The following is a 144,179-nucleotide window of genomic DNA, read 5'->3' as shown; positions in this document are numbered from 1 at the left end:
GACTACTGGGTGTTGAGCATGTACCATTTACTGGGGGTGTCCCAATATGCGCATAGGGTATTAGGTAGCCGGGCTGCACATGACATGTCAGAGAGAGCCTTCAGCACAGCTGGGGGAACTTCTAACTGAGAGGCTGATTTTTAATAAAATGATTAAGAACTGGATTGTAGAGGACTACCAAACACCCATAGTGGATGTTACTGATAAAATCAATACAGTTATTTTATATACATGTAACTTAGAAAAGAATAAGCACTTTTCCCTGTCATTTTCTCTGTTTCTACCACTGCTGTCAACATTTTTGCCTCCAGACACCTCAACTGACCACCTGAAATCCAAAAGGAACTTCAGCTCTAATTTTTTTTGGAAGAGAACTCTCTGTGCCCTCTGACTTAACTTGCTTGCTATTTTAAAAATGTGGTGGCAGTGGCCATTTTGCCCAAGACCCAAGATGCAGAATCTAAGGAACTGCCTGGAATTCACCTGCATGCCCAGCAAGGAGCAAGTTTACACTTTGAAAAAATGAATTGCCTACAAAAAAAAACTGCCATTCTTATTGTAGAAAACACACTTGCCTTGTTTGTATCTACTCAGTTTGGACTATTCTACCTGGATACGTTAAACTGCCACCTTGTTGCTGGTCAATTTTGGAGAGTTGGGGTACAGAGCTATGCAAGCAGACAGGGCACGCAAGAAAAAAACCTTTTGGATGTAACAAAGGATGAAAAAAAGGCAAAACCACCACCACCCCTAAATTCTTTAACAAACCTGCCAGTGTCTACACATGCTACACCAATCTCTCCCAATGCTGTTTGTCAGCAGTACTCCCTGTGCTTTCCCCTAGCTAAAGCAGATTATCAACCCGGCTGCTGTGACCGCACCCTGTTATAATAAGGGGGCTGGCTTACCCCAAAGCAACCTTATTGCCCTTCCAAGCCAGCTAACCTAAGTTATGGATCCTGGCAGTGCATTATGGTTACAAGGAATTTGCAAATATTCAATAGAGAAGATGGAACTTTCAGGGTGCATAGACATGAATACCACACATTAAAAGTTATATAATTTTTTTTTCGTATTTTGGTAAAAAAACTTTTCTGCTAATCACCAGTGTACACTGAGTATCCTGGAGGCTGTTTTGGATCTGAATGGAGCTAATATCGTCTGGACTTTTGTCCTTTGCTGATATCTGGTGGTGGAATTGTAAATTGATCCTCAATTAAAATCCTTTTTCCCTACATTTTTCTTGCTACTTGAATTGCAATATTTAACAGATGGATGTTTGATGTCCATTGTTTCCTCTCTTATGGTTGTGAACGTATAGGTCAAATAGACCTTTGTTAGGTCATACATATATATCCTTATAAAGCATTTAACAGATGATATCTGATGCCCATTATATCCTCTACTGTTTTGGACGTGTAGGCCAATTAAGATCTTTTTAGGTCATTCTCTCCTAGCTCCGTGAGCTTTCACATCCAGGACTGCCTTGGCGATAGAAATTTCCTCAAAAAATTCCCTGAAGAAGCCCGTGAGGGCAAAACATGTAGGGAGTAATTACATTTACCTAACCAAGTTTGAATCTGTTGGTATTCTTAGAATTGAAATTGTTTTTATGTTTCTGTATATTTTCCTTTCTTGTGTTTTTTACCAAAATACGAAATAAAAGTTATATAACTTTTAATGTATGTTATTCATGTCTATGCACCCTGAAAGTCCCATCTTCTCTATTGAATATTTGCAATTTTAAGGGATGTGGTGCAATAATCATATCGGGTCACTCGCTCGCCACTTCACTGTTACAAGGAATTTGATCTAGCTAATTTCAGCATTATTTACCTGGACCACGAACCTTGAACATGTAGGGCTTGCCTGAAACCCATGGCAGCAGGGAACCCAAACATCATTACTACTATGGAGCACAGAAATAAGTGATATTTCCAAATATGTCTCCCTTAGGCTGCGCTCACATTTAGCGTTGCATTTTTCCCTCAGCAAGTATAAGGAAGCCCATTCATTTCAATGCACTGCCCCACGCATGCCAAACATGGCAAAGTATCTTGTGCAGCTTTTTGATGCATTTTTTCAATTTTGTACCCTGCATTTTGCTGTGCTTTTTGTGCATTTTTCTAAGCAGCAAAACACGTGTCTGCTTGCAGCGTTTGGGTGCCATGAACAATAAATGAATTTACTGTGTTTTGGAAGTTCATGCAAAAATGCATGGTTTTGCACACATTTACAAAACACGAAGATAGGAATGGAGCCTAAATATATTTCCTCATTTTTAGAGTCTAAACACACACATTCTAGCATTTCACATCCTTTCTCATTAATCAGTTGTTACCTAATAGCCTTTCCATCTATTTAATTCCCCTCTCCCAAATTATTCTGTCTTATTTCCCTAGACACATCTCACAGTAACGTACCGTACATCTACAGTATATCTTAATTTCTTTGACTTGAATTATGTGAACAACTAATGGTAATAATGAATGTTAACAAAAAGTCTCAAACTCTTTAGTAACCTATTGTCCTGTAATGTAACTTCTAAATTAATGACATGCATTCTAAATATTACAAATGTTCTGTATATTGCATCAATCCTCCATAAAACATAAATACTCACTTCACTCAGTTATAGTGCATTTGTTACCGCATTTGCCATAACAATTGTTCTTTTCATTCATGCAATAGTGATTTTCAGCTCTCATTTCTGAATATACTGATCGTTATGGCTATAGCTTAGTGAAGTGAGGCAGATGTTTGCTTCATGGAAAACCCATAAGATATATATGGAGATCTTGTGGACCTCCTTTTGAAAATGATAGTTGCTTGGTTGTTTCTGGTATTCATCCTTTTTAAGTTTCTGATCTCAAACAAGCATGGTGAAGCACAGTCGGAAGTCCTGATCTGTCTCAGGTCACTGATTTAGAAAGTGCCAAAGCTAATGAAAGAGCATAACAGATAGGCACATGATAGTAGGTAGAATGTTTTCAAAACTGGTACCATATCAAAAAACAAATCTCCATAAAGCTTTTTTATGCTGTTTTCGCTGAAGAGCATTTTTTTATTCCCAGAATCCCTAAAAGCCCTATGATGAAAATTTTAGGCTGTTGCTAGCAAGGTACTCAAAAGATGCTGGAAACACTTGGTTGTCTATTTATACGTGTTTTAGATATGACTAGATTTGTAAAATTTCTGTGAATTTTGAAGCCGTGAGAAAAAATATTTTTTGTTTTTTTAAAAACATTTGGTGGAGTGATTTTACAAATTGAAAATAATTTCATTAAACTGGGAATGTGAAATGCAGTGTATATAAAAGTATTATGCTTGAAATAAAACTACAACTTATTCAGTAATAAATTAACTACTTATTCAGTAAATAAATGAAACTTTCTTTTTTTTAAATTTGTCATGATTCAGAGGCAGCAGAAATACTGTTTCTGAAATGAGAACTCTGGAAAGAAAAGCTACTTACACTTTTATTATGGTGCTCATCATTTAATTTCATTAAGTATTTTATACTGTGTTTTGTTATTCTTGTAGCATTTGGAAAAGAATATTTATTCTCAAAACATTTACAAATTGCAGCTCTCAGCAGAAATTGCAGTGTGGAAATGTTTCCAAACTCTAGATGTTGGTTTCTCCATTTTACTTGGAGGGGCAAAAGAAAAAACAATATTCCGAGCAGACTATAGGTGAACATGCTGTGATGGTAAACATTAATATAAATAATTTAAAGGTTATAAAGATTAACGTTTTGTTTAAAAAATGTACCCTCTTACCTGTCAATTAAAGCCTGAGAAGACAGAAAATTGTATCCCAACAATCACCCAACTGTAGAGGGTACAAGATGGAGCCCACAAGCAAACTAAACCAGAGCCTGGAGTGCCCCTAGTGGAAGAAATGCATACTTCTCTTGTTTGAGAACTACACTGAGAAGTACAGTTACCAGAATTGCATTCCAGAATTTGCTTGTGTTCAAGCTTGAGAACTTGCAATAATACTTTACATAAAGTCTCCGAGATCTTTCATTAATGTGTTCATGTTATGTAGTTTGAATACCATGTCATAAATCTATTTTTTTATCACTGTAAAAGAAAAAATTCCACAAACCATTTTTTATTTTTCTGGGGAAAAAAAACAAAAAAATGGCTTTGGAAAAAAGAAGAAAAACTCCCCCCCCCCAAGTTTTCCTTTTTTTTCAAGGCCTTCCCATCTCTACATATGACTCACACAACTTTCACTTGGCATTCACAGATTTTCCAACAGTTTTTAAAATGTTTACATCCTTGGTGAAAGTTGTGTGAATCTTGGTGAAAACATTTATAGATAAACTCCTTGAACTTAGTATTCCAGCAGATTGTTTAAACCCACTGGTATACTAATGCCCCTGTCCAAGTAATAAGTTTAGGGTCAACAATGATCCTAAAGTAGAAGAGAACAGGCAGGCAAACATTGCTGGCTAATTTTACCAGCTTTCTACAGTTACAGTCATTACATTTCTCTTGTACAACTGTGAAATCATGTTTGGTCCAATGAGCAAGGGTAAATTTATACATTCTTTCCCCTTAGACCAACTGTCTTTTGCTGAAACCCAATCATCTAGCTAGCCCTATTATAATACTAACAAGATCAGATGTTATAACTGAAAAGGATACAGCAAGTCTGAGGTCCAGTTATTTAAGAGTCACAGGCCATTAATGCTACTTACTGGAAGGAGGCCATGTGGAGCAGTTCATTTAAAGTAACAAATGTCATTTTGCAAACAAAAAATTACTGCAAGAATCCATAATTTCCATTCCATAAGCTGCAACTTGCGGACATTTTGTGGGGTTCTGTGTCCTGACTGCACTTTAACGAGACATTCTGACAGCACCCATTAAAGGGAATTAGTGGTGGTTTTTGCACACATTTTCCTTACGTATTGTGGAGGGGACTTCAAAAATTTTTTAGGTAAATATTTATTATTGCATAGCAATATTATGTAGTCTTCTATCCAGTCAGCAGGCATAGCTCCTTTTGACATGTTTTCCTGTCTTATTTTTTTTTAAATCCTATTGATTGCAAGGATCAGTAGCTCAAGGTGAAATTTACACAGAAGTGAAACATTAAAGGAGGGATTCCTGTACTGAGTACTTCACCTGACAATTCAGTCAGATACAAGGCAGCTTCGACTGTGCTCTCTTTTTTTTGAGAATCCACAGTGTTCTGAGCATCTTTTGATATACACTCACCTGCCACTTTATTTAGTACACCTTGCTAGTACTGGGTTGGACCCCTTTTTCCTTTCAGAACTGCCTTAATTCTTCATGTCCTAGATTTAACAAGGTGTTGAAAACATTCCTCAGAGATTTTGGTCTATAATGACATGAGTTACTGTTGCCTTTCTATCATCTCAAACTAGTCTGTCCATTCTCCTCTGACATTATCAAGGCATTTTCGTCCACACAACTGCCGCTCACTGGGTATTTTCTCATTTTCGGACCATTCTCTGTAAACCCTAGAGATGTTTGTGCATGAAAAAAGTCACTTAAATCCCCTTTCTTTCCCATTCTGATGCTCGGATTGAACTTCAGAAAGTCGTCTTCACCACATCTAGATGCATAAAGGCTTTGAGTTGCTGCCTTGTGAGTGGCTGATTAGCAATTTGTGTTACCAAGCAACTGGTAACACAAAATCTGTTTGTCCACCTAATAAAGTGGCCAGTGAGTGTATATAATATATTTATTTGTAAAACATAGAATTACCTTCCCTGTTATCATGGCACATCACCAAGGGAATGCAGCCTAGGGTGTCACAGCCACATCCTATTGGCACATCTCTCCTTAATGGGCCTGGGCTCTTCATGGACAAGCACACATGAAACCTTTGTCCAAATGTTGTTGAGCCTTCCACAAGTTTACCAAACCTGCCCTTTTAGGCAATTCTTCTGTTCTTAAGCCTTCCTGTGCTTCTGAAACCACCTGGTCCAAGCAGTCTATAGCCTCTCCTCCAGCTACATTAACCTAATGCCCCTTGCTGCTGGCACTGTGCTCTTAGGCTGTACCTGTCACTCCTGGCTGCTTGCAATGTTCCTAGTATTCTCCATCTGATGCCCCTGGCCCCTGACACTGTTCCTAGCACAGTCTACTTGTTGCTTCTGGCTGCAGGCTCTTCTTCTGGTATGCTCCACCTGTAATCTCAGCCTCAGAGTTCCTGCTATGCTCCGCCTGTAACTGCTGGACACTGACATTGATTCTAATATGCTCCACCTGACCTCCTAACTGTAGGCCCTGGTATACTCCACCTGCCATTCCTGGCTGCAGGCACCATACCCGCCACTGTTCCTGATACACTCATTTGCCAAACCTGCTCCTCTGAGCTCTTGCAGTTGAGCACAGCTACTGTGGGTACTCTCCATTTACCAACACTGCTTCTCCTAGCTTTTTCAGCTGGGCACAGCTGCACCTGATATGCTCTGTTCCAATCTCTACTCCACCATGCCCTCATAGCAAGGCACATCTGAGCATCTTCCCTTGGTGCTCCCAGCAGCAACCCCTATTTCCTCGTTAGTCACTAGGTCATTGCCATTTGTGATCTTATCACATCTTCCTGCTACATCTGCCCGTATATGGGGAATAGATCTGGGAGTCCCCCTCTTTTAGACTCTCCTATGTAGAGAAACCAGATATAGTCAGGTTGCGGTCCAGTTCACTCCATTCTGCTCCATTTGTGACTCTCGGGGTGCATGCCAATTCACAATGACTTGACTGATTCTAAATTGTATTAATTTAATATTAAAAATTTCAGCAAAATGATTTAATTCCATTTTACTATTTTATCTTTGCCTTTATTATCGCTTTTTCAGCTTAGGCACCATTTTTAACAACATTTCAATTACCTCGCTTTCTGTTGCATATAAAAAATAGCTGTGGAGAAATTCTAATTAATCAGCTGATTTATTTACAGCCCCTCAATGTTTACCTTTGTACTGATATCTCAGAACAATTTAAAGTAATATAATAATTTCCAATCTGGATCAGCAATGCTTTGTGGTTGTTTGTACCCCTAAAACTGCATAATTGCCATTTAGGAATGGTAATGGCAAGAGGGAAATGTTTCCAAACATGGTCATAGTTTTATTGCTGGTAAATTATTTTCCTAACAGGCAACCAACATATTCAATAGACAGTAACCCCAATAAATAGTCCAAACAAATGTTCAAACATCTCTCACACAAGAAACAGATCTTCTTAACAACCACAGCATCACTATGAAATATAAATAAAACATCTGCAATACCGTAACTCCATTCAAAGCAAATCACCAATTATTAATATGAAAAACAAAAGGATATATAAACATATAAAATGGTTTCACTTTTATTAACATTAGTCGCTGTTAAGCAGCATTTTTTTACACTATACTCTATTTAATGGCACTAGCAACATTGAATCTATTGAGAACTTGTGCTCATTGTGAATTTTTCACTTACCGTTAAAGGATCCAACTATTGCATTCACTGAATTGTGCATTTCATTTTATTCATTGCTTACTGAACTGTGTTTCTAAAACCTAGTGTCATTAATGAAACATATAAATTTACCATGCAGACAGCACTTGGATAATTACCTTTAAATATGTTGGCGTGTAGCTTTTTTTTTTAATTCCACAACCCAGTAGTGTTCCAGCAATTTCTCATCTGTAAATCCTGCAATGACATTATGTTCAAGTGTCCATCCTCAGAAGGAGGAAGATCACTTGGGTGTTCTCATGAATAGGCAACTCCTAATTATCCAGGAACAAGATCTAGCTTTTACAGATATTGATGGGTTACAAAAAAACAGCTGGAAGTCTGGGCAGGAGAGATGTTTACAATGCAAGACGTCATTAAAAAGTAATATGCCAGAGCACAAGTAGAATCTGACCTCATTGTGGTGGGTTGTAGTTTAATTAATTGTACAGCCCTTCACAGTTTGACTTCACTATAACAGGTGTCCCCAGTGTAACAATGGAGCCTTAATTAATATTCAATGATCTTCCTTTTTAATATTGATGCTTACAATTTGTTGATGCCAAAACTCCAGAGGAGTTCGTAAAAATAAACAAGCATCCAAGTTCACATATCATATAAGCTTATGAGATATTTTAAGAAATTCACATTTACAGATGGGCCAAACAAAAATGTAACTATGAAAGATGACAGTGTGTTGGGGGAGGAATTATCATATAAAGTAGAGTTACTGGGTCCTCTTACTGAACATCTATAAAGACTACTCTGTATTGATGGACACCACAGTAGATTGCAAAGTACTGGTGATGCCATTTATTGTGGATATAGCAACAACTCCAGACTAGGAGGTGAGTCAGCACATGTCCAACCTGAGGCATGAGTAATCTGGCTTCTAAGGCTACAAAGCCACCAGAGTTACTACCAGTGAGCGGGGAAAATACATTAATTTGCTGCATGGTTATATGATTTCATCTTCAGATGAAAAAATGAGAAGCATGGAAATAAACACACCTTGACATTTTGGTGGGACCTTACCCAATGCAGCAAGTTACAATAGGTTTTAGCCTTGGACACAGTGGGATTCCAGCCCCCATTTCCTCTCTCCATCAATAACCTGGCAGAAATTCTAATCTCTCACCAATTTATCTGAAAAGGAAAAAAAAGGTTGATGGAGTTTTGTTTCAGTTGTTACAGTCATCCCCTGAGTGATATCACTGATCAAATTTGGAAGTGTGAAGTGGGACCATTTAATTCCTGGATTGCCTATGGTGTAGCAATATGGTGGTGAATCACACAGCCATACACACTCAAATGTGTTCTGACAGGTTCTAACTTGCATTCACCTGGGTCACAGATCAGTTGACTCAGTCTTCATTAAGTAGCAGAAGAAATAGCACAAGTGTGCGTGTTCTGTTGGCGAAAAATGAGCAACAGGAATCTGAAGCAGCGGATTAACATCATGTTTTGTGTGAAAATTAGTAAAAGTACAAGTGAAACTTTAGCTCTGTTAAAAACAGACTTGTGGCGAACATTCTATGAAGAAATTAAGTGTTTTTGAATGGCTTAGGCAGTCTAAGGAGGAGATGGAAGATGTCCACAATGACGCAAGAAGTGGAAAGCCAGAAACATAAAGATCGGATGCAAATGTGGACAGAGTGCAAACCCTCATATGCTCAGATTGAAGCTTGAGTGTGACTACAATGGCAGAAGAATTGAACAGGGAAATAGTGTAGCAGATCCTAATGGAGGATTTGAGAATGAGAAAGATTTCTGCAACGATGGTGCCTCGAATCTTGACAGAAGATCAGATAGAAAGACGTTTTAATTTCATTCAATCTTTTGAAGAGTGCAGAGGTGTTTGATTTTTTTTTTTTCACAGTACATGCTGGGAATTACCCTAGAGTTACCCACCAAACAACACCAGATGAATTCATCTTGTAATAGAACTGTACTTTGTAAAAACTAAAGATAACATACATATACTGTATAGAACTACAAAGGTGATTAAAAAACTATTTAAAAAATATTTTATGTATATACCCTTTAACCGCTGAGTCACTGTTCTATGAAGAGATAAACATGTAATAGGAAGGTTCTTCATAAAAGCTAAACAGCAAACACAAAGAGTACTGCAAAGAACTAGCAGATTTAAAAAGGTAAATATCTGTGTATCTTTGCAGTATTATATTGGCAGACAGACTTTTATTCTTCTACTGTCAGGGCACACACAAAAAAGCACAATGAAGACATTTATCAAGAACACACTGGTACTGAACTTTGCAAATTATCCAGTAGGATTTTAAATATGTAATTTTTTTCTGTTAAACATCCTTTTAATAATTGTAGGCAGACTATAATAAGAATACAAAATGCTGTTGTTAGTAATAGAAAGTACTAAAATTGATGTGTATGATTACCCAATTCTGAAATTGCCTTTTGCAATTGCATTGTGAACACTGACAATTCATTTTGAGGTTTCATATGTTTAGATTGCCTCTACTAGGAAGCCCTAATGACAGCATTTATTTTCAATGTTTGCACCCTCTTTATAATGGTTGTTTACTGTGTTTGACAAAAGATGTTCAATATTGAGGCATGGTGATTCTACTTACACAGTGTTCTTAACAATAAGCTGTTAACTGCCATTGATCTTAAATATTACAGAATTTGAAGGCAAATGAGCATCATTTTAAGTCCGATGAGAGAATTAAAATATTTTTATTTTCATATTATTTTTTACACATCAGTTTGTACAAATAAATACTGCGTTTAAGTCTGCTTTGACATGTTTTATAGAGAGAGAGTTTCAGAAACAGTGTTTGTGTGTTTTTGTTATTTTTAATATATACAGTATATATATATATATATATATATATATATATATATTGTTTATGTGCATAACCTATATACATGCTTGCTTTTTGTATTGACTGAATGCAACAATAGGTATGCTGATCATTATTATATTACATTTTTCTGAACAAAATTTTGTCTATCTTGTTTCTAATTACACATTTACAAAGGCAAATTTTAAATAGTTAAAATTTCAGAGGGTTTTTTTGTCTGTGTCCCCCATGGATGAGATCAGCCCTCGTTTTCTTTCCCTTTTACACCCATACAAGGAATGGGGATGCACTTGTACCAAGGACAGGAAGGCATAGACAACAATAACAGAAATTGTCAGAAGTTCTAAGCCATCATTAAAAAAATGCTTCTATTTTTTTCCTTAATCACTTGCCCTCCTGGAAGGCTTTACCCCCTTCATGACCAGGCTATTTTTGCTATTCAGTACTGTGCTAATTTAACTAGCAATTGTGTGGTATAAAACATATCCAAAAACAAATGTCTTTATAAATTTAGGCCAAAACATATTCTACTACTTGTCTTTATTAAAAAATCCCAATAAGTGTATATTAATTGGTTTGTGTGAGGTGATTGTAGCCGTATTAGTGCATTTGCGACAGAAACAATTGAGTACTGACGTGATACTTTTTTTATTTGCACTAACATACAATTTTGAGGACAAGCTTTCGGGGAGTGTCCCCTTCTTCAAGGTCCAGGCAGTACTACTACAGAAAGTTTTAGCAGAATGTTAGAAGAGATGTTGAAAGAGGGAGAAAAAAAGAAAAAAAAAAAACAGAAAGAAACACACACAAACAAATGTGCACAGCAATGGTTATAAGACTAGGATTAGACTAGAGATAAGACACAGCAAAAGCAAAGACTGGGGGGGGGGGGGACAACATTCACAGAGGGGGTCATAAAACTGTTGGATGAGTGAGGAATCCCATGTCCAAATTAAGGCCATTATCTCTGGTATCAAATAGAATTATCATTCTTAGTTCAAAAGTTTTCCTTTCCTGAATAGTTTTGAAATTTCCTTTAAGAACTAAAATATTGAGGTCTTCCATAGTGTGGTCTGGTTGTGTGAATGGTGCCCCACAGGTGTGCAAAAGTCATCTTCTTTATGTTCCTTGATGGTATGTCTGTGCAAATTCATCCTTGTTTGCAACTTCTATCCTGTTTCGCCAACATAACAGCTGCACTTCTGGTAATGTTGTGTACCTTATCCAGTGCAGAAAATGTAGCAAAGGATCTTATGTTGGCGAAACAGGACAGAAGTTGCAAACAAGGATGAATTTGTGGAGTGTCAATGATCATGAGAACAGTAAGGAATCATCCCAAGAAGTACACGTGAGGATCTTGTTAAAATGTTTAGGTACACCGTTTAGCCTGCTCATGCCGCCTGCTCCTAGTACACATACTGTGAGAGGTCCGGAAGCAGTTAACTCAGACAGCAATAGAAACCTGACTGAGGCTTTGCCATTCACTACTAAATTTAGGGTGCTATATGCTACTCTATTACACACTAGTCAAATAGACAAAATTATTATTATAATTATTATACAGTATTTCTATAGCGCTAAAAGGTTTGCTCAGCGCTGTACATTATAGTGGGGGACAGAACATGAGACAATACAGTAACAAAACAAAACACAAGGGGGTCAAGGGCCCTGCTCTTTCGAGCTTACAATCTAGGAGGGAGGGGATAGTGGTACAGGAGGAACTGTCTGTGGGGGATGGAGTGGTAGGAGGAGTGGAGGAAATTGGCTGTGGGGGCGGGGTAGGCTTCCCTGAAGAGATGGGTTTTCACGGTGCGCCTAAAGGTGAGGAGGGTAGGTGACAGTCTGATGGATTGGGGTAGTGAGTTCCAGAGGATGGGGGAAGTCCTGGAAAAGTCCTGCAATCGGGCGTGGGAGGTGGAGACCAGGGAGCTAGAAAGTAGGAGGTCTTGTGAGGAGCGAAGAGTACGGGTTGGGTGGTATTTGGGTATCAGGTCGGTGAGGTAGTTTGAGGCAGCATTATGAATGGCTTTGTATGTCTGTTTTAGTAGTTTGAATTTAATGCGTTGGGCAATCGGGAGCCAGTGGAGGGAATGACAGAGGGGGGGGGCAGAAGCGGAGTGGTTGGTAAGGTGGATGAGTCTGGCCGCTGAGTTCAGGATAGACTGAAGCAGGGATAGTCTGTGATGAGGTAGGCTGGTGAGGAGGGAGTTGCAGTAGTCTAGACATGAGATAATAAGGGAATGAATGAGTTGTTTAGTCTGGGGTTAGGAACGTACGTATTTTGGAGATGTTGCGGAGGTGGAGCCTGCATGATTTTGCTAACGATTGGACATGGGGTTGGAAGGACAGGTTTGAGTCTAGAGTGACACCTAGGACTTTGGCTTGCGGGGTGGGACTGATGGTGGTGTTGTTAGTCGTGATGGAGAGGGTGGGGGGGGGGGGGCTGGGGGCAAAATCAGGAGCTTGGTTTTGAAAAGGTTTAATTTGAGGAAATGGAGCGACATCCAGTCTGATATGTCGTTCAGTAGGTGGGTGATACGGGAAGAGACTGAAGGGGTGAGGTGAGGGGTGGAGAGGTAAATTTGCGTGTCATCGGCGTAGAGGTGATAGTTGAAGCCGTGGGAGTGTATCAGTTTGCCGAGGGAGGAGGTGTAGATGGAGAAGAGAAGGGGCCTGAGGACGGAGCCTTGGGGGACCCCAACAGAGAGGGGGAGAGAGGGGGAGGTGGTAGCATTATAGGTAACGCTGAAGGAGCGTTGGGATAGATAGGAGGAGAGCCAGGAGAGAGCGGAGTCTCTGATGCCGACGAAGTGTAGTTTATTACAAAATTGTTTGAATTAATATTTTCACACATAAGCACAGTGAAATAGAAACTCCCACGCCATCACTGCTAGTTATGACCATCTTCGAATAAAGATCTGTTTGTTTTTTATAATTTTACGTATGTGACTGGTAGACTAATGGGGACTTTATAAACACAGTGTATTTTTTCACAGGAAAAGGACTAATGGAGAAAAAGTAATACATGACAAAATAAAATATAATGTAGCCACACTATTAAAGAATGAACAATTAATCATGAAAATGAAGGAAATAGGACATTAGCACACTGCTCACAGTCTGTTTGAATCAGATATTGTGGAGATGGTTGTTCCAGAGTAAAGACACAAAGTCAATCCTACCCGAAATGTATTCCAATTTTACTTATAGGAAGACTTGATAAACGACATTTCATTAAGTCCCTGTAAATACATTTCAATTCATTTTTCAAAGACCGTTTTATTAAACACATCTGTGGACAAACTTGAAATAAAATATTTTTTTTTAAATACAATGCATTATAGTCAGTCAAAACCGCAAACATTTTTAACTCCATGGCGCTGATGTCACACAAATATGCAGCCTCACAGAAATGGGCTTTTTTAAGTGGGGCCACCTGATCGATATGTAAGCCTCTGAATAGCTATTACAGTGAAAAGTCACTGTGAAGCCTGCCCCCATGTTTTCTTTCTCTCTGAATGGAAGAGAGAGACATTATATGTCTCTCTTTCTTTGCAGAGAGGAAAACAAACAACAGTGTTTAAAAATTAAATAAACATAAAAGAAAAAATAAAGAATAAATATCAAGATCAAGGTTTGATATAGGTCAGTGCTAGGAATAGTGTTGGGTCAAGGTCCGGGTCAATGGTCTGGATTTTTAAAATTAATATCAGTGTCAGTTAGTGTCAGTGTCTTCGGTAAGACAACAAAAAAAGCAAAATGCGCGCTATTGTTTCTGTGTTGTACTACGGGTACAAACAACATCCCTCCGATTGTCAGGAGCTGAAGAATTTATTTTGGATTGTTCTTTGGTGGTAGGTTATGGAAGTACCAAGAAACACACAGCTAAATTTAAAAAAAAGATTTTTTTTTTTTACTATTTTTTGCCAGTTTTCCTTTGATAATAAAAAAAATCATGAGATATCCATTACCATTTATCATCAAAAGCCCAATTTGTCCTGAAAAAAACAAGGTGTAATTCATCTAGATATACAAAGTAGTTGTGATGATATACGGTTTTAAAGTTGCAAAATTTTACCTAGGCAATAAGATTTGTTTTGCCCTTAGGCATGAAGGTTACCAAAAAAAGCATTTATATACACAGCTTTGCCATATTTAGGCCCGCTATACTGCTAGAAATCAGTGGTCTTGGACTTACAACTTCTTAATGCACTCGCTTGTACAAATGTTTCCCTCCAGCCTTTCAATAACATAATGTATCTATTTTCACACTGATCATGCCTGTGCCATGCTTGTGGTGTGTTTTTTAAAGGACATGTGACTCAAAAACGCATCTCGAGTGCGTATTTGAGGGGTTTTGAGGCGTTTTCCTTTGATTTCAAAGGGGAGGTGCGTTTTTGGTACGTTTGTTTTAACTGAACAAACTTGCTGCAAAATTGCTGCACAGCAACAGAAGCGCAACGCCCAAGTGTGAAATCATACATAGACATACATAAGGAAGCATTTATCATGAGCTTGTCTTGTGTGCTTTTTTTAACACAAAAACGCTTCAAAAACTCCTTAGTGTGAAAGGGCCCTAAGACAGCAATGACAGTATTGTGAATGTCTATATCAGGGGTGGGCAAACTTTTTGACTTGAGGGCCGCAATGGGTTCATATATTGGACCCGGGGGCCGGACCAAGAGTAGATGAATGATGTGTATGTGTCATCCATAGTAAGTATAGTAATATTCCCCCATAGTAAGCATAGTAATTAATCCCCCATAGTAATTAATCCCCCATATAGTAATTCATCCCCCATATAGTAATTCATCCCCCATAGTAATTCATCCCCCATATAGTAATTCATCCCCCATAGTAATTCATCCCCCATATAGTAATTCGTCCCCCATATAGTAATTCGTCCCCCATATAGTAATTCGTCCCCCATAGTAATTCATCCCCCCTATAGTAATTCATCCCCCATAGTAATTCATCCCCCATATAGTAATTCATCCCCCATAGTAATTCATCCCCCACATAGTAATTCATCCCCCATATTAATTCATCCCCCATATTAATTCATCCCCCATATAGTAATTCATCCCCCATATAGTAAGTCCCCCATATAGTAATTCATTCCCCATATAGTAAGTCCCCCATATAGTAATTCATTCCCCATATAGTAAGTCCTCCATATAGTAATTAATTCCCCATATAGTAAGTCCCCCATATAGTAATTCATTCCCCATATAGTAAGTCCCCCATATAGTAATTCATTCCCCATATAGTAAGTCCTCCATATAGTAATTCATTCCCCATATAGTAAGTCCTCCATATAGTAATTCATTCCCCATATAGTAAGTCCCCCATATAGTAAGTCCCCCATATAGTAATTCATCCCCCATATAGTAAGTCCCCCATATAGTAATTCATCCCCCATATAGTAAGTCCCCCATATAGTAATTCATCCCCCATATAGTAAGTCCCCCCCCTGTGTCAATTCACTTACCTTTGGTCCGCGCGTTCCTCTCGTATTCCCGCGCCGTTCTGGTCTTCAGGGAGGACTGTGAGAGGAGTTCGTCACGCTGCCCCGCCTACATCCTGGCTGCCCCGCCTACATCGTGACAGCTGCAGAGTCCTGACGTCCGAGAGGAGGGAGGGGGGCGGCCATCCGAGAGGGGGGGCGGCCATCCGAGAGGAGAGGAGGGGAGAGGAGGAGAGGAGGGAGGGGAGAGGAGGAGAGGAGGGAGGGGAGCGGGCGCCCGGCACACAGGAGAGCCGCATCTAACTTTGTAAAGAGCCGCGGCTTGCCGACCACTGGCCTTGCGGGAGCCTAGCTCCGCGGGCCGGATTAAAAGGTCCGCCGGGCCGTATACGGCCCGCGGGCCGTAGTTTGCCCATTGCTGGTCTATATCATAACCATAGCAATATGTAAATGTTTTGAAGCAAAAAAACTGTGCTGTGGTGTATGGTGTACAATTGCTTACCTTGCGCAATAAAGAATTATTGGGAGCATCTGGCCAGTATTCTCACTCAGCAGAAGCCATTCCCATGTGGTGACATCATCAAGTCTTCTGGACAGGAACCTCTAAGCTTCATGATAGCCTTAAGCCAGTCATACATGGCTTGAAATTCAGCCTGTTCAGCAAGGACCGGCTGCATTTCGATCCATGTATGGACAGAGGTTGTACAGAAGTTGAACTACCGATCATTAAAACTGCCCTGTTGGATTTTCCCCTCTTGATTAGCGCTGCTGGCTATAGCTAACCTTAAACCACCTTAAACAATATCCAACAAGAGAATCAAAAAATGTGCACGTAAAATACACAAATGAAAACAGTCTTGACACTATATCTCTCCATTAGGTGCAGCAAAGAACTGCAGCTCTTCAAACTGTGTAACACCTTATCGCTGTGTTCCTCCACTGCATACTCAATCACACATGCTTACCCAAACAGTTTTACCCTCTATGCAAAAGACATCAAAAATAACCTCAGATGTAGCAGTGCTCAAGACACAGGAATGCCAGATACATCCCACTCAGGACCATTGGTTAACCTCCTGATCTCAGATATATATTTTTTTTAATAGGAAAAAGACCAGGGGAATCACATAGTGTTAAACCATGAAAACTATTCTTTTAATAAAATCAAAATATTCACAATGATAAATAAAAACAGCACATGTAGTAAATACAGCTGGTCCCAGGAGTAAAGCGGGCTGCTTCCAGACTCTCAGTGTGTGATGATGTCACGAACAAAGGCTCCACATTACTTTATTGAATGTTTGGATTTTGGTTTCAAACATTAATTTGTTTTTGGTTTGAAAGTAGATTTTGTTTTCAAATAAATGTATCAGCAATGAGTGCTGAATTGGCAACTAGTCTTGTCGGTTTGGGAAACATCTATTTTCTTCACCATTGTACCAGAACAGCTTGTTTGTTGGAGAAGATATATAGATGATGTTTTTTAATGTGGAACTGAAGAAGATTGAGATTTTTTTTTCATTTGAGGACTATCAATATCAGCAATCATAATATACAGTCTACTATTCATTATAACAGAAGCAAAGTAGATTTTCTGGATTTGGAAATATTTGTATCAGATGTGACAATATGTACATGTACTAATTGTAAAGAAACTGATTGCAATAGTTGTGTACCAGTATATAATGGACATCACCCTAATTAAATCAGCAATGTTTCTAGGGGACAGTTTATGAGGATTAAGATGAACTGTACTAATTTATGTGACTATACTGCACAGGCCAATCAACTAAAGATGCAATTTATGGAAAAAGGCTATGATTTGGAATTTTTAGAGGAAGAAATTGCAAGGGTGCAGAGATGGAAAGAGATGATCTGGTTCAAGATAGAGAAGGTATTAAGGGGGGAAATATGGTATAATGCACATATATAGCAACTGAAGCTATTTTCTGTAACTATTGGCTGATTCTTCTTAAGTATTCAACATTAGTTACAGTCCTCCCTGCAAAGCCACAAGACATACAGTATACACTAAATTGCCAAAAGTATTGGTACACCCCTCCAAATCTTTTAATTCAGGTGTTCTGATCCCCTCCATGGCCACAAGTGTATAAAACGAAGCACCTAGGCATGCAGACTGCTTCCACAAACATTTGTGAAAGAATGGGTCGCTCCCAGGAGCTCAGTGAATTCAAGCGTGGTACTGTGATAGGCTACCACCTGTGCAATAAGCCCATCCATGAAATTTCTTTGCTACTAAATATTCCACAGTCAATTGTTAATGGTATTATACCAAAGTGAAAGCAACTGGAAACAACAGCAACTCAGCCACAAAGTGGAAGGCCACGTAAAATGACAGAGCGGGGTCAGCACATGCTGAAGCGCACAGTGCGCAGAAGGCACCATCTGTCTGCAGAGTCAATAGCTACACACCTCCAAACTTTGTGTGCATAGAGAGCTTTATGGAATGGGTTTCCATGGGTGAACATCTGCATCCAAGCCTTACATCATCAAGTGCAATGCAAAGCATTGGATGCAGTGGTTTAAGCAAGCCACTACTGGACTCTAGAGCAGTAAAGACTTGTTCTCTGGAGTGACAAATCAAGCTTTTCTGTCTGGCAATCTGCTGGAGGTGTCTGGGTTTGGTGGTTGCCAGTAGAACAGTACTTGCCTGACTACATTGTGTCAGGTATAAAGTTTGGTGGAGGGGCGATTAAGGTGTGGGGTTGTTTTTTAGGGGTTGTGCTTGGCCCCTTAACTTCTGTGAAGGGAACTCTTAAGGTGTCAGCATACCAAGACATTTTGGACAATTTCATGTTCCCAATTTTGTTCCAACATGGCTGCGCATCAGTGCACAAAGCAAGGTCCATAAAGACATTTATGAGCGGGTTTGGGGTGGAGGAACTTGACTGGCCTGCAAATAGTTCTGACCTCAACCCGGTAGAACACCTTTGGGATGAATTCGAGCAGAGACTGTGAGCCAGGCCTTCTCATCTGACATCAGTGCCTGACCTCACAAATGCGCTTCTGGAAGAATGGTCAAACATTCCCATAGACACACTCCTAAACATTGTGGACAGCCTTCCCAGAAGAGTTGAAGCTGTTATAGTTGCAAGGGTTGGGCCAACTCAATATTGAACCCTACGGACTAAGACTGGGATACCATTAAAGTTCATGTGCGTGTAAAGGCAGGTGTCCCAATAATTTTGACAATATAGTGTAAATTGAGGCCTAGATTGAGTGAACATGTCAATAATATCTGAAAGGATTTGAAACACATAAGCTTTCATTAAATTTCAGACGTTTCCATAGGATTGACCCCATAGGCCTTAAGTTCTTTGTTCTTTGTTCAGTGTATTGAGACACTGTAGAGATGGAAAGCAACCTAGAGAGATATCTAGAAATTAAACGTTCTGGATATATGACAACTTGTATCCCTTCGGCCTAAATATATCATTAGCTTTGATTAGCTCTATTAGTAACTATTAGAATTTACAAAACATAATATATAATCAAAGAGGGTTGACCCTTTCAAAAAATGCTAAAGGGGTTAAAAAATTGTTAATAGCTATTTTCTGCCTTCTGAGATTGCCTTTATAGAGTTTGCATGAATAATTTAGGCTGCAATTTTATATGTGTTAGGTTTTAGTAACAAGAAAATCATAATATGGTAGCTGTTTACCATATTCTATTTTTTTCTAAGATTGAAGGCTATTGGTGTTAGATGGTTGGCCTGCGGATTAGATGGTCATTCCATTTTATGGCATAAAACTAAAATGTATTAGGGGTCAAATCTTGACATTGAGCGCATTTTTTTTTTTGCACGTGTGGTGATTACAGGGTGACACTGAATGAAGAGCACTTTGGTTGATATTTATTAAGTTTATTAACACTTTGATTTCTGTGGACACATTAATGAACTTTTAAGAGTTTATAATCACATATTATTTGAGCACATAAGTTTGTGACACTTTTGGGTCAAGTGCCATTTAAAGTGTTTTTTTGTTTTTTTTTTCATTTATTTTAGATCATGAATGTTACACAGTTTATTTCATGCAAATGTTTTTAGTTGAGAGATTTATTAGTAATTATTTGTGCATATATATTCAGTTGAGCGCTACACTTTTTTTATTATATACTGTTAATTAGTTTTAGTTCTGTAAATTTGCCATTAGTGGTTTTTCCACTAGATGTCACGATTCTCACTATTGATATTTAGTTAGTGTTCAGAAACTCTTAAGTCATAAGGCAAAACGCATTGAGTGGTGACATCTTCATGCACACCCAAGGCTGGTTGAGGAGGTTTACTGGCATCAAGTTGAAGTTGGTTGGTGAGGATTAAAAGACTTTCCCCCATGCATGTATCTACCCTGTGGCTACCCAGTAGCTATATTGTTATGTTTGTGAGAGTTTAGTGCTACTTAATCACTTGCGGTTTCTATTTCTTTTAATAAAATGTTACTACTCTATGAGTATTTTTTCTTTTTTGGGTACCAGTTCCAACCTTATGAGGTTTGATGGAATAATTTGCTTTGAGAAGATGAGAACTGCTGTGACACATATAATCAGTCTGACCAGCTGGAAGATATATGGGAGTTGCCGGGAGTCTTTATTACACCATATACACTATCTGACTTTCCTATAAATTGGAAGTGATATTATTTAGTGAGTGTGATTCAATAAGGTGGTGGCATATGTGGTGATTATCATTGGAGAGGAAATTTTGCACAAAGGACAATTTTTATTCATTTACAGGTTTCACCAATGCACTTATTACACATGAAGGACATTTGATATATGGAAATATTGCTACTTCAGTGATCTCCACTTGCCGAGTGTCCCTTGCTGAGCGGCTGCACATCTGCTTACTGAACACAAGAGGTCAGCCGTTCAGCACAAGTGCCATTCAAAGAATGCTTTGTAATTTTTGAATGAATGTAAAGCATTCTCTGATTGGATGAGATGGAGAGGCAAGGCAGTGACATCACACTCTTCACCTTATCCAATCAGAGAATGCTTTACATTCATTCCGAAAATGCAACGCATTCACTGAATGGCACCCATGCTGAGTGGCCAACCTCCACTATTCACAATGCATCAGGCCGGCCAGAAACAATTAAAGATCACTGAAGTAGTGGTGTCTACTTCAGTGACTTCCAGCTTCCAGGGGCATCAACCAGGTATTGTACATACTGTACATAGTTAAATTGTTCCAAGCTGGACCAATGTAACTTTGTATAACATACCAACAATAAAGAATAACAGTGCATAGCTGCTCTCATTCAAACACAATACAGCATAAATAAATGTGTGGTGCAAAAAAAAAAAAAACATTTTAAAAAAGTACAATAGTGTATCAAAAATATGCCAACAATGCAACAGCCTCTAGCAGCATGAAAACCTGTAATTTTAGCCACTTCCTGGTTGATGCATGGTGACATCATTAATTTCCTCCCCAGCATGTTTCGTTGGAGGTCACGTGACTTCATATGGGGGGAAAGGGTGGGGCTTAATGACATCATTGTGCATCAACCAGAAAGTGGTCAGAATTACAGGGTTCCATTCTGCTAGAGGCTGTATATTGCATTGTTGGAATGATAGTGATGCAGTTTTACTATGATCACTGAGCATAGGTGTGCATTTGAATGTGGGTGTGGCTTTAAAGCTTTTAGAAAATGCAGTTGTAACAGTACAAATTATGCGGTATATATTTTTTTTGCCTTGAGTGATGGTGGAGCAGATTGGTGCCTACAAAGTCTGGAGCTTTATATACAGGTCATTCTTTTAAAGTGAGAGCACATCTACACTTGGAGGCCCTGGAGGTGAAGGAGGATATAACCATAAGTAAAATTCTTCTTTAATATAAATCTTCACTATGTAAAAAGTTTCCCAGGGTGGGTATCAGACTTTTTAGAATACGGTAACTTACTCTCTGTTTATAGCATTTCCAACCTTTAAAATGGAGGAGTAGCTAATTACCTAACTGTGCCTGCCTCCATGTCATAGCTTACACAAAGCAGACCAAGAAAAGCCAAGGTTGCCTAATAGAGACCTTAAAAGAATAGATTCAAGGTCAGGGTACAGAGTAATCTAACAAGGTCAGGTCAGCGCAAGTGATTAGAACCAAGGATTTCAACAGGTAGTAGCTAGCAACATGAGGGATATAAAGCAAAGGAAAATAGTAGGATCTAGACCAGTGGTGGTCAGCATTCTTGATATGGTAGCCTTAAATGCAGCCTCCAGCATTACCAAAGGGCCACACATAAAAAAAAGTGAACATTCATTATCAGAGACAGGGTTTAGTCAAAGACTATGGGTGTGATACACTAGATGGTCAGAGACTATGGGCATAATACAGGAGATGGTCAGAGATTGTGGCCATATTACAATAGATTGTGTACATGATACAAGAGATAGTCAAAGACTGCAGATATGCTGAAGGAGACTGTCAAAGACTGTGAACATGTTATAGGAGTTGTTGCAGACTGGGGATATGCTTTAGGAGACAGTCATAGACTGGAGACATATTACATAAGACTGCTAGAAAGCACTAATATAACAGGGACACCAAGGGCTACATAAATAGTGACAAAGGGCTGCATATGGCCCTGGGCAGCAGGTTAGGCAAGAGGGATTTAGACAGATAAGATACAAGATACAGAAAATCAGGATCACACAGAAACACATCCCAGCGATAACAGACTGTGCAGACAATGTAGATAGACAGCCTGGAGAAACAAGTGTAGATTTGGGAGGATGTACCTAAACATCCTCCCAGATCTGCATCTCATGTGCTCCCCCAGGGGTGCACAGCAGCATGATCCTGGGAGCGCTGTGTCAGGTGCTCTGCCCTGGTATCATGTGATTGCTGTGACCAATCACAGCGAGCACAGGTCTAGTAGAAAACATGGCTGCTATTCATACAGGCAATGAGAACTACTGTGATTTCTGTGATTGGTCCTAGTGATCATACTTTACACAGCCAAGCACTGCCTCCCTGTACCATGTGATGGCTGTAATGCTGAGAATTGTCAGAAATGATTGCTTATGCTGCCATCAAGGCTGTATAAGCAATCATAGTGCAAAACAAAACAAATTACTTGCCCCCTCCCTTCCCCCCACTGCACTGCCCTGATGACAGGAAGTAATAAAAAAAATTGTGACCAGACCATTGCTGCCAGTCAGTCTCCCTATTCATCGCCACACCAGTCACTGTCCTCAATCACTGCCACCCATTCACAGTGCCCTAATCATCGCCACACCACTCACAGAGGTTTATTTACTAAAGCTGACTCACTCAGAAACTTGCGCACTTCTGCATAGCAACCAATCAGCTTACAGGTTTTATTTCTAAAGCTTAATTAAACAAGCTGAGGTTAGACGCTGATTGGCTACCATGCAGAGGTGAATGAGATTCTGAGTGAATCAGCTTTAGTAAATAAACCCCACAGTGTCCCTGATCAATGCCACAGTCATATTGTCTCTTATCACCTTCACACCAGTCATTTTGTCCTGATCACCATCACACCAGTCCCAGTGTCCTTCATCACCACCACACCAGCCATATTGTCCCTAATCACTGCCACATCAGTCATTTTGTTCCTTATCACCACCACACCAGTCATATTGTCCCTGCAACAATGTTCCCGATCAGTATTCCCTTTGGCTGCTGCCTGTACTGACCCTGGCCTGTTTATTAACCATGTTTCTGCCCAATGCCTGGACCGATCCTTTGCCTGTTTGCTGACCATGTCCCTGCCTGTGGCCTGAACTGACCCATCTGCACCTCTGACTGACTATGTTTCTGTGAGACACCAGTCCCAGCCATCCCCTGCAGACAACTGCACTCCTGGAGCCACAGGTACTCTTTCGTTCTTCCTTTCTTCAGCTTCCTGATCAGTGAACATGACATTCATAGGGGCAGCCATGTACCAGTAGGCAAGGCTTTCTTGGCTTATAGGAACTGGGACTGGCTTATAGGTGATGCTAAACTAAGCTATACCCCCTGACCACTCATATAGAGTCGACCATTACAGTACTTTGGTTTTATACAATTGGCTGATTTGTGTACTACAAAAGATACAATGTTTGATATATAATCAGTCCAAAAAGTGAAAACACCTCACACATATGGTATCACCATGCTCAGACGGAGTAGCAGAATGTGTTTTGAGGTGTAATTCTAAATATGCCAATGCTGTGGGTGAGAAATATCTTATTAAATTGACGACTTTGTATTTAAAAAATAATTTTCATTGTCTTTTCTGTAGTTTCCAAAAACTTGTGGTACAAAATTAAGTGTTCAAAAGATTCACTGTGCTTCTTACAAATACTTTGAGGTGTTTGTCATTTTGTGGGTGTTTCTATTGTCCTGGTGCTCCAGAGCCTCCAAAAATGTGATAGGTAGTCAGGAAATTAGATGTGTATTTTTTACATTTAGAAAGCCTGAAGGTGCTCCTCTGATTTTGGGCCCCTCTATGTGGCTAGTGAAAAAGTCTTTCACACGTGGTACTGGCATACACAGGAAGAGTAGCAGAATGTGTTTTGGTGTGTAATTCTAAGCATGCCTATGATGTATGTTAGAAATATCTTGATAGTTGAGAACTTGTACATTTGGTATTCACATACTCAGAAATACACCCCAAAACACATTCTGCTATGTCTCCTAAGTATGCCTATGCTGCATGTGAGAAATACTGACAACTTTGTGGAAAAAAACAATTTTATTTAACTTCTTCATTTTCCAAAAAATTGTGACAAAAAAGGACAACTTGAAAAAAACTCACAATGCCTCTTGCTAAATACTTTGGACTGACTAATTTGGGAGATATTTTAGGGCCCCAGGAAATGAGGCAATCAGTACATCAAGACTGATCAATTTTCAGATATATATACCGTAGTTTGTAGACTCTTTACCTTGAACGCAGACTAAAAAAATATACACTGATTTGTATAAATTTTACCAAAGACATGTAGCAAAATACATTTTGACCTACATTTATGAAGGAAGATTATTTATTTGTAAAATTGTATGACAGAAAATAATAATAATTGTTTTTTATTTTAACATTTTTTTCACTTTTTTAGCAAAAAAAAAAAACCCAGTCATGATTAAATACCACTAAAAGAAAACTCTATTTTTAAAAAAGAAAAAGATAAAAATTTCATTTGGGTAGTTTTGCATGACTGAGTATTTGTAATTGAGTCTGGATTCACATATGTGCGGTATATCGCATGTGATTTGCACAGGAACCGCACTGCATTCCTGTGCAAATCACATGCGATTTGCGTGCCGTGCAATTGGAGCTCTATTCTCACCACACCTGCACCAAAAACGTGCAGGGTCCGTACTAGAATCGAATCCCATAGGTATTTACACCTCTGCGATCCAATTCTGCACATCGCACTGCGTTTTGCGTACCGCTTTCGGGGTGTTGTTAACTTAACGTACACACCTGCAGCGGTTCGCATGGACAGGGTGTGATTCTCATGCGGTGCGGAATTCGCACACAAAATGCTGCAAATTCCGCACCACATCAGTGTGAACCAGGGCTCAAAGTGTGAGAGCACCGAAAGCTGAAAATTGGCCTGAGCAGGAAGGGGATGAAAGTGTCCAGTACTGGAGTGGTTAAAGGAGTATAGAGCAATCAAGAGGCATGCCAAAGCCACACCTCTGCATGTGTCCAACCCAGACAGATAAATAGGAGAAGTTCAATTGTGCCAAAACACATGCCTGATGTGGTGCAGGTTCCCAGGGTTAGTTGTCCCTATCCCTTGTTATGTCAGCAAACTGTCCTTTTCCAATAGTGTCCTTTTCCTCATAGTACTAAGCTTGGTATTTAAAATACAATTACTGCACAATTTGTTGGGAACATTTATATACTTTGGTATTTATCTAATCGACCAATCACATGGCAGCACTGCGATGAATAACATCAAACAGATTCAGGTCCAGAGCTTCAACTAGAGGAGTTAATTTACTAAAGAAGTGGAATGTGTTCACTGTGAATGTAGTGAAATAAAGTGAAAATTAACTTTGTAAGGAATACCCAATTATGAATAAGAAAAAACAGGGTTTTTGCTTCCACATAATTGGATGATTGAAGTCAGCGCAATTTTACCTCATCTACTAGTCTATACACATTTTTTCTTTGCAAAGTAAATTTTTATTTACCAAAAAGACCCACAAACTCCACGGGATTTAAAATGTAGCATTTGGGAGTCATATTTAAAATTAGAATCATAACTCTTTACTTTACCACCAATAAAAAAAAACCCACAAATTAATTCCATATTGTTTCTTTAAAAGGATTGAATATGGAAACATAAACTATGAATTAACCAGTTGCCCTCTTGAGGATTTATCCCCCTTCCTAACCAGGCCATTTTTTGCGTTACGGCGCTGCATTACTTTAACTGACAATTGCACAGTCATGCAATGCTGCACCCAAATTAAATTTGTGTCCTTTATTTCCCACGAATTGAGCTTTCTTTCAGTGGTATTTGATCACCTATTTTTATTTTTTGCGCTATAAAAAAAAAGACCGACAAGTTTGAGAAAAAACCAATATTTTTTACTTTTTGCTATTAAAAATGTCCAGTAAAAAAATTTTAAAAATAAAATTTCATCATAAATTTATGCCAAAATGTATTCTGCTAAAAAAAAATCCCAATACATGTAAATTAATTGGTTTACGTGACACTTAGAGCGTTTGCAAATGGTGGTATAGATACTGGAATTTTTTCTTTTAAATAGCGGCAATCAGCGACTTATAGCGGGACTGCGGGACTGCGGCGGGCATTTTGACACTGGGGGGAACTTAATTGGTGTCACTGACATCCCCAGTGACACCAATACAATGATCAGTGCTAAAAAAAAAGCACTGACACTGTATTAATGGCACTAGGAAGGAAGGGGTTAACATGAGGGGCACTCAAAGGGTTAATTGTGTGCAGGGAGTGTTTTACATAGGGGGCGGTTTGTGTGGGCTTCACTGTAATCACACTGCTCTGGATGGCTGTGCTTTCCACACTCATCCAGAGCAGTGTGCCGAAGCTGACAGGGAGGAGGACCGTTAGTAAACAAAACAGTCTTCTTCCTCATCGGAGATGCTCGGAGATGCTGTGATTGACAGCCGCGACCCCGAATGGTGGGGCAGGTAGGGCACACACACGACTCGCACACCCCCTACCCAGAAACACAAAATCACATATACAGTATCTCACAGAAGTGAGTACACCCCTCAAATTTTTGTAAATATTTTATTTTATCTTTTCATGTGACAACACTGAAGAAATGACACTTTGCTACAATGTAAAGTAGTGAGTGTACAGCTTGTATAATAGTGTAAATTTGCTGTCCCCTCAAAATAATTCAACATACAGCCATTGATGTCTAAACCGCTGGCAACAAAAGTGTGTACATTCCTAAGTGAAAATGTCCAAATTGGGCTCAAAGTGTCAATATTTTGTGTGGCCACCATTATTTTTACAGCATGCCTGTATTTTTACATAATGCAATGGATATCAATGTATCAATATTTTACCACCCATAGCTGCTGTTAACGTTCAATAAAGTTTTAAAAAAATCCACTACATCGGGTTGCTTCATTGCATCGCAGTGTGGATGCACAAAGCACATTAGTAGACATCAGTGCAGAGATAAGGTCATCCAGTGCCCAGGGCAAAGATGCCAAAATGCGCCCCCCCCCTCCTTCCTTCATGATGTGCAAGCTTAGGGGATCCTACGCCTAGTAGTCACGTGTCAAAATCACTCTGCAGCTCCTGATCTGTCAGTCAGGTTTTGCATTGGCTTGGAAGTGCACAGGATTGTCAACACAGTCCCACCACAAGAGGCAGGAAAGAGGGGGAGAGAGAACACAGCCAGTACCACCTTCCGGATCTCTCCTCACCATTCCAATCCTTGGGCTGACAGGAGTAGTGATGCCACTGTCACTGCTCCTGACAACCTTGTAACAGAAAGAAGGCGCCCCATCCCAACAGTAAGCCATTGTGCCCAGGGCAGCCACCCCTTCCGTCCACCCTTTGTCCTGTCCATGGTAGACATGTATTATGCACAACATTACAAATGCCTGCAGACAGTCACTTTTACAACCCCAGCAGCCCTTGCTCTTGCTGAATACAAGTACATATTAGATTGAAAGCCCATGATATACCTGCTAAAATCCTCTGGCAGCTTGATCTTTTAGTTAGAGACTAATGGAAAATATGATTTAAAGCTTACAGAATATTGAAGCTGCAACTGAACAGAGGAAGCAATGATCCTAATTATAGGAAATGAAAATATTTAGCAGGAGGATCACTGTATTATTAAAATGTAATGCTTCTGTTAATTAGTTTGAATTGACTGACATACATAAGCACCATTTTAGAGCGTCTCACAAAAAGAAGGAGCCAGAAATCCCATTTATATAGTTGGCAATACGATGCTAGCAGAAATCAAGAGACTCTTAAACAGAATGAGAAAATGGTGATGCCCACAGAGATTTCAATTGCTCAATACAGACTTTAGATGTCCCTTCGCTTCTTTCTCCATCAGATCTCAAGCAAAATTTTACATTATTGAACCACTTCTAAAAGAATTACTAATTCATGATTGTATTTTTATCCTTTCTTGTAAGTGAACAGAATGTGCCATTAATGTTGTTTCTACATAGTGTAGCTTTATGTTTTATAAATATATTGTCATGATGCATTTCTCTGAATGGTGAATCATGTATCTAGAGTGTGTGCATCCCCACTCCCAGCACACACACTTTCAATCAGCCTATCATAAATAGTTGTGGAGTCACTAAACTACTCTGTCTCACCAAGGATCAAAAGCACATTTTCATTCTTTGGGACATCATCAGCCTGTTTAGGACTACCTTTGAGATCAGCAACAAGCAATTTCAGTGTTGGAAGAGATTGTTTCTGCTCCTATAGAATTTCTTACATGTTGGAAAATATATAGGACCAGCTCTTATTCTTCCTGTAGAAAACAGGGGAAACGTGGTAGACTACCACTTCAAAACTATGAAATTTTGTATTAACCCTCACTTTCTCTGTGACAATGGTCACCAGTACAAATAGTGAGGTGAATTCCCCCAATGATGACATAAACAGCAATAAAAACTTGACAATCAGTCTAAACCGTCCTCATAGCATCCAAAACAACAAACAACAGCTTTGCTTAGATATACACTTTAACTGCAGGTAAATTATGTACATTCTTTAATAGAGCCTATCCATCCCATTAACAAGAGCAGACTCTTTTACACAATTTGCTCTAGTATATTTGAGAAGGGTGTAAGAAGGGTTTGAACATATGTCAGTTTTTATCAGGGCCACTGGTAAGACAACACAGCTTGTACTTGGCCCAGGCTTCATCAGTTCGAAAGGTGTCCCCGAGCACCTGTTGAGCAGGAGGGCCAGCTGCACTGCCTTATAGCAGTCACTAGAGATGAGCGAATCGAAGTATCCGAAGTGGAATTCGAGTCGAATATCGGAAAAATTTCGATTCGTGCCGAATCCGAAAAACAGCCTAATTCGGACGCGCGAATCGAAATTTTTCCGAAAATGGCGGCTGACATGTGCGGCGACGGAGCGGGGATGTCGGGGAAGGCGCGCAGACAAGGCGCGCTGCCCCATAATGCATTCCTCAACGACATGTGATCGCATCAGCCAATCAGCAGCCAGCCAGCCAGCACTGTGTAATGGTCGAGGTATATATAGCGGCCATTTTGGAAATCTTCATTTGCCTGCAGTCATTGAACAGAGGCAGACCGCTCTGTACTAGGGACAGGGACAGAGTTAGGGCCACAGAAACGAGAATTGGGGACAGAGAGAAGTTACTTAGGGACAGAGAACCATTACTCAGGGACACAGACTTGTTAATGAGGGCCACAGAATCGTTATTTAGGGACAAAGAAACGCTAGTTAGGGCCACAGAATTCATACTCAGGGACAGACAGAATTGTTACTCAGTGCCAGAGAATTGTTACTTAGGGCCACAGAAACGTTATTAGGGCCACAGAATTTTTACTCAGGGACAGACAGAATTGTTACTGAGTGCCAGAGAATTGTTACTCAGGGACAGACAGAATTGTTACTGAGTGCCAGAGAATTCTTACTCAGGGCCACAGAATTCATTCTCAGGGACAGACAGAATTGTTACTCAGGGACAGACAGAATTGTTACTGAGTGCCAGAGAATTGTTACTCAGGGACAGACAGAATTGTTACTGAGTGCCAGAGAATTGTTACTCAGGGACAGACAGAATTGTTACTGAGTGCCAGAGAATTGTTACTCAGGGACAGACAGAATTGTTACTGAGTGCCAGAGAATTGTTACTCTCACAGACACAAAATTGTTACTTGCACAGACACAGAATTGTTACTTGCACAGACACACAATTGTTACTCAGGGCCACAGAATTCATACTCAGGGACAGACAGAATTGTTACTGAGTGCCAGAGAATTCTTACTCAGGGCCACAGAATTCATACTCAGGGACAGACAGAATTGTTACTCAGGGACAGACAGAATTGTTACTGAGTGCCAGAGAATTGTTACTCAGGGACAGACAGAATTGTTACTGAGTGCCAGAGAATTCTTACTCAGGGACAGACAGAATTGTTACTGAGTGCCAGAGAATTGTTACTCTCACAGACACAAAATTGTTACTTGCACAGACACAGAATTGTTACTCGCACAGAGACAGAATTGTTACTCAGGGCCACAGAATTCATACTCAGGGACAGACAGAATTGTTACTGAGTGCCAGAGAATTGTTACTCAGGGACAGACAGAATTGTTACTGAGTGCCAGAGAATTGTTACTCTCACAGACACAAAATTGTTACTTGCACAGACACAGAATTGTTACTTGCACAGACACACAATTGTTACTCAGGGCCACAGAATTCATACTCAGGGACAGACAGAATTGTTACTGAGTGCCAGAGAATTCTTACTCAGGGCCACAGAATTCATACTCAGGGACAGACAGAATTGTTACTCAGGGACAGACAGAATTGTTACTGAGTGCCAGAGAATTGTTACTCAGGGACAGACAGAATTGTTACTGAGTGCCAGAGAATTGTTACTCTCACAGACACAAAATTGTTACTTGCACAGACACAGAATTGTTACTTGCACAGACACACAATTGTTACTCAGGGCCACAGAATTCATACTCAGGGACAGACAGAATTGTTACTGAGTGCCAGAGAATTGTTACTCAGGGACAGACAGAATTGTTACTGAGTGCCAGAGAATTCTTACTCAGGGCCACAGAATTCATTCTCAGGGACAGACAGAATTGTTACTCAGGGACAGACAGAATTGTTACTGAGTGCCAGAGAATTGTTACTCAGGGACAGACAGAATTGTTACTGAGTGCCAGAGAATTGTTACTCAGGGACAGACAGAATTGTTACTGAGTGCCAGAGAATTGTTACTCAGGGACAGACAGAATTGTTACTGAGTGCCAGAGAATTGTTACTCTCACAGACACAAAATTGTTACTTGCACAGACACAGAATTGTTACTTGCACAGACACACAATTGTTACTCAGGGCCACAGAATTCATACTCAGGGACAGACAGAATTGTTACTGAGTGCCAGAGAATTCTTACTCAGGGCCACAGAATTCATACTCAGGGACAGACAGAATTGTTACTCAGGGACAGACAGAATTGTTACTGAGTGCCAGAGAATTGTTACTCAGGGACAGACAGAATTGTTACTGAGTGCCAGAGAATTCTTACTCAGGGACAGACAGAATTGTTACTGAGTGCCAGAGAATTGTTACTCTCACAGACACAAAATTGTTACTTGCACAGACACAGAATTGTTACTCGCACAGAGACAGAATTGTTACTCGCACAGAGACAGAATTGTTACTCAGGGCCACAGAATTCATACTCAGGGACAGACAGAATTGTTACTGAGTGCCAGAGAATTGTTACTCAGGGACAGACAGAATTGTTACTGAGTGCCAGAGAATTGTTACTCTCACAGACACAAAATTGTTACTTGCACAGACACAGAATTGTTACTTGCACAGACACACAATTGTTACTCAGGGCCACAGAATTCATACTCAGGGACAGACAGAATTGTTACTGAGTGCCAGAGAATTCTTACTCAGGGCCACAGAATTCATACTCAGGGACAGACAGAATTGTTACTCAGGGACAGACAGAATTGTTACTGAGTGCCAGAGAATTGTTACTCAGGGACAGACAGAATTGTTACTGAGTGCCAGAGAATTGTTACTCTCACAGACACAAAATTGTTACTTGCACAGACACAGAATTGTTACTTGCACAGACACACAATTGTTACTCAGGGCCACAGAATTCATACTCAGGGACAGACAGAATTGTTACTGAGTGCCAGAGAATTGTTACTCAGGGACAGACAGAATTGTTACTGAGTGCCAGAGAATTGTTACTCTCACAGACACAAAATTGTTACTTGCACAGACACAGAATTGTTACTCGCACAGAGACAGAATTGTTACTCAGGGCCACAGAATTCATACTCAGGGACAGACAGAATTGTTACTGAGTGCCAGAGAATTGTTACTCAGGGAAGACAGAATTGTTACTGAGTGCCAGAGAATTGTTACTCAGGGACAGACAGAATTGTTACTGAGTGCCAGGGAATTGTTACTCTCACAGACACAAAATTGTTACTTGCACAGACACAGAATTGTTACTCGCACAGAGACAGAATTGTTACTCAGGGCCACAGAATTCATACTCAGGGACAGACAGAATTGTTACTGAGTGCCAGAGAATTGTTACTCAGGGACAGACAGAATTGTTACTGAGTGCCAGAGAATTGTTACTCTCACAGACACAAAATTGTTACTTGCACAGACACAGAATTGTTACTTGCACAGACACACAATTGTTACTGAGTGCCAGAGAATTGTTACTCAGGGACAGACAGAATTGTTACTGAGTGCCAGAGAATTGTTACTCAGGGACAGTCAGAATTGTTACTGAGTGCCAGAGAATTGTTACTCAGGGACAGACAGAATTGTTACTGAGTGCCAGAGAATTGTTACTCGCACAGACACAAAATTGTTACTTGCACAGACACAAAATTGTTACTTGCACAGACACAGAATTGTTACTCGCGCAGACACAGAATTGTTACTCAGGGCCACAGAATTCATACTCAGGGACAGACAGAATTGTTACTGAGTGCCAGAGAATTGTTACTCAGGGACAGACAGAATTGTTACTGAGTGCCAGAGAATTGTTACTCAGGGACAGACAGAATTGTTACTGAGTGCCAGAGAATTGTTACTCAGGGACAGACAGAATTGTTACTGAGTGCCAGAGAATTGTTACTCGCACAGACACAAAATTGTTACTTGCACAGACACAGAATTGTTACTCGCACAGACACAGAATTGTTACTCGCACAGACACAGAATTGTTACTCAGGGCCACAAGAATTCATACTCAGGGACAGACAGAATTGTTACTGAGTGCCAGAGAATTGTTACTCAGGGACACCTAATCGTTGAATTAAATAGTATGTCAGACAACATGCAGAGGAGTGGCAGAGGAGGCAATGTTTTAGGAGCGAGCAGACGTGGCAGCAGAGGAAGGGGTCGAGGCAGCAGTATTCGCAGCCAGAGGCCAGTGCTCCCGGTGTCATCCAGCGGTCGTGTCTCCACCGACAACCCTGCCGTCATTGATTGGTTGGCTCGGTCGTCTTCCTCTTCCCAGGTCACCTCTGACACCTACAGCCAACGGTCGGTGGGTACGTCAGACACAACCGTTAGTTGGCATGGCCCGGGACCAAGCCCACTGAAATCACGTGTCCTCTACCTGCCCCTGTCCTTTGCTGTTCCCTCACCAAGCGAAGTATCGCATGCTGTGGGCTCAGCCCCACTGTACAGTGAGGAAGAGCTAACAGAGGGCGGTCAGGAACGGGGGGAGACATCGGCCTTTTCAGCAGCCAAGCGAACAAGTACTGGCGAGGAGAGTGGCTCGGTAGCCGGTCTAGAGACAGGTCTGTCTCCTGACCCAGACGCAGCCGAGGGGGCTAGTAGTGAGGCGGAGACCCTACTTGATGATGAGGAGGTTGATCGCACTTGGCAGCCTCGTCGTCATCAGGCAATTTCTTCCGCATCATCAGGAGAAGAGGGTGGCAGCTTGGCAGCGAGCAAAACAGTCGGTGGGTTGCCCAGGAGACAGCAGCAGGGTCGCATCAGTGTCAGTGGAGCCAAACGTCCACGGAGTAGAGCACCAGCTCCACTGCAGCCTACCACCACGGCCAGTAGTGGTGCCGGTGCGCACGGAGGAAGTAGCAGTCAGCCAGTGAAGAGTAGCGGGGGCAAAGTTTCCTACTCGGTGGTGTGGCAATTTTTCCTCAAGCCGCCCGAGGAAGTAAACGTAGCCGTATGTCGACTATGTGGCCAGAAATGCAAGCGTGGCCAGGGGGCCCATGTTGGGACTACAGCGTTGCGTCAGCATATGCAGCGTCACCATTCGGTGGCCTGGGAAAACCGTGATAAACATACGGCGGTTCTGCCTGCCCCAGCCCCCGCTCCATCACCCGCTCCGTTACTTGCTCCGTCACCCGACGTCGTCAATCGCCCTCTATCAGCCAGTCAAGGCTCCAACACCTCTGCTGAGGGGAGTTGTCGCTCGTTGGCATCTTCCGCTCGTTCAGATGCTCCTTCTCCTGCTACTCCTCTTCTCGGATTCCGTCAACAGTCTTTCTTGGAATCCGTATCCAAGAGACAACAGTTTGCGAGCACGCACCCGACGGTGCAAAAGCTGAACGTCCTCCTGTCCAAGTTGCTGGTGCTGCAGTCCCTCCCTTTCCAACTGGTGGACTCAGCACCTTTCCGAGAAATGATGGCTTGTGCCGCGCCGCGGTGGAGAGTGCCAAGCCGTCATTTCTTTGCCCAAAAGGCAGTGCCAGCCCTGCATTCACATGTAGAAGAGATGGTGGGCCAGTCTTTGAGCATGTCGGTCTCTGCCAAAGTGCACGGCAGCGCCGACGTGTGGAGCTGTAACTACGGTCAGGGACAGTACATGTCATTTACGGCCCACTGGGTGAACGTGGTGCCGGCACAGCCGCACCAGCAACTTGGACAGGTCACGACGCTTTTGCCTCCACGTTTGCACGTCCTTGGTCCAGCAAGCATGTCCGCCTCTACCACCTCTTTTTCCGCCGTGTCCTCAGCCGCCACCCCCGTGCCAAGTCCCATTACCCGACCGGCATATCACATGTGCAGGGCGCAACGGTGTCACGCTGTGCTGCACCTGGTATGCCTTGGCGAACGTAGTCACACAGGGGAGGAACTGCTGAGTGTAATGAACAGAGAAATCGACAGATGGCTGTCTCCGCGCAAACTAAAAATCGGAACCATGTTGACTGACAACGGAAAGAACATGGTGTCTGCTCTGCGTCAAGGAAGGTTGTGCCATGCGCCATGCATGGCTCACGTGTTCAATCTGGTTGTCAAGCGGTTCCTAAAATCCACCATCCCACTGCAAGACATCCTTAAAATGTCACGTAAACTGTGCATGCATTTCAGCCATTCCTACACCGCAAAGAACACCCTCATTGAGCTGCAGCGGCAGAACGGAATTCCACAGCATCGCCTGATCTGCGACGTTGCAACAAGGTGGAATTCAACCCTACACATGTTAGACCGCCTTTACGAGCAGCGAAGGCCATCACCGATTTCCTGATGTTACAAGCGGATAAAGGTACTCCCCTGTGTAACTTAGATGTCAGCCATTGGCAGCTCATGCGTGACACCTGCCGCTTGCTCAGGCCCTTTGAGGAGGCCACGCTATTCGTGAGTCGGCAGGACTATGGGATGAACGACGTCATTCCTCTGTTGCACGTCCTGGAACAAATGCTGTTAACAATGGCTGGTCAGGGTGCGGTAGACGTGGCGCACAGATCTCAACGCCACATGACCCCTGTGGGGGCAGGACAGGAAGAAGAGGAGGAGGTAGAGGAGGACATTTGTGCTCAGGAATTATTGAGTGAAATGGGTGGTTTTTCCACTCAGCGGACAGGAGTGGAGGAGCAGGAGCATCTGGTAGAGGAGGAGGAGGAGGAGACAGAGGACCCAGACGCACCGTGGCAGTATGCTGTGGAGATGGAGGCAGGGAGTCCCTCGCATTCCTTGGCACAAATGGCCCATAGCATGCTCGGTTGCTTGCGTAGCGACAGCCGAATAATAACCATCAGACAGAGGGATGACTTTTGGCTGTCCACCTTGTTGGACCCTCGCTACCGGTCCAAAATGGTGGCCTTTTTCACACCTGCTGAGAGGGAGGCCAAAATTACGTACTATAAAAACCACCTATGTAGTCAGTTGGTCTCTGCCTTTGTGCGCCATCGTCCATCCTCAGACACTGTGGGCCCTGTGCGCTCGCGTTCCGCTGGCATGGCAGCAGGGGAGGGGTGGGGTGGTAGGAGCAGCGGCAGCTCCACCAGCAGCGGCTGCCTCAGTCTGCAGTCGATGATGAGTAGCTTTCTTCACCAGCGCAGTGAGGAAACTACTAACCAGCCGCAGCAGCAGCAGCAGCATCAGGTGGACCTGGAGCAGGAGCTCAAACAACAGGCTTGGGCCTACTTGGACAGCACCCTGCCAACCGAGGTAGACAATCCCCTTGACTACTGGGCAACGAAACTTGACCTTTGGCCCCAACTAGCTGAATTTGCCCTTGAAAGGCTGTCATGCCCGGCCAGTAGCGTGGCATCGGAGCGCGTGTTTAGTGCGGCAGGAGGTATTGTAACTCCGCGGAGGACACGACTGTCCACCCAAAGTGTGGAGAGACTCACGTTTGTGAAAATGAATCAGGCGTGGATTAGTCTGGATTTCAAACCACCAGTTCCTGACACAACTGACTAAATCCGCCATGAATCATGCCTCAAACATGTGCCACTTTCAGGTCTCCTCACACTGCTGGTGTGTTGAATTTTTTGACATAGGGTGCTGGCAGATTACGGGCCTCCTATAGCTGCTGCCAGGCCCCTAATCTGCCATAGGCCCCTATATACCACCTCCTCCTGCTGCTGCCAGGTCCAGAGTCTCTCATGGGTCCCTGTACGGCCTCCCATTGCTGCTGTCTCCATCGCCACACTCTGCTGCCATGTGCCACTTTCAGGTCTCTTCACACTGCTGGTGTGTTAAATTTTTTGACATAGGGTGCAGGCAGATTACGGGCCTCACATAGCTGCTGCCAGGCCCCTAATCTGCCATGGGCCCCTATATACCACCTCCTCCTGCTGCTGCCAGGTCCAGAGTCTCTCATGGGTCCCTGTACGGCCTCCCATTGCTGCTGTCTCCATCGCCACACTCTGCTGCCATGTGCCACTTTCAGGTCTCTTCACACTGCTGGTGTGTTAAATTTTTTGACATAGGGTGCAGGCAGATTACGGGCCTCACATAGCTGCTGCCAGGCCCCTAATCTGCCATAGGCCCCTATATACCGCCTCCTCATGCTGCTGCCAAGTCCAGAGTCTCTCATGGGTCCCTGTACGGCCTCCCATTGCTGCTGTCTCCATCGCCACACTCTGCTGCCATGTGCCACTTTCAGGTCTCTTCACACTGCTGGTGTGTTAAATTTTTTGACATAGGGTGCAGGCAGATTACGGGCCTCACATAGCTGCTGCCAGGCCCCTAATCTGCCATGGGCCCCTATAAACCGCCTCCTCATGCTGCTGCCAAGTCTAGAGTCTCTCATGGGTCCCTGTACGGCCTCCCATTGCTGCTGTCTCCATCGCCACACTCTGCTGCCATGTGCCACTTTCAGGTCTCTTCACACTGCTGGTGTGTTTAATTTTTTGACATAGGGTGCTGCAAGATAACGGGCCTCACATAGCTGCTGCCAGGCCCCTAATCTGCCATGGGCCCCTATATACCGCCTCCTCATGCTGCTGCCAAGTCCAGAGTCTCTCATGGGTCCCTGTACGGCCTCCCATTGCTGCTGTCTCCATCGCCACACTCTGCTGCCATGTGCCACTTTCAGGTCTCTTCACACTGCTGGTGTGTTTAATTTTTTGACATAGGGTGCTGCAAGATAACGGGCCTCACATAGCTGCTGCCAGGCCCCTAATCTGCCATGGGCCCCTATATACCGCCTCCTCATGCTGCTGCCAAGTCCATAGTCTGTCATGGTCCCTGTACGGCCTCCCATTGCTGCTGTCTCCATCGCCACACTCTGCTGCCATGTGCCACTTTCAGGTCTCTTCACACTGCTGGTGTGTTTAATTTTTTGACATAGGGTGCTGCAAGATAACGGGCCTCACATAGCTGCTGCCAGGCCCCTAATCTGCCATGGGCCCCTATATACCGCCTCCTCATGCTGCTGCCAAGTCCATAGTCTGTCATGGTCCCTGTACGGCCTCCCATTGCTGCTGTCTCCATCGCCACACTCTGCTGCCATGTGCCACTTTCAGGTCTCTTCACACTGCTGGTGTGTTAAATTTTTTGACATAGGGTGCAGGCAGATTACGGGCCTCACATAGCTGCTGCCAGGCCCCTAATCTGCCATGGGCCCCTATATACCGCCTCCTCATGCTGCTGCCAAGTCCAGAGTCTGTCATGGTCCCTGTACGGCCTCCCATTGCTGCTGTCTCCATCGCCACACTCTGCTGCCATGTGCCACTTTCAGGTCTCTTCACACTGCTGGTGTGTTAAATTTTTTGACATAGGGTGCAGGCAGATTACGGGCCTCACATAGCTGCTGCCAGGCCCCTAATCTGCCATGGGCCCCTATATACCACCTCCTCCTGCTGCTGCCAGGTCCAGAGTCTCTCATGGGTCCCTGTACGGCCTCCCATTGCTGCTGTCTCCATCGCCACACTCTGCTGCCATGTGCCACTTTCAGGTCTCTTCACACTGCTGGTGTGTTAAATTTTTTGACATAGGGTGCTGCAAGATAACGGGCCTCACATAGCTGCTGCCAGGCCCCTAATCTGCCATGGGCCCCTATATACCGCCTCCTCATGCTGCTGCCAAGTCCATAGTCTGTCATGGTCCCTGTACGGCCTCCCATTGCTGCTGTCTCCATCGCCACACTCTGCTGCCATGTGCCACTTTCAGGTCTCTTCACACTGCTGGTGTGTTAAATTTTTTGACATAGGGTGCAGGCAGATTACGGGCCTCACATAGCTGCTGCCAGGCCCCTAATCTGCCATGGGCCCCTATATACCGCCTCCTCATGCTGCTGCCAAGTCCAGAGTCTGTCATGGTCCCTGTACGGCCTCCCATTGCTGCTGTCTCCATCGCCACACTCTGCTGCCATGTGCCACTTTCAGGTCTCTTCACACTGCTGGTGTGTTAAATTTTTTGACATAGGGTGCAGGCAGATTACGGGCCTCACATAGCTGCTGCCAGGCCCCTAATCTGCCATGGGCCCCTATATACCACCTCCTCCTGCTGCTGCCAGGTCCAGAGTCTCTCATGGGTCCCTGTACGGCCTCCCATTGCTGCTGTCTCCATCGCCACACTCTGCTGCCATGTGCCACTTTCAGGTCTCTTCACACTGCTGGTGTGTTAAATTTTTTGACATAGGGTGCTGCAAGATAACGGGCCTCACATAGCTGCTGCCAGGCCCCTAATCAGCCATGGGCCCCTATACCGCCTCCTCCTGCTGCTGCCAGGTCCAGAGTCTCTCATGCCATGTGCCACTTTCAGGTCTCTTCACACTGCTGGTGTGTTAAATTTTTTGACATAGGGTGCAGGCAGATTACGGGCCTCACATAGCTGCTGCCAGGCCCCTAATCTGCCATGGGCCCCTATATACCGCCTCCTCATGCTGCTGCCAAGTCCAGAGTCTGTCATGGTCCCTGTACGGCCTCCCATTGCTGCTGTCTCCATCGCCACACTCTGCTGCCATGTGCCACTTTCAGGTCTCTTCACACTGCTGGTGTGTTAAATTTTTTGACATAGGGTGCAGGCAGATTACGGGCCTCACATAGCTGCTGCCAGGCCCCTAATCTGCCATGGGCCCCTATATACCGCCTCCTCATGCTGCTGCCAAGTCCAGAGTCTGTCATGGTCCCTGTACGGCCTCCCATTGCTGCTGTCTCCATCGCCACACTCTGCTGCCATGTGCCACTTTCAGGTCTCTTCACACTGCTGGTGTGTTAAATTTTTTGACATAGGGTGCAGGCAGATTACGGGCCTCACATAGCTGCTGCCAGGCCCCTAATCTGCCATGGGCCCCTATATACCGCCTCCTCATGCTGCTGCCAAGTCCAGAGTCTGTCATGGTCCCTGTACGGCCTCCCATTGCTGCTGTCTCCATCGCCACACTCTGCTGCCATGTGCCACTTTCAGGTCTCTTCACACTGCTGGTGTGTTAAATTTTTTGACATAGGGTGCAGGCAGATTACGGGCCTCACATAGCTGCTGCCAGGCCCCTAATCTGCCATAGGCCCCTATATACCGCCTCCTCATGCTGCTGCCAAGTCCAGAGTCTGTCATGGTCCCTGTACGGCCTCCCATTGCTGCTGTCTCCATCGCCACACTCTGCTGCCATGTGCCACTTTCAGGTCTCTTCACACTGCTGGTGTGTTAAATTTTTTGACATAGGGTGCAGGCAGATTACGGGCCTCACATAGCTGCTGCCAGGCCCCTAATCTGCCATGGGCCCCTATATACCACCTCCTCCTGCTGCTGCCAGGTCCAGAGTCTCTCATGGGTCCCTGTACGGCCTCCCATTGCTGCTGTCTCCATCGCCACACTCTGCTGCCATGTGCCACTTTCAGGTATCTTCACACTGCTGGTGTGTTAAATTTTTTGACATAGGGTGCTGCAAGATAACGGGCCTCACATAGCTGCTGCCAGGCCCCTAATCAGCCATGGGCCCCTATACCGCCTCCTCCTGCTGCTGCCAGGTCCAGAGTCTCTCATGCCATGTGCCACTTTCAGGTCTCTTCACACTGCTGGTGTGTTTAATTTTTTGACATAGGGTGCAGGCAGATTACGGGCCTCACATAGCTGCTGCCAGGCCCCTAATCTGCCATGGGCCCCTATATACCGCCTCCTCATGCTGCTGCCAGGTCCAGAGTCTCTCATGGGTCCCTGTACGGCCTCCCATTGCTGCTTTCTCCATCGCCACACTCTGCCATGTGCCACTTTCAGGTCTCCTCACACACTGCTGGTGTGTTGAATTTTTTGACATAGGGTGCTGGCAGATTACGGGCCTCCCATAGCTGCTGCCAGGCCCCTAATCTGCCATGGGCCCCTATATACCGCCTCCTCATGCTGCTGCCAAGTCCAGAGTCTGTCATGGGTCCCTGTACGGCCTCCCATTGCTGCTGTCTCCATCGCCACACTCTGCCATGTGCCACTTTCAGGTCTCCTCACACACTGCTGGTGTGTAGAATTTTTTGACATAGGGTGCTGGCAGATTACGGGCCTCCCATAGCTGCTGCCAGGCCCCTAATCTGCCATGGGCCCCTATATACCGCCTCCTCATGCTGCTGCCAAGTCCAGAGTCTGTCATGGGTCCCTGTACGGCCTCCCATTGCTGCTGTCTCCATCGCCACACTCTGCCATGTGCCACTTTCAGGTCTCCTCACACTGCTGGTGTGTTGAATTTTTTGACATAGGGTGCTGGCAGATTACGGGCCTCCTATAGCTGCTGCCAGGCCCCTAATCTGCCATGGGCCCCTATATACCGCCTCCTCATGCTGCTGCCAAGTTCAGAGTCTGTCATGGGTCCCTGTACGGCCTCCCATTGCTGCTGTCTCCATCGCCACACTCTGCCATGTGCCACTTTCAGGTCTCCTCACACTGCTGGTGTGTTGAATTTTTTGACATAGGGTGCTGGCAGATTACGGGCCTCCTATAGCTGCTGCCAGGCCCCTAATCTGCCATAAGCCCCTATATACCGCCTCCTCATGCTGCTGCCAAGTCCAGAGTCTGTCATGGGTCCCTGTACGGCCTCCCATTGCTGCTGTCTCCATCGCCACACTCTGCCATGTGCCACTTTCAGGTCTCCTCACACACTGCTGGTGTGTTGAATTTTTTGACATAGGGTGCTGGCAGATTACGGGCCTCCTATAGCTGCTGCCAGGCCCCTAATCTGCCGTAGGCCCCTATATACCGCCTCCTCATGCTGCTGCCAGGTCCAGAGTCTCTCATGGGTCCCTGTACGGCCTCCCATTGCTGCTGTCTCCATCGCCACACTCTGCCATGTGCCACTTTCAGGTCTCCTCACACTGCTGGTGTGTTCCATTTTTTGTCATAGGGTGCTGGCAGATTATGGGCCTCCCATAACTGCTGCCAGGCCCCTAATCTGCCATGGGCCCCTATACCGACTCCTCATGCTGTGACGTTGCAACAAGGTGGAATTCAACCCTACATATGTTAGACCGCCTTTACGAACAGCAAAAGGCCATCACAGATTTCCTGATGTTAAAAGCAGATAAAGGTACTCCCTGTGTAACTTAGATGTCAGCCATTGGCAGCTCATGCGTGACACCTGCGCTTGCTCAGGCCCTTTGAGGAGGCCACGCTATTCGTGAGTCGGCAGGACTATGGGATGAACGACGTCATTCCTCTGTTGCACGTCCTGGAACAAATGCTGTTAACAATGGCTGGTCAGGGTGCGGTAGACGTGGCGCACAGATCTCAACGCCACATGGCCCCTGTGGGGGCAGGACTGGAAGAAGAGGAGGAGGTAGAGGAGGACATTGGTGCTCAGGAATTATTGAGTGAAATGGGTGGTTTTTCCACTCAGCGGACAGGAGTGGAGGAGCAGGAGCATCTGGTAGAGGAGGAGGAAGAGGAGACAGAGGACCTAGACGCACCGTGGCAGTATGCTGTGGAGATGGAGGCAGGGAGTCCCTCGCATTCCTTGGCACAAATGGCCCATAGCATGCTCGGTTGCTTGCGTAGCGACAGCCGAATAATAACCATCAGACAGAGGGATGACTTTTGGCTGTCCACCTTGTTGGACCCTCGCTACCGTTCAAAAATGGTGGCCTTTTTCACACCTGCTGAGAGGGAGGCCAAAATAACGTACTATAAAAAACACCTATGTAGTCAGCTGGTCTCTGCCTGTCTGCGCCAACGTCCATCCTCAGACACTGTGGGCCCTGTGCGCTCGCGTTCCGCTGCCATGGCAGCAGGGGAGGGGTGGGGTGGTAGGAGCAGTGGCAGCTCCACCAGCAGCGGCTGCCTCAGTCTGCAGTCGATGATGAGTAGCTTTCTTCACCAGCGCAGTGAGGAAACTACTAACCAGCCGCAGCAGCAGCAGCAGCATCAGGTGGACCTGGAGCAGGACCTCAAACAACAGGCTTAGGCCTACTTGGACAGCACCCTGCCAACCGAGGTAGACAATCCCCTTGACTACTGGGCAACGAAACTTGACCTTTGGCCCCAACTAGCTGAATTTGCCCTTGAAAGGCTGTCATGCCCGGCCAGTAGCGTGGCATCGGAGCGCGTGTTTAGTGCGGCAGGAGGTATTGCAACTCCGCGGAGGACACGACTGTCCACCCAAAGTGTGGAGAGACTCACGTTTGTGAAAATGAATCAGGCGTGGATTAGTCTGGATTTCAAACCACCAGTTCCTGACACAACTGACTAAATCCGCCATGAATCATGCCCCAAACATGTGCCACTTTCAGGTCTCCTCACACTGCTGGTGTGTTCCATTTTTTGTCATAGGGTGCTGGCAGATTACGGGCCTCCCATAGCTGCTGCCAGGCCCCTAATCTGCCATGGGCCCCTATACCGCCTCCTCATGCTGCTGCCAAGTCCAGAGTCTCTCATGGGTCCCTGTACGGCCTCCCATTGCTGCTGCCTCCATCGCCACACTCTGCCATGTGCCACTTTCAGGTCTCCTCACACTGCTGGTGTGTTCCATTTTTTGTCATAGGGTGCTGGCAGATTACGGGCCTCCCATAGCTGCTGCCAGGCCCCTAATCTGCCATGGGCCCCTATACCGCCTCCTCATGCTGCTGCCAGGTCCAGAGTCTCTCATGGGTCCCTGTACGGCCTCCCATTGCTGCTGTCTCCATCGCCACACTCTGCCATGTGCCACTTTCAGGTCTCCTCACACTGCTGGTGGGTTCCATTTTTTGTCATAGGGTGCTGGCAGATTACGGGCCTCCCATAGCTGCTGCCAGGCCCGTAATCTGCCATGGGCCCCCGTACCGACTCCTCATGCTGCTGCCAGGCCCGTAATCTGTCATGGGCCACTGTTGTCGCTTGTTGGCATATTCCGCTCGTTCAGATGCTCCTTCTCCTGCTACTCCTCTTCACGGATTCCGTCAGCAGTCTTTCTTGGAATCCGTTTCCAAGAGACAACAGTTTGTGAGCACGCACCCGACGGTGCAGAAGCTGAACGTCCTCCTGTCCAAGTTGCTGCTGCCAGGCTCGTAATCTGTCATGCGCCCCTGTACCGCCTCCTCATGCTGCTGCCAGGTCCAGAGTGTGTCATGGGCCCCCGTACCGACTCCTCATGCTGCTGCCAGGCCCGTAATCTGTCATGGGCCCCTGTACCGCCTCCCCATGCTGCTGCCAGGTCCAGAGTGTGTCATGGGTCCCTGTACGGCCTCCCATTGCTGCTGCCAGGCCCGTAATCTGCCATGGGCCCCTGTACCGACTCCTCATGCTGCTGCCAGGCCCGTAATCTGTCATGGGCCCCTGTACCGCCTCCTCATGCTGCTGCCAGGTCCAGAGTGTGTCATGGGTCCCTGTACGGCCTCCCATTGCTGCTGTCTCTATCGCCACACTCTGCCATGTGCCACTTTCAGGTCTCCTCACACTGCTGGTGGTTTCCATTTTTGTCATAGGGTGCTGTATGGCCTCCCATTGCTGCTGCCTCCACCGCCACACTGTGGCTCCACACTCTGGTTTTGGCCCCGTGACTGCCCAAATGAGTGAAGTGTGCGGTGATTCTAAGATCGACGGCACTCATCTGCATGTCATACTGACTGACAGTATTATTTCTCTTCCCCAGCAGACTCCAAGGGCATTTAAATTAAAGGTACAGTGTTCTGCACTAATATTAAGTCTCTCTGAAGCCTAGAAACACCCTTTTTTAAGTTAAATTCACAGCGAATTTATTCGACTCGAATCGAATATTGTCCACGAATTCGCCGAATCAGTCGAATCGAATTTTTCATTTCTTCGCTCATCTCTAGCAGTCACCGATAGGGGATCATGGGGCCCCTGTGTCCTTGCCCAAACTCAAAAAAGCCTATGAAAAAGGTACCAGGGGCATCTCATGGGGCCCCCTACTGACCCTGGGCCCTTGGGCAGTGCCCGAGTTTCCAAATGGTCCCCCTACAGCGATGCTGGCTTCTAATTCTCTTTCTCCATCCACTTGACGTGTGATGAAAGTCTGGCAGAGGTGCATTAAGACAGTTGGTCTCCTTACACTGCTCATATTACAATCTGTAAAGGAGGAAGAAGGCGGTTGCCTTATATCGATAAGGATGGACATGATCAATTACATTGATAGAGCATGCCATCTTTGAAGCAGGTTTCTGAACACTGTATGAAGTGCCTTTTCATGCATGTTAATTGAATATGACAACTTTTCCTGCTGCATACAGCCTGCGTTGCTCTGCTTCCTGCTTATGCTCACTATTGCCTATTGCACTTGCCAGGGACTGTTTATTACTTCTTATTGACCTCAAGCTATTGACATGCTTATTTTATACTGATCTCGCTGCAACATCCCCTTGGAAATAAACCACCTAAGAAAGGACTTCCTCATTTTTTAATTCCCATAATGGGACAAATATGATTTCTCTATCTGAGTAGATATCTTCCTTCTCATTTCACACTCTGGAATGGGACTCCTATAATTATTTTTCTAGCACATTTCTTAATATAAATAACCCATTATGTGTGTTATGGCAGTACTGGTTCCCCACTGGATCTGTACATAGGAAATAACCTATCAATATAAGGTTTGGCTATTTTTTCATGCAGCCTTTGCTGCGGTTTTTCTCCATGTTCGGAATTATTTGGGCGCCCGGACGATTTTTTTAGAATGTTTTCTTGTATGTCCTTGTTTGTTTGATGTTTCATGTATAAGCTACAGTGCTCAGCATAAATTAGTACACCCTGACAGATTTGTCAGAAAACCTTTACTTTCTTTCTTTTTATGGGACACTATACTACAAAATACTTCCACAAATACGGCCATTGATTGCAAACAAGATTTCTTAATTTGCACACACAAAAAACTAGTATTTTTCCTAATAAATTCATTCAAGACCATGTTGTGAAAATGAATACACCGCAATGAAAGTCTTAGGAGCAAAGCTAAATTTTAGACAACAAAATCCTAATTGACAAGAATTCAACTACAGGTGAGTCTAATTATTCAATACACAGGTGTCCAGCAGACAGTTGATTATAAAAGGGAATTACTTAACAAAGAAAACCCCTTCCCATTTCATGCTGTTAGCAATGGCACCACATGGAAGAGAAATGTCATAAGGTCTGAGAAAGAAAATAATTTCTTTACACAAGAAAAGTGAAGGCTCCAAGAAGATCAGCAAAGCTTTAATTATCAGTCAGAATAATGTAGCAAAAGTGATACAACAATTTAACAAAGATGGAACTGCAACTGTCTCACAGAGATATCCAGGCCATCCATGGAAGTAATTACAAGTTCACTGCAGTTAGCTAAAGAAGTAGAAAGCCAAACCGGGGTGATTGTTTCCCATGACACAATACTGATCTCCCTGCATGGATTTCAATGAAGCAGCTGAAAGCCGTGGGAGGGGAGGCTTCCAGCTGCCTTGTTGAAATCCATGCAGGGAGATCAGTGCTGTCACTGTCCCTCCCCTGCACTGAACATCCCTGACTGTGCATCGGATTTTCCTCCTGGGCCCCCTCCCCCCTCTTTGCTCCACAGCCCCCCTCGCAGGTCTCTGATGCCTCTCTTCTCTAACAGTGTCCAGCCCCTCCCCATCTCTCCCCCTTTCCCTCTCCCTACCCCCCTCTCTCTTTCTCTCCCTCTCCCTCCCTCCTCTCTCTCCCCCTCTCTCCCTCCCTCCCCCTCCCTCTCTCTCTCCCTCCCCCTTCCCTCTCTCTCTCCCTCTCCCTCCCCCCTTTCTCTTCCCCTCACTCCCTCTCTCTCCCCCTCTCTTTCTCCCTCCCTCTCCCTCCCTCCCTCCCTCTCTCTCCATCTCTCTCTCCCCCTCCCTCCCTCTCTCTCCCTCTCTCTCTCCCCCCCCCTCCATCCCCTCCTTTCATTCTTTCCTCCCTATCCCTCCTTTAATTTCCTTCATTCCTTCCTTTCTTCTTCCCTTCCTTCATTCCTTCCTTCCTCCTTCCCACCCCCCAATTCATTGCTTCCTTCCTCCATCCATTCCTTCCCTCCCTTTTCTTCCTTCCCTCCCTCCATCCATTTCTGACCTCTCTCTCTCTCTCCCTCCCTCTCTCTCTCCCTCTCCTCTCTCTCTCCTCTCTCTCTCTCTCTCCCCCTCCCTCCATCCCCTCCCTTCATTCTTTTCTCCCTCCCCTCCTTTCATTCTTTCTTCCCATCCCTCCTTTCATTTCCCTCATCCCTTCCTTCCTTCATCCATTTCATCCCTCCTTTTTCTTCCTTCCTTCCTTCCTTCCCTCCTTCCTTCCCTCCCCTTCCTTCATTCCTTCCTCAATCCATTTTCTTCCTTCATCCATTCCCTCCCTTCCCTTTCTTCCTTACCTTCATTCCTTCCTCTATCCCCTCCCTTCATTTTTTCCTTCCCTCCCTCCCTCCTCATCCTTCAATCATTCCTTCTTTCCTTCCCCCTTCCCTCCCCTTCCTTCAATCCCTTCCTCTCTCCCTTTATTCGTTCCTTCCTTCCTTCCTCTATCCTCTCCCTTCCTTCATTTTTTCCTCCCTCCCCTCCTTTCATTTCCTTTCTTCCTTCCTCCCTCCCCTCCTTTCATTTCCTTCTTTCCTCCCTCCCCTCCTTTCATCCCTCCCTTTCCTTAATTCTTTCCTCCAGCCTCCATTCCTTCCTTCCTTCCTTCCTTCCTTCCTTTATCCATTCCCTTTATTTCCTTCCTTCTTCCCTACCCTCCTTCCTTCCCTCCCCTTCCTTCATCCCTTCCTCCATCCATTCCTTCCTTCCTTCCTCCATCCATTCCCTCCCTCCCTCTGCTTCCTTCATCCATCCCCTCCCTTCATTCTTTCCTACCTCCCCTCCTTTCATTTCCTTCCTCCCTTTCTTCCTTATTTCCTTCCTCCCTTTCTTCCTTCCTTCCTTCCGCCATCCATTTTCTTCCTTCCTCCATCAATTTCCTCCCTGCCTTCTCTTCCCTTCCTTCATTTCTCTATCCATTCCCTTTTCTTCTTTCCTTCTTCCCTCACTCCCTTATCTTCCTGCCGCCATCCCCTCCCTTCCTTCCTCCCTCCCCTCCTTTCATTTCCTTCCTTCCTCCATCCATTCCCTCTCTCCCTTTTCTTACTTCCTTCCCTCCCTTCTTTCCTTCCTTCCCTCCCTTCTTTCCTTCCTTCCTTCATCCATTCCCTCCCTCCCTTTTCTTCCTTCCTTCCTTCCTTCCTTCCTTCCTTCCTTCCTCCCTTCTTTCCCTCAACTTCCTTCCTTCCCTCCCCTTTCTTCCTCCCTTCATCTATTCCCTCCATTTCCTTCCTTCCTTCCTTCCTTCCTTCCTTCCTTCCTTCCTTCCTTCCTTCCGTCCCCTCCCCTTCCTTCCTTCTTTCCTTCCTCCCCTTTCTTCCTCCATCCATTCCCTCCCTCCCTCACGTCCTCCCTCCCTCACGTCCTCCCTTCCCTCCTTTTCCTTCATTCCTTCCTCCATCCATTTTCTTTCCTTCCTTCTTCCATCCATTCTCTCCCTTTTCTTCTTTCCCTTCCTTCCTCTATCCCCTCCCTTCATTCTTTCCTCCCATCCCTCCTTCCTTCCCTCCTCTTTCTTCATCCATTCCCTTTTTATTCCTCCGTTCCTTCCTTCTTTTCTTCCTTCCCTCCCTCCCCTTCCTTCCTTCCTTCCCTCCCTCCCCTTCCTTCCTTCCTTCCTTCCTTCCTTCCTTCCTTCCTTCCTTCCTTTTCCTTCATTCCTTCCTCCATCCATATTATTTCTTTCCTTCATTCCTTCCTCCTTCCATCCATTCCCTCCCTCCCTTTTCTTTCTTCCTTCCCGCCATCCATTCCCTTCTTTCCAATATAAGGGGGTACAGGTTCTGTTTATTCATCCCAATCTAATGACAGCCCAACATATACTAGTGCTCCCTGTTCACTCTCTACTGACACTGTCCACTGCCCCCACAAAATCATTGTGAAAAAAAAATACAGAAATTAATTGTAAACAAATAATTAAAAATCAGATAATAAACATTTTTAAATTCTGACACCATTGCTCTACCGACACCATCCACTGGCCACCCAAAAGCATTTTGAAAAAAAATTATAAAAATAATAAATCATTAATTTGTAAAAAAAAAATCATAAAATTGTAAAAAAAAAAAAAAATAATACTAATAAAAATGAAAAACTACTGACATCACCTACTGACACCATCCTACATATACTACCCACAGCCATACACTCCGCACTCCTCTCCCTGTACATACTACTCACTGTCATACACTCCACACTGTACATTCCCTATTTAACATTACCTCATTCTGCACTATATAAGTCATCTCAGACACTATTTAACCACACCCCTTTTAAGCCATGCCCAATTTTTAGCACAATTTAAAACACACCCCTCCTCTCTCATCCCTTCCTCTCTCTCTCTCACTCCTCCTCTTTCTCTCTCACCCCTCCTCTTTTTCACCCTCTCACTCCCCTCTCTCTTTCACTTCCCCCACATGGTAGCTATCTTTAAACCTGGATGTGCCCAGTGGCTTCTATGGAAAGAAGCCAGGAACATTCATGCAGACTTTGCTGCAGTAAATATTTAAATGCCCCTTCTATGCAGCTCAGCTGCAATATGTAGGTAGGGTGTTGTGTTGGTGTGGCTTGAGTGTAGGTGGGGGCACAGGGGGCCCCATTATCTTTTACTGCCCGGTAAGTTGTCAGTCCGCCCCTGGGTTAACATCTAGGGGCAATCAACTGGTTAACTGTGTAACAAGTGTAATGTGTGCTGCTTTTACTAAGAGATGTGATTGTTTTATCTCCCTGCATTGCACAGAGAAAAAACAGCCACATCTCTGCTCCGTGTACAGAGCCCTGTGCTGTTAGTAAACACAAGGCTCTGTACTGTTATTTGCTATTCTGCTCAACAGGTCCCGGACATAAACCACTAGCCAAGACCTGCTGATCAACTTGTGCTGTGCTGGATGACAGCACAGATGGGGCGGCGGGCACACACGCCCTACCCAGAAATGCCGGATCATGTACATGTACATGATCCAGAGCAGAATGGCCGCCCCACCAAAGTATATATACATGGGGTGGTTTGCATGCAGTTAAAACAACTTGTAAGAAATCTCTGTGCACATGTAGCCTGCTCCTTTGAGATTTAACTGTCTTGCACCACTACTCCACTTAGCTAAAGCCGGCCATACACTGGTCGAATTCCTAAAGAATTTTCTTTTGAAAATCTTTTCTAAAAATTTTCGTTTGAATTCTCCACCATTAGTGGGTCATAGAAATGGCTGATTTTTGTGTGACCATCAAATTCAAGTGATTAGGGATGTTGGAAATTTTTTGCAAAGTGAACGAATTTCGAAGCAATGATAGGAGAGTCGTGCAAGAAATATAAACGAAAAAAGAAATGAGCGTGAGCTGTGACCTGGAAAGAAAACAAAATCCTTGGCCTTGGAAATTCTTTTCTGTAGCAACATTGGGTGACATTGAAGGATTAGTTGGTCAGATTTCGAAATCAATGGTGGTACCATCGGATTAGAAAATGCACAAAATTTCCAATTTCCTAAAGAAAATTTATTTGGAATTTAACCCATGTATGGCCTGCAGAAGTCATGCACTGATGCCTTCAAAAAAATTATAAAACTAGATCAATCACTTCATGTTAACCCTTAGCTGTTCTGAGATGGCAAATATAATGTTTTTGTCTTCTGATGCGTTCTTATGTTCATCCCCTACCTGGGATCAAAAGTCAATAGCCATGTGATCCATAGCCAAACGTTCAATAGTCCGCTAAATCCAGTAGTCATGTGTCCAACCAGTCACAGTGCCACTAAATATAATCATGTATAAAAACACGTTCCTTCTGAGTTCTTTCCTACTTCTCCAGAAAGTTTCTACTGATAAATTTCTATAAAACCTGATTCAATCAAATGAGCTGAAGTGAACCAAACAAATGAGCTGAAGCGAACCAATTATCTGAGGAAGGAACTATTTTTCATTTAAAATCCACAAATCTTCCCTCTATGCAACAAAAAATGATTAGAGTTCTGCTTTAAGCTGCCAGACATTATAACAAAGTTGACTGCCAGAACGGGCACCACCCTGTGGAGGGTATGTGACCATCAGTATTCAGTCATTCTAAGCACCGAAGTATTAAGCAAATGCTGTGGAATGTTTGCTGTAATAAACTGCTTTTTTCTTAATTAACTTGAAAACACTTCATATTTGTAAGTGTTATTTTGTTTTCTTTTAATTAACAAGAAATGTACATTTTCATTCCAGCACTAACAAACAAAAGCAAATTCAGATTTTCAGTTCTGGTTGTTATTATTCATTAATAAGCAAGAAGAAAATTGACATTCAGTTTGTCAGTGATTGCAAGCCACTAAAGTATTATTAAAAGCTTTTCACGAGATGCATCTCCTGGCAGAATATTTGATTGGCACAAAATACTATATTCCATTTATACTGTAATTGTCTCTGGAGAGCCGGTACAAATGTTGCTTTATTTTCTTTTTACCTAGATTAGAACTCTGAATCAATATGTATTTTACAATATTTGTATACAAGTATACTAACATTACTATAATCATCTAAAAGTCCCCTTTCGCATAGGCACTGTCCTCTATGTGTGGTCAGATGTAAACTGCCTGTCCATTTACTCCTGATTGTCATCCGATCCAATCCAATAGATGAATGGGAAACTAATCCGCCACGGATATTGTGTTGTGTCCGTTTACACCCGCCTGTTAAAAACAGATGGATGGGGATCCGTTGTCCATACATCTAGTGGATTGGATAGCAGTCGGGTGTTAACGGACAGGCAGTTTACATCTGACCGCCCATAGAGGATAGTGAAGGATAAGCGGAGCAGACACAAACCAACCAGCCACTTGCTCAGCGGGGAATAGTGGACAGATTCCCCACTGAGCAAGCAGACTCCTGGAGCAGTCCGCCCTGTGTGGAAGAAGCCAAACTGAAAAAATCATCAGTTGAAGTTTACATATGGCAATTTTATGGACCATCTTGGACCAATGTAACAATGTATGTGCCATACCTGTGGGATCCCTGTGGAAGCTGGAAACCACAATTGTAGACATCACTTCTTTAGTGATCACCACTATATTCTGGGTCCCTTTACAAGCAGCTGCCCTGCTGCTTAGTGAACACAGGAGGTCACTCGCTTGGCATGACCATTATTCAGGGAACACTTTGCATTTTCTTAATGAATGCAAAGTGTTCTCTATCCACCTCATCCAATTAGAGACATTTTGTATAGCACCCCAATACACCTTGCAAATGGATGTGCATTGCAGTGTAGCAAAATGCACAGTAATGTACAAATGTGTTGGCACTGCCAAAAATGGCAAATGCATCTTTTTCAGAAAGTTATAATGCATTAGACATCCCTTCTGAAAGTGAATGAGCTACTTTAACATAGCACACAGCATAATGTACATCAACATACCGCAAGAGTGTGAATGAGTTCTGATTCTATGAGTATCACCCTGCTATAAATGTTTAATGCAGGATGATGAAGCCAACACAAGATGGCAGTGTCTTGCAGAATAGCAGCATTCACGGGTTGAAGAACAGCCATATGGAACTTGTATGCTGAATTGCAGGACTTTACTAAGGAGCAAAGCATCTGGAAACTACATTTCCCAGAGGAGCTTTCATGTGGGCATATATATCTCAAAGCCTGGGAGACTGAGGAGGAAGTGAGAGGGGAGAGATCAAGATAGGAGGAAATGTGCTTCAGGACTGGAGAGGACTGAAGGTCTGGAGAGTCTGTGGGGGCCCCCATCTGCAGGGAAAAATGGACCGCTAAGACTTGCTAGACACCATTGATCAGGTGAGAGTAGGCCTGCACTGGCCATAGGGCACACCGTGCATCTGCCCAGTGGGCTGGGGCTTAAGATGACTAGGCCGCACAGCGGGAGGTAACTGGCGACCGCGGACTGGACAGGGCTAATACATACCAGGGGCGGACTGACAACACATGGGACCCCCGGGCAATAGGGGATCATGGGGCCCCTGTGTCCTTGCCCAAACTCAAAAAAGCCTATGAAAAAGGTACCAGGGGCATCTCATGGGGCCCCCTACTGACCCCGGGCCCTCGGGCAGTGCCCAAGTTTCCAAATGGTCAGTCCGCCCGATACAGACCGTAGCCACTGCTCACCTCCCACTGTGTGGCTATGCCCAAAGCAGGGCCGACAGGAGGAGTGGCAGTGACAGCTCCTGAAGACAAGCAGGAAGTGCACTGAAGGAAGAACAGCAGCCTTCACCCGTGGCCGCCAGCACACTGTGACTGGTCTGTAGTGGCGGTGGATGGGGCTGTCTCTGCTGGACAGGCTGTCTCTTTGCTGGAGGGGCTGTCTCTTTGCTGGAGGAGCTGTCTCTTTGCTGGAGGAGCTGTCTCTTTGCTGGAGGAGCTGTCTCTTTGCTGGAGGGGCTGTCTCTTTGCTGGAGAGGCTGTCTCTTTGCTGGAGGAGCTGTCTTTTTGCTGGATGTGCAGTCTCTTTGCTGGATGGGCTGTCTCTTTGCTAGATGAGTTGCCTCTTTGCTGGAGGGGCTGTCTCTTTGCTGAAAGGGCTGTCTCTTTGCTGGAAGAGCTGTCTCTTTGCTGGATGGGTGGCTGTCTCTTTGCTTACTTATTAACTATCATCTACACCACAGGTGTCAAACTGGCGTCCCTCCAGCTGTTGCCAAACTACAAGTCCCATGAGGCATTGCAAGATCAACAGTTACAAGCATGACTCCCAAGGGCAGAGACATGATGGGACTTTTAGTTTTGGAACAGCTGGAGGGCCACCCCTGATCTACACCTTAGATCATTTTCACACCAATTGGGCCCCAACTAGTGTGCAGAAGACTCCATATTGTTCTTAAAAGGACATTGGTTCTGAGGACACACAGTGAGTTTACCTGTTTATTGATAGTTGTTCTTGCTCACTGGGGTTCAACAATCACCTCAGATTAGAGGGATTAGAGGCAGTGGATTATTTCTGATAGCAGGCCTGCTAACAGCTATTGGTACTGTACTATGAACACTGTTACTTGTACTTAAAATTGACAAGAGTGATTAAATGTGCTGCATATGCCAATGCTATTTTGTGTTTTTTAGCCAAGCTACGTTCAAATTCAATATAGACTTCATATTGATTTACACTAACTTGTGTGTGAGTCCATTTTATTCTGGTCACAAAAGTACGGTGGTGTCAGCAGAGGTTGGGCTTTCAGAAAGAGGTCCAGATTGACAGAGAACCCGAAAAATTACCAAGCAACCCTTAAGGAGGGTAGTGCTACATATGAATTCTGCACATGATTAGAATTTGGTTGTCAAATTGCCTGGATACATTTAACCACCATATTCTATGATTCTTTGGATTTCTCAGAAAAAAAAACCAATATGAACTTTGATGCATTTTTTTCTGTCAAGCTGATTTTTAAAATAGAGTTTAATGCAATGTTTAAAGAGGGTAAAATACTCCAAACCCAATTAATATAAATATAATAAAAGTATTAATATTTTCCTTCACATGTTCGCCTAAAGCTACTCTAAACACACAAGTATTAAAGAACAATTATAAGTCACATATTGCTACAACAAAAAATAAGAGGAAATCTCCCTAATGTGAAGGAAATTCCTTTCTTAGTTGTCACTGGAACCTTTATCCCCATTGGAAGATTTTATGTGAAAATTCTCAATTTCTTTGGAAAATCAACCTCATAGAAGATCATTTACTAAAGCAGCTGAGACTACTTAAAGATGAAATTCACCGTCAAAGGAAGGTTCTGCTTTATGCCCTCCTCTACCCATATGGAATTTGAATTATATTTTAAAAAATATTCTTCCCAAATATATTGACATATATTTGAAATGCTATTTTGGCCATATTCAATATATTTCAAAATATAATTCAATAAATATATATATATATATATATATATATATATATATATATATATATATATACACTGCATGTTGAAATGCATTTTTATTACAAAATATATGAAAATTATTTTTAAAAATACATTTTAAATATACTGTATGTCTTTAAAAATGCAAATCTACATTTTTGGAATGCATTTACAAATATATGTAAAAATATATGTTAAAATGACTTTTTTGTATGTTAAAAAAATCTGAAGATTATATTTAAAAATATATATTTTTTAAAATATATATTTTTTTAAATATATTCTTCAGATTTTTTTTTAAATATAAAAAAAGTAATTTTAACATATATTTTTACATGTATTTGTAAATGCATTCCAAAAATGTAGATTTGTATTTTTAAAGACATACAGTATATTTGAAAATGTATATATATATTTATTGAAATATATTTAGAAATATATTGAATATGGCCAAAATGTTAGCATTTGAAATACATGTCAATATATTTAGGAAGAATATTTTTTAAATATATTTAAAATATATTTTTCTTCCATGTGGGTAGTTTTGCATTTTTTTGGAGGAAGCTACAATTCCACCAGATTAACAGCTGCTTCCAACATCCACAACCTTCTGAGACACATCATAGGTTCCTGAAGGCTGCAGAACCATTCACAAAACACAGTGCAATTTGTGCTAGCTGTGAAGCTGCAAGAAGTCATAGCCAGCTTCCCACAGGGGCCCAAAGACTGGTGAAGAACCGGTTCGGGTAGACTGTGCTGGATCCCTAGACAGGTGAGTGTCTTTTTAATAAAAGTCAGCACTTATAGTATTTGTAGCTGCTGACTGATTTTTTTCAAACGGCAAACATTTTAAAGCTGGCTATGGATGGTAAAATTTTGAACAAAAATTCTTAGGACAGGTGCTCAAAGAAAGTTTGTTTGTTTTTCTAATCATTGGTGGGTCAAATCGACTTGTTTTTTACAGCAGTAATGAGAGAATTTGAATGAGCAGGATGAAAAATTTTTCTTGAACAAACAAATTTCTAACAGCAAATGTGGTTTTCATTCAGTAAAGTCTATTCATTTCAAAATCAAATGTTAAAAGCAAATTAAATCTTTTTAATGACTTTTTCTTACAATTTTAATTTTAAATTCCCTCCATCTATGGCATGGTTAAGCTAGCCACAGATGTATCATTTTTTATGTTTTTGTCAGCCAGCAGGCTGATAAAAAAAAAAACAACCCGATTCCCCCATTCACATATGCTAGGAGGAAGGGGGAATTACCCTTGCTGCACTATTGTATTCTGTCTGTGTGACTCCCATTCAAGAGCAGTTGATCACTAGGTCAACTCATCTAGAATGGGAATGACCATACACAGATCGAAATTCATCTGATTCAGCAGGAATTTCGATCCATGTATTGCCAGTGTACATTAGCTCAGTTTAGGAGCTTGGAAGTTGTACAAACCTAAAGAATCTTGTCCAATCAGTGTACATTGACAGAGCCAAGAACTTAATGGTGCTGTCTACTGTACGTCTTTGTAAAAATGAAACTTATATCTTAGATTGTAAACTCTAACGAGCAGGGCCCTCTGTTTCCTCTTGTACCATGTAATGTCTACCTTCATTTTGTAAAATGCTGCGCAAACTGTTGGTGCTATATAAATCCTGTATAATATTATTAATATAATAATATATTCTGTATTTTAAATAAGTTGTTATACACCTGGATTTTCCTGATTCCAGTCTGTGAAATTGTAGATTTTATGACAATTGTGTACACTAAATAATGGCAATCAATAATATCAGGGTTGTTATGTGCTCATAAAAGCAGCTCTCCGCTATCATCCTACCACCAGTTTATTTTCCTCTCTACCAGTTATCAGTAATCCTTCTACAGTCATCAGTAATAGCAACTGTAATAGCATTATAGGAATAAACTCAGGTCTAGCCCAACACGGTAACTACTGGCATTGTACATATATGGTTTGGCATAGATCAGACTTCTTTATGTCTCCTTCCATTAAAAAATTCATGTTTAAGATCATATAACTCGCCTCTCCCATTACATTAACCTTATCACATGCCACTCCTTCAAACCAAAATGTCACTGCAACATAAATTCAGTTCTTGTACGTTGTAGATACTTGCAAAGAAACAATAAAGGACATTAAGGGTGTTTAGTTTCTCCTCTGAAATAGAATAAACTGAACTACTATTTAAATATATATGCCAACTATTATGACTTGGAATTTTATCCTTGTGTCCTAGACTTTATAGCTGTTATATCAAATAACATGCACAGAGGTGTGCGATAAGCAAGACCCATTTACAATTAAAGTGATATTAAACCCCAAAACAAAAATGTGATATATAAATTGACCCAGCTTAAAAGGATGTTCATGGAATCTGGATTACCTAATCACGTGATCTCTCAATCCTATAAACCTCCAGAGTCTTGCATACCTCCTTTTTTTACTTCTCCCATTACTCTAACATAGAGTCTGAATATGAAATCTTAACAAGGTGGTACAGGGTGCCAGTAATGCTTCAAAAAATGTATCCGCCTATGCTGGAGATGTACAGTGGAGGAAATAAGTATTTGATCCCCTGCTGATTATGAATGTTTGCCCACTCACGAAGAAATTATCAGTCTACAAATCGAATGGTAGGTGTATTGTAACACTGAGAGACAGAATAGCAACAAAATATTCAAAAGAAATGCATGTCTAACAAATTATGCACTGATTTGCATGTTCATGAGGGAACTAAGTATTTGATCTCCTTCACAAAACATGACTTAGTACTTGGTGGCAAATGCCTTGTTGGCAATCACAGAGGTCAGACATTTCCTGTAGTTGGCCACCAGGTTTGCACATATCCCAGGAGGGATTTTGGCCCACTCCTCTTGACAGATCCTCTCCAAGTCATTAAGGTTTGGTGGCTGACGTTTGGCAACTCGAACTTTCAGCTCCCTTCACAGATTTTCAATCGGATTAAGGTCTGGAGACTGGCTAGGCCACTCCAGGACCTTAATGTGCTTCTTCTTGAGCCACTCCTTTGTTACCTTGGCCGTGTGTTTTGGGTCGTTGTCATGCTGGAACACCCATCTACGACCCATTTTCAATGCCCTGACAGAGGGAAGAAGGTTCTCACCTAAGATTTGACAGTACATTGCTCCGTCCATCATCCCTTTGATGCGGTGCAGTTGTCCTGTCCCCTTAGCAGAAAAACACCCCAAAGCAGAATGTCTCCACCACCATGTTTAACAGTTGGGATGGTGTTCTTGGGGTCATAGGCAGCGTTCCTCCTCCTCCAAACATGGTGAGTTGAGTTGATGCCAAAGAACTCAATTTTGGTCTCATCTGACCACAACACTTTCAACCAGTCCTCCTCTGCATCATTCGGATGTTCAGTGGCAAACGTCAGACGGGCCTGGACATGTGCTTTCTTGAGCAGAGGGACCTTGCGGGCACTGCAGGATTTCTGGTAGCCAGAAATCCTGCTGAGTGATAGGGGATCAAATACTTATTTCCCTTATGAACATGCAAATCAGTGAATAATTTGTTAGACATGCATTTCTTTAGGATTTTTTGTTGATATTCTGTCTCTCAGTGTTACAATACATCTACCATTTGATTTTTAGACTGATCATTTCTTTGTGAGTGGGCAAACATTCAAAATCAGCAGGGGATCAAATACTTATTTATGGAGGGGGCTTTAGCGACTGGCTCAGTCTCTCAGTGGCTTGCTGAGAGGCTTAGCCTGGTGCCAGTTCAGGCTCCCTGGATGGACCCTATGGTCACAATCCTTACCCAGCCTGGACCTAGACAGGCCTCCCCAGCCTGGACTTGGACCTTTCCCCAGCCTGGACAGCTCTGAAAACGGGTCACAGGTGTGCAGAACAAACTGTTATTCTACTGGCTATCTGGTACATCTAGCTTCCCTGAAAAGAAGTGTAATCTGCATCATCGATTTTTACTTAGTTTGCAGTATTTTGAAATCAGACTATGACATTGTAGTTGAGCAGTTTTTCTATTATGACATCCTTTTCATATACATGCACTGATACTTTTTGGACATATGCATAAATATGCTTTCTATTTGTTAGTGTCCTTCTACAAAAATGAAAATAAAAAATATTTTTTTAATATATAATACATTGCAGCTTACCAATCCTTAGATGTGGTGGCTGCACTGGTTTTTAAGGCTTTTTCTTTTCTTTGTTATATCTGATCCAGCCATTAACACACTTCCTGTCTTAGAGTGTCTGCATAGGATGAAGTAGACACCTTTGGACAGCACCATTGTTATTCTGATGAGAGGGTGGTGTTAGGCTAGCAGGCTTATTGTAAATGGACTTGACTAACAAATTGAAGATGAACTCCAGCTAGCACTATATAAATGGTTACAGCAAACAGTTTTTTTCTTTTGAGACAAAGGTTATACCTAAAGGAATAAAAGCTGACCATTTTAAAGTAGAACTATAGGTAAAACGTTTTTTTTTTTTTTCATTTTGGAAAGAGTAAAGGAGAATTATAACCCCTGTCAGGTCATTTTTTTTCCATCTGTATCTCATTGGGAAGATGTACCTTCACTTCCTGTCCCATAGCCAAATTCCCATTAGAAAATGTCCCTTCTATTACTTTTCTAAGGACAACCCAAAAGCTGGGGTTTTCTTTACTTTCGCTTTCAATGATAATGGTAAACAGGACAAACTAAGAGGATGAATCTCCCTAACATGGGCACAGACAGCAATAAAGACCTAGTAGGTGTACTAATACATCTCTACTCTATCCAAAACAAAAAAAAAAGTTTTGCCTTTAGTTATACTTTAACCACTTGCCTACCAGGCACTTATACCCCCTTCCTGCCCAGGCCAATTTTCAGCTTTCAATGCTGACGTATTTTGGATGACAATTGCACGGTCATGCAACATTGTACCCATATGACATTTTTATAAAAATTTTTTCACACATATAGAGTTTTCTTTTGGTGGTATTTACTCGCTGATGGGTGTTTTATTGCTTGTGCTATAAAGAAAAAAAATAGCCAAAAATTTGAAAACTTTTTTTTTGTTTCTACTATAAGATTTTGCAAACAGGTAATTTTTCTCCTTCACTGATGTGCGTTAATGAGGCTGCACTGATAGGCAGCACTGATGGGCACTGATAGGCGGCACTGATAGGCGGCACTGATGAGGTGGCATGGATATCCAGCACTGATAGGTGGCACTGATGAGTTGGCACTGATGAGGCAGCACTGATGTTGGGCACTGATAGTCAGCACTGATGGGCACTGACTGACAGCACTGACTGGTGGCACTGCTGGGCACTGACTGGCAGCCTGCTGGGCTGCACAGATGGATGGCACTGCTGGGCTGCGCTGATGGGCACTGGTGGGTGGCAATGGTGGGCACAGGTGGGTGTCACTGATGGGCACAGGTGGGTGGCACTGACTGGCAGCACTGCTGGGCACTTGTGGGCAGCACTGGTGGGTGGCACTTCTGGGCACCGATCATCAGGGCACTAATTATCAGTGCCCTGATGACTGATGCCGATCACTCTTCTGACAAATGCCGGTTGTCAGCAGTACTTTCCTCACGCTGTGACAGCGTGAGGAAAGTGCAGCCGATAACCGGCAATTGCATTTTCCGGGGATCAGTGTGTCATTGGACATGGCTGATCATGTGGTAAAAGGCTGCTGTGATTGGCCTTTTGCCACATCAAGTGATCAGCTGTGTCCGTAGGACACAGCGATCATGGAGAACGTTGGGTGCGCGCCATCGGGGGTGCGCAGGAGAGCACGTTTTGTAAGGACATCATATGACGCTCTCCCAGAACTGACCAGCTACAGTGAAACCATCATTCGCGGTCTGCGGTTGGCAAGTGGTTAAGCACCCCTATCAGTGTTAAATGGTTTGTCTCAATCTGCTAACTGCTACTTTGTCTGGACAGCTTGATCTGTTAAAATAAGTTGAAAAATAACAGACTTACTGGCAGGAAAAAAAAACCTATAAATATGGAAAACTAAAAACGAATGCAGCCGCCACATTTAACAATTGGTATGTTGCAGTTTAATAATTTTTTTTTTGTTTAATGTAAACCGGTCGTGAAAGAAATACAGGGACTGCCATAACCGATCTGCTACTGAAATTGCTAGTCAGTTGGCTGTAATGCATGCCTACTGTCTTAAATCCTTCCCTACTCCCAAAGTATTAAAGCAGAGGGATTTTCAGAAGGAGTAGTTAGCAATGGGAGCCTCCGTGTTTACCCATGACAGGCTGTGTCATAACAATAGCTATGGCAGCAATGGTGGCTGTCATGGGGCCTGGAATAGGAGATGAACCCCATAAGGGAGGCTGTTACCCCCTCTCTGTAGTAAGAAGCATTAAATTAGCTGTCTTATCATTTAACTACTGCTGGAGACTTAAAAGAACCCAACATGCCTAATGCATTAAAAATCCCTCCTCAGCAAAAACCATTTTACAGTCTATGCATTAAGGTAATAACCTTTCTGCATTCAGCTCCCCCAGGCTGCTTATATGCCATGCTGGGATTTCTTGCTCTTTGTTTTCCCTTTTGCCTAGGGTAGTCCTCTGCTAAACAGAGAGCAGTGCTAAAGTTAAGAGGACAGTGTTGCTCTCTGCTTCATTACACAAGAATAAAGGGCCCCTGGGGTTTTCCCCTTAGAAGTAGGGGCCAAAATGCCCATTCATTCAACAGTATATCATCATCTTCCAAGTTAAAGGATGCTGGGTGTCATTTAACTAGGAAGACTAAGGGCATTTTGTGGCAGAACACAAGTACTGCAGGGGACAACTCCGGATAAAAGATGAATATTGCAGTCAAGCTACTTTTCAATCTTTTATTCTGCCTCAGAGCCCATTCATGTTGGGATTTAAATTCTTCAGAGCTAATGAGATATAATATCATCCATACAGGGAATGATTTGTTTCCAAAGATTTGGCTTATTCACAGAATTACATGAGAGATGAAAGAAGAGCCGTTGGGTTTGATTTACTAAAATAAATAGAAACCAATAGGCTTCCTGTTTTAGGGGGGGGGTTGGGGGTTGGTCAAATGTTAATTGAACAAGCTGAAGTTAGAAGCCAATTGGCTACCATGCACAGCTGCACCAAATCTTGCACTCTCCAGTTTAGTAAATCAATCCCATTGCATAGCAGGCAACAGAGCCTGGGTAGTGAGCAAACATGGCTCCCCCCAATGTACATAAATAATTCTGAATTATATCTAAAACACACTGTATATTTAGGATTTGTCCTCATGCACGCATGTCCGAATCTGTTAGCAATCTGTCAAATTCAACTTTTTTTGTTTCAAAATATGTTAAACAAATATTAAATAATGATATCCTACAAATCTATTGATTTAGGCTAACTTTATTAATTTTTGCTCTTCTCTGGGTTTGTATTTCAGCTTTGCTAAGCCTGAAAAATTGGGAAAGAGTATGTTTTTGTGTACAGCAAATAGGCAAAGTATTGGACTGTAAAAGGAGGGGCTTTAACTCATACAGACAGCCATGCACAGTCCCAGACTCACAGACAGCCATACACAGTGCCAACCAGTTTATGCTTTCATAATATCTTCTCTCTAAAAGGCTAAGGCTGCTGCATCCTGCTTGTATTCCTACACACGAAGCACTGAAATACACAGAGTCTGGTCCACAACAGTCACAGCTATCTGACATTTCTTAGATGCAAATACTAAAAAAAAAACATAGTGGAAAAATATTCCTTCCATACCATGGGATTTCTTCAGGTAAGTGATCTTTCTTGTCTTGACAATTAGAAATCTGCATTTATCATTTACACAATTGATTTACACAAGTATTTATAGGGCATATAACAAACTGGCAGCTTTCTTTATTTACACACCTTCTAGTAGTACAACTGTTTCATATCTATGCACCTTGCAGTGAGCAATTAATGTTTAGAGTTTTATTTGCATGGTATAAAAAAAACTCAGTGGTCTTAACTAGTGCATGTAGTCAGCACCGACCCCCCCCCGTACTACCTCTTCTCACAGATATACAGATTTCAAAAAGCATTATTTCATTGTAGAAGCCAACAAAATGTATTTGATCTGATTACTACTCCATACATCATCTTTTAGAAGACCCCATCCAGCAGGATCAATGTATATCCTTTTCCATGCAGAGATGATGAAGTGACCAGATGCAAAATGCTCCCCTGTGGCTTTTTCCTAAAACTAGCTTTACATGTTTTAATCTGGTCCAGCAATCTCCTAGATTTACAGTTATGCTGTGTGATGGCCATCTATTCAGTTTATATCCAGTCGGGTAGATCTTCGCATCTAATATGTTGGTATATCTAAACCACATTGAACAATTGGACTCTAGGGTGTTTGGACAGCTTTAGACTACTGTCATAGTTCAAATCTCTGTATTTCACTCATGCTTTAGTCAATAATTTATATATTGTGAATCATGATTGAAGTGGGCGGAGCTTAGCAACCAGCCTTACTGCGTACCAGTTAAAAGTCATCCAGGATTTAGAAAGATACAAGATTGTAACAGAAAAGTCTTTCTTTAAAAGTGATGAATTAGAAGATGTAATTATTTTATTTTTGTAAATGTATTTGGTTGTTAAAATATCATTGCAAAAAAAAGTGAGCTTGCCGTGGAAGAAAATAACTTGTTGATTTGGGTAAAAGTTTATTTTACTGCTTACTAACTAAGGTTGTGATTGCTTCACTGCAAGCAACCAAGTTTGTATTAGTTTTATGCATTATATATAAAAATAAAGCTGAGCTGCAGGGCCAATATCCAAAAAAGATATAAATCTATGTTGTGGGCACTAAATGCAGATATTACCTTTTAAAAGTAGTGGTGACATCATCACTGTACTGCACATAGCCTGTGCAGGCAGCAGAGCATTGGGTGCGACCCAATAGGTCTATGCACTACAAGGTGCCTACAGAGAACTACAACGGGGCATATACAAGACAAGTCACTGTGACCAGCCTTTACCACTTGCTCTCCAGAGGATTTACCCCCCTTCCTGACCAGGCCATTTTTTGTGATACGTCACTGCATTACTTAACTGACAATTGCGCGGTCATGCAACGCTGCACCACAAATGGAACTTTCTTTTGGTGGTATTTGATCGCCTCTGTGTTTTTTATTTTTTTCTCTATAAACAAAAGAAGACCAACAATTTTGAAAACAAAACCAATGTTTTTTACATTTTGCTATAAAATATATCCAGTAAAAAAAATTTAAAAAAACAAATTTAGTCATAAATTTAGGCCAAAATGTATTCTGCTACATATCTTTGCTGACAATAAATTCATATACGTGTATATTATTTGATTTACCTGAAGGTTATTGCGTCTACAATTGGCAGTGTATATATACTGGAATTTTATTTTTTATACTAGTAATGGCGGCGATCAGCGACTTATAGCAGGACTGCAGGACTGCGTCGGGCATTCTAACACTGTGGGGGAACTGACTAACTGCCACTGACATCCCCAGTGACACTAATACAGTGATCGGTGCTATTAAAAAGCACTGACACTGTAGTAATGACACTGGGCTGGAAGGGGTTAACATCTGGGGAGATCAAAAGGTTAACTGTGTGCTGTTTTACTATGTGGCCTGTGTGTGTTTTACTATGTAAGCTTGATGCTTTGTATTGCTCTGCTATGCAGACAGGGGAGGGATCTGCATTATTTATTTATTTATTATTTATTTATTTATTTCAGGTACTTATATAGCATTATTTACATACAGACCTCTCCCCTGCCAGTGTTCCTCGGTGATCACCAGGTGGAGGCGGTGATCGACAGTTGTAGCCGCCAATGGTGGCACAGGTAGGGCGGCGCACAAATGCGCACGCCCCCTACCCGGAAAAACAAAATCACGTATATTTAAGTTATTTTGCGCAGCCCTGCCGCCCTGTAGCAGTAGTTCTGCTACAGGGCAGTCGGGAAGCAGTTAAAACAAGAAACTCCTTCTAAGAGACAAAGCACACATTTTCTCTAAATCTGAATGAAGCTGCCCCTAAGTGCCTTGGTTCTGACGTGTTACATGACACAACAGGATGGGAAGCCTGGGAGGAAGAACATACCCTGGCTATCTGGGAGGGGGGAAGGATTGTACTGGGGACATAATGACCTGAAAGGGGGAAGAGAACAACAATTTGTGCTGTGAAGGGGATTTTGGATGAGAGAGGATATGTGCTAAGGGGAGGATTTTGGGAGAAGATGATTTGTTCCGGGAGGTGGGATTTAAAGGGGGGAGAGAATTTGTGCTGGAAGGGGGGATTTGGGGGGGGGCAAAGATTTGCACTGGGAGGAAAGGATTAGAGGGCAGAGGATTTGTGCACAGAGGAATGATTGGGGGCAAAGATTTGTGCTGGGAGGAGAGATTAGGAGGAAAGGGATTTGTGCTGGGGGGTTGTGCATTTTTGTTTAGGAAGAATTTGGCTTGCATAATAAATTTCTACTTGGGGGGGTGAGTGATTTCACGCTGCTTTATCACCCTCCTTGGAGTGCCCAAAGGTGCTCTTGGTCATTTACAATCCTAGCAATACCCTTAATTACTGCACTGATGTGGAAGAAATACACAAAGGACACCAAGATAAAACTAATAATGTGCGTGCATCTTGTTCTAAGTTAGTATGTGTTTGGTCCTAGTGTAGACCTACTATCTTTAGAGCCGCTGGTATTGGGTCCCCCTATTTTCCTGCACAGCCAGGCAACACACATTTTCCAGAGACAAGAAACAGTCCATGGGCTTGGGTTTTTATAGTTTTATTAGGGAATTTAATTTGGATAGGGTAATAGGGTTATGGGATGCCCAATTTGGTTGAAAAACAGTGGAATGAGGATAGTTTCATGAAAACATTTGACTGCGTTCCAGTCAGAACCATCACAGTCCTTAGTAGAGTAATCCCCTCCTAGGAGCTTGGTGTCCCCTGAGTGGATTTTTTAGCAATGTGACAACTTGTAGGAGCTCTTAGTCACCTTAGTGCACAGAATACTAGCCTACCTGGCTACGGTGTCTAAACCCAGGACATGGGATTGGTTAAGCAATAAACTGTCCCCTAAAGATTCGCCAGAACTTGCATCCAGCAGACTTCTCCATTCTAGGCCCTGGGAGGGGGGAGTTACAGGTACTCACACTGTCCTTGTCCTGCAGCTGTGGATAAAACTGCTTTCAGGGCTCTATAGCTGGGATGGCTCCTTTCCAAGCTTTGCAGGCTGTCCTTCCGCGATGAACTGCAGGGCAGTGGCGTTCCCTTTTTCATCTTCTCCTCACCTTCCAGCCTAGAAGTAGAACCCCCCTCCTCCGGGGCTCCATCCCAGGATACACAGCCTACATCTCTCAGCAATCCATCTTCCACCTCACTCCACTGCTTACATGGCTCTCTCCCTGCTCCCAGGCCTCCTACCTGGGATTGGTGAGACTTCCATGAATATGCAGATGTGGGTCTCCACCCCTCCACCCACTAGCTTCTGAAAGCTTCCATGGGCCTCAAAAAACAGGTGGAGGTGATAAGAGTCCCAACCTGCTGAGCCTGACTTCACACTGAACCCAAAGGAATTTAGGTTCACTCACTACCATGGGCCAAAAATGAATTTATCTCACACTAGCCCTACCTAGTGGGGCTACACTAGTTTTCAGTTTTAATGTTCCTAGCAAAAGTGTGCCTGTTCCAGAAAGTCGGGGGTGGTTTGAGCACGGTGGTTTGAGCACGGTGGTAGCAGGTGCAGGGGATTAGGTTCTGGGGAATTGAGTGCAGAGGAGAGGTTCATTGCCTGCAAGAACAGGGTAACAACAAGAGGGGAAGAGCAACAATCAAATGAAAGTGAGGGGGAAGTGTGGATTGGCATGCTGAGAGAGAGGGTACAGATGCACCAGTGAAAGGGGAGCGCAGCTGTGATAGTAAGAAGGGGGGGTGTAGTGTTAGGGGTTTGTGCAGGTATGGCGTGGGGGCATTTTGAAGCATGCTCTGGTGCAGATGTCAGAGGGGGTTAAGGCACATTGAGGAGAAGTTATTAGGACTGGAGCAGCCAAAATCTAGACCAGCTGTGCATGGCATTAAATAATCTTCTATCTTTAATTTTCAAAGCTTAATTGAACAAGTCAAAATTAGAAGCTCATTAGTAACTATGCACAGCTGCTCCAGATCTGTATGCGTCAGGTTTAGTAAATTCCCCCCCCCCCAAAGGATTCCAATGGAAAGAGAGGAACAGTTGCAATGTGAACTGAGAAGAGAGGGATACAGGTGTGATGAGTGCTTTGAGAAGGGGGTTTAAGTGCTGTGAGTGGTGATGTAGGCAGGTGTTGGGCTGCAGTAAAGCCTGCCAACTTGAAATTGGCACTGTCCTGTTTCTTCATTGTGGCAGAAGACCACTGAGGACTAATTGAGGACTTTGACCATTGAGGACCATTGAGGACTAACCCCTGCTATTGGCTCCAGGCAGTCATCATGGGGAAGATGGCATATCTCGGGCAGCACAGTGGCTGGGTGGTTAGCACTTCTGCCTAGCAGGACTAGGGTCATTGGTTTGAAACCCAACCATGGCACTACCTGCCTAGAGTATGCATGTTCTGCTTGTGTGGGTTGCCTGCGGGTACTTTGGTTTCCTCTCACATGCCAAAGATATGCTGGTAGGTTAATTTGCTTCTGTCTAAATTGGCCCTAGAATGTATGAATGTGAGTTGGGGAACTTAGATTTTAAGCTCCTTGTGGGCTGGGAATGATGACACTATATAAGTACCTGTAATAATAATAATCTTATTGGATGATGAAATCCTACGAGATTTGGAAGGCCATCTTGACACAGTGTGAGAGCAAGATAAGGATACAGCCCCTACTAGATAGTGAGAGACAGGGCCAGTGCTTCCACTAAGAAAACTAGGCAGCCGCCTAGGGTGCACTGCCACCTAGGGGAGCCAGGCCAGCACTCTCTCTCTGTGGTCTAGGGACCTCTTCTATGAATTCTTAATTTCTCTGCATAGTCCCCCTCTCCTCATACACAAGGAATGATGAGGTAATGATGGTATCTTTACTCTGCACAATTCTAGGGATTGTGTCCACAGATCATTTAGTGGAATGCCTGGAAGCAGTATGATCCCAACATCATGTATATATATGGGAGTAGCTGAAGTTGAAGGAGAGACTACTGGGGCTGGTGGAATATATCTTACCTGGAGAGTGCGTGCAGGATCCTGGGTGATCCAAAAGGCGTTTTGGCCCCTGTGGGTCGCAGGGGGAAGGTGAGCGGGCATGCCTGCCAATTAGGATTATCACTTACCACTTGCACCAACACAGGAGAACGCTTGGAAAAGCCATTTATTGTGTGTGTTGTTGATATCTATGAAAATACTGGCATATTATGGATGTTGGCAAGCATCACTACTGTTATAGTTTTTACTGATCACCCATATGTGGTGGCCTATATCCCTGCATCGGGAATCACTGTGTGTCACTTATTTTAGAATGATCACTTGGATACAAGTTCAATGTTGAACCTTTTTTTTGCACTAATAATCACCTGCAAATGTCACTTGATTAGATCCGGTTGATCTAAAAACACCAAAATCACTCTAAAGCATTGTCATATATTGTTTTATGTTCTACAGTATTGTTCACATCTACTTAGTAGATATACAGTGCTACATCATTATCATATAATTTTATCTTATGGCACTTATTTTTGCAAATTAAAGGAAATTTAACAATTTCATGTTTTGTTGATTTAATATTTTCTATTAAAAATGTTTCTTTTTTGGGGGGGGGGGGCGCAAGTAGCTGGTCTTGCCCAGGGTGCAAAATAGTCTAGCACCGTCCCTGGCGAGAGAGTAAGAGTAGCATTAGGGAAAGGTACCTGTCAAAGAGGGAAAGAATAGGTTTTTCATTATGGAATTCTTCTCAGAACAGTTTCTGACGTGTGCAAAAGGTGTCAATTAATTAAAATGTTTGTTCACCGATGCCAGAAGTCTACCAAGAAAAATAGGTGAGTTGGAGACTTTGGTGCATGAAGAGAACTATGCGTTAATTGGTATTGCTGAATCTTGGCTTCATTCTTCACATGACTGGGCCAGTAATATTCCTGGCTATGTTCTCTTTCGGAGAAACAGAGTAAAAATGAAAGGAGGTGGTGTCTGTCTCTATGTGAGAAGTGATCTCAAAGCGAGTGTGAAAGAGGACCTAGTTGAAGGAGCGTGTGATGAGGCTGAAGCATTTTGGGTGTTACTACACTTGGGGGTGCGTACTACAAAGGTAATCATTGGAGTTTGTTAGGGGCCACCCAGTGTTAATGAAGAGGTGGAGACTCGGCTCCTTGGGCAGATCGAAAGGGCTGCAAGAGCTGGGACAGTGATAATAATGGGGGATTTTAACTACCCAGAAATTGACTGGAGTAATGGCACTGCAAGAACAGGTAAAGGGTAAAAATGTATAAACCTGCTACAGGACAATTTTATGGTACAGTTCATAGAGGCCCTAACTAGGAATGATGCTCTGCTGGACCTGGTAATCTCAAATCATGCAGAGCTTATTACTAATGTAAATAGAACATCTGGGTAGGAGTGACCATAACATGATATCATTTATTGTTAGCGGTAAACAACAAGCACATACGGGAAAAATAGAAACACTCAACTTTAAGATAGCTAATTTGCCAAGGGTGAGAGCTGCTCTTCATGATTTAGACTGGGAGGGAATATTGGCATCGATGAACACAACACAGAAATGGGAGTTCTTCAAAAAGACTGTATGTGAACACTGCTAAATATATTCCCATGAGCAACAAGTTTAAAAAGCTAAAAATAAAACATGTGGCTTACAGCCAAAGTTAAAAAAAAAAGCTATAAATAACAAGAAAAGAGCTTTTATTAAATATAAAAATGAAGGAATGCTATAATCGTTTAAACATTACAAAGAATATAACAGAATATGTAAAAAGGAAGTCAAGGCTGCAAAAATTTAAAACGAATGACAGATTGCAAAAGATAGCAGGACAAACCCCCAAAAATTATTCAAATATATTATTAGTAAAAAGGTCAAGTCTGAGCATGTAGGCCCTTTACAATATAATCTAGAGTGGGTGACTGGGGGCAAAAGGAAGGTAAATTTATTAAATACCTTCTTCAGATCTGTGTATATAAAGGAGCATGGGGGAGCTCTTGTCCATAATGGGCATGGTATTGACACAGCTCCAGATGATCCACATTGGCTCACAAGTGATATGATCCAGAAATATTTAGACAGAATAAAGGTGAATAAAGCACCTGGACCGGATAGCATACACCCACAGATCCTTAAAGAATTGAGCTCTGTAATTTCAAAGCCATTTTTTCTTATTTTTAGGGACTCTTTAATGACTGGCATAGTACCACTGGATTGGCGTAAGAACAATGTGGTGTCAATATTTAAAAAGGGGTCAAAATCTTTACCAAGTAATTATAGACCTGTTAGTTTAACTTCTATAGTTGGGAAGATACTAGAGAGTTTAATAAAATACAACATAGATGAGTTCTTGCTTGAAAAAAATATTTTAAGCAACAGACAGCATGGATTCATGAAAGACAGAAGTTGTCAAACAAATCTGATTTCTTTTTATGAGGGGGTGAGCAAAACCTTGGACAGAGGGGTGGTGGTGGATGTGGTATACTTGGATTTTGCAAAAGCGTTTGTCACAGTTCCCCACACACGGCTAATGTGTAAGGTAAAGTCAACAGGCTTGGAAAAATTAGTATGTAAATGGATAGAAAACTGGCTAAAAGATCATATTGAGAGAGTAGTGGTTAATGATTCATGCTCTGAATGGTCTAGAGTTGTTAGTGGTGTACCCCAAGGTTCAGTGTTGGGACCCTTACTTTTTAATATATTTCTAAACGATATAGGGTCTGGGATTAAAAATCCCATTTCAGTCTTTGCAGATGACACCAAGCTGTGCAGTGGAATAACGTCCTTACAGGATATCTTCAACTTACAAGCCGACCTAAATGCACTGTTTAATTGAGCAACTATGTGGCAAATGAGGTTTAATGTTGATAAATGTAAGGTTATGCACTTGGGGGCTAAGAATATGCATGCATCATACATACTAGGGGGAGTAAAACTGGGGGAATTAATGGTCGAGAAGGATCTGGGAGTTCTGGTAAATCACAAGCTTAATAATGGCATGCAATGCCAAACTGCGGTTTCTAAGGTGAGCAAAATCCTCTCTTGTATTAAAAGAGGTATAGACTCCAGAGAGAGAGATATCATATTACCCCTGTACAAATCATTAGTAAGACCTCATCTGGAATATGCAGTTCAGTTTTGGGCACTAATTCACAAAAAGAACATTGGGGAACTGGATAAAGTGCAGAGAAGGGCAACCAACCTGATAAGAGGCATGGAGGAGCTCAGCTATGAGGAAAGATGGAAATAATTTAATTTATTCTCTCTTGAGAAGAGGAGATTAAGGGGGGATATGATCAACATGTATAAATACATCAGTGGTTCATATAGTGAACTCGGTATAGAGTTATTCACCCTGAGGTCATCACAGAGGACAAGGGGACACTTTACATCTGAAGGAAAAGAGATTTAATCTCCAAATACGGAAAGTTGCCTTCACAGTCAGAGCTGTGAAAATGTGGAATACCTCAAGAGGTGATTCTGGCCAGCTCAGTAGATTGCTATAAAAAAGGCCTAGATACACATAGTATAACTGGATAATAACATTTATAGGTAAAAGTTGATCCAGGGAATATCCGATTTCTCGGGGGATCAGGAAGGAATTTTTTCCCCTACAGGAGCAAATTGGACCATGCTTTGTGGGGGGGTTGCCTCTAGATCAACTGTGGGTATGGAATTATAACTTTTTGTTTTTGGTTGAATTAGATGGACTTTTGTCTTTTTTTCTGCCAGAAAAAGATCTTACACATTAGTTGTGTGTGGGGAACTGGGTCAAACACTTTTGCAAAATCCAAGTATACCACGTCCACAGCCACCGCTCTGTCCAAGGTTTTGCTCACCTCCTCATAAAAAGAAATTAGATTTCTTTGACAACTTCTGTCTTTCATGAATCCATGCTGTCTGTTGCTTAAAATATTTTTTTCCAGCAAGAACCCATCTATGTGGTCTTTTATTAAGCTCTCCAGTATCTTCCCAACTATAAGAGTTAAACTATTTACTCTATAATTACTTGATAAAGATTTTGATCTTACGCCAATCCAATGGTGCTATGCCAGTCACTTAAGAGTCCCTAAAAATTAGAAACAATGGCTTTGAAATGACAGAGCTCAATTCTTTAAGGACCCGTGGGTGTATTCCATCCGGTCCAGATGCTTTATTCACCTTTATTCTGTCTAAATATTTTTGGATCAAATAATGGGGCCCAGGGCAACGTTATTTTTTTACTAAACATTGTAGGAGCTGGCCAAGCATGTAAATATGCCTGCACATTTTAATGATGGGGCCTGGGCCCTCTAAGGGAGGACTGGTGGCACCCGGGTGTGGCTTAAAGTGGGTGTTTTTATTTTTTTATTTAATTTTGTAATATTTATTACAATTCTTTTTTTTTTCATCAGCCCTGTTGGGGAACTTTGGTGAGATATCAGGGGTCTAAAGAGACCACTGACATCTCCTCTTTGATACAGAGAAAAGGACTGAGGACAGGGATTCCCCAATCCTTTTCCCTGCAGCCTCAGCTACACTGAAGATGAATGAACAGGAGACAGAGGATCCTGTTCATTCATAAATTGAAGCATAGTAAACACAGTTTACGATACTTCAGTTATGAATGGACAGAGTCAGTGATCGATACCGATTACTGACTCTGCTCCTTCAGAAAAGGAAGTTGCTGGTAAATGAAATATTTACTGGCTCCTTCCTACAGTCTCCATCCTGACTCATCCCCTGCAGAAGGTGGGAGAGGAGAGGAGGGAAGCCAGCACAACTGCGGGACACAAGGGAGTCAAGTAGCATACAGGAGGGCTGGAGGAGCACATAGGGGGGCCCAGAAAGGAAGGTAAATCTGATGGACAGTTGGGGTTGATCGGTGCGGCGGTGGGGCAGTTACAAGCACCGATCTCTGATCTCCCTGTATGGCTTTCCATGAAGCAGCTGAAGCCTGTGGGAGGAAGAGGATGAGAAGCAACTTTTAGCTGCTCCATAGAAAACCATACAGGTAGATCACAGCCTGTAACTGCCCCTATCGCTGCACCAATCACTCCCGACTGTCAAATTTCACCTGCTGCAGGAGGTACCAACCAGGGATGGGCCCCCTACTGGCCTCAGGCATTCAGGCATGCCCAAATAGTCAGTCCACCTCTGCACCTGAACATGTCTTAGCCATGGTCGCATTGTGGGTCAGAGCACAGTGGGCTTGTGCACAGTGCACACCTTGCACCCCTACCAAAAAAAAAAAAAAATTTAATATATATATATGTATATATAAATATTTCAGCTTACAGTACAAACATCAAAGGAAACAATGCAAAAAAATGAATGCAGTCAGAACATTTAATGACTGATTTTGAGTTTCTTACCACTTTAAGTGTTAATCGTGTTTAATTTTTATGAGAATAAAAATTAATATGAAGCATTTGTAGGTACAGCTGTTGTTTCATTGAACAGAAACCTCTATAATTATTATTATTATTATACAGGATTTATATAGCGCCAACAGTTTGCTCAGCGCTTTACAATATAACGGGAGACAATACAGCAACAATACAGTTCAATACAAGAGGGAAAGGAGGGCCCTGCTCCTTGGAGCTTACAATCTAGGAGGGAGGGGCTAGTGGTACAAAAGGTAGTAACTGTGGGGGATGGACTGGCTAGAAGAGTAGAAGATTCCATTATTAGCTGAGGACAGGATAGGCTTCCTTGAAGAGATCGTTTTTCAGAGATCGCCTAAAAGTGAGCAGAGTAGGCGATACTCTGATAAATTGGGGTAGAGGATGGGGGAAGCTCTAAAAAAGTCCTGGAGATGAGCATGGGAGGAGGAGACAAGGGAGCTAGTGAGCAGGAGCTCTTGCGAGGAGCGGAGAGTACGGTTTGGGTGATATTTGGAGACAAGATCGTTGATGTAATTTGGGGCAGAGTAATAAATGGCTTTATACGTTATTGTTAATGTTTTGAATTTTATCCGTTGGGCAATGGAAAGCCAGTGGAGGGATTGGCAGAGAGGGGTGGCAGATACAGAACGGTTAGTAAGGTGGATAAGTCTGGCAGCAGCGTTCATGATAGACTGAAGAGGGAATAGCCTGCGATTCGGTAGGCCAATGAGGAGGGAGTTGAAATAGTCAAGGTGAGATATAACAAGGGATATAACAGTGGTTTCCGTGGTTAGGAACAGGCGTATCTTGGAGATGTTGCGGAGGGGAAGTCTACAAGATTTGAACAGTGATTGGATTTGGGGGTGAAAGGACAGATGGGAGTCTAGGATTACACCTAGTACCCTGGCATGAGGGGAGGGACTGATGATTGTGTTATTGATCTTGATGGAGAAGTCAGGGAAGGGGGCACGGGATGGGGGGAATACTAAGAGCTCAGTTTTGGAAAGATTGAGTTTGAGGAAGTGAAGTGACATCCATGCCGATATGTCGCTTAGTAGGTTAGTAATGTGAGAGGAGACTGAAGGGGTAAGGTGAGGGGTAGAGAGATAGATTTGTGTGTCATCAGCATAGAGGTGGTACTTAAAGCCATTGGAATTTATCAAGTGACCAAGGGAGGAGGTGTAGATGGAGAAGAGAAGGGGTCCAAGGACAGAACCTTGAGGAACTCCTACAGAAAGAGGGAGTGAAGAAGAGGAGGCAGCTTTATAGGTAATGCTGAATAAGCACTGCAATAGGTAGGAGGAGAATCAGGAGAGAGCAGAGTCTCTGAGACCAAGAGAGTGGAGTTTTTTGAGGAGGAGGGGATGGTCAACCATATCAAAAGCCGCAGAGAGGTCAAGTAGTAAGAGTACGGAGTAGTGGCCATTGGTTTTAGCTGTTAGTAGATCATTAGTGAGTTTTAGTAGGGCAGTTTCAGTGGAGTGGAGTGAGCGAAAGCCAGACTGTAAAAGGTCAAGAAGGTTGTTGTCGGTGAGGTGGGAGCTCAGGCGATTGTAGACTAAGCGTTCTAGGAGTTTAAAAGGTAAATGGCAGCAGGGAGATGGGTCTTAAGTTGTTCAGGTTGGTGGGGTCCAGGGAGGGCTCTTTAAGTATGGGAGTGATGTGTACATGCTTTAGAGTGGAGGGGAAGGCACCAGTACAGAGGGAAAGATTGAAGATGTGAGTGAGGGAGCATAGGATGGAAGAAGAGGGTGACCGTAGTAGTTGTGAGATGACAGGATCCAGAGGGCAGGTAGTGACAAGGGCTTCTGAGAAAACCTTAGTGACTTCTTCGGTAGTAGCAAGGTCAAAAGAGGAAAGTGTTGAGGGAGGTTTAGTATAAGGTATGCTAAGTGGGATGGATGTCTGTGCAGTGGCGATGCCCTTACGAATTGCATCAATCTTGTTTTTGAAATGATTTGCAATCTCGTGAGCTGTGACTGCGGTACTGGGTGGAGGTGGAGAAAGTAGAGAGTTAAAAGTAGAGAAGAGACGATGAGGACTGGATAACAAGGTATTAATAAGAGTGACAAAGTACAGTTGCAAGAAAAAGTATGTGAACCCCTTGGGATTACGTGGAGTTTTGCATGAATTGGGCATAAAATGTGCTCTGAACGTCATCTAAGTCACAACAATAGAAGAACACAGTCTGCTGAACATAATACTACACAAACATTAGATGTTGCCATGGTTTAATTGCACATAACATGTAAACATTCACAGTGCAGGGAGGAAAAAGTATGTGAACCTTTGGACTTAATAACTGGTTGACCCTCCTTTGGCAGCAATAACCTCAACCAAACGTTTCCTGTAGTTGCAGATCAGACCTGCACAATGATCTGGAGTAATTTTGGACCACTCCTGTTCACAAAACTGTTTCAGTGTAGCAATATTCTTGGGATGTCTGGTGTGAATCGCTCTCTTAAGGTCATGCCACAGCATTTCAATCGGGTTGAGGTCAGGACTCTGACTGGGCCACTCCAGAAGGCGCATTCTGTGCTGTTGCAGCCATTGTTTTGTTGAATTACTTGTATGCTTTGGGTCATTGTCCTGTTGCATCACCCATCCTCTGCGGAGCTTCAGTTGGCGGACAGATGGTCGTATGTTTTCCTGCAAAATGTCTTGATAAACTCTGGAATTCATTTTCCCATCAATGACAACAATCCGTCCAGGCCCTGAGGCAGCAAAGCAGCCCCAAACCATGATGCTCCCTCCGCCATGTTTTACAGTGGGGATGAGGTTTTGATGTTGGTGTGCTGTGCCTTTTTTTCTCCACACATAGTGTTGTGTGTTCTTCCCAAACAACTCAATCTTGGTTTCATCTCTCCACAGTATATTTTGCCAGTAGTGCTGTGGAACATCCAGGTGCTCTTTTGCAAACTTCAAACGTGCTGCAATATTCTTATTGGATAGCAATGGCTTCCTCCGTGGTGTCCTCCCATGTACTCCATTCTTGTTTAATGTTTTCCTTATTGTAGATGTGTCAACAAAAATGTTAGCATGTGCCAGAGATTTCTGTAGGTCTTTAGCTGACACTCTGGGATTCTTCTTTACCTCATGCAGCATTCTGCGCTGTGCTCTTGACGTCATTTTTACAGGACAACCACGCCTAGGGAGAGTAGCAACAGTGCTAAACTTTCTCCATTTGTAGACAGTCTGTCTTACCGTGGACACATGAACATCAAGGCTTTTGGAGATACTTTTGTAACCCTTTCCAGCTTCATGCAAGTCAACAATTCTTGATCGTAGGTCTTCTGAGAGCTCTTTTCTGCGAGGCATGGTTCACATCAGACAGTGCTTCTTGAAACCAGTAAACCCAAAACAGGTGTGTGTTTTTTAAGGGCAGGACAGCTGTCAGCAACACATCCAATATCATCACACTGATTGGAGTCAAGGTTGGCTCACTCCTGGCTCCAATTAGCTCTGGGAGAAGTCATTAAGCTAGGGCCTCACATACTTTTTCCTCCCTGCACTGTGAATGTTTACATGTTATGTGCAATTAAACCATGGCAACATCTAATGTTTGTGTAGTATTATGTTCAGCAGACTGTGTTCTTCTATTGTTGTGACTTAGTTGACGTTCAGAGCACATTTTATGCCCAATTCATGCAAAACTCCACGTAATCCCAAGGGGTTCACATACTGTTTCTTGCAACTGTAGGCTTGTTTGGCAGCATGAAGGGAGGAATTGTATGTTAAGAAAGCAGATTTATATCAGGTGAATGCGCCCCAGCGCACGACTATGTCGTTTAAGATTTCTGGTGTCGCCAGTCTGCCAAGGTTGGTCGGGGCCTGATGCTTCGTGTTGTTAGTGGAGCAAATGAGTCTAATGCGGATGAAAGTGAACTGTTGTAGACAGCAGTGGCCTGGTCAGGGCCGAACAGGGGAGAGATTCTGTCATAGAGTTGGTCAGTTGCAGAGTGGAAAGGAGCAGGGTTCAGGTTGTGAAGGTTTCTGCGGGTAATTGTTTGCTGCTTGGAGGGATAGGTGTTTGAAGATGAGGACACTGTGAAGGTGATGATATTGTGATCAGAGAGAGGAAATGGGGTGTTTGTGAGGTTGTAGGGAGTGCAAAGAGGGAAGAAAACAAGGTCTAATGTATTCCCATCAGAGTGAGTGGAGGACTACATACACTGTGCTAATGCAAAAGATGAGGTTAGGTTGAAGAGTTGGGATGTAGCCGGGTTGTTGACATTAATAGGGATGTTAAAATCTCCGAGAATGATAGTGGGTAGTTCAGAGGAGAGAAAGTAGGGTAGCCAGGTGGAGAAATCACGAAAGAGGGACACGGGTCCAGGAGGCCGATAGATCACTGCAATCCTCAGAGAAATGGAGAAAACAGCCGGATGCAGTGAGTCTCAAAAGAAGAGAAGGTTAGAGAGGGAGGGTTATGGAGGACTTGAAAGGTGCTCAGTGGGGATAGAAGCAAACCAACCCCACCACCTTTCCGACCACTGGCTCTGGGTGAGTGGGTCCAGATGAGGCCTCCATAGGAAAGTGCTGCGGGGGAAGCAGAATCTGCTGCTTGGAGCCAGGTTTCTGTAATTGCTAGTAGCTAAAAGTGTCAAAAACATTCCGCTTTGTTGTAATCAAATAGGTTTTATTTAATTTGATGTTTGTATCTGTAGAGAGTAAAAGGTGGAGTATCAAATTAGGAAACAAGTTTAAAGAGGTAATAAACCTAAAGCCAAAATGCAATATATCATAGTTTATCAATCATTAGATGTAGTGGTTGCAGTTATCTTGTTTTAGGCATTTTTCTCTCTGCGTTCACCTGGTGAACTGGCCAGTAACACACCTACTGTATTAGGAAAGCCATAGATGGATCAAATCTCAGCCGGTCTCTGCTGAACCAGCTGAGACTTGGTCCATCAATGGGCAGGCTGGCTGTACTGAAGTCAATCTGCTAATCGACTTCTGTACAACCAGCCTGTTGGATTTTTTTCCACACAATTACTGCCAGCGACTATAGCCAGCAGCAGCAGGGCACCCAATCAGCAGAACACAATACGCTGCAGAATGGATTCCTCCATCAACACTGACTGTGAATCTATCAATTTTCTTTCCTGCAACCATTGTAATATATTCCTTTGTTTCCAAGTATGAGTGGTCTTGGTCACTCGATTTTTTTCATACAAATACTATACTAATTACATGAAAATCAGTCGTGCTGTTATCTTACAAGAAAATGTTTTGTGCTTGTTGTTATCAGCTCTCGAAATCTGTGTACTAATGATCAGATTATCAAATAATTGCTCTGAAGAGCGTTTTTTTCGTCCTATTTTCCCATGATGTGTACTAGGCATTAGAGTGCCCCCACCCTGGATGAATGAGCACAGGGGGCACATTTGGAGAGCAGCATTGTCAGTCTGGAGAAAGGGAAGAGTTAGATGTGCTAGCAGATTTAGATACACTAACAAATCGAAACTGAGCTCCAGCTAACACTTTGTAAGCAGTTACAACAAACATTTTTTTCTTTTGGGACAACATAAATGAATAGAAACTGGGGTAAGGACCCCTGCCAGTAGTAAATGATTTGTCTTAAACTTGTAACTGCTACATTTGCAGAACACATTGTTCTGTTGAAAAACAACAGAGTTACTGGCCAGATCACCAGTTGAAAATAAAGTAAAGAAAACAAATGCAGCCAGCACATTTAGGAATTGATAAACTGCAATATAATAAGTGTTTGCATTTGGGTTTAATACAGCTTTAATCTTACAAAAAAATGAAAACCGAATGTAACATATTATCAATTTGCATAAAATGTTGTTAGTGCACAAAATCAGGTGTATCTTATAAATAGAATATTTTAAAATCTTTTCTGCCATCCACCACTTATTTGTTTTATTGAACTCCAATATCAGTTTTTGCTGTAAATTAGGATTTTTACCCCGTTTGAGTTTTAAAAGGAGGTGATAATGTAAAGAAATGCACTGGAGCATCTTTTTTTTTTTTGAGGGGCTACAGGATATCGAAAGCAGCAGCTAATAGGCATCACTGGAAGCAGCAACACCAAGCAGAATTGTAGACTGCCTGATATAATAAACTGATAATAGTAAATATCTATATAAATAGCAGTCATTGATGATGGTACTGATAGGGGGTATATCAATTTATCTAGAAGAAGTGTTTAGAATTGCTGTTTTTCTATGCCTAATTATTTATACTGAAGGACCATTAACCCAAGGGTTAGGTCATCTAAGTCCAAGAGCCCTCAGCACTGTTTACCAAATACGCTGTGACCATCCCTTCTACCTGCAGCCTAAACCTTTGATTTGGCACATTGGCAGGGTCTCTGGCTTTAAAGCTAAAAAAAGAATGATTATATTATTCCGTATCCAGTAAATCATAGTGCTATTACTATTGCCAGTAAACACGTTGCTCAAGCACCTCAGGTGGGTCCCTGGTTTCATAGCTAAAAAGAATGGTATTGTCCAGTAAATTATAGTGTTACTATTGTTGCTAGTAATGGCATTGCTGCTTCTGCCTGAGATGCAGTGGAGGAGGGGGTGGGCAAGAGCCTCATCACAAGAGGCGGCATTGTTAATATTTGCTTAGCGAAAGTTGCCACGTTGTTTAACGCCAAGGGGAAATAGGGTGCAAACTCATAGCTAGGAAGTTAGGAAGCACATAAAGTACATGCAGTGTCACATGTTGCTGTCTTGCAGGGAACAGGACAGGGAAAACATTTTTAATGATTTATCATTTTTCTTTAACAGAATAGGTAGTCAGATGAATGATCAGAGAGGATGGTACATGTATATAGTTACATAGTTAGTCTGGGTGAAAAAAGACAAAAGTCCATCCAGTTCAACCATAAAAATAAAAAAGTTATAATCCTATACCCACAGTTGATCCAGAGGAAGGCAAAAAAAATAGCAAATTTGCTCCTGCAGGGGAAAAAATTATTTCCAGATCCCCCGAGAGGCAATCGGATATTCCCTGGATCAACTTTACCTATAAATAGTAACCAGGTGTATTCTGTGTATCAAAGAAATAATCCAGGCCTTTTTTAAAGCAATCCACGGAGCTGGCAAGACCAACTCTTGAGGGAGTCTATTCCACATTTTCACAGCTCTTATTGTGAAGAAACCTTTCCATGTTTGGAGATTAAATCTCTTTTCCTTCAGACGATAAGAGTGCCCCCTTGTTCTCTGTGATGACCTCAGGGTGAATAACTCTACACCGAGTTCACTATATGAACCACTGATGTATTTATACATGTTGATCATATCCCCCCATAATCTCCTCTTCTCAAGAGAGAATAAATTCAGTTCCTCATAGCTGAGCTCCTCCATGCCTCTTATCGGTTTAGTTAACCTTCTCTGTACTTTCTCCAGTTCCCAATGTTCTTTTTGTGAATTGGTGCCCAAAACTGAACTGCATATTCCAGATGAGGTGTTACTAATGATTTGTACAGGGGTAATATGATATCTCTCTCTCTGGAGTCTATACTATTATCAACATTAAACCTCATTTGCCACATAGTTGCCCAATTAAACAGTGCATTGAGGTTGGCTTGTAAGTTGAAGACATCCTATACGAACATTATTTCAGTGCACAGCTTGGTGTCATCTGCAAAGACTGAAATGGGATTTTTAATCCCAGACCCTATATCATTTATAAATGGATTTTTCCAAGCCTGTATACTTTATCTTACACATTAGCCTTGTGTGGGGAACTGTGTCAAACGCTTTTGCAAAGTCCAAGTATACCACATCCACAGCCACCCCTCTGTCCAAGGTTTTGCTCACCCCCTCATAAAAAGAAATCAGATTTGTTTGACAACTTCTGTCTTTCATGAATCCATGCTGTCTGTTGCTTAAAATATTTTTTTTCCAGCAAGAATTCATCTATGTGGTCTTTTATTAAACTCTCCAGTATCTTCCCAACTATAGAAGTTAAACTAACAGGTCTTATAATTACTTGGTAAAAATTTTGACCCCTTTTTAAATATTGTCACCACATTGGCCTTGCGCCAATCCAGTGGTATTATGCCAGGCATTAAAGAGTCCCTACAAATTAGAAACAATGGCTTTGAAATGACAGAGTTCAATTATTTAAGGACCCACAGGTGCTATCCAGGCCAGGTGCTTTATTCACCTTTATTCTGTCTAAATATTTCTGGATCATATCAATTGTGAGCCAATGTGGATGTATGCCATGCCATGCATGGTCAGTTTGAAAAAAGACACTAGTCTATCTAGTTAAACCAATGAAAAAAAACACAACACACAAATAGAAACCTCCATATACAGAATCCAATTCACCCCACAGGGGGAAAACAATTTCTGCACAAAAAAATGACAACCATCTCAACCTATAACCAGCCTTAGCAGTATGGTGCACATGGAAGGGCAATGCACATCACAAACAAATAAAGGATTTCCCAACAGCACTTACCAGCCAGCCTGCAAAACAACCAATTTGGCCCTGTCTAACAGGAATGGTTGCCATTTTTGTGTGCAGTTGGCTAATTTGGATGCAGGGAAGCACTGGATGCCTTTGCTGTCATTTTGCTACAGCTAGGTGTCACATGTATCCCTGTCCCTGCCCTTAACTTATCCATTGATATATGTGCTCCTACTATGGAGGCTCTGGAAATTTTAGAGTTAGGTCCACAGTATACAGAGGACCCTTAACGCAGGACTGTGGCTTACGTATGTATTTGCAAATGAGTGCAAACAAAACCCTCTTTTTTTAACGCAAACTGTTAGACAGGGCCAGATTGGTTGTTTTGCAGGCTAGCTGGTAAGTGCTGCTGGGAAATCCTTTATTTGTTTGTGAGGAAAATAATTCCTTCCTGATCCCCCATAAGGTATTTGGATATTCCCTTGATCAGCTCCCCCAGTCATTATTACCTCTAAATATTCATATCCAGATGTATTTTGTGAATTTAGGAATGCATTCAGCCCTTTTTTTAAACCAATCTACTGAGCTGGCCAAAACTAGTTCTTAGGGGGGTCTATTTCACATTTTCACAGCTTTTTCTGTGAAGAAGCCTTTCCGTATATAAAGGTTAAATCTCTTTTTCTCCAGATCTATAGAGTGCCCCCTTGTTCTCTGTAATGACCTGAAAGTGAATAACTCTACACCGAGTTCACTATATGAACCATCTATGTATTTATACATGTTGATCATGTCCCTCTGTAATCTCCTCCTCTCAAGAGAGAATAAATTCAGTACAGCTAATATTTCCTCAAAGGTGAGCTCCTGTAATATGCAGTCTACTAAACAATAGGTTCCATAATAGGGCCCCCTTCCAACCCCAGGCCCCATAGCAACAATATAGGCTCTCCTGCAGAGGAGACAGAAAAAGCAAGATCGATATCATTATAATATATATTTTAGTACTTTTTAACCAATGTTATTTATGTTATTCTTTTTAACAGATAAAAGGGGCATTTGTTGCTATAGGTATGGTCTTGTTGACTATATTTAGCGTGGCTGCTGGTAATTATATGTTCTACAAAAAAAGGAAAAGCGTTACCCTGCAGGATCCAAACAGAAAATACAGATTACGACTCATTCAGAAGTCAGTAAGTACACTGTAATCATTGTTATTTGATTCAAAAAGTACTGCATAGAATGCCTGAGTCTCCCAGCGCCTGTTTGTGTCTTAAAAGTTGGCTTTCATTTTTTAATCATAAACAGATGACGTTTCATGCATAGAATAAAATGCTATAAAGTCCAAAAACCTTCCCCCTCTGGGTGATCTATGTACATTGCATGGATTTTAACAAACTTTTTGCAGAGTCCTACCTTTTTGTTATTCTGAAGTAATAGCTGTTTGTTTGTCTGTGTCCATGTGCAAAGTGAATGAGAATGGGAGTGTATTTATAATTATCAGTCAGCTGCTGCACTTGTAGTGTCCTAATGAGGAAAGTGGCAGCGTCTGCATCCCTTTAGATGTAATTTCCCTTTGTGGGTATATCACAAAAAATAGCATTTTTGTTGCAGAGGATCTGACTGAAAAATCTTACTTGTATCTTGGTGCAGACTTCTGGGAAAATCAATAGGACAATCACATAAGCAGGAAATTAAATTTTTGAAGGATGTTCTGCATCCAGCTTGTTATATTGCAATGCAATGTACATAAAATTACAGCTTTGAAGATTGAAAAGGAAAGGTTATTTTTAATAACATTATATTTTATTATGGCTTGTGTATCAATTGTATTTGCAAAGAGGACAGCCTCAGTCGTCACGCCGGCAACTCCCTCTGACGCTATTCACCCCGCCCACCGGGGGCTTGATCACAAAGGACTCCTCTGTGATCAAGCCCCCCGGTGGGCGGGGCAAAATGCATCAGAGGGTGTGGACAGCTGAGGCCATTCTCTATACACGGGACTGCACAGGTGGTGAGAGCGGTGTCTCTTCTCTTCTCTCTAACCCTCCACGACAGTGGAGTTACCCTCTAACCCTAACCACCATTTTACCTTTGTTTTTTCACATATCTTTTTCACATATCTTACCATACGTAGCACTACCCCCTTTAGGAGTCACTGAATTATTTTCGGGTTCCCTGTCACTCTTGAAAGCCCAAACCCTGCTGACACTACCATACACGTCTGGCCAGAGTAAACCCTCTGAATATTATGGAGTAGATTCACACACAGTTTAGAGTGAACTACTGTTTTGTTTATGTTGGTATTGAATGTAAGCACAGTAAAACAACATAGAGTAATTAGTGTGCAAATATTACCAGTTATCACTCTTAGTAATTCCTAAGCAAAAATCAATACACACAGCAAAAATCTTAGTCAATTTTAGATGTCCTGCAATTCAGAATTTGACCCAAAAGACCTCAGCTCTGAGGTGTCTCCTTCCACGGTTAGCAGAAAAATCTACCAAGAGTAAAGCTAGCTCCCTTTGGGCTCTCAGGAGCTTGGGACCAGGTTCAATTCTGAAAGAAAGAAAGAGCTCCGTAAAACAGGAAACAAATGTCCCTTTGAGTGCAGTGTAGGATCTTATGCACGCTTGTTGGGGCCCAAGTTGGTGCACTACAAGTATTCAGATCTCCTTGGATGCAATAGGTGGAAGTTCATTAAAGGATTAATGCAGGAACAGACACTACTCCTTTAAGCAATATTCAGCTTGGGCAGTACCACTTTAATACATAAGCTGAGTTGGTGATTTTAAACAAGAGGTTTGAGGAGTGGGCATAAGCACTTGTCGGTAAAGGTTGATCCTTCTCTACGCCACTGTAGCAAATGAGAACAATGAAACGTGTCTCTTGATGAATGTGGGCCAAATGCAAGAGACGCAGTGGTGTGGCTTGGCCCGCAAAGGGCGGACATCGTAGTAGGCTCTGATGACTAGATTATGCTGAAGGTGTGTTTGCTAATAGGCCAGGTGAACTAGGCCTCAACATGTGTAACTTGTGAACAATAACTAGATTAAATAACAGTAACTAGATAAAGAATGGCTGATTTAAGAGAATGTCAGTGACAGAAAATGAGAATCTCTCACCCAATGTGTGGCAAAATTCGGGTCACTGGCGGTCTCTCTGTAGATGGGGGGCCCCCAGTGGGCCTGCAGTTCCTCCTGCAAAGTACATTTGTGACAACAGCCCTCCGGATTACCAGCTAAGAGGGTAGTTCTTCAGAATCTTTGGAGATGTCAGCAATCAGCTATTCCTCCCTTTTTCTCCACTCTCTCACTCTGTGGGCTGGTCTCGTCCTCCAGTGTTCTGCACATCTTCCTTCCAACTCTCCCCCAGCTCTCTTCCTGTCCCCGGATTCTGAGGCTTCTGCATATATATATGCCTCACCCCACACGTCAGCTCCCCTGGGAAATGTAGTCTTCTAATTAGCTGACCTCCAGCAAAGTCCTGTGGTTCAGCCTACAAAATCCATAGCACTTTTTCCCAGAGTGTATGCCACTGAGTTGCAGGTCACTGCCACCTTGTGTCTCTTTTAACATCCTGCAGTCTGAATGATAGCAGGGTGTTACACATATATATTTTATTTTAATAATTCCATTTAAAGATTCAATATTTAATATAATTGCTGCAAAACCCTATAAATCTCTAATGTACAGTTTTTTTTTATGGATACTTTATTAAAAATAAATATACTGTGCATTTTGAAAAAAAAATCTGCATTCATATTTTGACAAGTTTTTACACTTACCATGCTTGTTACAAACCGATTGTATAATCTTTGTACAATCTACATACAGTTAGTGTCAACAAGTTTTTGGTTGCTTCAATCAGAACTGCTTCACCCCCCATGCATGTCTAATTCTAAATGATCTCAGAAGCATCTCAGACTGGTGTTAAAAGCACGTGTCAATTAAAGTACCTCCATATAGGCCCTTAGATGATTGAATGTATAGTTTAGGAAGGCCCTTATATTACAAAGTTACATAGTTATATGTAAATCTTAACAAAATAATATTATATAAAGTAAAGGGTAGGAAGGTATTAGAATGTTTGCCAAGTTTGTATTGCTTTCCGAACTGGGGAGATTCATTATCTCTATTGCTTTAGTAACTAGAGATGAGCACAGTGGAAAATTTTGTTAGGTAGAAATTTTTTTATTAATTTTTGTTTTGTCAGTTCAGTTCATTTTCGGGCTTCGATTCATTTCTTCGGGGCTCATTTTGTATATTTGTTATATCGGGTTGATTCAAAACGTTTTGATAAGTATTTATTCTATTTTTTGACCAATCCAAATTCATTGTGCATAATAGCTGGCTCTTAAGGAGCGGGCGGCCTCAACGTTCTTAGCAACCATGACTCATCTGCTGCCAGCGGGATTCCCTGCTGACAGCAGAATGTAAACAAAACAATAACTAAACAAAAAAAAAAAAAGCATAGGGGTCCCTTCTGGTCTGTTATGGATTTTGGGTGGAACTCATTGCCAAACATTTTTAAAAATGACATGGGATCCCCCCCAAAAGCCCTACCAGATCCTTATCCGAGCATGCAGCCCAGAAGGCCAGGTTGGGGGGGTGAGCGAGCATCCGCTCTCCTGAGCCATACCAGGCCACATGCCCTCAACATGAAGGGGGTGCTTTGGTTAAAGGGGGCTTGTTGGTGAGGACAAGGGCATCTTCCCCAAAAACCCTGGGCAGTGGTTGTGGGGGTGCAGGGGGTGACTTATCAGAAAATGGAAACCCCTTTCAACAAGGTGGCCTCCAGATCCTGGGCCCCCTATGCGAATGAGTATGGGGTACACAGTACATCTACTTATTTACCCCAAAAAAAGTCAAAACTAAATAAAAACCCAGAGACCGTTTTTGAGAAGTCCTTTATAAAAAAAAAAAAAAATAGAAATGTCCCCTGAAGTAGATCCAATGTCAACCACGATGATTTGACATTGTGAAAAAAAACACTACCCACTGAACACAACCTGTCCCATGGAGAGCCAGAGACACTCGTTGAACGACAGGTAAACATGGAGGTAAGGTCACTTTGTGACCAGGTGGCCCCGCCACCATGTTTGCCTGTCATTCAGTGAGTGACTTGTCTCATGGAGAGACACTTGCCGAATGACAATTTAACATGGGGGCGGGGTCACCCAGTGACATCACCAGGAGACACTGCCCCCATGTTTACCTGTCATTCGATGAGTGTCTCGCCACGGGACACATTGTGTTAGACGGGCGGCTGAGTTTTTTGGGGTTTTTTTCATGTGAGTCAAGGTTCACATGTCACATCTTGACATTGGATCTGCTTCAAGGGACTTTTTTTGGGTGGGTTAATAAAGGACTTGTCAAAAATTGATACATCCAGATCTCTGAATATGAAATTTTAATCTGAAAAATTTATTAAAAAAAACAAATTGCACATGTCTACTTGTGACCATTGTGAAAGGAACAGAAACTAATAGGAAGTGAAAATGTACAGTTGTCACAGGAAGAGTAATCTTCCAATGTGGACATCTGTGCTGTTGACACCTATCTAAGAATGGATTTTCCCTAATTTTTTAAAAGACTTCCTCACATTTCCTGTTGTGTCTCCATTACAAAAATAGGACAAAAACAGCAAACAAAAATAAAAGCCTGACAGATGTTCCTCACTTTCTCTTAATTTACAAGAAATTTAAATTGTTAGGCTGGGTCTCCACAAATGTAAAAAATGGGCATTTGGCAATTCTGATGTCCATCAAATACTTCCCAAATGCCAGGTTTGACAATGTAATTATATATATAAAAATTCTACGCTCAGGTACAAAAATAAATAATAGCAGCCGGCACAAACAGTGATGATACAAACAGGGGCGGACTGACAACTCATGGGGCCCCTGGGCAATAGGGGATCATGGGGCCCCTGTATCCTTGCCCAAACTCAAAAAAGCCTATGAAAAAGATACCAGGGGCATCTCATGGGGCCCCCTACTGACCCCGGGCCCTCGGGCAGTGCCCGAGTTTCCAAATGGTCAGTCTGCCCCTGGATACAAACTCTAAAAAAATCAAATACAAATATAAGTGCAGCACTTAAAGTAAACAAGTGATAATATTATAAAACTGTGCAATCTCATACAAAAACAAATATAATGCGAACGAAAAAGTCCCATAAAAAAGTCCACCATAAAAAGTGTAAATCCAATGCCGTCCTCAAAAAAACGAGAAAAAGAATTTTCCAAATTGATGCGAGACAAAGATGAGCAAACTAAACACTTCCATCAATCCACCACCGTGCATAACATTGGACCCTTTCCAGATGGTGCGACCACTGGTTAAGGTATGGTCAAAAAGGGTTCAAATCAATCTACGCTTGGGGTATGCATATCCTGAATAGCATGGCTCCTCCCGACATAGCATCTCAAAAATGTCAACAGAGATGGATAGAAACATCAGAGACTATCATAGTGTAGTAGGTTTAAAAAACTACACGGTGCATTTCCTCCTCCGCTTGTGACGTGCACAACTCCACTTCCTGGTCTCCATCGACGTAATGATGTCACATACCGTGTCCCCGCCCAATGCAGTTTACATCCTCAGGGGAAGTGGCCTAACAGAAGTGATGTCCCACATGACTTATATAGAAACCGAAAGGGCGGAAGAGCACAATAATGAGTACCTGCCCTATGCAGGTGGAAACAAGAATGGCAATCAAATGATCGCGGAAAACCAGAAATAAAACTCCTGCCATTCAAGGCCTGAAGAAAAAGTGCCAATTACACTGTCAGGAACCATCGCGACGCATGGGTCTACACATGCGTAGGTGTCTGCCGAGACGTATAGGTGGCAGGGCACTAGGACCCAGGCGCACCTGTCGTCTGGACAGTACTAGGCAGGCACTGGGACCCAGGCTACGCCTGTCAGGTGCAGGGCGGGCTATTTAAGCTAGCCCTGCACAGACACTTGTTGCCGAATGGTCTTTGTATCCTGTTACCTGTGTGTGAGTACTTCTGATCTGGATTGTTTTGACCTTGTTGCCTTCTCCCGTCCTGACCCCTTGGCTTGCCTGACTCTGCTCCCAGATGTTCCCGTTTAGATCTGACCTCCTGGTATTGACCCTGTGTGTGCCCCGACTATCCTTTGCCTACCGTTTTGTACCTTACCGATCCTCTAGTTACTGTCCCGGCCTGCATGACTCTGATTTAGCTCATCCATCCATCCAACCCGCAGGGATCACTAGGCTCCCTTACATCAGACTCCTAGCTCTCTGGAGCCCCTGTCAGACTCCTCTACCCCTGTTGGAGATACCTGGTAGTTGCGACCTGGTACCGGAGCGCTCCAAGTCCATCCCCACCATCAGGGGCCCTGGTGAACAAGTGCTCCGGTGCTTAGACTCCGCACGCTGGGGAGGCTCTACCGGGGGACTGATAGAAATGCTGTCAGGCGGTCCCTTACATACACCATCTTGTGTCCAGATTATAAATTGCAGATTACACAATATACGAAACTCTTAGGGAGAAAACGCAACAACACAAGCAGATAAGGACTACACAATAAATTAATATATAAAAATAATACAAATAAAAATAAAACATAAAAACATAGATTTTCCCAAAACAAAAAAAGAAAAAAGGAAGATAGTTCATACATTATTATACAAGATTTGTACATGAATGGAACATCAGCTGTTATTGATGAAACAGTTGATGTCCCAATCTACGTTCAACCCATGAGGCTTATAGGTCTTAAGGTCATATATACAACGTGTTTCTAATTTCGATATCTCCCTCCTAATAGAACTCCCCCTCCAATGGGGAAAATATCTGTCAATAGCCATAAATAATGTACCATCCAATTTTTTATCATGGTAACGGGCATAATGCCTAGATAAATAATGTCCACGAAAACCCCGTTTGATGTTAGCAACATGCTCATTGAGATGCACTTGCATTTGAAACCAGTGGAGGGAATGACAGAGGGGGGTGGCGGATATGGAGCGGTTGGTAAGGTGGATGAGTCTGGCCGCAGAGTTCAGAATAGACTGAAGCGGGGATAGTCTGTGATGAGGTAAGCCAGTGAGGAGGGAGTTGCAGTAGTCGAGTCGTGAGATATAAGGGAGTGAATGAGTTGTTTAGTAGTGTCAGGAGTTAGGAACAAACGTATTTTGGAGATGTTGCGGAGGTGGAGCCTGCATGAATTTGACAGCAATTGGACATGGGGCTGGAAGGACAGATTGGAGTCTAGAATGACACCTAGTACTCTGGCTTGCTGGGTGGGACTGATGATGGCGTTATTGGTCCTGATGGAGAGGTTAGGGGGCGAGCACGGGCTGGGGGGAAAACTAGGAGCCCGGTTTTGGAAAGGTTTGGTTTAAGGAAGTGGAGTGACATCCAATCTGATATGTCGTTCAGTAGGCTAGTGATTCGGGCGGAGACTGAAGGGGTGAGGCGAGGGGTAGAGAGGTAGATTTGCATGTCATCGGTGTAGAGATGGTAGTTGAAGCCGTGGGAGTGTATCAGTTGGCCAAGGGAGGAGGTGTAGATGGAGAAGAGAAGGGTCCCGAGGACAGAGCCTTGGGGAACCCCAACAGAGACGGGGAGAGAGGAGGAGGTGGCAGCGTTATAGGTAATGCTGAAGGAGCGCTGGGATAGATAGGAGGAGAGCCAGGAGAGAGCGGAGTCTCTGAGGCCAAGGGAGTATAGTTTTTTTAAGGAGGAGGGGGTGGTCGACTGTGTTGAAGGCTGCGGAGAGGTCGAGGAGTAGGAGCACTGAGTAGTGGCCATTAGCTTTGGCGGTTAGCAGGTCGTTGGTGAGTTTGAGTAGGGCGGTTTCGGTGGAGTGTAGGGGACGGAAGCCAGACTGTAGGGGATCAAGGAGGTTGTTGTCGTTGAGGTGGGAGTTTAGGCGATTATAGACTAAGCGCTCGAGGAGTTTGGATGTAAATGGCAACAGGGAGATGGGTCTAAGGTTGTTCAGGTCGGTGGGGTCCAGGGAGGGTTTTTTGAGTATGGGAGTGATGTGCTCGTGCTTTAGGGGGGAGGGGAATGTACCAGTAGAGAGCGAGAGATTGAAGATGTGAGTGAGGGAGAGTAGGATGGGGGAGGAGGGTGACCGTAGGAGTTCAAGGGGGCAGGTGGTGAGGCGGGCTTCGGAGATATGTTTCATATGAAAATATGTTTCTTGCACTGGACACTTTATAAATGTGGGAGAAGAAATGATCTGCTGCCCACATTTGTTTGCATTGGATTATGAACTTTATAAAAGCACATGACACTTTGATTATAACATTGATTTCACTTATTATTGCACTTTTCAAGCACTGGACACTTTACTGGGTTATGAAATTTAAATCTATTTTTAATTTTTTTATTGTTATTTTTGATACCTGTTGTTACACCTTATAATGGTTGATGAATTTATTGTGAATTTGTAGCACAACTTTCAATAGTGATAGTGCTGTTTCATTATTTATCAATGTTGGAATTTACCCACACAGTTGGCTTACATTGACTTCCTTAGCAGGAAAGCTTTTCATACATGAGGAGGAAAATAAATTTAATCTCCAAACACGGAAAGGTTTCTTCACAGTGAGAGCTTTGAAAATGTGGAATAGACTCCCTCAAGAGTTAGCTCTGGTCAGCTCAGTGGATTGCTTTAAAAAAAGGCCTGGATCCTTTCTTAGATACACAGAATATAACTAGATTGCCTCTTGGGGGATCAGGAAGGAGTTTTTTCCCTGCAGGAGCAAATTGGATCATGCTTTGCTGGGTTTTTTTTGCCTTCCTCTGAATCAACTGTAGGTATAGGATTATAACTTTTTTTTTTTATGGTTGAACTGGATGGACTTTTGTCTTTTTTCAGCCAGACTAACCATGTAACTATGTAAAATGAGAAAAGCTTAGCTTGATTCTGGCAACTTATACATTGCTTCTGCCCATAGAGGACAAGCCTTAGTTATTAATGTGGTAAGTCTTTTGCCATTATTCAAAAGAAGCATTGTGTTTGTTGTGGAAAATAATGTATTCCAATACCTCTTTGTCATGCAGAGAGATCAAGTTTTCCTGCAGAGAGATCAAGTTTTTGTGCAGACAATCAATCTAATAAACTAGGCCTCCTGTAGTGACCTTGCCCAATGCAGTAGTGTCTGTATTTAAATTTAGCAGGTTTTGTCTGGGCTGTATACAACCTGGGCAAATATTATCTTTCCTGGGCTCTTCAGGTCTTCCCTAAAACCTGATGCATTGATTGGTTTCACTTGTTAATAGGAAGAAGTTCCAGTAAGCAGTGTAGGAGAATCATCTCCATGGGTTATGGATATTTATCTGACCCAGCCAATCCTTGAGGAGCTGTATCAGAGGTAAGGCTCTAGGAGATGATAAATGTGTAAAAGTACCTTTTACAAACTCTCTTGCTCTTCTGAAGGCTTCTCCCTGAGAGGATGCCTGTGTGTAGAATTTCTGCTTGGGGTGGCCTCAACATGAGACCTGTGCTGAGGGCCCAAGGAAGCTGAAGTGTATGCCTGAAGGAAACTGGGCTAAAGAGAGGATCTTCTTGCTGAAGGGTGTCACAGAGGATCAGGTAGAGCTGAGGTCTGGAAGAAGGATTCTTTACCCAAAGGCTCAAGCATTTTGTCTGCTTACACAGAAACAGAATTCAGATTCAGGAGTAAGGGAACACTGTGACTGATCTCATAGGGTCACAGATTCATCTGGCTGTTCTCTGTCCCATCAGCATTTATTTTTAGTGATTTCCCTTACAGGACCCACTGCTCATTCAGTATATCTGTCCTCCTATTTTGTGCTTTTTTGGGTATCCTTCACCCCTAAACCCCTTCTCTAGTTTAAGTATTGCAATAACTTGTGAAAAGATCCAAGTGACTGAAGCTGATTATTGACAATGGTTTGTCCATGAGCTGTCCAGATAATGGGCTTGTAGCCATGGGACAGATAAGAGATCATTATTTTCAGAGGCTTCCTGGGGAGTTATCTCTGCATTCCTACACTTACTGTTTACTTTAGAAATTTGGGCTCTGCAAAACAATTTACTGTTCTGAGAGCTGATACCTCTTCAAGTGATACCAATGCCTATTTGCTCTAGTTTCTCTATCATTCTGCCAAACCAAATATTTGACACATGATTGCATTTTTTCAAGTAGATTTGTATTGGTTTGTATGACTTAAAGGATAAGTTCACCTTTTTAAAAAAGAAATAATAAATGCACTTTTTTTGCAGGAAAAAAAGGGGAATTAACTATTCTTTTCCTTAGGAGCCTGTAAAGCATTGCTCCCGCAATCAGTAGATCATGGGTGCAATATCAGACTTCTACAGACTCGCAGTGTAGCTGTCTGCCCATATCTCTGATACAGGCAGGCACGCAGTTACTTCAGTCCAGGAAGCTCATGAAACTATGAGAGCACTCATATGTTACATGGTATTGTAAGCATTTATTCACAGAACTCAGTTTGTGTGAAGAAGATTCCTGGCCCGCTGTCACAGGGAAGGGGGGAGAGAGGGGAGAGCTGGAGGTGCGGGAACATGTTGCATGTTCCACCCTAAAAACGGATGGAACATATAACATGTTCCCAAAGATGGACTTATTCTTTAAATACATTTGTTCACATTAATGTCTGCTGTTAAAATACAGAGGTCCCTTTTTCTAAACACAATACAATGGGTGAGATTTATTATATTCATACAGGATATATTAGAGTAAGGTGGAATATAAAACATATAGCACAGTGTGTGTTATAACCTGTGCAATATATATAACATATAGAAAATGTTGCATCGGTGAAAGGTAGTATATGTAGTAGTGTATAACACAGTCTACATAGGAGCAGAGTGGAATATATAATGGCAAATAAACTTTGGTGGATGCTACAGAGCTTAGAAATGAGGTGAAGCTTCACTTTGCATAGAATACCCATTCATGTGCAAGGAAAATTAAAAAATAAATATATATAGCATTTTTGCTTGTACATGATTTGATGGTGGAAGTCAGAAGAGCTTCCCCTCATTTACTAAGCTCTGGAGCAGCTGCACTTGCAGAGTGAAAAGTATATTTGCCTTTAGTAAATCAATTCCAATGGCTGGCCTTTGAGCCGATATAAAAATTCCTCTGGTCTCAGCCAAAAAGCCCAGCCCAGGAAGCAGGTCTGAAAAAGCATGCATTGAATGTTGTGACCAAGGTGCCATACTAAAAACATAGTGAGTTACAGTCAGCTTTTTGGCACCCTTGGACTGGCACTTCAAGAGCACAAGCACCACAGGCTTTTCTCAGCCCTGACCCCTGCCAAGACAAATAAAGTACCATCCCTACCAGAAGGGCATTAATACATAAGAAGAGCTCTGTCCTCAACCAGGGACAAGCATGGCAAACCAAGCCAGAGTCAACCTGGAAGGAAAAGCTAATTGCTAACCAGCCCCCCCCCCCCCCACACACACACCACCACCACCACCAATTGGGAAAGGAGACCAGCATTCTATGCCCTGGAGACTGATAAGAACAGATACTACACTTGATCTTAGCCAAAGGGCCAAGAGGGGCTCTGTTTATGAGGAAAAGTGTAATTTCTGAACTATTTTAATGAAGTACTGATTGTAGCACTCAACACCAGAGGGGCTGCTAGGAATGACCTGGGTACCTCCTTGTTAGTACAGAGGCTGCCAGTCACAAGCACAGTTCCATGCTCACCAACAATACAATGAATTTCTTTTAAGATTTTATTGTTGAATAACATGAAACAGAGGAGGGGTTCAGGGATAGTTTCAAGATACTCCAAAAGCAGGGGCGGACTGACCATTTGGAAACCCCATGAGATGCCCCTGGTACCTTTTTCATAGGCTTTTTTGAGTTTGGGCAAGGACACAGGGCCCCATGATCCCCTATTGACCAGGGACCCCATGAGTTGACAGTCCACCCCTGTCCAAAAGATACTACAATCAATGGAAAGACAGACTTCTTAGCGCAAATCCTTATAATATCAGGCACGCATAAAAGAACCCCATTTTTTACTCAGAATGTCCTATAAGCTGTCTGTCACTCAACTTTTAAAGTAGTTTGTCAGTGAAGGAGACAAAAGATCCTTCTCAAGATCATGCCTTCAGGACAGTGCCCTCCAGCAAAAATCCTTTAACAATATTCTCTAGGCCCTCAGCCAAACATTTGCTGAGACCCAAACTGCAATTCTTCAGCACACTCTAGCTGCCTCCGAGAGGCAGCAGCTCCAGGAAGAGGAACCCTCCCATCCTCTGGCCAGGACTCCCAACATTTATCACCTCCTCAGCCACCTTCTGTATGCCCACTTTCAGGGCTTGGCTGAAGCATGATAAATATTAATACCTCAATATTTGATCCTCCCTACCATAAATTCTGAAAGCTTCTCCCAGAACTAGGTAGGAAAATCAAACACACATCTTAAACTGCCCTGACCAGACAAAAACAATATATCACTGCTCCACTGACTACAATGAAGCCAAAAACATTTAGCCTAACTAGAGGAGGATGCTACATGATTGTCAGATAGACTCTTCGCTGTTATAGAACCTTTAGAGACTATGCTATGCAGCCAAGTTACACTGATTGAGCCCAAAAAAAACATATTTGTGCAGCTTTCATAATCTGTTTTGTATATGCAGTGTGCATGCTCTTTAACATCCCAAAACTGTTGCATTTTTGTTTTTTGCTTTATGTCTTTTTAGTTAACTGCAAATTACAGCTTTCTCATTATTTGTCTAATTACATATTCTGCCAAATAATTATTAAATTGGATCTGTACCTTACAGGGTGATTACAGGTTCACCATGTAAACTAAAAATCATTTTAATTTAAATACAGATTATAAATCACAATACAAGAAGATTTCGCTTTGCCCTTCCATCTGTGTACCATACACTGGGACTTCCTCCAGGTGTGTATTCATACAACCATTAAAATGTATATGTTATAGTCTGTTGTATAAAGCCAGTCTCTGATACTAAAATATAAAGTACAGATTTACATTTAAAAAATGTGTTTTTTAAAGGGGTTATCAATACAGTGAAACATACAGATGAAATAGCTGTACATTTTGCTTGTTACCACAAGCATTGTGAACATATGGAATGCGATTTCTGTAAAGAAGTTATTACAGATTCATTCAGCGTTAGCATTATAGCATTTGCTCATAGTTCTGTGTTACTTTGTTTATTTGAACAATCTTATTCTAATACACTAATGTCTAGTATATACAATGAGAATATCGGACGAATGATCATCAGTTATTTTTCTTTTTGCATGCTAGTCTCCATATTGCAAATGAAGAGGTTACTCAACGTTCAAAAATTCTCATATGACTGAATAGAATTTCAAAAGTGATGTCATGTATTTATATTGCATTTTTGGACGACTACTGTACTGATTAAACAGAAATCGTACGATCTATTATCGTATGAGAAATTTTCTCACTTGTCCCTTCAGACAGGGCTTGAAAAAGCCGCTCACCTGCTCGCCAAATGTGAGGAGAAACTCCTCTGTGGTGAGCGGCGAGTGGCTGCGAGCGGTAAGCACAAATGAAGCATGGAGCGACTGCACCTGCGCTCCAAGCCTCATTTTGAAGCCGAGTTCCGGTATACAACTTATGGTTCCCGGCTTCTGCGGCACCTCCGCAGAGGGGACAGGTGCAGGAGAGGTCCGCTCTCCTCCGCTGAGAGGCGTCACCCTCTCCAACGCCGCGGGGGACTTGGAGGGACAGTAAGTACTGTATACAACATGTCATATCACTATAATGGAGTACATGGGAGCTGGGATATACATGAATGTATACATGTCCTATCACTATAATGGTGTACAGGGGAGCTGGGATGTACATTACCGTATACACGCCATATCACTATAATGGTGTACAGGGGAGCTGGGATGTACATTACCGTATACACGCCATATCACTACAAGGGAGTAGAGGGGAGCTGGGATGTACATTACCATATACACGCCATATCACTATAACGGAGTACAGGGGAGCTGGGATATACATTACCGTATACACGCCATATCACTATAACGGAGTACAGGGGAGCTGGGATATACATTACCGTATACACGCCATATCACTATAACGGAGTACAGGGGAGCTGGGATATACATTACCGTATACACGTCATATCACTATAACGGAGTACAGGGGAGCTGGGATATACATTACCGTATACACGTCATATCACTATAACGGAGTACAGGGGAGCTGGGATATACATTACCGTATACACGTCATATCACTATAACGGAGTACAGGGGAGCTGGGATGCTGGGATATACATTACTCTATACATGTCATATCACTATAATGGAGTACAGGGGAGCTGGGATGTACATTACTGTATACATGTCATATCACTATAATGGAGTACAGGGGAGCTGGGATGTACATTACTGTATACATGTCATAGCACTATAATGGAGTACAGGGGAGCTGGGATGTACATTACCGTATACACGTCATATCACTATAATGGTGTACAGGGGAGCTGGGATGTACATTACCGTATACACGTCATATCACTATAATGGAGTACAGGGGAGCTGGGATGTACATTACCGTATACACGTCATATCACTATAATGGAGTACAGGGGAGCTGGGATGTACATTACCGTATACACGTCATATCACTATAATGGAGTACAGGGGAGCTGGGATGTACATTACCGTCTACACGTCATATCACTATAATGGAGTACAGGGGAGCTGGGATGTACATTACCGTCTACACGTCATATCACTATAATGGAGTACATTGGAGCTGGGATGTACATTACCGTATACACGTCATATCACTATAATGGTGTACAGGGGAGCTGGGATGTACATTACCGTATACACGTCATATCACTATAATGGAAATTCTGAAGGACCCTCTGCACACTGGTATATACCCTTTCAAGCAAACTATGCAACAAATAGGGATATTTGGTTCACACATATTGCAATACATGTTTAAGCTGGCCAACTGCGTCAAAGTAATCCCTCTATGGCCAGTCCTACTCTGCCCTGCCTACACAAGTGCTACTGTGGACACAATGCTAGCATAGGGGAAAAGACACAATGGGGAGAGCTACAAGGTTCAGGTCTGGCTACTGACCCAACAATACAACAAACAAGAGATCCCTGTGCTCAAATCCATACAGCTAGTGCATGCATTTATCCATCAGGTGCTAAAGGGGTGTAACCACATTAACTCTAGAAATTCTGAAGGACCCTCTGCACACTGGTATATACCCTTTCAAGCAAACTATGCAACAAATAGGGATATTTGGTTCACACATATTGCAATACATGTTTAAGCTGGCCAACTGCGTCAAAGTAATCCCTCTATGGCCAGTCCTACTCTGCCCTGCCTACACAAGTGCTACTGTGGACACAATGCTAGCATAGGGGAAAAGACACAATGGGGAGAGCTACAAGGTTCAGGTCTGGCTACTGACCCAACAATACAACAAACAAGAGATCCCTGTGCTCAAATCCATACAGCTAGTGCATGCATTTATCCATCAGGTGCTAAAGGGGTGTAACCACATTAACTCTAGAAATTCTTGTAAAAAACCTTGTAGCTCTCCCCATTGTGTCTTTTCCCCTATGCTAGCATTGTGTCCACAGTAGCACTTGTGTAGGCAGGGCAGAGTAGGACTGGCCATAGAGGGATTACTTTGACGCAGTTGGCCAGCTTAAACATGTATTGCAATATGTGTGAACCAAATATCCCTATTTGTTGCATAGTTTGCTTGAAAGGGTATATACCAGTGTGCAGAGGGTCCTTCAGAATTTCTAGAGTTAATGTGGTTACACCCCTTTAGCACCTGATGGATAAATGCATGCACTAGCTGTATGGATTTGAGCACAGGGATCTCTTGTTTGTTGTATTGTTGGGTCAGTAGCCAGACCTGAACCTTGTAGCTCTCCCCATTGTGTCTTTTCCCCTATGCTAGCATTGTGTCCACAGTAGCACTTGTGTAGGCAGGGCAGAGTAGGACTGGCCATAGAGGGATTACTTTGACGCAGTTGGCCAGCTTAAACATGTATTGCAATATGTGTGAACCAAATATCCCTATTTGTTGCATAGTTTGCTTGAAAGGGTATATACCAGTGTGCAGAGGGTCCTTCAGAATTTCTAGAGTTAATGTGGTTACACCCCTTTAGCACCTGATGGATAAATGCATGCACTAGCTGTATGGATTTGAGCACAGGGATCTCTTGTTTGTTATATCACTATAATGGAGTACAGGGGAGCTGGGATATACATTACCGTATACACGTCATATCACTATAATGGAGTACAGGGGAGCTGGGATATACATTACCGTATACACGTCATATCACTATAATGGAGTACAGGGGAGCTGGGATATACATTACCGTATACACGTCATATCACTATAATGGAGTACAGGGGAGCTGGGATGTACATTACCGTCTACACGTCATATCACTATAATGGAGTACAGGGGAGCTGGGATGTACATTACCGTCTACACGTCATATCACTATAATGGAGTACATTGGAGCTGGGATGTACATTACCGTCTACACGTCATATCACTATAATGGTGTACAGGGGAGCTGGGATGTACATTACCGTATACACGTCATATCACTATAATGGAGTACAGGGGAGCTGGGATATACATTACCGTATACACGTCATATCACTATAATGGAGTACAGGGGAGCTGGGATATACATTACCGTATACACGTCATATCACTATAATGGAGTACAGGGGAGCTGGGATATACATTACCGTACACACGTCATATCACTATAACGGAGTACAGGGGAGCTGGGATATACATTACCGTACACACGTCATATCACTATAACGGAGTACAGGGGAGCTGGGATATACATTACCGTATACACGTCATATCACTATAACGGAGTACAGGGGAGCTGGGATATACATTAAAGTACACATGTCATATCACTATAGCGGAGTACAGGGGAGCTTGGATATACATTATACTGTATACATGTCATATCACTATAATGGAGTACAGGGGAGCTGGGATATACATTACTGTATACATGTCATATCACTATAATGGAGTACAGGGGAGCTGGGATGTACATTACTATATACATGTCATATCACTATAATGGAGTACAGGGGAGCTGGGATATACATACTGTATACATGTCATATCACTATAATGGAGTACAGGGGAGCTGGGATATACATTACTGTATACATGTCATATCGCTATATAGGAGTACAGGGGAGCTGGGATATACATACTGTATACATGTCATATCACTATAATGGAGTACAGGGGAGCTGGGATATACATTACTGTGTACACGTCATATCACTATAATGGAGTACAGGGGAGCTGGGATATACATTACTGTATACATGTCATATCACTATAATGGAGTACAGGGGAGCTGGGATATACATACTGTATACATGTCATATCACTATAATGGAGTACAGGGGAGCTGGGATATACATTACTGTATACACGTCATATCACTATAATGGAGCACAGGGGAGCTGGGATATACATTACTGTATACATGTCATATCACTATAATGGAGTACAGGGGAGCTGGGATATACATACTGTATACATGTCATATCACTATAATGGAGTACAGGGGAGCTGGGATATACATTACTGTATACATGTCATATCACTATAACGGAGTACAGGGGAGCTGGGATATACATAATTGTGTACAGTTATATATTTTGGACTATTTATTCTAAAGAAAAATTTAATTTCATAAGCCCTTCAGACAGGGCTTGAAAAAGCCGCTCACCTGCTCGCCAAATGTGAGGAGAAACTCCTCTGTGGTGAGCGGTGAGTGGCTGCGAGCGGTAAGCACAAATGAAGCATGGAGCGACTGCACCTGCGCTCCAAGCCTCATTTTGAAGCCGAGTTCCGGTATACAACTTATGGTTTCCGGGTTCTGCGGCACCTCCGCAGAGGGGACAGGTGCAGGAGAGGTCCGCTCTCCTCCGCTGAGAGGCGTCACCCTCTCCAACGCTGCGGGGGACTTGGAGGGACAGTAAGTACTGTATACAACATGTCATATCACTATAATGGAGTACAGGGGAGCTGGGATATACATGAATGTATACATGTCATATCACTATAATGGAGTACAGGGGAGCTGGGATATACATACTGTATACATGTCATATCACTATATTGGAGTACAGGGGAGCTGGGATATACATAATTGTGTACAGTTATATATTTTGGACTATTTATTCTAAAGAAAAATTTAATTTCATAAGCTTTAAGAGGGCGTGGTTGGGGGCGGACCTGGGCAAGGTTGGGTGGGGCTACTGGTGGAGAGTAATTTTTGTGACCGGCTAGTAGGTCTGGACTCGAAATTTTAACCCCTGCCTTCAGATATTGTCGCATGAATTGTCGTGGTTGGCTCTCGAAAGCTGTGTACTAACGATCCAATTACTGGGCGATTGGCCCTCGTAAGAAAATGTTCGTGTGATTTTCCTAACGTGTGTATGGGCCTTAAAATGTAACTAAACCCACAACAGTAAAATCAGTCTGTATATGCAGTAAAGCATGCTTGTTATACTCACTGTGGAACCTAAAAGGTTAATCCTCTGCATTGTGTAAAAAGGCTGTTTGATCATTTCTTCTCTGCCCCTCCTTTTGTTGAAATGACTACCTGATACAGACTGAATCCGTAGTCACATGCACATTCTCAGTTTGGTGTGTATTGCTAGAGAGGTTTTTTTTTTCTTGGGAGAGTGCATGTGATCAGCACAGGGCCAATAAGCACTGTCCAGACAGAGAATCAGGACTTTCACATCCTCCTAGAGCAGAAAGAAAACTCCTCCTACAAGCTGTAACCAGTGCTCTGCTGAACACAGATAAAAGTCACAAGACTGTTCTACAGTAACTGCTGATGAGAAAATGTATTTAGCAGTTTATAGACAAATAAAATATTGGATGTGTCGCGCTCCTCAAAGGGTGTTTAGTGATGTATAATATATAATGTGTATAAATAAAATAAATAAATCTAAATAAATTTACACAAATATTAATTCATAGTGGTATGATTTAAATTAAATTTAAAACACTCCCAGTGCTATAATTAATTAAATTATAATTAGCTAAAAAATATTTAATAATGTGAAGAAATAATGTATTTAAATTATATAAACATGGCGTTAAAATAAATCAAATCAAGTGAACAAAGGAACCTCCATGCACAGTGGTATATATATTTGCAAAAAATGTGTGTGTGCAAAAATGCAAATATTGCCCAAAACAGTTATATATAAAAAATATATATATATAATAAAGTGCAATAACCAAATTAATATGGAGAGATAAATATTGATAAAACTGTGCAAATAATATGTTATAATCGCTACACTTATGCAACCTAAAGTGGTGATTAGAACTATATACTGCTTATCCTTAGCTTAGATAACATATAATCGTCCCAATCTGTTTATACAGATATATGGAAAGTATATTGCTGTTGAGGTAGACTGTGATGTTACTTTCCTTCCACTAGGTGGCCTCCCAGTTCCTTCTGGGTTGTGAGGGCTGGATGGATGGATATAGATATCTCCCCTCGTGTTGTTTGGGGTCTATCTCCTATCTCCTCTTCTTCCCTTTTACTCCTCCGATTTAGGCCATGAAAAAAAGAAAGATTCCCACATGGTGCTTTATCCTTTATAAAAGGTTTTAATGCGTCTCCAGAAAAATGCAAACTCACATTCCACAGAGCAATACAGAGCGTTTTTTTAAAATGTGTGCCCTCGCACAAAGACAGTACTCGCCGTTCCGCTGATAGTGGCGTCGTGACGTCAGAGCCCCTCCCCTATGCGTTACGCCACAGGGTCACGTGGCTTCCTCAGGGGGATGTAGTCAGGGGGATGACGCGTAGGGGAGGGGCTCTGACGTCACGACGCCACTATCAGCGGAACGGCGAGTACTGTCTTTGTGCGAGGGCACACATTTTAAAAAAACGCTCTGTATTGCTCTGTGGAATGTGAGTTTGCATTTTTCTGGAGACGCATTAAAACCTTTTATAAAGGATAAAGCACCATGTGGGAATCTTTCTTTTTTTCATGGCCTAAATCGGAGGAGTAAAAGGGAAGAAGAGGAGATAGGAGATAGACCCCAAACAACACTAGGGGAGATATCTATATCCATCCATCCAGCCCTCACAACCCAGAAGGAACTGGGAGGCCACCTAGTGGAAGGAAAGTAACATCACAGTCTACCTCAACAGCAATATACTTTCCATATATCTGTATAAACAGATTGGGACGATTATATGTTATCTAAGCTAAGGATAAGCAGTATATAGTTCTAATCACCACTTTAGGTTGCATAAGTGTAGTGATTATAACATATTATTTGCACAGTTTTATCATTATTTATCTCTCCATATTAATTTGGTTATTGCACTTTATTATATATATATATTTTTTATATATAACTGTTTTGGGCAATATTTGCATTTTTGCACACACACATTTTTTGCACATATATATACCACTGTGCATGGAGGTTCCTTTGTTCACTTGATTTGATTTATTTTAACGCCATGTTTATATAATTTAAATACATTATTTCTTCACATTATTAAATATTTTTTAGCTAATTATAATTTAATTAATTATAGCACTGGGAGTGTTTTAAATTTAATTTAAATCATACCACTATGAATTAATATTTATGTAAATTTATTTAGATTTATTTATTTTATTTATACACATTATATATTATACATCACTAAACACCCTTTGAGGAGCGCGACACATCCAATATTTTATTTGTCTATTTTTCACACAGCATTTTGAGTATGTGTTTTATGTGTTGATGCACCATCACATTTGAAGGAGCTAATTACTTATAAGTATCTCTATGCCACCATAGTAGCTCACAAGCACACACTTTCATAAGATATTTAGCAGTTTATATTTACTAAAATAATTGCATTTCCATGTTCTATGTACTGTGGGAGACCAGATATAGTGAATGCAGGGTCCTGGGAGAACAGATATAGTGAATGCAGGGTCCTGGGTTTAGTAACACTTTCAGTGTTATCCTAATCTGGTGATGTTCACTCTACTGATTAAGGGTGTGTTAGGCCTGGCTCACACCAATGCATTTTTTAGTGCTTTTTCCAGAAACACACTACAGTTTATTTAACACATTTACATCTATGCTTTTTTGAACCACTACATTTTTGGAAAGTGTCAGGGAATTTTTTTTGGTTCAAAAGACTTCAATGGAGGTAAGTGCCAAAAATGTGCTGCGCTCCACTTTTAAACGATATTAACAATTGCTGTCTACCACTTATATATGCATGTGCTCCTTTTATCAATAAGTGCAATAAAAGATATTACATAAATGAGTGCTGTGAACATCCACTGTGAAAATCAGTGTCCATAAGCATAACACACAAAAATGTCCATATAAAAACCCTTGGGGAGGGGCTTTGACGTCACGGCGCTCCATGGTTCCATACTGACATCAACTGGTACACATAGTATTTTCACCACTGCCAAAACCTCAGTAGGATATAATTTTTGCACAATCTTTATTCAGATATCATGTGAGTGTACTACTTTTCATTAATAAAATGTTATTTAAGGGTAATACACTATGATCTGATTATTTTTTATACTAATCATCGTGGGAGGAGAGCCAATTGGTGAAGTGAAAAGGATCCCATTCAGCAGGACACCACTCCATTCACATTTGGTACAATTAAAGGGACACAAGCGTTATTATTATTATTATTATTATAATAGAGTATTTATATAGCGCCAAAGGGTTTGCTCAGCGCTGTACATTAGAATGGGGGACAAGACATGAGACAATACAGTAGCAAAACAATACACGATACACGAGGGTTAGAGGGCCCTGCCCTTTCGAGCTTACAGTCTAGGAGGGAGGGGATGGTGATACAGGAGGAGATGGCAGTGGGGGATGGAATGGAGTGAGGAGTGGAGGGGATCGGCTGTTAGGTGAGGGTGGGGTAGGCTTCCCTGAAGAGATGGGTTTTCAGGGTGCGCTTAAAGGTGAGGAGGGTAGGGGACAAACTGATGGTTTGGGGAAGTGAGTTCCAGAGGATGGGGGAAGCTCTGGAGAAGTCCTGCAGTCAGGCGTGGGAGGAGGAGATCAGGGAGCTAGAGAGTAGGAGGTCTTGCGAGGAGCGAAGATTACGGGTAGGGTGGTATTTGGGTATCAGGTCGGTGAGGTTTGGGGCATAGCTTGTGTTGGGGTAGGCTGGTGAGAAGGGAGTTGCAGTAGTCCAGGCGTGAGATAATAAGGGAGTGAACGAGTTGTTTAGTAGTGTCTGGGGTTAGTAACGACATCACTTAACGGTTTGGTCATATATTTGAGGTGAGAGCACAACCGGTGGGGGTGCACAGATTTTAATGATAAGAAGCACAGAATATTATATGCCAAGTGATCACAAATTTTTTGAAGAAGCATATATAGACATTATTGTGTGTTATGCTTATGGACACTGATTTTTACAGTGGATGTTCACAGCACTCATTCATTTAATATATTTTATTGCATTTATTTATAAAAGGAGCACCTGCATATATAGGTGGTATACAGCAATTGTTATAATCATTTAAAAGTGGAGCGCAGCACATTTTTAGCATTTGTTACTGATTAATCACACTGGTTTGAGTATGTGTTAGGTGCAGGTGATCCATTAATTAATAATTGTATTTTGTCGAGATTTTTAGCAGCTCACAAGTTTTTATTTTATACTTCAATTGAGATGCTGCAGAAAACGCATGTAGTGCGTTTTTGATGCATTTCTGATGTGTTTTGTGTTTTTATTCTGCTCACCAACAAGTTTGTCCCCAAAAAAACACAACACACATCACAAAATGCATCAAAAACACACATGAAAAATGCACCACAAAAAGCACTGCTAAACGGACAAAATGCAAACTGCATTGGTGTGAACCAGGCCTTAGAGTGGTAAAAGGCAGTAGACTAACTATTTGGGAAAGAAACCCCTTTCAGGGGACTTCTCAAACAAGTGGCTCCTTACGACTTGATTATTCATAGCTTGACCACAGGCCGGTACTTCTGATGTCCTGCACCCTTTTTATAGCAACTTCATTCCTACATAGATGGACTTCAGCAATGGTTGCATGGCATTCTCAATGCAGGTTTCCCGATGATGACAGCAGTAGACTATGCCTGCATTGTGTGTTAAATTACCCACTTGTAGTCTCCATCGAAAACTATGTGACAAGGTTACAACCCAGGAGCATATTTGGGAGACAGGGACAGAATGTTGTCACCATACAACAGTAGGTCCCTGAACAAGAACCTTTAAGGTAGAATTACCATGTATTATTTTAATGAAAGCTGCAGATATAAAATTTTCAAAAAAGACATTTTGAAATTACATTAACATGTAGCTTATATGAAATTTTAATGTTGGAATTACATATACTGTAATAATACAATGTAATGAGTAGGCATCAAATTACACATACAGCATACATGGGACTAATGCATTAAAATAGCGTCATACTTTCATATAAAAAAAATAAAAAAGAATTCTGATTGTTGTCCGTCAGTACAAACTCCAATTTTTTTCTCTATTTTTATCAGCCCCACATATTTTCCTAAGCCTCAAAGGATAAGTTCACTTTAAAAATAAATAAATAAATGCACATTTTCTTTTCTTGGTAAAAATATGTGCATTTACAATTTTTTTTTGCAGAAACCTGCCTCTCACTCCATCTTCCACCCAAATTCTCCTGCTGTTGAGCAGGCTCGGTCACACTCAAGATCAGCAGATCGTGGGTGTCATGCAGGACTCCTACAGATTGTCAGTGTAAGCTGTCTGCACGTACATTGTTTCACACTGACAGAAAGAATTAATGAACTACCAGAACACTCAACAGCACCATGGTAGTTCATTGAGAACAACAAACTGACAGCTGCAAAGGCTGTCAGTACCTGTAGTTTCCCATTCACAGAACTCTGTGAATGCATGACCTTGCCGAGCGGACAGGTGACAGATAGCGGGGGAGAAGATCCCCGCTAGCTGTCACAATGGGGGATTAGGGGGGTGCAGGAGCTCTCAATATGGTTGTAATATGTAATATGTTTTTGTTTTTTTTTATTAGGGGGTATTGAACTTGGATGGGGTTGAGGGGTGCATAGGATACCCAAGGAACAGTAAACTGAGAACAACTCCTTAATAACTATGTACTGTAAGTCCAAAGACAGAAAATTCTCTTTTGGAGAGCCCTCCAGCCTCCCCTAGCCTACCACCGCAGACCCCAGATGAACCCTCTCCTCATCCAGCTGTACTGGGTGAATCCCTGGGCAAGGGGACCCGGGATTTGTCTTTATAAATCAATCAGTTCCAGATAGGGGCTAGTACGGTTTCCCACCCAAATTCCTTTTCCCCTTATCTGGCCCAGGGGGTATAGGACTACTTTCCCTCTCCTGCGAGCATACTGGGTTGTTGGCTGCCTTCAGGCCTTCCGCTGTGCTGGCTCCTTCCCTGCTGCAGAGGTGGTCCTCTCTCAGGGGACTGCTGAGGTTGAGAGATCCTCCTTTCAACTTCAGCCTGGAGGTAGGCCCCTTCCCAGTGGGCCCCCTCCCAGGCTCCTGCATCCCAGCCTCTCACTCCATCTTCCACCCAAACTCTCCTGCTGTTGAGCAGGCTCGGTCACACTCAAGATCAGCAGATCGTGGGTGTCATGCAGGACTCCTACAGATTGTCAGTGTAAGCTGTCTGCACGTACATTGTTTCACACTGACAGAAAGAATTAATGAACTACCAGAACACTCAACAGCACCATGGTAGTTCATTGAGAACAACAAACTGACAGCTGCAAAGGCTGTCAGTACCTGTAGTTTCCCATTCACAGAACTCTGTGAATGCATGACCTTGCCGAGCGGACAGGTGACAGATAGCGGGGGAGAAGATCCCCGCTAGCTGTCACAATGGGGGATTAGGGGGTGCAGGAGCTCTCAATATGGTTGTAATATGTAGTATGTTACGAAAGATGAAATTATCCTTTAGGTCAGCCATACACGGATAGAAAATTGTCCGGTTCAACAGGGACTGGCCAAATGTCGCTCCATGTGTAACAGTACCCCTTTAAGAGTCGCAAAGTTTTTTGGTTCCCATATAGTCTTGCACAGCCAGGCAACAAGCATTTTCTTCACACCTTGTACACAGGAAACAGCAAACAGTCCTTGAGTTTTTTTTATTTTTTATTAGGGGGTATTGAACTTGGATGGGGTTGAGGGGTGCATAGGATACCCAAGGAACAGTAAGGGCTGTCCTGAGCCCATGCCAAGCCTCCTGCCTGGGGATTGGTAAGGATTCCTTAAGTAAGCAGATCAACCCCTCCTCACCCCACCTACTGTCTTCTAGAAACTTCTCAGGTCTCTAGAGCAGGGGGAGGTATCAGGGAATTGATCTGCAGAGCCCTCAGGCCTGACCTAAGATGACCTGACTGACTCACACTCAGCCTTGCTCCCTAAAAAAAAACTAGCCAGCTCCCCTGGTTAACTAGAGGGGCGTTAAACATGTATGTGCAGGATGGTTGTACATAAGTCGATCTACCTATCTACCCTGTCAGGTTTTTCCTGATCAATCAGTGCCACCTGCTATAGCCAGCAGCACTAATCAATGTATTCAGATAGTCAGGAAGTACTCCCACTGCCAGAATACAATACCTCAGCTGGAGTGATTCCCCCATCCACATACACTCAATGTCAGGGAATAGGGTCATTTTTTTTTCATTCAATCTGCTGGTTGAACAAAAAACTGGTTAATGTATGGCCTGCCTTATTTTAAACAGTAATTATCTGTATTTCAGCTATGCCACTTTGTATCTTCTTAGGTAAATATGTTTACCTTTCCACTAGAATCAAAGGTAATCTTGTGGTCAGACCATATACTCCAGTGTCATGTGATGAAGCAGGCTATGTTGACTTCATAGTAAAGGTAAAGTCATACATAATCATGAATTAATTGTATTAACATGTACCAACAATGGTTTCCATATATTGTAAATGATGTTTAGAATTATTGATATGTCAACATGCATTAGTGTATGTATACAATAAATAACATTAGGCATTGTTCACACTGGGTGTTATGTGGGAGCACATGCAAAATCGTGCATTTTCCAGCACCATCCGAAAACACACTGTCTTCTGCAGATACGTGTAAGTGCCATTAATTCTTATGGAACCCCCCCCCCCCACACACACACACACACACACACACATCTGACAAACATGCATGCATTCACTCCCGCCAAAACGCATGGTACCACAGGTTTAAAAAATCAAGCCTGCACTATTTTTACGTGTTTCATATGCATAGGGCAGCCTATTTAATATTAATGGGCTGCCTTAAAATGCAATGTGCAAAACATGTGGGAACATACAATAAAACCACGCATGCTCAAATGCACCTCATGGTGTGAACGGGCCCTTAAGCCTATGAAAATGTGCAAAGCTTAAGGCTTCATGTACACAAGCAGCTCTAAACTCGAGTTTATGAGCTTTTTGCATTTTTTTGCCAAAGCTCCTAAACTCAACGCAATAAAAGCCTTTGTGTCCATGTACACATAGGCTTTTACCAGAGTTTAGGAGCTGCTGCATTTTAGGTGAGGTTAAACCTCCCTCTCCTGAACATAGAATAATTGTGTTCAGGATAGGAACGTTTTGACCGCTGACCATGGGAAAATGCAAAACGCTGCAAAAACGCAGCAAAACACGGCAACCATGGTGCCACGTTTTTGCTGCGATTTGCTGTTTCCCACAGCCGGCGGTCAGGGTAGGCTCGTGTACATGAAGCCTAACTCCAATTGTGAACTTCTAAATGATCCAAATGATTTGCAAATCTGTTGAGCAAGTCCAATTATCCTACAAACCAGCCTTTCTCAACCAGGGTGCAAGTTGCACCCTGGGGTGCTTTGAGGTTTCTTCAGGGATGCCTTGGCAAAATGTCTAAAAATTGCCCAAAACATGTAAACAAACCAGCAGGTGGAACATGCCTGCCTTTTAGTTACACAAACTTACAAGTTTTCATTGTGCACCATTGCGACCTTCTAGCCACCGGTGTCCTGACAATCAATGACATCATTAGTTGATAAGGAGGATGTCGTTTGCCTGCACAGCATCCTAGTTTGACGCTCTCCATCAGTGCTGGGGTCACATTAGCTCAGAGATGGAGAAAAACTGAGGGAGAAGAGAAACATTGGAATACTAGTCAGTACCAGTGTGCAAAAGTGTATTTGCTTTGGAAGAATAAATTACCTCTAATGTTGGGTGTCCTACATGTGTGGATGTTGCTGCATTATACAAACCTATTAGAATAGGTTTTCACATTTTAGAATGGGGTACCCTTTTAAAATTATGGACAGTCTTGAGGCACCCCATTTTAGAATGGGGTGCCTCAAGACTGTCAATAATTTTAAAGGGTGCCTCAGGACTGTCTATAATTTCAAAGGGTGCCTTGACTGACAAAAGGTTGAGAAACACTGCTACTGTATAAACCCTGCTAGACAGCACGGGGTTTATTTACTAAAGCTGGAGAGTCCAAAATCAGACTCCCTTCTGCATAGAAACCAATCAGCTTCTAACCTCAGCTTGTTCAATGAAGCTTTGGCAATGAAACCTGTAAGCTGATTGGTTTCTATGCAGAAGTGAGTCTGATTTTGCACTCTCCAGCTTTAGTAAATAAACCCTCACAAGTCCAGACAGACATCCATCAAAAAAGAAATACCTGTCAGAAGTTCAGCAGGAGATCATAGTTACCTTGTCTCATAAGTAAAATGTATAGTATAAAGTGAGCACATACTTGTGAAGAAAGCTGAATACCTACTTTTCCTTCTGTACGGTGCACTAAACTCTACTCAGTTGCTGAGAAATGGTCCCTTAAAGTCCTTTGGGACAAGTAAAGCATCACTTTACTTCTAAGTACTATACTGATGTGGAGTCAGTAGGAAGAACCAGCTGCGAGGGACCCAAAAACTGAACCATGCCTGATATGTCTGTTTTCCTGTAGACTTCAATAGAAGATTTCTACTAAATAGAACAACATTCATTTTGCTTACCATTAAGCTTAGCTAAAAGAAAAATTATTCCCTACAATTTTAGTCACATCACTTACCTGTAACAAAGGGGTTGATTTACTAAAGGAAAATAGACTGTGCACTTTGATAGTGCAGTTGCACTCTGCACATGCAGTTGCTCCAGAGCTTAGTAAATTAGGTAAAGAGTCACTTTGCAAAGAATACCCAATCACATGCAAAAAAAATGTAAAAAAAACTGCATTTTTGCTTGCACATGATTGGATGATGGAAGTTAGCAGAGCTTCTGCTCATTTACTATGCTCTGGAGCAACTGCTCTTGTAGAGTACAACTGCACTTTGCAAAGTGCACAGTCTATTTGTCTTTAGTAAATCAACCCCAAAGCATATGTCAAGATGTACAGGCAGCTGGCGCCTCAAGAAATCTTCACTGCAGGGATATTCAGGCTTCTTTCTGTCTTGGAACTTTCAGCGCTGCAATGGGTAACAGCTTTGGGCCTTCAAGAGGAACAGCAGTACAGATGGTCAGGCAGGTAAACTCCTCCTTTCTCCTCCATTGGGAAAAAATCTTTCATTGATTACACTGCTTGTAACATGATCTGTGAATGGGGAGAGAATATGGTGACTGATTGGTCTCTCCACCATTCACAGATCAGGCAATGTAATCAAAGAAAAAACTTTTCTCAAGGAAGGAGGGGGAATGTCCCCGTCGTACCATCTGCTTTGGAAAAGTGGTGCATGCGATACTTTTGGTGCTGTCCAATGTGATTTCAGCCCATTCAAATGAGTGGGCTGAAAATCACACCGCACCACACTGCAGATCATGTTCCTGTGCAATTTAGGTGTGAATCTGCCCTTACAAAAAGGGCATTATTATTCAATGGTACTTAATGATTAAAAAGAAATGCTGCATAAAAGTAAATTATTGCAGAATTATGAATACAGAGTATTTTTATTTTAAAGATCTATTTTCAAGATGAACATCCTGACTTTCCTGAAGGAGGTAAAATGTCCCAATATCTAGAGAATCTCTCCATAAGGGACAGCATTGAAGTTCAAGGTCCCAGAGGACTTCTTGAATATGAAGGAAAAGGTATGGGACGCATGATACAAAGATAGATAGATAGATAGATAGATAGATATGATCTAAAGCACCCTCCATGTTGAGGGCATTTGGCCTGGTATGGTTCAGGAGGGGGGTGCTCGCTCGTGCCCCCCCCCCTTTTCTAACCTGCTGGGCTGCATGCTCAGATAAGGGTCTGGTATGGATTTTGGGGGGGACCTCATGCCATTTTGTTTTTTAAATGTTGGTGTGGGAGTTCCCCTCAAAATCCCTACTACCCCTGAAGGGCTTGGTATGGATGGAGGGGGGGCCCACATCATTTTTTAAAATTATTATTATTAATTTAATTGCCGGCAATTCTTTCTTTTACATTCAGCTGTCATTGGGGAACCCTGCTGACAGCTGAAATATTAACGCATAGTTTTCACTACTAAAATACCACATGACTTGATAAAATAACTCATGTGGTATTTTAGTAGCATTTTTTAGTGAATTCAAAGGGTTTTTTTTTTAATGCTATATGGTATCCTACCACATACCGGATGCAATAAGATACCGCCCACTTAGTGAATTGTATCCATTATCCCTAAACAGAGTAAAGTGTAGAGAAATGGCAGCAAATGTTACCATTGTCTGTTTTCCTAAGGGCTTATTCACATGTGCATTAATACCGTGTGTTTATGTGGCATTTATTCAGAATTTTAAAGCATCATAACCACCCTTCAGTGCTTGCCATGAATATTAAAATGTCACACACAGCCACACAATGCTGTTCACATAGGAGCGGTAGTGTTAAAAATTAAAGGATAAGATCACCTTTGGGAACATGTTGCATGTTCCCATAGCTACAGCTGCACCCGCCGTCCCCCTGCCCACACGGCCACATCATTCATTCCTGGACTTCCGCTACCACTTCAGACTTACACAGGAGGTCTGGAGCTAGAATTACTGCCCTTGATCTGATGTTTGCGGTAATACCTCACATGCATGTTGCAATCTCTGTTTACATACTGCCACCAGCCAGCTGAAAAAAATTATACCAGGATGATGCCTGTAGCTGCACGCATCATCCAGCTATAACTACTCAAAGTCCCGCGATATACCAGTATGTTGCTGGTGCTTTTTGGGCATATATGTAACAGCAGAGAACATGGGCACATGATAAATGGGGTCTGTGGACCAATATGATCGCAATTTATTCTTTTTTGTAATGCCCATGTTGATTTCAGGCCCAAAAAAGTTTTATATTCGATAGGTTTCCATGCGAATTGTCTGGCAAGAGCAGCATTTGGGTGGGTGACGATGTATTATGCGTATACATTTTTTGACTCACAATCACTTCATACAAATCTTCAGTGAGAAAACAGTGAAGAGGATAAACGCTAGTGCTGGTAGCAAACGGGGCTGATCCTGCTAACACTGCATTTTGGGGAATACTATACTAAGGATGCACTAGTATAGTTCTGTTCGTGATCAATATATTGATCCATCAGGCAAAAAAATCTGCGAGCGCTCAGGAAACCAATTGCGCAAGCCGCATATGCACTGAAAAAAGGAACCCTAAAGCCTTGCAAATAATCAGAAAAAACAGTGCAGCGCTATATTATTAGACAGTGTAAGTTGGAATAAATAATATAAATAAATATAGAATAATAATCAATGAAATTACTAGATCATTATTCAATCAATCAATCATTATTAGATAGTGATCAATATAAGTGAATGAAGCGCTATGATGGGCGCCAAAAAATTCTGTGAAACTGTGAAAAGTCTTATAACAAAAAAGTGTTCATGAAATAGTGAAGGCTTGACGATCCATACCAGGGGCGAACTGACAACTTATGGGGCCCCCGGGCAATAGGGGATCATGGGGCCCCTGTGTCCTTGCCCAAACTCAAAAAAGCCTATGAAAAAGGTACCAGGGGCATCTCATGGGGCCCCCTACTGAACCCAGGCTCTTGGACAGTGCCCGAGTTTCCAAATGGTCAGTCCACCCCTGATCCATACAAACACTATACTAGTAATGGCGGTGATCAGCGACCTATAGCGTGAGTGCGATAGTGTGCGGGCAATCTAACACCTGACGTTAACTGTTGTCGCTAGTGGCAGTAAGACAGTGATCAGTGAAAAATTCTATATACTGACACTGTACTAATGGTACTAGCTGGGTTATGGGGTGATCAAAGGGTTAATAAAGGCGATCAAAGGTTTAAATGTGCTTAACGCATGTGTGTAAAATGTAGTGCTTTTACTCAGTGCCGTGTTCTCTGCATAGGGGGCAGTGGGGGGCACACGCACACCCTGAAATAGAAAGTAACATAGGGGTACATCACTTTGCCCAGAGACGCCACTTGCCAATCACATGATCACCAGGTCAGCATTACGCTGTGCCTGGTGGACATAGCGAACGTGGGGGAAGAACCTTGTGTGCCCGTTCAGGCATGCAGCACCCCCCTGTGTTGGTACAGCCCCAGCAATGTACGGGTATGTCACTGGTCTTGTAGCTGCCACCCGTTCACAGTCCATTGCAGAAAGTCGTTAAAAGATAAGTTCACTTCATTAAAAAAATTATAAATGCACATTTTTTAGCAGGTAACAAAAAAATGTGCATTTATTATTTTTTTAGTTTGGGAGCCTGTAAAACATTCCAGGATATTGAGGGTGCAATGTCTTGCAAACTGTCCGTATACTGCCTGTCTGTACCTCTGATATGGGCAGGCAGTTACTGAAGTCCACAGGTGCTCACAAGCGCCCTTGAAGTTCATTGAGAGCTAGAAGCCATCAGCAGAAAACCTGATGGTACTTGTAGGCATTCATTCATAGGAAATTGTAAATTAATGTTGCAGCCATGTGGACGGAGCCCTGCACAGCCACGTTATTTAACCGCTTCCATACCGGGCACTTTTACCCCCTTCCTGCCCAGTCCATTTTTCAAGTTTCAGCGCTCTCACGCTTTCAATAACAATTGCGCTATCATGCAACACTGTACCCAAACTAAAATGTTATAATTTTTATAATTTTCTTCACACAACTAGAGCTTTCTTTTGGTGGCATTAGGTTTTTATTTTTTGCTAAATTCACAAAAAAGACTGAAAATTTTGGGGAAAAAAAACACATTTTTCTTTGTTTCTGTTATAAAAGTTTGCAAATAAATAATTGTTCTTCATAAATTTAGGCCAAGATGGATTCTACTATATGTCTTTGGTGAAAATAACCCAAATTAGGATGTATTATTTAGTTTGTAGGAAAGTTATAGAGTACACAAACTGGCAGCCAACCTAATTTCTTGAGGTCCAAGAATGTCAGAACAGTACAGATATCCCCCAAATGACCCCTTTTTGCAAAGTAGACAGTCCGACGTATTTCATAAGAGGCATGGCGAGATTTTTTAAGTTGTAATTTTTTTGTCATAATTTTTCGGAAAATTAAAAAATTAAAAAAAGTATTTTCACTATTTTTTTTTACATACTGTCACCAGTGCAGTACAGCGTCATCATATAACTGGCATGGCGGTGATCAGGGACACTGACTAGTGACAGTACAAAAAAAAAAAAATTATAATTTAAAAAAAAAAAAAATTAAGTTTTTTATTAGTTTTAATTTTTTATTAAATTTGTTTCTCATATTTCACTATGACCAAAGTAGTATAATGTTACCATAGTAACCAAATGATATTCTTATGTGGGAAAAGCAAGAGTAGCTAAGTGATCTTCATCCAGGAAGGAAAAAAGTTACCAGATACAGTATATATTGCAGATATATTGACAATTCATGGGGCCCCCAGGCAATAGGGGATCAGGGGGCCCCTGTGTCCTTGCCCAAACTCAAAAAAGCCTATGAAAGAGGTACCAGGGGCATCTCATGGGGCCTCTACTGACCCCAGGCAGTGCCCAAGTTTCCAAATGGTATGTCTGCCCCTGGATATATGTGATCTCTAACTTTGCATGTGTAAAACCCTCCTAGGTTGCTAGAGTAGGTAAATTTAGTTTGGCATCTCTGTAGCCAGAAGAGCAGAGGTTAATTGTTTAGTGAAGCTTTGCAGGGCTTCATTGGCTGTGGCCAGGTTACCTCCCCCTGTCTTCTAGAACTTTCTGTAAAGCTCCAGAACAGGGGTGTCAAACTGACAGCCCTCCAGTCCTATCATGTCTTTGGGAGTCATGCTTGCAACTGTTAATCCTGCAATGCCTCATGGGACTTGTTTGGCAACAGCTGGAGGGCCAACAGTTTGACACCCGTGCTCTAGAATCTAGTAAGTGGAGGAACAGAGGTTGCAGATGAATATTCATGGAGTTTCCACCAATCCCTGAGGAGGAAGGACACAGAGGGGTAGTTACAGTCCATAAATTCCCAGAAGCCTGGCAGTCTGGTGAGCAGAGACTGGGGTGCCGTTGCCTGGAGGGGCCCCCTGTGTCAAGGAGGCTCTGCTCCTGAAGGGGCGGAAGTAAGAAGAAGAGAAGCAAGAGAGAGAGAGGGAAGGAGGAAAGGTCATAGGACTTCACTCAGCGTTTGTTCCAGCTAGATAAAAAAGCATGAGTAAATGAATGCTGAAACACCTGCGCTGGACGATGAGCTCCACAATGTCAATGACCCCACATGGAGTACTTTTTGAGAATGCAAGCCTTGCTGCCCTCAATGGACAAGGGAAATCCAAAGAAGCGGTGTGCAAAGAAACAAACAGAGGGCACACGGGCCTAGTGCATTACCTTCTAAAAATGAGATTTATTGAATAAAAAGTAGTATACTTAGTAAAATCAAAGGCACATCACAAAAAAGACAGCATGGTCCAATCTCCCTAGATGGTGGCTGTTGGGGGACTGTAGGCCTCCAAATGGCTGACGCGTTTCCCTTGCAGCAACTCTCTGGATTCTAGGAGCTCCTTAAGGGGACTGAGTGAGTATCTTTCAATCAACATACCCTTACTTTACAGAGGACTGTGTAGTGTAAGACCACACATTTCCAGAAACCTAGACGCATAGCCAAATGCAGTGCAAGACAGCCAGGAGCACCCCATATTATCTTTAGCCTGGGTCAAGAGCAGCCAGGTGCAGTGCAATACCACCAGGAGCTGTGTCTACAACTTGATCTTTTGGAAGTTTTGTTCATACACATGCTGTGACATCATTGCTACTGATGTGCAGCTCATTTTGAATCAGCCAAAAGCAGCCAGAGGCTTTAGTTTGTCCTCAACCAATTTTACAAAATTTCATCTACCTCTTCTGTACCCCTGATCCCTATCCAAGTTCTGCAAAATTAAAAAAACAAAATAAAACAAATACTACAGACTGTTCATTGAGCCCGTGAAGTGAAAGTGGAACATTCCTGTTGCCTGGCTGTGGGTGCTGTGTGAGGGGGAGGGGAGCTTGAAATCCAGAAGACCCTTGCAGGGCTAGTGCTACAGATGAATGTTATTTTAATTTAAAGTTTAGTGAATAAAGGACTAATACTAATTTTGTATTATGTACAAGCATATTCATTGATTCTGCCACTCTTTTTGTCATTAGGTTATTTTGCCATTCAGCCAAATAGGAGATCTCCAGCAGCGAGAAAGTTTGTCCGTCAACTGGGAATGATCGCAGGTGGAACAGGTATGTAAACTCATGACAAGGTCAAAGCATTACTCAATGTCATTCCTGTCATGAGACAGGGTGGAAATCTTGTTTCAGGTTACACCTACTTGTTAGTTGTGACAGAAAAGGTCATGATTGTGAAATAGGAGAGCTTAAAGTAAACCTGTCAAGACAAAATTAGGAGTACTTCCACTGTTACGCCTTTTTAAAAAATGTTAGTTGCTTGAATGTCATTCTGCCCTACTACCTTTAACGGCTTCCGTACCGCCCTATAGCAGAAATACTGCTACAGGGCAGCACAGGTGCGCGAAATCACGTATATATACATGATGTTGCAGTTGCGGGTAGGGGGCAAGCGCGCGCACCCTACCTTTGCTGCCTTTCGTGGCCTTGGCTGTCAATCACTGGGTCCCAGACAGTGATTCCTTGCCGGCACCCTGCGATCTCCGAGTATTTCCGACGGGAGAGAGACCTGTATGTAAACAATACAGATCTCTCCCCTGTCATCTCCTGCCCACTGCTTTATATGGCTCTGCATAGCAGAGCCATTCAAAGCAGTGGGCTTACAGTGTAAAGCACACACACAGCCCACACAGTAAAACAGCACAGAGTCAACCCTTGGATCGCCCCAGATCAAGGGCGGACTGACCATTTGGAAACTCGGGCACTGCCCGAGGGCCCGGGGTCAGTAGGGGACCCATGAGATGCCCCTGGTACCTTTTTCATAAGTTTTTTTTATTTTGGGCAAGGACACAGGGGCCCCATGATCCCCTATTTCCCAGGGGCCACATGAGTTGTCAGTCCGCCCCTGCCCCAGATCTTAACAACTTCCTGCCCAGTGCCATTAGTACAGTGTCAGTGCTTTTTATTAGCACTGATCACTGCATTGGTGTCACTGGGGATGTCAGTGACACCAAGTCAGTCAGTCCCCCCCCCCCAGTGTCAGAATGACAGCCGAAGTTCCGTTATAAGTTGCTGACTGTCACCATTACTAGTAAAAAAAAAAAATTCCAGTATATATACCGCCAATTGTAAACGCTATAACTTTCACGCAAACCAATTAATAAACACATATTGGTATTTTTTTTAGCAAAGGCATGTAGCAGAATATATTTTGTCCTAAATTGTGTTATAATTTTATTTTTTATTATTTTTTTAATAAAAGGAAATTTTTTTTTATATTTTTTTTCTGGACATGTTTAATAGCAAAAAGTCAAAAATAGTTTTTTTTCTTCAAAACTCTTGGTATTTTTTTGTTTTTAGCGCAAAAAATTAAAAACACACAAGCGATCAAATACCACTGAAAGAAAGCTCTAATTGTGGGAAAAAAAGAACGTAAATTTCATTTGGGTGCAGCATTGCATGATCGCGCAATTGTCAGTTAAAGTAACGCAGCACCATAACACAAAAAATGGCCTGGTCAGGAAGGGGGTAAACCCTTTGGAGGGCAACTGGTTAAGCTGAACTCCATGCAAATAGCAAATAAAGTTTAAATACATACATGTGCAAAAAAATGTTTCTATAACCCAGCAGCTAACACAAAATCCTAATATTGGAATTGATTAAATTTAACCATAAAACAGTGTAGCGCTCAAAAAAGTGAATACCCAACTCATACCACATAAGAATGCGAATAAACAAAACATGTGTCTCACTAAAAATCAACAAGATGAACAATTCATACATGTAAATCATTCATGCTCATAAATAAGTAAATATAAAATATAAGTATTTCATGCTCATAATTACCGTAAATAAATAAAATGTTAATCTATGAAAGTCCCGTTTCCATGTGAAAGTCTTCTACAGAATAACTGGATACTCTTCAAGTGGTGGAATGATGTAACCATGTTGTCAACACATCAACGTATCTCCATGAATATTGGGACCACACTCAGGGACAAAGAAAAGAAATGATAGTGCAGCACGTTTAAAACAAATATCATTTAATAAAAACTCATAGCACTCACAAGTAAGGTGTCCAGACTGACACCAGTATATACAGCATAGGCAATGGACGAGCCCCGCTCACCGCGGATCACCATCGACAGTCGCAGGGAGCATCCTGACGTCAACATCCAATAGGCCCGACCCTTCGCGTTTCGTCACCACGACGTCCTCACGGAGCAGTACCGCTGCTGTATATACTGGTGTCAGTCTGGACACCTTACTTGTGAGTGCTATGAGTTTTTATTAAATGATATTTGTTTTAAACATGCTGCACCATCATTTCTTTTCTTTGCCCCTGAGTGTGGTCCCAATATTCACAGAGATACGTTGATATATGAAAAGGCTCATCCTTGATAGATTGGCTGCAGAGTATTGCTCCTTATATCTGGAGATTGCCTACCAGTGCAGAGTATTGCTTCTTAGAACCTGGAAACTTGCTTACCACTGCAGAGCATTGCACCTAGAGTCTGGATACTGCTACATTCATCTCTCCCAGAGCAATAGCGCTTATGCTGGTCTATAACCTGATCAGCATTGAGCTCTGGTGAGTTTATCCAATTTATTTGGTGGTGGATTGATCACAGATGACTTTTAACAATAATTATAATTTTCACAAGATGACTTTTTGATATATTTATGGTGTTTGGACTTTCACATATTTAATTATGGACACTTTATTTTGTTGTTGTATTTAAATTATTTAGCGCATTCCTACATTCTTTTAATTTCTATGCCAAAATATTTTTTGGTTTTGGGAGTTGAGGCTATATTTGTTTATTTATATATGGTCAAAGGTGTGGCGATTTTCTAAGATTATTCTATTGTCAGTCACAGCTCCATCAGATATGACTCCTTAAATCTCGGCGTGGTTCGTAGATGACACCCACTCTCGATATATCAGACATCCAATTGTAACATATGGGAAGGAAAAAAGCTATCCATAGCGTAAAACCATAACTAAAAGCTTTTATGAAAACAAAATTGCACTTACAAGATACCAAGTATAAAACAGTGCTGTACAAACAAACTCCAGGTCAATCCCCACATCAAAGATGGCTGTGAGGATGCACACATATGTGGTGATGTACACCCTGGCTCCTCCCAGCGCGTTTCAGCAGAAGTGGATCAAGCAATATAGCTAGACCACCTCTTTTTTCTGAGCATGTGACTAAACATCAAAGCATCAGAACCAGATCAATGTGCTCATCCCTCTGCTCCTGTCAGCATGTTCATTGTAAGAACATGAGTAGTGCTTTGTTGGGATTTCAAGAGGCTAATTTCAAGTCAAATTAATTTTACACTAGATTAATTTAAAATACATTTATTCATTTTTAATGAACACGCAACTGCTTTACCTTTTTTCATATCTCCCTGGTGTTCAGATTCAATACCATTGCTAACCAAGAACAAGTATGTAGAGCTTGAAAGTCAGAGAAAAGTCCCTATTTATTACTCATTCCAAATCAATGAAATAAAATATAAGAAACAGAAGGTCAGCATGAGAACCAGACCAGTGTTAGCTTGAGAGCCAAGAAAGTAAAAACTTAGGAAGAACAGTTTGGCAAAGGAATTCACTATGTTTTTACCAAGACAGGTTCTCTTTAATTGTGGCAGTGAATGGATTGGGGTGTTACTCCAGGAAGTACAAAAGAGTGATTTGTTCTAGTAGGCACATAGAACTTTGTGTTGTGCTAGGTGCAATTTTAATAAATGGCCAATAGGTGGCAGTAACGGATAATATAGTAAAACAAGCACAAGTGAGCTGTTCATTGAGCACTAGAACATCAATTTGATCATTAGAATTGCACATGAATCTGAACATTACACATGTTGTAGCAATTTATGAATACAATAAACTTTAGCGATTGCAGCTTCCTAAGGGTCCTTTCATACGGGCGTTCGTTTTTTCATCACCTCAGTCATGTTTTTTCAAAGAAAAAAACAGGTGGGTTTGCATCCTTTTTTTCATCCACTTACATTAGATTTTTCATCTGTTTTTAGTCATCAGCTGTCAGTGGGGTTCCCCACTGACAGCTGAATGTAAAAAAAAAAAATTGCTGGCAATTAAAAAATAATTTAAAAAATGCTGTGGGGTCCTCCCCTTCATTCATACCAAGCCCTTCGGATCCGGTTTGGATTTTGAGGGGAACCCCCACATCAACATATTTTAAAAAATAGTGTGGGGGCCTCCATCCATACCAGATGTTTATCCGAGCATGCAGCCCGGCAGGTCAGGAAAGGAGGGGGATGAGTGAGCACCCCCCCTTACCCTCCTGAACCATAACAGGCCACATGCCCTTAACTTGGAGGGGTGCTTTGGGACAGGGTCTCCCCCCAAAGCATCTTGTCCCAATGTTGATGGGGACAAGGGCCTCTTCCACACAACCATGGGCTGTGATTCTGGGGGTCTGCGGGCAGGGGGCTTATTGGAATCTGGAAGCCCCCTTTAGCAAGGGGGCCCCCAGATCCTGGTCACCCCCTATGTGAATGAGTATGGGGTACATGGTACCACTACTCATTCATAAAAAAGAAGTGTAGTGTGAAAAAAAACAGGAGACAGTCTTTAAAAAGTCCTTTATTAAAAGAAGAAAAATAAAAGAATGTCCCCCGAAGTAGATCCAACATTAATCATGCTGCCCGCCGCTGCGGCCCAAAAAAAGAAAAAAAAACAACAAAGGCTACGCTCCCGACGCTGGCTCCAGGCCGTCTGACTGCTCCACTGGCTTGACAGTTCTTAAATATGTAAAACATAAGAAATTAACAGGCCAAATACCTCTTTTATCTCTGTGGTGCAGATGTACATATAAGTATGGTACTGACACAACTTCACACCTTCCAACTTTGGAACTTGAGAAAAGGAATATTTTGAGATGAAGAGATGTGGCGCGCTCTGTGCTAAAAATCAGTGTGGCTAAATTGTGCTGAAAAAAAAAAATATATATGCATAGATAGTTTGCATTTTAAGCCTACTGTAAAGAACTTACTTAGTTGCAAACTAGATTGAGATGAAAAAAAACACTTCAGTCAGGATTTTGCAATATACAACATAACATATAGAGCGCAGAGGTTAGGTGTATGTAATATAGTACAGAGCACATAGAGTACAGCAGTCAGGACAAAGCAATGTACAACATAGTGTATGAGTGTAAGGATTATGTATCATAGGGTCCCTTACATTGCTGGTCAGTGGAAGGGAAAATGCCCCAATGTCAGTTATGGGGGAAAAAGGATCAGTACAAAAAAAAATTAAAATAGTTGCAGTTCACAAAAAAGTGCACAGAGCAAGTGTCCATATAAAGGAATTCCGGAATTTCAGATGTGCTCCACTCCAAACTGAAGATGGAATCATGTTCAATCTGATATAACAATTAGTGTCTATCCAAGATGTATAAATGGGGCCCAGTCTAAATATAACATTTTATTGTGCTCCACCTGAAAGTGAAAATTTTAACTGTGCTCCACACAAAATCCAAACTTCAGTTGTACTCCACCCGCACTAATGCAGACTGCTGTGCTCTTATTATCCCCCTCTGGACAGCTATCAATCACCAGAGATAATGGACCTTATAATAACAAAGGTCTGCAGCACATGAGTAAATACACAATGTGGGCAAGCTTATCTGCTCTCCTCCTCCATACTCCAGGTTAGGTCCGATTCTAACCATCAGCAAAGCAAAAATGACTCAATTGCATAGGGAATGCCGCCAATGCTACCTCAATAACACAGGAGCCTGCATGCTTTCTACTGTGGCTCTGGTTGGAAGTTCGGTGCTTGGAAGAGACATTACCACTGAGAAAAAGACACGCCAATGCATTTCGCTGGGATTGACATCATGAGGAGGCACCACCTACCACACCTCGGTCCGACATGCGTATGTAAACTGCGATTGCACCCTATATGGGAGGTATCGCCGTGAACATCAGAGCGAGAGCAATAGTTCTAGTGCCATTTTTAAAGCGTGGCATGTTTGGTATCTATTTACTTAGCATAACACCCTCTTTTATATTTTACCATAATATTAAGTATTATATTTTTGCCACTTACAATTCATATTTGTAACTATCTTTTCAGAAAAAATTTAATTTGAAAATATTGTGCGATGTGAAAATATGTAACACCCACCTTTGTATTCTCTAGGACTTCTGCTTAAAAAAATATATAATGTTTGGGGGTTCTAAGTATGTTTTTAGGCAAAAAAAAAATACTGATTTTTACATAGAAGAGAAATGTCAGAATCGGCCCAGACTAGAAATCAGTTTTAGTAAATTTCCCTTTCAGTGTTTCCTTTTAGTAAAGACAATGTCTTTTAGCATATATATAAAATCACTTTGCAGTAAAATAAAATAAATTAGTGATCTACAAATATGTGCACTGTGGTATGTTGCTTCCAAAAGGCAAATCATCCCTAGTGCTGGGTGAGCAAGTTTCATTTTATTGCACAGTGATTGCATCTACTGTACATATGGAGATAGATAGATAGATAGATAGATAGATAGATAGATAGATAGTCAGCTTTTTTTCAGCGGGAGCATGGGGGAACGTAGTTCCAGCTCCTCCAGCACTGAATGTATATAATGGCAAGGGGTGCTGGGGTGTGCTGGAGGATCTATTGATGCTTGCTGCTATGGGATCTATTTTTGAGTTGGGGGTTTATTGTTGCTGATGGAGGATCTGTTGTTTCTAGGGGAGTCTTATCTTTCTGGGGGGCTCATTAGTTGGGAGGGATCTACTGTTGAGGGAGGGGATCTATTATTGCTGGCTGCTGTAGGGTTTATAGAGTTGATGTAGCTGCTGGGGGTGTATTGTTGCTGGGGGATCTATTGTTGCTGGGGATCTATTGTTGCCAGGGGCCTATTGTTGCTGACTGCAGGGGATCTATTTTACTGTTTTATCTTTAACAAATTTCAAATTACTTAGCACAACAATATGATACTTGGTTCTGTATTCTCTAAAAGGGGCAGTACTTGGAGGTGGACCAAGGGATGGTGCTTGGAGGTGGGTAGGGGTCAGAGACAAGGGGTGACTCAGAAGGAGGGAGTTCCTGCACCTATTCTCTGAGAAAAAAAATCCCAAGATAGATAGATAGATAGATTAAAGCACATCTATCTATCTATGTTATTTTAATTTTCAAGCACTTTATTTTGTATGTAACTGATATCATTTGTGGATTTATACAGCTGCTAGGAATTATTTTATAAATATAACAGCACATATTTTTTTTTTTCTTTTTTAGTGAAATTAGGGATTCCTGCATTGTTAGTGAACACAGTTTATTCTTTTTTAAGTGTGCTAGTCTGCACTCTCCGCAATACTTCTGACCCCTGCATTCTGTATGTTACACACTTCTGACTTCTGCATGATGTATGTTATGCAATCCTGACCCTTGCAATCTGTGTGTTATGCACTCATGACCAAGAATAGAGTAGGCTTAGGTCTTATTTAACCATATCCCTTTAAGCCCCTCCCTCTGTTACAGCAGTTTGGACACACCTACCAGACTATGCACAAAGCATTATTACGCCACTTTAAGTGCCCATGGGTGCCCCAGGTCTTTCACACACCTAGCAACACCCTTATTGAGAGAAGTGACAGCAGCAAGGGCGGACTGACCATTCGAGCACTCGGGCACTGCCTGAGGGCCCAGGGTCAGTAGGGGGCCCCATAAAATGCCCCTGGTACCTTTATATAGGCTTTTTTGTGTGTGTTTTGAGTGTGGGCAAGGACACAGGGGCCCCATGATCCCCAATTGCCCAGGGGTCCCATGAGTTGTCAGTCAGCCCCTGGACAGCAGTATCACTCCTGTCAAAAGGAGCAGGTGCCTGGATAGAGGGAGAATTTTGGTCTCCAATAGAATCCTGTAAAGTACACACAGGGGGGTGCAGTTTGCCATCTTCACCCAGGGCACTGGATGATCTTGTCCCATCACTGGCTGAAGGGGTACAGTAGTAGTCAGTGGAGGCTAGGAGGCTACTACAAAGGTAACATATATTGTAATATTGTATTTACTTGCTGTTATATCCCTGAGGGCTTGTATGTCTCAAAACAACAGGTCCTTTTCAATACTTTTTCCAATGTCACAAAAGTGACATTAGACTAGCACTTAAGAAAGGGAAACCTGCTGACCTGAGTAAACCTGTAGGGATACACTTCACAGAAAACAACCAGGGAGGCTGGAGGACCTCATTTATGAGAAAGGACTGCAAACATTAAACTAATTCTCTCTGGAGAAGTGATGCCTAAAAGGGGATATGACAGCGACATTGGGAGGAAACTTTTTAATCTTATGTCTCAAAAGAAGTCACGCAGCCATACAATGAAGTTGAAAAGTAGAAAGTAGCAAAAGCTTGACACTTTAGCACTCAAAAATTATTATTATTATTATAATTATACAGAATTTATATAGTGCCAACAACTTGCGCAGCGCTAAAGGGAGACAGTACCATTACAATACATTTCAGTACAGAAGGAATAGGAGGGCCCTGCTTGAGGAGCTTACAATCTAAAGGAAGGGGGAGGTGGTACAAAAGGTGATAGCTTAAGGGGATGATCTGATGGAGGTGGCTCAAGTACTGTTCTTAGGTGGAGGTGGGGTAGGCTTCCCTGAATAAATGAGTTTTCAAAGTTTGCCTAAAGGCAGACAGGGTGGAGGTTGACCAGACATACTGTGTTAGTGAATTTCAGAGATGGGAGAGGCTCTGGAGAAGCCCTGGAGGCGAGCGTGGGAGGAGGTGACAAGGGAGCTAAAGAGCAAGATGTCTTGGGAGGAGTGGAGTGGGCAATTTGGACAATATCTGCGGATGATGTTGGTGATGTAGCTAGGGGCAGTGTTGTGGATGGCTTTGTATGTTGTGGTTAGTATTTTGAATTTTATACGTTGGGTTAGTGGAAGCCAATGAAGGGATTGGCAGAGAGGGGCAACTCGCTGATCGATGAAGGCCCTCATCTAAACCACAAATGGACCAAAGTTAGGAAACCCATACTGGAAAGATAGGCGGTGCAGCACTTTTCGAATTTGGGAAATCCAATGCTAAAACAAAAATGGTGCAAACGCCTAGTGCATTATCTTAAGGCACTTTATTCTAAAAACAATTAAAATTGTACTTACAAGCCCAGTAGGCTGAAAGCATGTGTACAAAAGCACAAAGTCCGCTATTTCATCCCAGTAGATGAATGGATGACAAAGTCAGCTGATGCATTTTTGGGAAACTGGACCCCTTCTTCAGGTCTAAGCCTTAACTCTGAGGAAGGGGGCCAGTTTCCCCTTAAACGAATGTACTTTGTGCTTCTGTACACATGTTTTCAACCTACTGGGCTTGTGAGTATAATTTTAATTGTTTTTAGAATAAAGTACTTTAAGATAATGCACTAGGCATTTGCTCGCCTCTTGTTTTTTGTTACACAATGAAGTTGGACTAGAAACAGTTCAATCTTAAGCTGTGTAAGGGGTTCTTTATTGTTAGGGTAGTAAGAATGTGGAACTCCCTTCCACAGTTGCTGGTGTCATTGGAGAGTGTAGATAAGTTCAAAAACCTTTTAGATGTGTTTCTTATCAAACACAATGTACAGGATTGGCAGCACTTCTCTTTTCTCTCTCTTCCCTCTTTAATATCTAATTTTTCTTTTGCTTATCTTTTTGGTTTTAGGTTCTGATATGGCCCTCAGGACACTTGCTGTGAGGTGTAATCGAATAAGTCAAACTAGACCTACATCTTAGGGGAATAGAGTGGGCTTCCAGTACTTGTCATGATTTTCATGATGCTCCCTCCCCTGCGTTCACTGATCCTACAGTGGACGACATGACCTCTTCGATTACCAATGTGGCACCCTCCCATTGCCCTTTCCCCAGCTGGAGGGAGTTGAGGACAGACATGGGGGCATTCCTGGGTCTAAATCCGTATATCCTCACAGTATAAGGTTTACAGATTTTTGGACTATGTAGAAAATAGTGTTGATAACATGTTACCCTTTTTGCTTAATCGTTGATGTACACTGTAAAACGATGCACATGTATGCTTTTTCCTAAAATGTGTACTTATTGGATTTTTATTTTCCTATTGAAAATCTAATAACAATTTTAGAAAAGAAACACATTATACAGGGATTGGTAGTGACACACACACACACACACACACTCTTTATAAAACATCAACAACTATGTAACTATGTAACCACTAAGTACACAGGTTATGAGGGGTGGTCTAAGAACACGTTGACAGATAATGAGAGGGCAACAAAGATCACTTCCTCTTATGCTGGGAAGCTATACCCTCTGTAGATGAGGGTTATAGAATACAATTGATGGTCATGTGGTGCTAATGCTAATATAAATGCACATAGCCTCGCCAGGCTCATTAGTTCACTTGCATGAATTATCCTGCTGTAGCTGGACACTGTACTGAGTAGAAGTATTTTTTATGAAGTAGTGATGGACCTGCAGAGTCTACTGCAGAGGACATATCAGGGTGAAATTGCTCAGTAGTAGGACAATTGTAATCAGTGATAATAGACCAAAATACACTAAAGACATGGAGTAAAGGCAGGTGTTTTACTTAAACAATAAGTAGACTGCAAATGGTACAATTATCCAGCAGTAAAATTATCCAGCAGCAGGACAGTTTTATTCAAGAATAGGTATAACTGGTGAATGGGAAACACGTACAAATGAGCACAGGGAGGCCATTGCAGGTGGAAACGTGCACAGTTAATCATGAGATCACTACTGCTACCTTGTTAATCATTTGCATGATGAAGAGAACTGAAAAGAATAGGCGCTGTGGAAAATGCTCTCAGTCAAGCACCTTAATGAAGGTGCATTTTTATTGGGTGAGACAAAGTAGCAAATATAATAAAATTTGACCAGCCTGAAGTGAACAGTGTGACACCAACAGACGACCCGTCTGCTCTGAAGGGAGCTGAGATCGGAGAACGCTCCTTTCTACTTCAAATCACGTGGTGTCAGCGTCCCGGCGTCCCGGGTGGCGTCATCACGGCGTCGGCTTCAGCTGGGAGCGTATGCAGGGTTACCAAGACGACATGTTACACGTAGTTGCGCTTTGTCAAGTCTCTTGTAACCCTGGCCGGCGGCCATTATATAGAAGACCATTAGAGGGAAGGCTGGCTGAGTGTAACTAACAGGGGATGGGGTGTCAATCAGAGCGGACGACTCGTCCTGAAGCAATGATGAATACAAATTTAAAAGTACAAATTGCAAATTATAGAAAGTGATGCCAATTAATGGAGTGATATGTATAAGAACACTATTGGAAAACATGATATACTTTTATCTTTAGCAGAAATAATTTAATAATAAAATATTAAAACAATAAAATAATAAAGGAAAAACTTTCTCGTGGGAGAACTCTAAGTTAAAAATGACATCGCTGGTACATGGAAGCTATGTCAAAAAAAATATGTATCGTCATCCCGCCGTGATGATGCCGGGACGCTGACACCACATGATTTGAAGTCGACAGGAGCGTTCTCCGATCTCAGAGCGGATGGTTCGTCCGTTGGAGTCACACTGTTCACTTTAGGCTGGTCAAAATTTATTATATTTGCTGCTTTGTCTCACCCAATAAAGATGCACCTTCATTAAGGTGCTTGACTGAGAGCATTTTCCACAGCACCTATTCTTTTCATAACTGGTGAATGCCTAACTTTTATTTTATCTATCCCTATTTAAAGATAGGGGAGTGCAGTGAATGTAAATTTATATTAAAATGCAAGGTGGTTTAGGTACACGATGGAATGGCATGCTGAATACAAAAGGCAGCTCCAAGAACAGATGGGCAGTGACAAGTGAATGACCACCCCAACCTAAAGAAGGTTCTATCAACATAACATATAAAAAATATAAAATTAAAATAAAAAAAAACTCCCAAAAATTAAACCCCTAACATACCACCTCTGAAATAAAAGGCCACTTTTTTCAAAGGTAGACCTTGCAGCAAAATGCAAAACTTGCCCCAAATCAAAACTTTTTTTTAAGGAAGAGCTGACCTCAAATCATGGACAAAATAAAATAAAAGACAAAAAGCCTAATGCTAAAAACAAAAAAGGAAGCAAAGGGGAAGGGGTTGATTGCCCAAATAGCTAGCAATCAGAATGAAAGTACAGTTTCCTATCCAATCATAAACTCTTTCCCCTGTTATAGTGAGGGGGCTGGCTAATTGAAAAGTGAAATGGCTCTTCTAAGGCTAAATGGCTCTTCTACGCCTATTGGCCATAGTTTAAAGGCCATGCAGTACATACAGTAAATACTACCAGTACATAAAGTATATAAATTCACTGGGGCAGTGAGATTCACCTCAAATCCATTGTACCAGTGACCTTGAACCTATTTTGAAAAGAAAACAAAAGAACATTTTGTTTTGATTCCAGTGGTTACAGTTCTAGATTTTCTACAGGTTTCTTTTCCTGATTGTCAATCCTCTATAATAAACCTGCTGGTACTCAGTAATCCTGTTCCAACTGGTTTGATCATTTTCAAGCAAGGCATATGAACAACTATGATATAAGCACATATGAACAGAAAAAATAGACAATTGGGTTGGTCTGGTTTAGCCATTAACTCATATCCAAACATGGGAAGACATTCCCAGAACAATTTCTGTCATTGCCCAAATATTCTGGCCATTACAAAGCCAAATGACAGAGTCAGCTCCCCTGTTGATTTTCTATAGTGCAGAGTAGGCAAAGAACTGGGAAATCTAGCTATGACAGAGTGACACCTTTAATTTAGTCTTGTGGGATGAAGTGAGACATAAGCTAGAATGAGGAAATTGGCCCACTGAAGCCTTCTAGAGCTATAGAAAGCTGTTGGGTAATTCAATGCAAAATCTAAGGGGTCTCAAATCTTACAAGAATACATTCCAGCACTGTGCAAGATTTGGGATCTTCAGCTTTCACAGGATTCTATACAAAGACCCAGTAATGTCACATAAGCCTACGTGCCCCTTTTTTTTTTGCATTAATCTAACGTTTTATAGATGGGGTGTTGCCACATAAGTGGATCTTGTATTTTAGTGTAAAGTCCCCTTTATCCCATGCATCACGTGAATTGAAGTGTGAGTACATGATATTTGCACAGATGAACAGATTTATATACATAATCGATTTTTGCTTACTTTATTTAACTGTGCTTTGTTACTTTCCAGGCTTGACTCCAATGCTGCAGTTAATCCAAACTATACTAAAAGACCCAGAAGATGAAACAAAATGTTTCTTATTGTTTGCCAATAAAGTGAGTACTTTAGATAAGTGAGAGGATGAATATAATCCTTATGTGTTGCATGATGTAAAAATAGGGGATTGTGACAGTTGTGGTCAAAGGCTAAAGCAGGAGCAGGTCCAACCTTTTGCCCGATTAGGATACCATATACTCCAATGCTCCTTCCTCACAGCAAAGGCAAACCAGTAGTGTAGATCTTGTTGATCCATAGTTAACTCTTTATCCATAGCATTAACCAATAACAGCATCAATGTCTCCAGTCAGTAAAACATGGGCATCACTAAGGTTAGTTAGAGTGCTGGTTTTAAGATGTGAGTTGGCTTTTTGGTTAGTTTGGTTAGTTGGTTGGTAGGTTTCTTATAGAGATGTATTATTGTAAATAATATAGTAAAAACATAAAAAGCTATTTACTGGTACATGGCTATATTACCAATTGTTAACATCTAGGGGCTGTTATGTAAGAATAGAAGCATGTTTTGTAATATATGAATTCCATTCTGGAGATCTATGCAGAATCAGTTCATGAGAAAAGTGTATTTATAACACAAAGATGTGATAAAAGTGACCCTCTGTAATTATGACTGCTGTTTGCAGTACAATGGTATTGTGAAAACAATTACGTCTTTGAAATGCTATGTTCTTTGTACATTAATTATTCAATACTATTTCAAACACTAAAATACAATCTGTGGAATTTTATGCTAATTGCAATCAAGCACAACCATTAAATATATAACAGTTCTCACACAGAGTCACTGTATATTATGGTTGTGCTGCAATACCAGATTCAGCTTGGGTTAAACAGAGAAACAGAGAAAATGAGAGTTATTACTCCTGTATTCTGGTGTAGGATCTACACTTATGACTAATCCATAAAAAGATGACATTGGAGTAAATGAAATTACATTTTTACATATGTAATCCCACTGAAACCCCAATACAGGCACAGGACCAAATACTTGACAGAGGTTTAAACCTATTCCCAACTCCTTCCAAAACATAAAAATAAGTTTTGGCTGGAATTAGGCTCTAAATATATGGAACAAAAATCCATAGCTACAACAGCAAGAGTCAGAAAGCTTGAAACAATGTTTCTCTCTTTTCAGTCAGAACAAGACATCATACTGCGGCATGACCTTGACAAGCTACAAAACGAGCACTCCGAGCGTTTCACACTCTGGTTTACTGTAGATAATGCTCATCAAGGTAAGCAAGTGTCATTTTCCGGTGCCTCTATCACCATACTACTACTCTCTTCTGGAACTCGTACTATTATTCTACATTATATGGAGTACAATAGGAGAAGTGGTACTTCTTGCTGCTTAGAGAGCCTAAAATTATATAAACCGGTTGGCTCACCAAAGGCCCTTAGAACCAAATACTGTCTTTACTGCTTTAGCTACAGCAATAGTAGCTACAGCAGTAGTAGTAGTTGCAGGGCTGAGCTCCTCAGGTACAGGCCTGTTACAGCAGACTGTGGCAGTCCAAAAGTAATAGAACTGAGCAAAGTCCTTTGCAGTAGCAATAGTTGGACAAGCTCTACAGAACACCAGCCAGTGTTCCCTTTTTTTCACAGACATATGCTGACTATCAAGCACCAGAGGGGTAGCAAAGCACACAGAGTCCACAAGATCTCTCAATGTTTGTACTCACAATTCCAAGAAAAGAATGGCAACCTCCTTCCAATCTTCCAAGCAACTCTCTCCAGTGATAACAGACAAATCTTTGGCAGACAGTTCCCCTCAGTCAGCTTACTGTAGTACCAGGGTCACTCTTTCTAACTGCAGGCCCCCACCCAAGGCCCGCCCATGCCACTTGTTGCCATCAGCAAGTTCCAGGTGAGGCAAGCCTGCCTCAAGCCTGGCTTGGTGCAATTCTCTCCAGGAAAAGACATTGAAGAAAGTAAATACCACTCCCAGTATACAATCTAAGCAGAGTATCCCACAAACTTGGAGGGGGAAAACGGAAGCAACATATGTACAGACTCAATAAAGGCAAATAAACTAGCATTGCAAAAATAAAGTATCAGCTGTACAAGTATATACACAGGAGCCCTATCAAGTGCAACTTTTGTGTGCACCCCCCCCCCCAAAATTGAAGTAATTGGTGGGATGAAATAAACACATACCTGACTACACTTTAACAAGTCTAACAAATTTTAGACAGTATCAGCAATGTACTGCACAATATATTACAGTAGAGTGTTTCAGCCAAGGCAGAGTAGTTCCTCGCAGTCCTGCAGGGAAAGAGAAAAGAAAACATAGGTACACATTTTGCATCCTACTCTACAAGCTAGATGTGGAGGCATCCTCTCACTAAGAGGTGACCCTCCCACTAAAAAGGACAACAATGAAATCTGCTCTAACATTCTCATAGCAGACAAAAATCTACAATGATGGCCCCCAAAGGGCAACTCTTGACACTCCCTGAAAGATAAAAGGTAGACATCCTGACTAATATGGCTACGTAAGCATGTCATGAAAAATAGACTCGTCAAACTTTAAAGTCCTTTTTCAAAGTTGAGGCCCAGACTCTGCTGACTAAAGTCCATGGCACTCCCACAGAGGATTGGGAACCTGGATCTCCCAGCACTTACTGCAACACCGCTTCCTGCAGTGTCACGGACATCCTTTAAGTGGCAGTAAGGACTCAGTTAGGGATCCTTCCCCCACTGGGCAGAACAATTTCACAGCAAATATCTTCGCAAAGTGTCCAAGAATTGAAGATCTTCGCAAAGTGCCCTTTCAAAAGAAGAACTAGGAATAAAGGGCCTTTGTCCCTAGGCCAGGATTCCACAGAACTTGGCAAGGGATCCTTCGCCTGCTGTGTGGAAGTGACTTTCTGTGGAAGTCCCTGTTGATGAGCCATTAACTGCCCCTTAGGCAACAGCTCAGAGGACATCTTCCGAAAAATAACAAAGGCTGCCCCCTGCATTGTGCAACAGTTTAGTTTCTATATGTAGAACTTGAAGAACAAAGACTTCACAAAGGTTTATTTCCTTTGAGCAAACTTTTTCTTGTAGCAAGCCATTGCCCGGCCTCACAGTAATCACTCATCCCAACTTATTTCAGCATGGCATGTCCAGGCATGAGTCAAAGTACCCTTCCTCTTTGTCACATGAAGATAAAGAAAGGTATTTAAAACTAGGGAGTTACCCCTTTAAGTTGCAGTCCAGTTAAAACTTGAGCTTGAAACAACTAGATAAGCTTTTAGCAGAATGTCTTTCCTCCTGCACTTGAGCAGAGCAGAAATGAGCAGCTGTCCTTTTTGCCATGACAGTAGCCCACATAAACTTGACTTGAAGAAAGCAGTGGCTATTTGGCCATATGTCTTTGCAAAGAGTTCTCTGAGTGCCAGGGGTTTACCCCTCCAGGTTGTAGTCCTGGGTGTGGGATAGAAGACGTCCTCATAGTAGAAGTCCTTTTTTCCTGAAAATAGCAACAATCCCCAGATGGACCCTTCTTCAAATTGTATGGATAGAAGGGATGGGGAGATTTGGGAATAGAGGGTTTGCCCTCTCATCGTAACTGCAACAATTTTTGAGCATAGATTTCTAACAATGTTCCTTAACAGTAGAAATCTGGGTGTGGTGTCTGAACCATTTTTCCATCAGGGCCCCAGACATTGCTGGCCCACACTTAACTCCGCCAGCTTGATCACAACTTTATCAATGAAAATATACCTTCCCAGACACCAGTTCTCCTTGACGGATTGGAATTCCTCCCAGAGTGAAGGTTTAGATCTGTTGAGGAAAAGATTGAGAATATACATAAAGTCCCATACTTCTTTGTCACACCACGAATCACTCTTGGACTCTATTTCCTCCATAACTTGGTGCATAGGGATAGTCCTACCCATACTCCAGGGCTACTTTCCACTGCACAGTGCGCTGGAGGTGAGAGTTTCTTGGCAACCTTTGCATGTCACTTCTCCCAGGTGGAGCAGTTGGGGTTGTAGCCTTTGCAATAAGGATGCTGTAGGCCTCATTCTGTGCTTGAGCCCGAGCATAGCTCTTAGGAGGGAACAGATCAGGCTTCCTGTTTGCATAGGCCTCACAGAATCCTAGGTTTCTTGTACATTGAACAAGAATAGTATCTTCCTCTATCTCCTCATCAGACATGTCGAAACACTGAGAGCCCTTCTCCTCTGTAATCTCATGGACCCACTCAGTTTCCTTAACTGGCTTCCAGTCTCCTATCCATTCTTCTGGGGATCCATAGTGGTACTGGAACCTGGGTGACCCCATGTTAATAGCTCCTGGCTCCTCCTCTCCTGAAGAGCCAGAAGATGCTTGTCTTTGCACTCTGTAGGCAGTTGTGACTTGGGTCCACACTTGCGGGTGACTAATGGAAACTGCTGTTGAGACAGCTTGCTACTGTTCAGCCTTAGCTGGATGGGTGTCTCACACAGAGACAATGCTAGTCTCCCTGGTCAGATAGTAATATGGCTATGCACCACTGGCCCTGGCCCCAGTGGCATCTGTCTAGCTTCACTGTCTCACCTGAGAGCTGAGTAGGCAGCTGCAGCAGGTGGTGCTTCTGTGCTGGACCCTGTTTCCCAATTTACTAGTAGCAATTTAGGCTGGCAGTCACTATTCACTCGATCCTGCAACATGTCTCTGCAATGACCACACCGGCCCCATGCATTTAGCTTCACGGTTACACACTGGCATCTGCCACATACCAGTCCCAAGCAGTCTTCGTCTTCTCTGCTGCACAAGGCCAGACTCCCGTGGGGATCAAACACACTCCGGTGTCAGTCAGCCATGCTGAATGTTCACCAACTTGCGACAGCACCGGCAAGCGTACCTGCTTCCGGCATCTTGATACTCCTCACACGTGGTTCTCCCTCGGCTACACCCAGAAATGGTGGCTTAGCTCTGCCCCGTCTCCGGATTGGCTAACCTTGGGTGCCAACTCCACCCGCTCTCCCTGATGGGCAGACACTTCTGCCACTGCCCCTCCTGTTGAGAAAGTACTTCCAGCAGGTTGATCCTTTCACTGCCACCACTTGAAAATGCTCTGTCACTGGCAACTACATAGTAGACATCACACTCTCATGCCACACATTAACTCTTCAGCTGCGGCCACTTGGAAATGCCTTTGTTCAGCAGTGTCCATTACTGTAAAGCAGACATTCTCCAACTTGACACAACAGTTCCCCAGCACTCCGATTGCCTCTTCGCAATCCTCAGCACCGACAACAACACTGATAGTCTCTTCCGTTGCCTATAACAACCACTGCGGCTTCCAAGGGGAAAATCCCGAACCGAGCAACCATGTATAGAGCTACCCCGGAGGAGCTGCTTGTATTTTTGCCCAGGTCTCCCCTTGCTTCACCCCAAGGTGTTACACTGATAGTCAGTTTTTCATTATTGTGGTATTAAACCCAAAAGCAAATTTTTATTACCGGTATATTGCAGCTTACCAGTCCTTAAATATGGTGACTGCATTAGTTTTCTTTTTAAGTTCTTTTTCCCTTTATTTTCACCTGGTGATCTGGCTGTCCTGCAGATGTAGCAGTTGGAGGGCTAAGACAAATCATTTAACACTGACAGGGGTGCTTACAACATTCAGAGTTTATTTATTTATGTAAAACCTTTAGGCTAGGTTCACCCTGCTGCAATCAGATTTTTCCATGTGATTTTGTAGTGCAACTTGGATGCAACGTCGATATGTCTAAGGGGCCAAAATCGTGCTGTAATCCCACCAAAGTAGTACAGGAACCTTTTCCAAAACCACACTGTGCTGAGTTGCATTGATGTGAATGGCCACCATTGAAAACAAGGTGATTTCCATTGTCATGCAATTCTGAAGGACCCAAGCCACATCTGAAATCACACTAGTGTGAACAAAGCCTTATCCCAAAAGGAACAAAACTGTTGCTGTAAATACTTATAACTTATTAACTGGAGTTTGGCTTCAATTTATTAGTGTATTTACTGTAAATCTGCTAGTATATCTAACACTCCCCTCCCCCCTGACTGACAGTGCCGTTGTTCAAAGGTGTGTCTCTTGGTCCTTAATCCAGAGTGTAGAAACTCTAATATGCAAGAGGTGTGTTAATGGCCAGATCACCAGGTAAAAACAAGAAGGAAAAAAGCCTAAAAAGAAAGGAAACTAATGCAGCCAACACATCTGGTAAGCTGCAATAATAAATTACATTTTTGGTTTGGGGCTTAATACCCCTTTACGGTAAATTAATTTTACTGTCTTGTTGTCGGGTCCAAAATTAGGTACATATGGAAAGTGCATGATTTATTTTAATGGATAAGTTCACCTTTAATAACACGTTACATGTTACACCCATATTCATGGTGTAACATGTTACGAAAGAACTTGCCCCCGCACCCCCCCCCCATTCCCGGATCTTCTCCCCCCGCTAGCTGTTGCAATTTTAAAAAAAGTGGTCGTGCAGGGCTCTGCCCGCCCAGCGGAGTCACTCATTCATAGTATACTGTAAATGAGAAAACTACAAGTTCCAACAGCCTTTGTTGCTGCCGGTTTGTAGTTCTCAATGAACGATGTGGTAGTTTATTGAGTCTTCCTGTCAGTGTGTATCTGCTTGCCCATACGAGTTATGAACACACAGATACACTGACAGGCCTGTAGGAGTCCTGTATGGGACCAGCAATCTGCTGATCGTTGATGCAATGCTTTCCAGGCTCCCTAAACAAAAAATAGTAAATGCAGATAAAAGTTAAAAGGCGAACTTATCCTCTGCCATGAAGTACAACATGCCTGAAAATGTGTATATATGACATATTTGTTTGGCATTGTAAATATTATCAATTACTAATTTACTATTGTCTGTTTTTACTTTGATTTTTTTAAGATTGGGAATACAGTAAAGGTTTAATTGATTCAAATATGATCCGAGAGCATCTACCACCACCAGCTGATGACACCTTCATTCTGCTATGTGGACCTCCCGCCATGATAAAACTGGCCTGTGAACCCAGTCTGGACCTTTTAGGATATGAAGAAAATATGTGTTTTGTTTATTAACAACATTTTGATTAATTAAAAATCTCTAAAGTATCAATCCATCCAGTATTTAAATTTCACTTCCAGGAAGATGCCAGTAGATTACTTAACCCCCTGGCTTATTACTGGCAGCGACTCCACCAGTGAGCCCCAAATACCATATTCCCATTGATTGCCACAGATATAAAAGAGGTATGTCATAATTCATTTTGAATTGTTTAAATTACATCATCAGTGGAGTGAATAACCGTAGTAGATGATGGTGGCATACCAAAGATATCAAAATCCAGGGGGTGATCCAACCCGCTATTATCTACCTTGACATCTTATGAGTTTGATTATTGTTTAATTTTCAAATAAATTAAAGTGCTGACGATGTAAAAAAATCTACTTATTTAAAAAAAAAAAATAGCTATAGCTTACTTTATTCAGTAGTGGGTTCAATATTTACTACACTTAATATCCAAGATGTCTTCAATGCTAAATAAAAATGCATGCAGTGTATACTATAACTCTATACCTGGTGTTATACAGGCCATACATGGGTTGAATTCTGAACTACCGTAATTTTCTTTAGAAAATCTGAATTTTCGTGCATTTTGTAATCCGTTGGTGCCACCATTGATTTTGAAATTTGACCAACCAAGCCTTCCATTTCACATCTTGCTACAGAAAAGAATTTTCATGGCCAAGAATTTTCTTTTCTTTCCAGGTCACAGCTCATGCTTGTTTCTCCCATCATTGATTAGAAATTAATTCGTTTTTCAAAAAATTTCCAATGTGCCAGACCACTCAAATTCAATGATTGCACAAAAATTGGATGTTTCTCTGGCCCACTAATGGTGTGAAATTCAAACGAAAATTCTTCAAAAAGATTTTCAAAAGAAAATTCTTTCGGAATTCGACCCGTGTATGGCCAGCTTTAGTGTGTTAAATGACTTACAGACTTCACATGCTGGTAGTCTGGTTTTGCATAATATTACACACAAAAGATCATTCTTTAAACCATGCAGAATGCACATATTAACTCTGCGAAGAAGGAGGGGATGCCCACAGATACTGGCTTACTTTGGGGAAAATCAATATAATCAGCTGGTAAAGAGTGCAGCCTATAAGAAGGATGAGAATCTTCATGACATGGAAATATATGAAAAAAAGAAATGTAAAAAAGAAATGAAAGTGATCTAGCTTATATTTGCTTACTAACTTAATTTCCCGTAACTATTGGCCATTTTGATCCATGCTTGTGGAACTTCATGCTAGGAAACCTGTGTATAAAGTAGATGTAAACCCAAACTAAATGATGTTAAGTTTGCTTAACCACTGTGATTCATAAAAAACTGACCTTTTCTTAAAAAACCAAAAAACTTATTTTCACTTTTTTCCCATATTTTGTTGCATCTTAATACTTCTGAGTTCAACTTTTATGTGTCCTCTTCCTATCTACCTATGCATTCACTTCTCTAAAGGCCGAATGGCAATGCTCGGGGCATCTTTTCCAATGGTAACAGCCAGGGGAAGACTGGGAACCTTTGTCTGGGGATGGCCGAACACAACCAACTAGCCATTTAGGGCAGATTCCCTTGGGCTAAAGAAAGTATGCAATTTAAAAAATGTTATGGTGCTCATTGATTACTGGGCATGGAGAAAGGTGTTCCTAAAGGACATGGTTTTATTATGGCACACCTTCACATCTTCCAGCATCAGCTGGATCCTAGCATTATAAAATAAGTCAATAATGGATGACTTCTCTTTGGCAGACGCTGCAATAACACTTCTGAATGCTGAGCCAGTAGCTATATAATGCCCAGCATAAGTCACCAATGGTTGCCCCTTTCGGACTGAAGTCTAAATGATAAAGTATCTATGTTAGGGCCACAAGCCCAACATTTCTTAATAATACTGGCCCAGGGGCAACTGCCCCCCTGTCCAGTTTTTCCCTGGTGACATCAGTTGACAATGCCTGCATAATGTGTGTTAAAATAGCCACTTGTCTGTATTGAAAGCCTGTGTGACAGGGTAACAACACAGGAGCACAACTGGGAGACAGGAACAGAGTGTTGTCATACTATTAGCAGGAAGTACTTCAACAAGAACCATTATGGCAAAGTCACCATGTGGCATTCAGGAGTTTTGGTGTAGAAAGTTCACCAAACTCACAGGATACGATAGAGGTCTATGGCTCAATGCAGCTAACCCGCGGGACTGTGCTGCACCCGTGGTTCAGTGTGAAGGTAGCCTAATAGTTGTTAACCCTTTTATAGGTGCTAATATGACCATTGAAAAAGCACAGCATATGTGATATTTGATACACTACCATATTCCTCTTCCAGCTTCTGCTGACTTCTCTTTCCATGCTGCTACAGAGGTCCCAGGCTCCTGGGACAGGAGTCAGCACTATAAAGGAAGCATCAGCTTATGCGGCTCCTGCCCCCTCCGTGGCTGCTTGCTTCCTCCCCTGCCAGCACTGGCTCCATGCAGTCTGATGCTTTGGGATGGCAGGTCGGCAACGTGTTGATCGTGATCTGGGTCTGCCAACCCATCATCCCAGATCATGAGGTCGCAGGCCACCTCAGAGGGCTCAGGTTGAGCATCCCTTCTTTAAGCAATCTTCCTAGGAATATCTTCAGATCTGGAGGAATGCGTGGGCAGGGCTCAGATTTCCCAATGGTGGAAAAGTGACATTGATTACTTAGTTCCCTTTCCTTACCTTCCATGACTCCTTTACTCCCTACCCATACATCTTCTTCTTTCTCTCTTTTTCACTTTTATTCCTAATGTTCTACTGTTTTGGACAACTATAGCAAGAAGTTTTCCCAACTTACGTTAATTGTTTTCATATGCTAAAATCAAAAGGAATGCATCTCCTCTACTATAATGGTTATTGGTGACTGTGGTATTTTGCTCTCATACCTTTATCTTAGCTTTTTTATACCTTCTTGCACACTGCTGCTTAACAATGCAGTGTTTGTAGGCGTACAGTTTTTTTTTCTTTTAACTGATTTAAATGCAGACCATTGTTTTCAACCTGCTAGTATGCAAAGTGCATAAACATGCACTGTGTATAGATCAGTAAAAAAAAAAAAGTCAGTATTTCTACACACATGTATACCACACTCTTTGATTAAAATAAGGCTAGAAATTTTTACGTGTGTGTATGTGTACACACAAATATGCAAAATCAGTGCAGGTGCTATACTGTGTAGCCCATCCTTGTGTTTTTTATGCCAGGAATGCCTGATGTTCATACACTATTAAACTGTGCAAGTACCCCTAGGCTTCACAACCTAATATTATTTACATCTGTCAGGTCTATATTACCAATTGTACTTTTACCTGACAGCACTCTGATTAGTCTATGCAACCTAAATCATTCTTTATGTTGAGATGTATTGTTTGATTGTTGTCCTTTATATTTGACAATTACTGTATTTTTCTTTTCTTATTGTGAAAAACTACTTAAATAAAGACAGTTATTAAAATTACATTAACATGTTAAAGCCGCTATGAGTTTTTAGTACTTGGGTGCATGTATTATCTAAAAAAATGTCCTTGCCTTCCTACACTGAAACAGTTGTTCTGTGGCTGTAGTAAATTTGCAAAAACAGGAGCCGCAAACATGGTATATTCTTTTATGGATGGCTGTTTTCACAGACATTATACTACATTGAAAATGGCTATATACAACACAACTTTAAGGCCTCATGCACACTGGACATTTTTACAGCTGCTTTTAGCATTTTTTTCTACAGCTAGTAAACTCCCCAGCATGTTATCCTATGTGTCAATGCACACATAAGCTTTAATCAGCGTTTTTTGGCTGGAAAAAAACCCCCAGAACTAGTGGGTTTCTAGCTGTAAAAACGCTCTAAACCAGCATTTTTGAGCTTTTAGTCAAAATGTTTTGGGTTTTTTTTTTAAAAGACGCGGCTAAACGATAATGCAAAAACACTAAAAAACTTGTGTTTTTAACACGACTTATACAGCTAACACTAACACTACCAGCGTTTTTAAAACACCCAATGTGCATGAGGACTAAGTTGTGATAGATCCAAGCATTTTCTTCAATAAATGGACAATATAAGAACATTTTACAGCATTCTGTAAGATATCTGCAAATGTTTCATAATTCCTTTGGTTACTTAGAAAATGGAGAATTACATCACCAATATGCATATAGCAAATAAATTATGATACAAGCAAGCAGGAACAGCTCTAGGTAGTTACCAATCTTTTTCATAAGGGCAGATTTCATCAATCCTGGCCGAATATTACATTTCTTTTTCTCTTTGCTGTGTCAATGATTGCTTTTTTAATGATAGATAATTTAAAGCTATCAGATCTATTGTGGTCTGACCTTTATTAATACATTCTGGGCTGCCTATAGGGGGGCACAGATCCCAAGAGTATGCCGCAAGTCCACCTAACTCACTCCCTGAGACTCCAGTGACAGCCTACATCACAGGTCGATCATGCTTGTATTTTGTATGCCATGCTTTGGACAGAAGGAACTGTATGCTATGATTGGTTGAGGACCCATTCAGAAGTCTCCCACTAGTCCCATCCCTGTCTTTCACCCCCTGATTGATTGAACTAGACTTAAAGTAGAAGGAAAGGCTGTGCAATAACCCCCTGTTAAATGTTTCTATCTCCTCACTGCTCTTATTGTTGCTGCATACAGTTTGTAATAAATTTCAAAGTAAATACTTGTTTTTCATTTATTTCTAAGCCGTCATGATTGCAATGTTCCAGCCAATGTGTCCATTTGTGCAGCTGGTGGGCATTAACTTGTTAGAGCTTTGGACACCAGAAAGATGACATCACTGCTCTAAGGATTCAGCGGAGTTGACAAGCCTGCACTATCCTCCTGCTCCTCAACCTCTCCGCGGCCTTCGACACTGTTGACCACCCTCTCCTCCTTGCCAAACTGCACTTCCTTGGCATCAAGGACGCTGCTCTCTCCTGGTTCTACTCCTACCTTTCCCAACGCTCCTTCAGCATCACCTACAACAACGCAACCTCCCCCTACCTCCCCCTCTCTGTCGGGGTCCCCCAAGGCTCTGTCCTTGGGCCCCTCCTCTTCTCCATCTATACCTCCTCCCTTGGCAAACTTATTCACTCCCACGGCTTCAATTACCACCTCTATGCCGACGACACCGAAATTTACCTCTCCACCCCCAACCTCACCCCCTCACTCTCTGCCCGCATCGCCCACCTCCTAAACGACATATCAGACTGGATGTCGCTCCATTTCCTCAAACTTACCCTATCCAAAACCGAGCTCCTGGTCTTCCCCCCACCCCATTCCCCCCCCATCCTCTCCATCACTACTAACAACGCCACCATCTCTCCCACCCCACACGCCAAAGTCCTGGGTGTCACCCTGGACTCCCACCTCTCCTTCCTACCCCACATCCAACTGCTATCTAGATCTTGCAGGCTCCATCTCCAAGATACGCACATTCCTCACCCCAGACACCACCAAACAACTCGTACACTCCCCCTTCATCTCACGCCTGGACTATTGCAATTCCCTTCTCACTGGCCTACCCAAACGAACGCTATCCCCACTCCAGTCGATCCTACACTCAGTGGCTAGACTCATCCACCTCACCAACCGCTCCACATCTGCCTCCCCCCTCTGCCAATCCCTTCATTGGCTCCCGATTGCCCAACGCATCAAATTCAAACTGCTAACTCTGACCTACAAAACCACTCACAACGCCGCCCCGAACTACATAACTGACCTGATACCCAAATACTACCCTACCCGTGCCCTCTGCTCCTCACAGGACCTCCTACTCTCTTGCTCCCTGGTCTCCTCCTCCCACGCCCGATTGCAGGACTTCTCCAGGACTTCCCCCATCCTCTGGAACTCCCTACCCCAATCCATCAGACTGTCACCCACCCTCCTCACCTTCAGGCGCACCCTGAAAACCCTCCTCTTCAGGGAAGCCTACCCCAACCTCACCTAACACCCGACCTCATCTAACAACTAACCTCCTCCACTCCTCCCACCACTCCATCCCCCACAGCCTTCTCCTCCTGTACCACCTTCCCCTCCCTCCTAGATTGTAAGCTCGAAAGAGCAGGGCCCTCGAACCCCTCGTGTAGTGTATTGTTACTGTCTTGTCTCATGTTCTGTCCCCCTTGCTACTGTACAGCGCTGAGCATACCCTTTGGCGCTATATAAATACTGTATAATACTAATAATAATAATTTACGGTCACATGACCGCTTGGAAAAAGTTTAAAAACAGGTATTTAGATAGAGATTTTTTTTTAACCTGTGTACAGCAAAAATACAAGCAGTGAGGAGGTATCATTTACC

At 42.4% G+C, this 144,179-nt stretch overlaps 1 protein-coding gene and 1 pseudogene across 1 annotated transcript; one reads left to right on the top strand and one right to left on the bottom strand.

Annotated features, from left to right (window-relative positions):
- The first annotated feature begins 62,591 nt into the window (after positions 1-62,591).
- Positions 62,592-141,349, top strand: CYB5R1 (cytochrome b5 reductase 1). The gene is made up of 9 exons (XM_089653635.1): positions 62,592-62,801; positions 83,007-83,153; positions 95,803-95,875; positions 108,851-108,954; positions 112,016-112,145; positions 117,617-117,700; positions 130,790-130,875; positions 131,970-132,069; positions 137,698-141,349. Exons 1-9 carry the CDS (start codon positions 62,787-62,789, stop codon positions 137,868-137,870), a joined length of 912 nt encoding a protein of 303 aa, XP_089509761.1. The 5' UTR covers positions 62,592-62,786; the 3' UTR covers positions 137,871-141,349.
- On the bottom strand, positions 94,307-94,513 carry LOC149445585 (U2 spliceosomal RNA; annotated as a pseudogene).
- Positions 141,350-144,179: the final 2,830 nt, after the last annotated feature.

The sequence above is a fragment of the Staurois parvus genome, unplaced genomic scaffold, assembly GCF_062004578.1.
Source record: "Staurois parvus isolate SC_StPar_1 unplaced genomic scaffold, SC_StPar_1.0 ptg000717l, whole genome shotgun sequence".
Classification (NCBI taxonomy): Eukaryota; Metazoa; Chordata; class Amphibia; order Anura; family Ranidae; genus Staurois; species Staurois parvus.
This window is presented reverse-complemented; position numbering and strand designations above follow the sequence as displayed.

Excerpts from the sequence above, each read along its gene's own strand:
- CYB5R1 (XM_089653635.1), top strand. Across the intron at positions 95,876-108,850 it reads TACACTGGGACTTCCTCCAG|GTAAATATGTTTACCTTTCC; the intron begins GTGTGTATTCAT and ends GTATCTTCTTAG. Across the intron at positions 132,070-137,697 it reads TGTAGATAATGCTCATCAAG|ATTGGGAATACAGTAAAGGT; the intron begins GTAAGCAAGTGT and ends GATTTTTTTAAG.